Genomic DNA, 138080 nt, shown 5'->3' with positions numbered 1-138080 from the left:
GCACAGCGGGTAGGGCGTTTGCCTTGCACGCGGCCGACCCGGGTTCGATCCCCGGCATCCCATATGGTCCTCCAAGCACTGCCAGGAGTAATTCTTGAGTGCAAAGCCAGGAGTAACCCCTGAGCATCGCTGGGTGTGACCCAAAAAGCAAAAAAAAAAAAAAAAAACAGAAAGACACAGGTCCTCTGCGGAGACAGCTTAGGGGGGCTGAGGGCCCTGCAGAAGGGTGGGGTCACGTTGCTGACCTCCCCCCAACCCCCCCGTGGGGGTCAGCGTCAGCTCCAGAGACCCAGAGGCCTCTCTGTGGAGAAGCACCTAGTTCTGGGGTCCTACATGGAAGAAAGATCTGGGTCGAGGGTGGGGGGTGGGCATGAATCACGGCAGTCAGTGTGGAGTGCCCCCTGTACCCCGCCCCCCCGGGCCCCTGGCTCTCGCCTGGGGTCTGCAGGGCCTTCACAGTCTACACTGGAAGGTGCCTGGGTCTTGGGGCCGTGCCTGGCCACAGCTGCCCCGCGTGGGTTATCCCCGAATCCATGTGGCCTTCCCTCCTGCGGCACCCCCGGGCTGGCCTCCAGCAGCAGAGGGCTTAGGGAGGGTGAACAAAAGACCCCACTGCACTGTTGCCACCAATCCTCAGCCTAAAGGACCCCCTAAGTCCCCCTCAGCAAAGGAAGGACTCGGGTCACCCATGAAACGCATCTATCACTGTATCACCGCGTCACTGTCATCCCGTTGCTCATCCATTTGCTTGCGCAGGCGCCAGTAGCGTCTCCACCCGTCCCTGTCTGTCGTGTTCAGGGTCGGGGGAACGAGGCCCATTATTGTTCCTGTTTGGGGGCATCTCGAACACGCCACGGGTAGCTAGGCAGGCTCTGCCGTGCGGGATTCTGCAGAAGCTCGCAGAAACGAGTCTACGGATCCTGTACACCTCCCGGGCACCCGGCCTGCTCCACAGGCTGGTGGAACCAGTGAGAGTGCACAGCGCAGTGCCACCTGCCCGCGGGGGTGGCCCGAAGCCGGCCAAGGACGGGAGGCGCTGTCACCGGGGCGGGGGACTCAGGCCCACAGGACTGTTCGCTGTGAGACAGTTTTACTTGAGCCTCTGGCCCCCGAGGCGTGGGGACCCCCCCCCACTTCTCCCAGCCAAGGTCACACCAACTCTGGTTCAACAGGTGCAGCTGGGCCGGGTCCCTCGTTGCCATGGTTACAGCAGGGCCTCCCCGCACCTAGAAAAGCCCCCACAGGTGAGCCTGGGTCCCAGACACAGGTGCGCCCGGCAAGGCAGGTTGGGCATGTCCCGTGGAATGACAAGGACCCCAAGAATGTTCTGGCCCTTTCTCCAGGAAGCTCTGGGGCTGTTTACTAGTAGAGAGAGAAGCACCTGGCACACACAGGCCCTCCCTGACCCCAGGTGACCTCTGCCGGCCCCTGTAGCCGGGAAAACGCTGTGAGGTGACAGAGAGAGAGAAAAGGGGGTATTCAGGGGGTCCCAGTGCTCAGGGCAGCACCTGTGACCACAGCGTCCCCACCTCAGCCTCTCTCTCTCCCTCCCTCCCCGCTCTCTCCCTCCCTTCCTCCTTCTCTCTCTCTCCTCCTTCCCTCCTTCCTTCTCTCTCCTCCCTCCCTCCCTCCTTCTCTCTCTCCTCTCTCCCTCCTTCTCTCTCCCTCCCTCCTTCTCCTTCTCTCTCCTCCTTCCCTCCTTCTCTTTCTCCCTCTCTCTCTCTTCCCTCCCTCCTTCTCTCTCCCTCCCTCCCTCCCTCCTTCTCACTCTCCCTCCCTCCTTCCCTCCTTCTCTCTCCCTCCCTCTCTCCCTCCTTTCTCTCTCTCCCTCCCTCCCTCCCTCTTTCTGTCTCCCTCCCTCCCTCCTTCTCACTCCCTCCCTCCTTCTCACTCTCTCCCTCCCTCCCTCCTTCTCTCCCTCTCCCTCCCTCTCTCCCTCTCCCTTTCCCTTTCCCTCTCTCTCCCCCCATCCCCACCCCACCCCCCCCCCGCCCTGCACCCCTGGCAGGGTGGGGAAAGAGCCATGGAAGAAGGAAATGACACTCTCTGAGGCGACAGGCCTCTGAGCGGGAAGCAGCCGGGAAGAGCAACGCACCCCAACACAGATGCCAGAGGGGAAACCCACGTCCCACCAGGGCTGAGGTGGCCAGGGACAAGGTGCCATCAAGATGCCAGCAGGGGGTGTCTGGGGGGCATGGAGAGAAACTCTGACACAGAGCAGGGACACTCTGGGAGAAGGCAAGTTGGGTGTGACCCGGCGGGTCTGAGCCCTTGGGGGCAGGTCACCCCACAGAGGGCCCAGCGGGACCCAGTCCTGAGGGGCGAGGGGACGGCTGCAGAGGACAGCAGGCCTGGGTCCCCTGTGGTGCTTGAGGAGTGCCGAGCCCTCCACGGCCTCCGTGACGGGAGGGACAGACGACAGTCCGTCCCGGGGGCCTCCCCACACCCCCAGGGGGCTCACGCAGGACCTCCCCCTGCTGGCGACCAGGCCATGGAGGGGGCTTCCAGGATGGCGGTGTTGGGGATGGTGGGGGTGTTGGGGGGGGCAGCCCTGGGCGGGGGTGGCTGCCTGGTTTCACTGCCCCGCTCCGACAGCCCAACCCATCCCCACCCACCGACGTCCAGATCCTGGCTGCCCCCACTTCAGGTGCTCAAGAGCCTCTGAGCCTTGGGGCCGGAGCCATAGCACAGCGGGGAGGGCGTTTGCCTTGCACACGGCCGACCCGGGTTCGATCCCCAAGCACCGCCAGGAGTCATTCCTGAGTGCAGAGCCAGGAGTCACCCCTGTGCGTCGCCGGGTGTGACCCAAAAAGAAAGAAGGAAAAAGAGCTTCTGAACCTTGATTCCCAGATCCCCAGAGCCCAGGAGGGAGGCCGGGCGCCCCCTCAGACTCAAGGCCACCAAAAGCTCCGGCTTCCCCCCTCCACCACCCCCCATCGAGCAGAAGAGGCTCCAGGCTCAGCTCTGCCCTGCAACAAGCGTAGGAGATGTGGGTGCCCACCAGGGCCTCTGCTTGCCCTCACCCTCCAGCCCCTGCCAGCCCCCTGCAAAGGCCGTGCACCCCACTTTCCCCCGCTTCCCCTGCCATCACCAGCGAGTCAGCGGCTCCTGATCTGGCCGGGGTGGCCGACACATGCCACGTGAGCGGGTACCAGTTCCTGGGGTACAGGAATCGCGGGGAGATAAGGTCACCCAAAGTGGGGAGGGGGGGACGGGGGCAGGGGGGGCGAGGGAGGGGTAACAAGATAGCTGGAGGGAAGACAACAGACTCCAGATGCAGTAACTAAACACCAAGGATCAAAGTTCAGAGCGAGCAGGTGAGGGCTTTCCAAGCTTCTAGAATGTAGGCGGTTAGGTGCCCCGGAGGGGGTCACTAGGAAGGAGCCTGCAGAGGTCAGCCCGGCCTAGCTCTCTGCCCTTGGACGCCTGCTCTTCTCGGCTAGCCAGCCGGCATTCCACAGGACGCATGGATTCCAGAGGAAAGTTCTGGAACTGCAGACCGCCCTGAACTGAAAGGCTAGATAGAAGGGCTGCTCACCAGAGGTGCTAGGGTCTGGGGCCACGGTTTGGGAAAGAGCTCAAAGTCCAAAGGGTGGCAGACAGCCCAATGCCAGAGCCCTGGGGGAAGCGTCTCCGTTGAGGTGGGGTGCAGGGCCCCGGGGTTCCCCGGCAGCATTTCCCACAGGACCAGAAGGAGCCTTTCAGCCTCCCCCTTCCTCCTGCCCTGGGCGCTTCCCTTTGGCCTCCTGGTAGAGGGATGCGGGCTTTCAGGAATAGATCTGAGAAGCAGCCGAGTCTGGTGTTTACCCCAACTTCTGACGGAGCTCGGTCATTTCCTGTGCCCTTCACTTGCCTACTTCCAGTGGGGGGTGTTCCAGACCCTGGAAACAGCTGCTCTTCAGGTCAAATATCACCGCGCCCGGTTTCCTCTGGGGCCGGGTCTCTGCTCCCAGTCTCCCGGGCTTCCTGCTCCTCTTGAACTATTTGGGGCGCTGCTTTTGTCACCTGCCATCACGCTCTGTCTGGCCTACATTCCCCAGCCCGTGCTCCCGCCACGGCCCCAAGGTGGCGAGCGCTGGCCTCCCGGGGACCTCAGCTCTCGGGGTACAACGTGGTGGTCCGCAAACTCAAGTCTCCCCCCCTGCGGGGTGTCTACGCTTCCCCAGCTGGGGAATTGTAATGGTGACACCACAGTAACCGTCCCCAGGAGGAAATACAGTCATCTGCTGAAGCCGTATCAAGAGACTGAGGAAGAACGAGGCAGGGTGGGGTCGGGGATGAGGTGGGGGAGGGGGGGACAGGGGAGAGCGACACCCCAATTCACCTTGGCTACTGCTTGTGCTGTGTCCTGTTAGCTGGCCCCGGGCCTCAGGCCATGCCCTGCCTCCCCCCTTTACACAGTTCTCATCTGCAGGTTCCTCGGAATATCTCGGGGGGTCTGGGGAGGGGCCCTATGGGCCAGGTTGAAAAGTTCTGGCCCAGACCTGGTTCCTAGTCCCACCTTAGGAAAAGGAGGCGACCCCCCCTCCCATGCCTATTGACTGAAGCCCCAGCGCCTCCCGCTGAAGCCGGCCCTCCCCCTCCGTGACACAGCACTTTCCGAGCACAAAGCCAGGGCCGACCCCTCCCAGAGTGCTGAGTCACGGTGCAGCAGCAGCTCTCTCTCCCCCGCCCACCCAGCCCCCTCCCGCTAGGGGCTGATCCAGCATCTTCCAGAAACTACCACCGCCCCAGCAGCTCTTCCTCGCCTGGGGCCCCTCCCGTCACGTCACTCCTGACCCCCGGGGAGGCGGGAGGCGGCTGGCCCGGGAGCCCGGCCAGACTCCCGCCCCTGCGGTCACGAGGCGCCAGGGCGGGCGGGCGGGAGGGAGGCCGGGCCACCAACAAAGGTCCAAAGACCAGGCCAGGCCTCAAGAGGAGCCGGAGGCCCAGCGGTGGCAAAACAAGCCCCCCCCCACCGCCAACCGCCAGGGTTTCCAGGAGGTGGGGAACACGCCCACGCAAGCACACACAGTTACACACATCCGTACAAACACACACGCACTCCCTTAAACACACACACACACACACACACACACAAATGAAAAAATGAAAACTAGGGGCTGGAGCGAGAGCACAGCGTCCGGGAGGGCGTTTGCCTTGCACGCGGCCGACCCGGGTTCGAATCCCAGCATCCCATAGGGTCCCCTGAGCACGGCCAGGGGTAATTCCTGAGTGCAGAGCCAGGAGGAACCCCTGTGCATCGCCAGGTGTGACCCAAAAAGAAAAAAAAAATTAAAACTAAAAGTAAAAAGACACACACGTTACAAGATTCCCACTTCTTACACACACACACACACATATACACACACCACTAGCACAAGTTTCTCATTTCTTCCACACACACCCCCCACACACACACTCTCTCAAGCACCACCCACCCACACACCACACACACACACACACACGCAAGAATTCCGTTTCTTCCTTCCCAAGCAGTCTCCCCTCACCTCTGCCCCAGCCGCGCTCTCCCCGCCCCCCTGTTCCCTGTGTGTAGGCGTCCCCCGAAAGGCAGAGCCCGCGCTGATGCTGAGAGCTCCTTTCTGCCACAGACACACGCTCCTCCCACGGGGTCCAGCAGACTTGGGGCTGACTCTGTCCACCGGGAGGTCCTGGGGGCACCGAAACTCCGGCGCAAAGCCAGCGGCCCTTACTCCCTCAGCCCCCAATCTGCAGTTCCTCCCACACGCCTTCTTCTCGGCGAAAAGCAGAGCCACCCAGGCCAGAAGGCTGGCGCGCGCTCTGCGCCCCCAGGTTCCCCCCCCCCCACCTAGTCAGTTCTGGCTTCCTGCTCCCCGAGAACGAGGGCTGATGCCACCCCAAAGCTCCGCAGCTCCCTCGCCTCCCTTGCATGCATCCTCCACACATGCAAGGCCCATCTGTTCGCACGCAACACATTCTGAGCACCGGAGAACGAGAACCCGGCAAAAGGCTGGGAGCAGCAGTGACAGCAGAAACGGTGTCCGTCTGTCACGGACAGCAGCAGAGAGGCGATTCGAGGGTCTTAGGCCAGGCGGTGGGTTTTACAGACATACAATTACACAGAGGAAAACACCTAGAACGGTTAAAGACCTTCACTGTCACTGTATCACTGTCATCCCGTTGCTCATCGATTTGCTTGAGCGGGCACCAGTAACGGCTCCATTGTGAGACTTGTTGTTACTGTTTTTGGCATATTGAATACGCCCCGGGGAGCTTGCCAGGCTCTGCCGTGTGGGCGAGATACTCTCGGTAGCTTGTCAGGCTTTCCGAGAGGGACGGAGGAATCAAACCCGGGTTGGCCGCGTGCAAGGCAAATGTCCTACCTGCTGTGCTCTCGCCCCAGCCTGCTAGAGACCTTCACTTCTCGAAAATAGCAATTCAGCTTGTCACTTGCAGTTGGCCTCGATTTCCGGCAAAACTCTCCTTCCACAATTTTCACTTTTTTTTCTTTTCTTTTTGGGTCACACCCAGTGATGCACAGGGTTTGCTCCTGGCTCTACATTCAGGAATTACTCCTGGAGGTGCTTAGGGGACCCTGTGGGATACTGGGAATCGAACCTGGGGCGGCCATGGGCAAGGTTCCAGCACCCACAGTTTTCACTTGAAATAGTCCGATCTGGCAACTGTCCTTTCAAGGCGTTGGAGAACCCCAGAACACCTACTCCCACCCCACCAAAATTCTGAAAGATAATCTACTTATTACTTCCCCACACACACACACACACACACCCGCACACAGGGGTGCTCAGGGCTTATTCCTGGCCTTGCACTCAGGAATCACTCCTGGTTGGTGCTCTGGGAAACATATGAGATGCCAGGGATGGAACCCAGGTCCAGCAGCACGCAGGGCAAGTGCCCTACCCAGAGTGCTCTCCCTCCAGCCCTTCTTCAGCCTGTTCTTCTAGGAACGTCAGAGGTCTCGCTCAGCCTGGCTCTGGGCCTCCAGTTTCTCTGTTCTCCCTTCAGAATAGGCCCAACTCTGGATTGGGTGGGAAGGGGAAAAGGATGGGAAGAAATTCTCAGTCCCTTGCCACCCAGCGGCCTGGTCCAGTCCCATCTCTTCCCTGGGCATCTCCTGCTTCCCCATCTCCCTCTGTCTACCCGGCTTCCCTATCTCCCTCCTAGGCATGCTGACTCCTCTGATGGCTCGGAGCATCTTCCTCCTGATGCCCCATAAAGCAGCTGCCACCATCTCCAGCTAGCGGTGACCTTGTCTTTCTGCACCGACAACATTCACATTGTAGTCAGCCCCGGGGGGCCCCGTCTCAGCAGTTCGGACTTGCCTACGACAGTCAGGTTCCCAGGTGGTCCAGACTCGCACCAGCTCTCCTCTCTCGGCTCTCCTCCCCGTATGATGAGTCAGCGTTTCTCATCTGATTTGTGGAACCCATTCTAATCTGAACCGCCACATCAGCAGGTACCAAGTTCCACAGGTAAGCAGGTAGCACTGCTTCCTTGGCTAGCCGGCCCCTCCCCTGCCAGAACACAGTGTTTCGTAGTGATAACAAGGACAGCAAACGTCTGCTCATGCATCGTCCCTCCAAATGCCACACATTTACTCTTCCAAATGAATATCTCTTTGTCAAGCTCCTCCAAAACAGTTTTATAGACATTGCCTTATATTTGGGGGGCGGGGAGGAGGGAGAGGCATGGATATCTTTACAAATTTGAGGTCGGTTATCTAGAACCATGTTCTTCCTCTATCAACCGTTCTTCTCTGACCATCAGTAAAGACTGTTCTTTTTTTTTTTTTTTTTGCTTTTTGGGTCACACCCAGCGATGCACAGGGGTCACTCCTGGCTCTGCACTCAGGAATTACCCCTGGCGCTGCTCAGGGGACCATACGGGATGCTGGGAATCGAACCCGGGTCGGCCACGTGCAAGGCAAACGCCCTACCCGCTGTGCTATCACTCCAGCCCCAACACTGAACTTTTCATACATTTGCGATGAACTTTATTCCTAGGTATTTGAAGCTCCTGTGGTCAATGTAAATGAAAACCTTTATTTTTTTTTTCTTTTGTCATATTCTCCACCTGGGGGGTTGCCGTTTTATAGGAGAGCTTTGCACTTGGCGGCTGTGTTAAATCTTCCAGCAGCTTTTCCCAGGAAGATCTCTTAAAATAAAAACTAGTGCCTGGGGTCATCCAGGCTAAGATTTTGCTCCTCTTTACCTGACATCAGCCCGCCCTCGCCACCTTGCTCTTCCTCTGCCCATTGGGCGTTTTCTAAACCACCCATACACTCAGTACCTGGAGCAGACCAGGTCTGGGCTGTCTCCAGCCTCGACTCAGTTCCCATCCGCTGCTCGCTTTGCCTGGAATTAATTTCCTTTCCCGAGCTCCCTCCTTCTTCCAGCTCAGCGGGGCCTTCCTTGACTCCCAGGCTGGGGAAGGTACCCCTAGTCTGTCCCGACTCTCTCACCTTCCTTCACTGTCGCTCCAGCCCCCCCCCCCCGCATTTCCCCGCTGAAAGTTGGTTCCCTTAGGACAGACAGCAAGCACCCCTGAGCCAGAGATCATGTCCTAGTTCAGGGTGCAACCCATTTCAATGTCGCAGCAGGATTCCTTTCCCAGGTCTGGAAGTCCAGCTGCTATGCACTCCCCCCCCACCACCACCCGAGCTTCTAGAAGTTTCTTTCATCTGCATGCGTGGACATGATGGGCCTTTGGGCAGAGCTTCCAGCTCCGAGTGCTTCTTTCTTTTCTAACCACTTGGGGATTTCAGGGGTGGCGGGGCAGGTGACCCACGCGGACTGTGTCTAGGGAAATGCGGGCCCGCCGGGCCTTTGCTGTAGCAACTGCATCACGCGGCCCGGCCCACGCGAGACCGGGAAACGCGCGCCCTGCCCCTGCCCCCGCCCCTGCCCCCTGGGCCTCCCCGCCTCCGGGCCGGGCCCACGCCCGCAGCCTGCACCCCGGGGCGTGCAAACCGGGCCCTCTGCAGGGTGAAGCCTGGGCTAGGAGCTGGGGCGCCCCCAGGATTCTGAAGACGCAAGGGACGGCTCTCTCGCCCTTCCCCAGGCCTTCCCTCCGACCCCCAGCCCGAGCGCCCCCACGCACGCCTGCAGCGCGAGGCCACCCCCCCCCACCCCCGGCTCCGCGCAACTCCCCCGCCCCCACCGCGCCCGCGCCCCGCCCGCCGCGCACACACACACACAGGCGCGCGCTCGGTCCCGCCGGAAGGGGCGGGGCGGGGCGGCGTCCCGGCGTCCCGATTGGTCAGCAGCGGCGTGGGGGGGCCGGGGCGGGGGCCCTACGCCCGCTCCCGCTATAAAAGGCCGCAGAACCGCCGTCTGCGCCACAGCCTTCGCGGACAGTCGTCGCGGTTTCCTGCTTCAACAGTGCTTGGACGGAACCCGGCGCTCGTCCCACCCCGCTGCCCCCCGCCGGCCGCTCGCAGCCTGTCCTGCACCACCGCCACCGCCTCGTTCCCATCTCAGCCGCCGCCATGACCACCGCGTCCCCCTCGCAGGTTCGCCAGAACTACCACCAGGACTCGGAGGCCGCCATCAACCGCCAGATCAACCTGGAGCTCTACGCCTCCTACGTCTACCTGTCCATGGTGAGCGCGCCGGCCCGCCCCCCTGCTGCACCCCTGGCCGTCCTCCGGGGCCCCCGCTGCACCCTAGGCCGTGCCCCGGGGGCCCCCGCTGCACCCTAGGCCGTCCCCCGGGGCCCCTACTGCACCCCAGGCCGTCCCCCTTGGGCCTTGCTGCACCCCAGGCCGTCCCCCGGGGCCCCTGCTGCACCCCAGGCCGTCCCCCTTGGGCCTTGCTGCACCCCAGGCCGTTCCCCGGGTCCCCTGCTGCACCCTAGGCCACCTTCCAGAGCCCTTGCCTCCCCGCGGGGCCGACCCCCAGCTCCCCAGCTGCGCCCCAGGCCTGCACCTCTCCGGGACCGCCTTCTGCTACCCTGCTGTGTCCCCCAACCCCCGCCCCAGCTCCCCTACTGCCTCCTGGGGCCGCTGCTGCGCGCCCCCCCCACCTCCCCGAGCCCGCCCCAGTTTCCCTGCTGCTCCCCAGCCCGCCCCAGCTACCTGGAGGGCCCCGGGGAGGCCTGCAGCGAGAGGGATGCAGCGTTCCTGTTTTTCTCCTATTATCTTGCACGCGTCCCGTGACCCCGAGCCCCAAGTTGGGGCCTGGGGCCGCTCCCCTCCCCTTGGCGCGCACACGGGTGTCGGGTGGCCGCCGCGGGGCTTCTTATCTGCCCGGGCGCCCCCGCCGCGCGCCGCCCCTTCCCCTTATCTCCCGCGCCCGGCCCTGCCCCATGTCCTTGTGCCGCGGCGCGGCGTGCGAGGCCGCCGACCTTCCCGGGACGCACGCACGCCGGGTAGGGTTTTTTCCTTCCCGGCAGCCCCTGTTAGGGGGTTTGCTACCCGGGGGCTGCGGTGCACGCTCTTTCCCCGCACCGGGATGGTGCAGATGCCCCGAGAGTTCAGGGTGACCCCCAAAGGAACACCCCGAAGGTTGTTCCCGGAGGCTCGCCACGTTCGCTGGGCACTTTCGGGGACGGCCGGGACGCGGGCGTGTCTGCGAAGGGCCTCCTCCAGTGTGCGTTTCTCGCCGGCTGCCAGCATGCATGCGTCCACGCCGCACCGGGGTGGGGCCCAAAAAGGTCGTTGGAGAAAATTATTTTTGGTTTCCATCTTCAAAGGGCGTGAAGTACCTAAAGGGATCTGCTGGGTGCGTCTGGGCTTTTCAGAAGAATCCCTGGGCGGGCCGCTGCCTCTGGAAACGCCTCTTCTAACGTATTGTGCCCCTCCGTTTCAGTCTTATTATTTTGACCGCGACGATGTGGCTTTGAAGAACTTTGCCAAATACTTCCTCCACCAATCTCATGAGGAGCGAGAACACGCGGAGAAGCTGATGAAGCTGCAGAACCAGCGCGGCGGCCGGATTTTCCTTCAGGATATCAAGGTAACTATCAGCAGGAAGAGCTGGCGTTGGGCTCTCTCTGACTGTGCTCCTCGTGGGTCTGCCAGGAATAGGCAGAGCGTGGACTTGCTAAGGCAGCTGCGAACGCCAGGGCGGGGGTGTGTTACTGGCGGCCTCGGGTGGATGCTGATGTGTTGAGGGTAGCGGGCGGGAGCTGATCCAAACGGCCTCTCTCTCATCAGAAGCCAGATCGGGACGACTGGGAGAACGGACTGAACGCCATGGAGTGTGCGTTGCACTTGGAGAAGAGCGTGAACCAGTCCCTGCTGGAGCTGCACAAACTGGCCACTGACAAGAACGACCCCCACGTGAGTCCCGGGGAGTGGGACAAGGGCGAGAGGGGGGCAACCGTCAGCCTTAGGACCTGGGTCAGCTGCTGGATCCCCTCTCCCCGCTCTGTCTTGCAGCTGTGTGACTTCCTGGAGACTCACTACCTGGACGAGCAGGTGAAGGCCATCAAGGAGCTGGGTGACCACGTCACCAACCTGCGCAAGATGGGGGCCCCCGAGTCCGGCATGGCGGAGTATCTCTTCGACAAGCACACACTGGGTCACAGTGACAACGAGAGCTAAGCCTTAACTAAGCTGGCTTCCCCGAGCTACCGGTGACCTCCGGGCCACCCGGGCAGTACGTGCATGTTGGGGTTACCCTGATGACCTTTTCTATAAGTTCCAAAACGTCTATTTCCGTCTTATGATTTGTATCAGTCCTTCAAATAAAGTAATTTGGTACCCACGTGTGGTCTGGGACTCTGTGACATTGCAATACTTAGGTAGGAATGGAGTCGTATTAAGTATCTTGTTTTGGGAAATAGCCCAAGGTTTGGGTCTGTTGAATTCAGACAGAACTGAGGCCTCCTGATTCCAAATCAGGTGTTTGAAACTGTTTCCAATGATGACGTTTGCAGATTGCACATACAGAAGGTATTTGAAGGTTTACGTAATCCTAACATTGGTTTTAGGTCCTAAGTGTGGACCAGCTGGGTGGCTACCTATGGCCATGTCTGTTTTCTGGGTACATGCACGCGGATCAGGCTGGTGAAGCAGCTCCCTTGAGAAACAGGAGAGCAGTGTGTGCTCACTGTTTGGAATCTGAGAAATCAATGTCTGTTTGAATATGAATTCCAGAGACTGGACAGACTGCAGCCCTTTTAAATACACCATTACGAAGCTCTCTTTTTTTTTTTTTTGTCTTTTATTTGGGTCACACCCGGCGATGCACAGGGCTTCTGGCTCATGCGTTCAGGAATCACTCCTGGCAGTGCTCAGGGGACCATACGGGAATGCTGGGATTCGAACCCGGGTTGGCCGCGTGCAAGGCAAGCGCCCTACCCACTCCAGCCCCACAAAGCTCTGTTTTTGACTGCAAGAGGGGGGAACCAAGACTAGAATGGGGAAGTTGGGTCCCCCACCCCTTCCCACACTGGGATCAGGTGAGGTGGGCTTAATGGGGTGGCGAGTGCCTCCAAAATCTGGGAGGGAGCCAGTCCTCTTCTAGTTTCAGAGTAGAAGCTGACCCCAGGAAGGCATGAAGGTACCTCTAAGTTCAAAACTGGGTGCTCTCCAAAGCCAAAGCCACTAGGTACATGTATCAATAGATCAGGAAAAACAAAACCCAGGATGCCAGCAGTGTCCTGACTGCTGCCCCCCTTACTGGTCCCCCAGCCGGGAGACACTTCCTAGGATGGAGGGGGCTCGGGAACGCAGGGTGGTTCCAGAGGAGCGCCCACGAGCATCTTGGCTCAGCCTGCTGGGAGTTGAGTTGGTACCATCTCCCCCACGGGCTTGTGCCTGCCAGCTTTGCTCAAACGGGAGCGGGAGCTGGTGCTGGTTGACCGTCCTATCCTGGCCTGGGGGCGCTTGGAGCGCTGCCCCCCAGATGAAGGGAAGTCCTTGGCACCTCTCTAGACCCTCCGCCGAGGGGGGCAGATGTGTACCCCAAGCCGGTGCTGAGCAGAGGCCTGGCGTACCTGGAGCCCTGGGGAGTCACAAATGATGGACCGGAACCAGGGAAGTGGGTGAGGCCCACTCACAGACAGCGCAGGGACCCCGCTGTGGGGAGGAGACAGACAGACCCGTTTCCTGTGTTCTTCAGACTTGGCTGATGTTTCCGATGGTCCCCTGGGATGATAAGGGCCACTCAGAGTTGGGTCCAATGCAGCCATTTTCCTCTCGGGGATGCCATCCTGCGTGCTTCAGCGAGGACCCAGGACTCAGGCTGCCCCCAGGCTGCCCCCAGCCTGCAGGCGCTGGACTTGCTGCCCTGCGATCACCACCATCGGGGCCTTGAGAGCCTGGTCGCCCGCAGAGCTGGGTGGGGGGAGCGGGCATCCTGGAGAATGACTTCTTTCTTGGGCCTTTTGGTCTTGGACTTTGTGGTCGGGGAGCTGCTGGCTGCGGGCGCGCCGCCCTAGGAAGCTGTGAATAACGCCACTGTGCAAATCTCCCGCCCCGACGGTGTTTGAAACGCAGCCTGTCCTAGGTACACGGAACACAAAAGGGAAATTCTGAGTCACGGCGGGAGGAGCCGGTGGGACGCAGAAGCCAGGGCCAAACACTCTTGCTCACAGCACCCCTACTTACCTTCCCTTCGTTTTAAATATTTTTAATCTTGGGCACGGTGATTGACAGTTCTGTTCATTGACAGGACCTCAGGCACGCGAAGTTCTCACGCCAGCCCTCTGGCCACACTGCTCCCACCTCCTCCTATTCCTAGCTCTCCCTTCTCCCATCCAACCCGTTGTGGTTTTTTTTGTTTTTTGTTTTTTTTGTTTTTTTTTTGGTTCACATCCAGTGATGCTCAGGGGTTACTCTTGGCTTTGCACTCAGGAATTACTCCTGGTGGTGCTTCGGGAACCATATGGGATGCCGGGGACTGAACCTGGGTTGGCCACATGCAAGGCAAAGGCCCTCCCCGCTGTACTATTGCTCCCCCCACCCCCATCCAACCCATCTTGTGCCTCTCAATTAACCCCTCTGGGCCCGGATGCCTCTTGTTCACATTAATATCCAAATTTCCTAGCCTGACATTTAGGGTGTCCTCCTTATCACCCCACCTTCTCTTAAATACCCCCCCAACACACACACACACACACACACACACACACACCCCAGACCAACCCAGCTACAGATGGTCCAGCAGCGACTGTCCGGGCAAAGCCAGGATGTCTGGTTTCAGCTGAGGAGCAGCGTTCCCAAAGAGAAGTCAGTATTCCTGGAAGCCCCGGGCCTGTCCTCCACGAGGGGAAGCCTGTCGCCGACTGAGTGCCTGGCCTTGTCCAGATCCGGATTCTGCCCCTGCTCAGAGCCCAGAGTCCAGCCCAGCTGGACATCCCCTCCCAGGCGGCAGAGGTGAGTCTGCACTTTGTATCAAGGTCCAGTTTGCCGGATTCCAAACCTGAGCTCCTGCACTAAAGGCAAGGTCTGTCTGTCTGTCTGTCTGTCTGTCTGTCTGTCTGTCTGTCTGTCTGTCTATCTGTCTCTCTCTCTCTCTCTCTGAGCACTAAAGGGCAAGCGCTCATGCTCTCTCTCTCTCGCTCGCTCTCTCGCACTCTCTCCTTCTCTCTCTGTCTCTGTCTGTCTCTGTCTGTCTGTCTCTGTCTCTGTCTCTGTTTGTCTGTCTGTCTGTCTCTCTCTCTCCGCCCCCTCTGCTACACAGGCCCCGCCTCTGCACTCAGGAACCCCTCCTGGCGGGACTCAGGGGACCATGTGTGATGCCGGCGATTGGGCAGGCATCCTCCAACTCTACAGTCTCTGGGCTCCATCTCTTACCCACATTCCCCTGCACCAGTGAAGATTCAGCTACAGCAGCAGGGCCCCCAGCAACACCGCGGTCACCTCCTGAAACGTCTCCGACCTACACAGGCCTGCATTCCACCTTTGAGCTTTCCTGAGTCTCTTCACACCAGTTAGAAACTGTAGCACTAAAAAAATAATAATAAAAAAAATTAATTAATTAATAAAAATAAATAAATAAATAAATAAATAAACTGTAGCACTGCAGCACTGTCGTCCTGTGGTTCACCGATTTGCTCGAGTGGACACCAGTAATGTCTCCATTGTGAGACTTGTTGTTACTGTTTTTGGCATATTGAATAGGTAGCTTGCCAGGCTCTGCCATGCGGGCAGGAAACTCTCGGTAGCTTGCTGGGCTCTCCGAGAGGGACGGAGGAAATCGAACCCAGGTCTGCTGCATACAAGGCAAACGCCCTACCTGCTGTGCTATCTGTAGTTAACTCTAATTTCAGCTTGGCAAACTAATTTCTAATAATTTGGCAGGGTGACTTTGAGACCTTACCTGGCTCTGCTCAAGAGTGACCCCTGGCGGTGCTCGGGGGTTGGGGGAACCATATGTGGTAATTGGATTCCCTTGTTGTAGCTCTCTGGCCCTAGAATATATATATTTTTTTCTTTTTGGGTCACACCCGGAGATACACAGGGGTTACTCCTAGCTCTGCACTCAGGAATTACTGCTGGTGGTGCTCGGGGGACTATATGGGATGGCAAGAATCAAACCCGGGTTAGCCGCGTGCAAGGCAAACACCCTACCCGCTGTACTATCACTTCAACCCCAAATATTTATTTGTTTGTTTGTTTGTTTTGCTTTTTGGGTCACACCCGGCGATGCACAGGGGTTGCTCCTGGCTCTGCACTCAGGAATCACCCCTGGAGGTGCTCAGGGACCATATGGGATGCTGGGAATCAAACCCGGGTTGGCCACGTGCAAGGCAAACGCCCTCCCCATTGTGCTACTGCTCCAGCCCCTCAACCCCAAATATTTCTTTTTTTTTTTTTTTTGCTTTTTGGGTCACAGCGATGCTCAGGGGTTTCTCCTGGCTTTGCACTCAGGAATTACTCCTGGCGGTGCTTGAGGAACCATATGGGATGCTGGGGATCGAACCCGGGTCTTCCATGTGCAAGGCAAACGCCCTACCCGCTGTGCTATCGCTCCGGCCCCCCAAATATTTCTTGAGAAGAGAATTTTGCTCAATTCTCAATTCAAAAAAAAATGCTCAATTTTATGGAAGCAAACCTTGATGGGACGGGTCCTGATGCATACCCTCTGCACGCTCTCTGCACGCTCTCGCCCGGGAAACAGTGCGGTCTGAGATAGCCCCGTGGTTGGACCGAGTCCAGCTGCCAAGCCCAGAAGAGATGAGAATCAAGTCAGGGTGCGGGGTAGCTCACACCGTGTGCCTGGGGCCTTCCCTCTGTAGCACCGAGACTGCTCAGAAGATATCAGCAGGAATGGAGCGGTAGGACAGTGGGTAGCGCGCTTGCCTTGCACACTGCCGTCCTGGGTTTGATCCCTGGCAACCCATAGGGTTCCCTGAGCCGCACCGGAGTGATGCCTGAGCACAGAGACAGGATTAAGCCGTGAAGGACCAGAGAGACGAGTACATAACAGGTAGAGTGCATGCCTTGCTAGCAGAACTCACATTGGTTCGATCCGTGGTGTCCTATAAGGTCCCCTGCACGTTGCCAGGAGCGATTCCTGAGTGCAAAAGCTGGAGTAACCGGGGCTGGAGCGATAGCACAGCGGGGAGGGCGTTTGCCTTGCACTCGGCCGACCCCGGTTCGATTCCCAGCATACCATAGGGTCCCTTGAGCACCAGCAGGGGTGATTCCTGAGTGCAGAGCCAGGAGTAACCCCTGTGCATCGCCAGGTGTGACCCAAAAAGAAAAAAAAAAAGCTGGAGTAACCCCTGAGCACCGCTGGGTGTGACCCAAAAGCCACATGACAACACAATAAAAGTATCTGAGATGACCCTCCGCCTGCCCATGGGAGGAACTCCTCACGCCTAGTCCCCTTCTGAGTGTGCATCTGAGTGTCCGGGCTCAGCAGAATCAAAGGGCCGCGATGCCCCCTGCAGCCCCCATCACTGAGAGCCGATGAGTCCAAATCCCTCCACCCCACTCTGGAAATCCGGGTGGGGGCAAAGGGACGCTTAGCCTTCAAGCTTTGGGGTCCTCAAGCAGGATACAAGGAGAGGGATGAGGGGCCAGAATGATAGCACAGCGGGTAGGGCGTTTGCCTTGCACATGGCCAACCCGGGTTCGATTCCCAGCATCCCATTTGGTCGCCCGAGCACCACCAGGAGGAATTCCTGAGTGCAGAGCCAAGACTTAGCATTGCCAGGTGTGACCCAAAAATGAAAAAACAAAACAAAGCAAAAAAAAAAAAAAGTGAGGGATGAGGGGGTGGGGACTGGGACCACCTGGCTCCCATGTGCCAGCTAGCTTGGAACCTCAGCCAGGGCGGCCACTTCCAGAAGCTTCTTCATTCTCTGGCAAATGTACAGAACCAATGAGGGACACTGGAAGGAGTCCCCAGCACGTGTACGTGGATCTTTGGGCAGTGCCATAGGGGCCCACCACGCCTGTCTACCCTAAGGAGCAGGTCCCCAGCTGACGTGGAACCAAAATTGGACAGTAGGGGGCTGGGGTGATAGCACAGCGGGTAGGGCGTTTGCCTTGCACGAGGCCGACCCAGGTTCGATTCCCAGCATCCCATATGGTCCCCTGAGCACCGCCAGGGGTAATTCCTGAGTGCAGAGCCAGGAGTGACCCCTGTGCATTGCTGGGTGTGACCCAAAAAGCAAAAAAAAAAAAAAAAATTGGACAGTAGGGCTGGGAGGAGCAGCCTCTGCATGGGGGGGACTGTGGTCCAGCCTCGTCCCAGTGCAAGCCTCGTTCCATCAGGGGCACCGCCCTGCACATCTCGTCCACAGTCATCACGGACACCTGGTCGCCAAGGACCAGACATCTCTGGCCAAGAGAAAGGCCAGCCCCAACAGGACCCTCAACTTGCCTGCTGGCTTGAAGAAGTCACCGCCCTGCCTCTGGGCCTCAGTTTCCCAGCCTTGAATTAGACAGGCTTTTGGGGATGGATGGGATGGAACGCAGAAGCCAACCAACGTTGGCTAACAGAACATGAACACAGGGGCCTGAGCGATAGCACAGCAGGGAGGGCATTTGCCTTGCACGCGGCCAACCCAGATTTGATCCCCGGCATCACATATGGTCCCCGGAGCACTGCCAGCAGTAATTCCTGAGTGCAGAGTCAGGAGGAACCCTTGAGCATCGCTGGGTGTGACCCAAAAAGCAAAAATTAAAAAAAAAATAAGATGAATATAGAAGCTTACCTTGCTACAACAGCTTAGTAACCCTTCAGACAAAGATTTCCTGTTCCCATGGGAAGATAAAACAATTTTTACAAATTTTTTTCTACGGAAATTATATCTTGATCATCCCATTAACAGTCACAAGCAATTTGGAATGAATTATCGGGGCTCACTATGGGGACAGACTTGAGCGTTGGTGGGGAAAACAGGTGGTGGAGAGATGGCTGTAGGGAGCCATTTTACCTTACTGACCTTATCCTGTCACTATTTGTTTATCACTAGCTAACCCCATGCCACACCTAGCAAATGTTGCCACTCCTAATCTTACTGATCTTATCCTATCAGCATTTATTTATTACTAGCTAAAGCCCGTGCCACACCCTGCATTTCTATTGGGGGTTCCAGCCTGCATACTATACCACCTCCTCCCAGCAGGGAGGTATAAAATACTGTAACTGCCATAGAATAAATACCTTTTCTCCCTCCTCCGGGATCTGCGTCTGTTCATTCGGCTACGTTCCCTTCTCAGCCCCACGCAGGGTTCTCCTTGCTGAACAGAACGAGACCTCCACATCGACCTCCACAGATAGTGATGGTGGTGGTGGGATTAGATTGGAATATTGAAGGCCCGTGACAGATCAACATGAACAACTTCGTAAACCACAGTGTTTAAATAAAGTGGGAGGGGGGGAATAAAAATAATATAGAGCCGGAGGGATACTGGGAACTTTGGTGGTGGAGAATGGGCACTGGTGGAGGGATGGGTTCTTTTTTTTTAAAAAAAAATTCTTTTGGGGCTGGAGAGATAGCACAGTGGGTAGGGCGTTTGCCTTGCACGCGGCTGACCCGGGTTCAAATCCCAGCATCCCATATGGTCCCCTGAGCAAGGCCAGGGGTAATTCCTGAGTGCAGAGCCAGGAGTAACCCCTGTGCATCGCCAGGTGTGACCCAAAAAGCAAAAAAACAAAACAAACAAAAAAAAATTCTTTTATTAAGTCACCATGTGGAAAGTTACAAAGTGTTCAGGTTAAAGTCTCAGTTATACAATGCTCAAACACCCATCCCTTCACCAGTGCACATATTCCACCACCAAGAATCACGATATACCTCCTCCCTTCCCCCCACGAGGGATGGGTTCTTGACCATTGTGTGACTGAAAACCTAATCATGAACGTGTGTAAGTCTGAAACTGTATCTCATGGTGATTCATTAAAAATTTAAAAAATAATATTGACAGGGGCTGGAGCGATAACACAGGCGTTTGCCTTGCATGCGGCCAACCCAGGTTCGAATCTCAGCATCATGATCCCCTGAGCACCGCCAGGAGTAATTCCTGAGTGCAAAGCCAGGAGTAACCCCTGTGCATCACCAGGTGTGACCCAAAAAGCAAAAATAATAATATTAACAGTATAGAGAGATCGATGTCTGCTTAGGGCCTCAAGGGTTGGGGAAAATCCTAGGAAATAATCAGCTGGCATGGGGGGAGCAATTCCCTCTGCTGTCTCCCCAGTTCTGCGGGAACCCCTCCCTGGTGCCGCCTTGGGACGTCTCCTTCCCCGACCCCGTACTTGCAGGCTCCTGTCACCATGCAGCATCGTCGTCACCCCTCCCAATGGGCGAGTGGGCCACTCTGCCACCGCGGGACAGGGGACGCCTTGGAAATGCTCCAGGACTCTCTCAACTCACCTTCAAGCCACTGCTCGAGGACTCCAGGCACCCCCACACAGGCCCCACCCCAAAGCCCAGCCGGAGCCCCTCGGGCCCTCCTTCCTATCCAGAGCTGTCCCCAAGGGTGTCACTCAACTGAGTCACTTCCCTGGGGTGCCGCATGATCAAACACTCATTTCTTTGTGTGTGCTTTCAGGCCTTTAGATACTCGGGATGTTTCGCTTCTGTCTTGGGGTCATACTGCAATACTAAAGGGTGACTCCTGGCTCGGCACTCAGGAATTACTCCTGGCGGTGCTCCCGACACGGTGGGGGATGCCAGAGCTCTGCTCAGGGCGGGGAGGGAAACGCAACCTGTCCCCTCTGAGGGCCCCAGTGAAGACAGCCAGGCAAGGGGTCAAGAGACTCTGCGTCTCTCTCTTCCGGAAGTTTGGTTTTATAGTCTCTGGATGTTGGCCGTTGATGGGATTACACGGCACGAGGGGTGGGGGGCAGTTTCTGGGTGTGACCACCTAGCTACTGGAAAATGGGGGATCTGGGTGGAAGAGGCCCAGTCCCGATCTAAGCAGCCTTGGATCTGGGTCTGACCCTCAGCACGGAGCCCGCCCATCCCTGTTCTGTCTGTCTCTGCCCAGGGCACCCTTGGAACTCCCACCTCAAGGCCTTTGCACAGATACGCAGGTGCCCCCCCCACCCCGCCACACACACACACACACACACACACACACACAGAGCACACACTGGTAAGCAGGGGCAGCCCAGCCCAGTCCAGTGTGGCCACGCCTACTCACAGCTGGGCTCCCACAAGACTGGCCACTACTCAATACCTCTATTGCAAACCAAACACCCAAAAGGAGAGAGAGCAAAAGGGAATGCCCTGCCAGAGGCCAGGTGGGGGTGGGGGGAGGGATGCTGGGATCACTGGTGGTTAAGAGTGGGCACTGGTGGAGGGATGGGTACTCAGTGTATGACTGAAACCTAAGTACGAAAGTTTGTAAGTCTGTAACTGTACCTCAGGGTGATTCATGTAAAAATTTAAAAAATAATTTTTTAATAATAAAAAAAGACTGGCCACTGAGACTGGGACTACTCTCGGGGTTCTGGGCCCAAGTGCCGGGTATGAACTCAGGGACCACTTGATCCCGAGGCCAAGGACCCCACCTCCTAAGCTGACATAAAGAGCAGCCTAGCCTGGGCCCCTCCGACTCCTTCAACAGGGGTGGCTGGGGTGGGTTTAGGCCTAAGACCAGGACTGCAATTTGGGGCAACTCCACCATCCCCCACTGCACACCCACACCCACACACACACCCCTTCTCTGGGCCTGGATGTCCGGGCATTCTGAATCCTGGGGTCTTTGCAGGAAGAGCCTTGGAGAGAAGCAGCTGGGACCTGGGCTCCTTACCAGTGATGGAAGCCCTCCAGATAGGGGTCTCTGGCCCCCCACCCTTCAGCAACACTGTGCACAGTCCATTATTTGGGGGAAGAGACCACATCCGGCGGTGTTCAGGGCTAACTCCTGGCTCTGTGCTCAGGGATCCCTCCTTGCCGGCCTACAGGTCCTCTGTGGGGTGCCAGGGAGCAAAACAGGGCAGACGCCTTCCCGGCCGTACTATCGCTCCGGCCCCAGCAGACTTCTGAGCCCTGGCACAGGGCCTGGCTTCTAGCCCTAGCTCCGCACGTGTGTCTCGTGATGAGTCTCTGCTCCTCGCTAGACCTCAGTGACCCTGTCTGAAGGAACCGGGATGTTTTAGCACACTGCTCCCGCAGGGACAGGGACAGAATTTCGTCCCTGCCGGTGGCTAGGAGCTTTGATTGGCTTCTGGTGATATCATAGCTCATTCGGGCTGTGATTGGCTGGGTCTGAGTGCGGGGCGGGGCTTCGGCGTGGGGGTGGAGCCTGGATGGGATGACTCACAGGAGGGGCGGGGCTGCGGCGCGGGGGGCGGGGGCAGGATTTGTGAGGCATGACTCAGCAGTCCTGGGGCGCGCTGAGGCGTGGGGCGGAGCTTGGGAGGAATGACTCAGCAGTCCTGGGGTGCGCTGAGGCGTGGGGGCGGAGCCTAGGCCTCACGGCGAGGGGCGGGGCTGCGGCGTGGGGGCGGGGCCTGGGAGGATGACTCAGCAGTCCTGGGGCTGGCTGCAGGGTGAAATGGGAGCGTGTCATCCGATCTGCGGGGCCCGCGGGTTCTTTGGGGGCTGGAAGGGTCACGCTCGCTGGCATGACGTCCGCTGCAGTGGCTTTTGTCTGCCGGGAGGGTAGTAAAACATGCAGTTCCTTAGTCTCTGCCGGGATTCCCAGGGGATAACTGCATTTCTTTTTCCTTTGTATTTTGGGGGGCAGCTGCATTTCTTTCTTTTCCTTGGGGGCTGTAGACGGGGTGGGGAGTAGGTTTGGGCTAAACCCATCCGTGCTCAGGACCGACTCCTGGCTCTGTGCCCCAGAGCACTCTTGGTGGTGCTGGGTTGGTGGGACTGGGCAATCGTCCTGGTCTCTACTCTCCCACCTGTTAACTGCATTTCTGTTTTTGTTATGTTGGTTTTGGGGCCACAATAGATACTGATCAGGGGTTACTCCTGCACTCAGGAATTACTCCTAGCGGTGCTTGGGGGACCATCTCAGATGCGGGTATGGAATCTGGGTCGGCTGGAGCGAGGCAAACTCCCTCTCTCTCACCTGTTAACTGAATTTCTGATGAACCTTGGGAGGTTAACAGGGTAAGTGCTCCCTCTTAAAGTGTTAACAGTGTGGAGATGGGGTGATTCTTTTTGGTTTTGACTTTTGGGTCACACCCAGCTATGCTCAAGGGTTACTCCTGGCTCTGCACTCAGGAATTACTCCTGGTGGTGCTCAGAAACCATATGGGATGCCGGTGATTGAACCCGGGTCGGCTGCATGCAAGGCAAATGCCCTGCCTGCTGTACTATCGCTCCAGCCCCAAGACAGGGTGATTCTTTTATTTATTTATTTATTTATTTATTTATTTTTGCTTTTTGGATCACACCCAGCAATGCACAGGGGTCACTTCTGGTTCATATACTCAGGAATTACTCCTGGCGGTGCTCAGGGGACCATATGGGATGCTGGGAATCGAACCCGGGTTGGCCACATGCAAGGCAAACGCCCTCCCCGCTGTGCTATCGCTCTAGCCCCAAGACGGGGTGATTTTTTTTTCTTTTTGGGTCACACCTGGCGATGCTCAGGGGTTACTCTTGGCTCTGCACTCAGGAATTACTCCTGGAAGTGCTCAGGGGACCCTATGGGATGCTGGTGATCGAACCCGGGTTGGCCGTGTGCAAGGCAAACACCCTACCCGCTGTGCTATCACTCCAGCCCCAACGGGGTGATTCTTAACGGTGATTTCACAAAGATCTTGGCCTCTGTTCTCAGCAAACAACAGCTCTTGCAATTTTGCGTCTTCCCGAGATCAAGGAGTGTTTCCACCTCCCTGTCACAGGTGCTGTGGGAGACATCAGTATAGGGAAAGGGACAGGGTTCCTTTGTGCCTCAGTCTCCTCGTCTGGAAAATGGGGCAGTAGTTCGGACCTCTGAAGCAGGAGGACTCAATGGATGGAAACATTTCAGTCAACCAGAAGCCAGTGCCAGCCCATTAACTTTTCCTGGGGAAACCCTGCACCCCTCCCCCCCAGAAGGGCCAGCGTCTCCTGCTCTGGGGCACTACATGTGGGAGCAGTACTAACCTGGGTGCAAGTAGGGGGCACTTTGTGGTAGATTTCCAGGGAAACGCTGGGTACTTTTTATGGATACTTTTCATGACCTTAAACGGGAACCGGTGCTGGAGCGATAGCACAGCGGATAGGGCATTTGCCTTGCACACGGCCGACCTGGGTTCGATTCCCAGCATCCCACATGGTCCCCGAAGCACCGCCAGGAGTAATTCCTGAGTGCAAAGTCAGGAGTGACCCCTGTACATCGCCGGGTGTGACCCCCAAAAAAAAAGCAAAAAAAAAAAAAAATTATGGGAGCTGGAGCAATAGCACAGCAGGTAGGGCATTTGCCTTGCACCCGGCCGACCAGGGTTCGATTCCCAGCATCCCATATGGTCCCCTGAGCACCGCCGGGGTAATTCCTGAGTGCAGAGCCAGGAGTAACCCCTGTGCAGTGCTGAGTGTAACCCAAAAATAAAAAATAAAAAAAAAATTATGATTACTTTGGCAAAGTCAACAACAACAACAAAAAAGGGAACCATATCAGGACTGAAGTGATGGTATAGCGGCGAGGGGGTTTGCCCACCAGGGCTCAATCCCCAGCATCCCATGTGCTCACCAGGAGTGATTCCTGCGTGCAGAGCCAGGAGCAACCTCGGACCATCACCAGGTGTGACTCTCCTGTAAAGAAGGGGAAGGGCAGCAAGTAAGTTTGGGAACTTACGAGACGGGGCCCTGCCAGTCTCCAGCCCTCGGGGATGGTATCTCTACTTGGTATCCCCTCTGCCACCTCCAACGTCTAGTGCTCAAGAGCGTTCGAGTTATTTACTCACCTTGAATACTCCAGTTACTTACCAGATAATTAGAAAGCGTGTTTTTTAAAATATTGAGGGTTAAGGGGCTGGAGCGATAGCACAGCGGGTAGGGCGTTTGCCTTGCACGCGGCCGATCCGGGTTCTGATCCCAGCATCCCATATGGTCCCTTGAGCACCGCCAGGAGTAATTCCTGAGTGAAGAGCCAGGAGTAACCCCTGTGCATCGCCGGGTGTGACCCAAAAACAAACAACAAACAAAAAATATATATATTGAGGGTTAAGCTGGTGTCTCTACTGTGGGGAACCTCGGTACGGAAAATGAAGCCAAGGCCTGTCCGGGGTCAGTTTCCAGTCTGGCCACTTGTCGGACACCAGAGGGCGCCCTTGCTTAGCTGGTTCTGCTCAGAGGCCCGTGGGCCTAGGCAGTCTGCATGGACCCGACACTCCTTCCTCTCCTTGACCCTGACCCCTCGGAGGGAACAGCAGAGGCCCTGCAGTCCTCCCCCGCTTTCCCTGCAAACGTTGGTGCCTTGGTGTCACCCCCAAAGTCCCAGCAGGACTCTCTGAGCATGCTCCCCTCCTCGGCCTTCCCTCCCCGGGGGGTCCCAGAGACACCCCAAGGAAAAACTGCCCCTGGTTCCATCCCGAGCCTCAGACAGACACCCCCACCAGCCACAGGCCACCGGCTCCCACTCCGGTTCCTGGTCCTCACCGGGTGGCCAGCACCCCAGGAGGGCCACAGGGCACTCAGCAGTCCCAGTCCGGGCCAGCTGGGGCAAAGGACCCGGGGCCAGTTCAGTCAGAGCCGACCTCGTCCACTTGCCATGCCACAAAATAGTCACTCAGCAAACGATCTCCAAGCACCCAAACCCAGGCTAGTCCGGTTCCTGCCTCTGAGAACCGGGAGCCGGCTCGAACCCTGGGGGGAAAACGCCAGCATCCCCGACGACACAGAACAGCGAGACCCACTGTCTGTGCCGGCCAGGGCGCGCGCAGTGCCGGGGGATGGGGGGGCGCTTGGGGCTGCGTGTCGTGTCGGAGCACAGCAGGAAGCTCGTCTGAGCTGACCGCCACTGTCGGGAGGACAGGAAGAGTCACACGAAGAGGCTCCCAGGGGCACAGTTTGGTGACCCGCGATCCTCCGCCAAGAGCTGGGTTGGCGCTGGGCCTTCTGATTTTGAGCCCCGTGCCCTTCAGTTTCCACCGTTACCTCTCCGGAGGAGGCGGTCTTAACTGTGGGGGCAAGGCCTGGGGGCCTTACCTGGGGTCTTACCTGCTGGGGGTGGGGTCCAGGGCCTTACCTGGGATCTTACCTGCTGGTGGGGCAGGGCCTGGGGCCTTACCTGGGGTCTTACCTGTGGGGGCAAGGCCTGGGGGCCTTACCTGGGGTCTTACCTGTGGGGGCAAGGCCTGGGGGCCTTACCTAGGGTCTTACCTGCTGGGGGCGGGGTCCGGGGCCTTACCTGGGGCCTTACCTGCTGGTGGGGCAGGGCCTGGGGCCTTACCTGGGGTCTTACCTGCTGGGGGAGTGGGGTCCAAGGGCTTTACCTGGGGTCTTACCTGCTGGGGGGCAGGGTTTGGGGCCTTACCTGGGGTCTTACCTGCTGGGGGCGGGGTTTGGGGCCTTACCTGAGGTCTTACCTGCTGGGGGGGGCGGGTCCGGGGCCTTACCTGGGGTCTTACCAGCTGGGCGGCGGGGTCCAGGGGCCTTACCTGGGGCCTTACCTGGGGTCTTACCTGCTGGGGAAGTAGGGTCCGAGGACCTTACCTGGGATCTTACCTGCTGGGGGGCGGGTCCGGGGCCTTACCTGCTGGGGGAGTGGGGTCCAAGGGCCTTACCTGGGGTCTTATCTGCTGGGTGGCGGGGTCCAGGGGCCTTACCTGGGGCCTTACCTGCTGGGGGGGCGGGGTCTGGGGTCTTACCTACTGGGGGCGGGGTTTGGGGCCTTACCTGGGGACTTACCTACTGGGGGCGGGGTTTGGGGCCTTACCTGGGGTCTTACCTGCTGGGGGCGGGGTCCGGGGCCTTACCTGGGGTCTTACCTGCTGGGGGGCGGGGTTTGGGGCCTTACCTGGGGTCTTCCCTGCTGAGGGGGGTGCGAGAGGAGACGAGGGCTGCAGAGCAGATGTGCCTGAGCCCCGGGTGGACCCACACAGAGAGCACTGGCGTTCCGGGGCGGAATGCTCCGGCCTCACCCTCCGGGGTCCCCATGGCGACAGCAGGTCACAGAGGGCCTGCCTCGGGCCCAGCAGAAAGAAGGGCACCCCAGCGTGGCTGGGGGCAGTGGGCGGGGCCCCGGGGGTGGCCCGGCCAGGCCTGGATGCTGCCTCCAGCCTAGGGCAGCGGCCAGCCCACGCCCGTCTCCCGGGGCCAGTCACAGAAGGAACAGGGCAGAAACCAAGGAGCAGACGCAGAAGAGAGCTTGGGGGGACGGGGTCGGGGGGGCGGGGGTCTGCCGCCTGAGGCTCGGGAGCAACGGAGACAGCTCTGGCCCCCGCAGACAGACGCGCGGGGCGCGGGAGCAGCAGGAGGAGGCCACACGCACCGGGCCCGGCTTCCCGGGGTCACCTCAGCCCATGACAACGGAGTAGCAAGGGACAGGCCGGAGCTGGCCCAGCTGCAGGCGCGAGCGGGGACGGCTGGGGTCTCGGAGCCACCCTCTCCCCATGGACCCTGCCCCTCGGAGGCCGGCCAGGTGAGCTGGGGTGGCGGGGCGCCCCCTCCCCACCCTGCCAGCTCAGAAACGGGGGCTCGTGGACAGGAAGGGGACGAGGAGTCGGGATCATTGCGGGTCGGGTTGCTCCTGGCCACCGGAGTGAGTGGGCACGGGCCTGGCACTGTCCCAGAATCCCCCGGGGGGTTATGGGCCAAGGCAGTGGCCGGCGTTCTGGTGGCAGACAGAGAAACTGAGGCTCAGAGCGAGACGTGTGCCCCGCGGGTTGAGGGGCAGAGCTGCCGCCGTCTGTCGGTGGTCCAGAAGCTCCCGCGGGCAGCCCCTGTGCCCAGGGCCACTGGGGGCGGGGACCGGGGGCTCTGTGAGAGAGAAAGAAGAAGGGGGGCGCTGGAGCGATAGCACAGCGGGGAGGGCATTTGCCTTGCAAGCGGCCGACCGGGGTTCAATTCCCAGCATCACATAGGGTCCCCTGAGCACCGCCAGGGGTAACTCCTGAGTGCAGAGCCAGGAATAACCCCTGTGCATCGCCAGGTGTGACCCAAAAACAAAAAAAAAAAGAGAAAGAAGAAGGGGGAAAAATGGTTGCCCCCACGTCTTGAGCACTCAGGGGTACCGGGTGTCCCTAGGTGTCCCTAGAGACAAGACCCCCTCCCAGGGCCCGGAAGTGTGGACCCCTGTCACGCTTGCTGGAGTGAAGGAAGCAGCCCCCCAGCCAAGGCCCCATGTGAGCAAGTGGCCCTGGACCAGTCCTGGGCAGGCAGATGCCCTCTGGGGCCTGGTCGCTGACCGCAGAGACGCCGGGGCAAGGCCACCTGGCCTCGGGGACACCAGGAGGGGATGGCTGTATTGGGGGCTGGCGGGAGAACCAGGTTATCTGCCCCGGGGTGTCCACCGGAGACACCCCGGCATTGGGAGAGAGCCAGTGGGGTGGGTGTGTGGGGGAGGGCAGGGAAAGGGAGGGGTGGGGAGGAGAGGGCAGGGAGGTGAGTGGAGGGGAGAAGAGGAAAGGGGTGACGAAGGGAGGGCAGGGGAGAGGAGGGCGGGGAAAGGGTAGGGAGGGCAGAGGAGGGGAGAGGAGAGAAGGGCAGGGAGGGGAGAGGAAGTGAAGCTGGCGGTGGAGTGGGAGGGGTGTGGGGTGGGGAGTGGAGGGGAAGGCCGCTGAGGGCCGCCCAGGCTCGGGCAGGTCCAGGAGGAGTGACGTGTGTCTGACGTGCAGCGGGGAGGGCGCCTGCCTTCCACACAGCCAGCCCTGCTCTGATCCCCGGCATCCCATATGGTCCCCAGAGCACCTCCGGGAGTGAGCCCTGAGCATGACCCAGAAACAAAATCAGATACACTTATTGAGGCCTTTAATTTCTTTAACAGTGTCTTGTACGTATGAATTTGTATTCTCTGTTTTTTTTTTCCCCCCAGTTTATTCTTTTTGGTATCACTTCACATGTATCACGTATCATTTTTGGTATCACTTCACTTGTATCGTTGATCTTCGATTTGCTTTTTTCTTTTTGGTAGGTGATCATTTTCTTCATTTTATTTCCTCATCCACAGCTAGTATGTAGAAATACAGCTGATGCTTGTACGTGGATGTGAGTCAGACACTTTGCTGAGTTCACTGATTGTCTGTAAATCATTTCTCTGGGGATTTAAAATTTTGTTTCCTTTTTTGGGGGGGCGGAGCGATAACAGCAGGTAGGTATTTGCCTTGCACACGGCTGACCTGGGTTTGATCCCCGGCATCCCATATGGTCCCCCAAGCACCACCAGGAGTTATTCCTGAGCACAGAGCCAGGGGTAATCCCTGAGCATCACGGGGTATAAGCCAAAAATTAATTAATTAATTTTAAAAAATTTTTTGTTTCTTTTTTATAAAATGTTTATATAAAGTGTAAGTAAAATGTACATTTAACATATTGGTTTCAAGAGCATGGCATATGATTAGGTATTCATATATTGCAAAATGATTGCCAACATTAATTTAGTTCACATTCATCGTCTTACACAGATTTTTTTATGGGATGGGATGGGAATTAATTTCTACTTTTTTTTTTTTGCTTTTTTAGTCACACCTGGCGATGCACAGAGGCTACTCCTGGCTCTGCACTCAGGAATTACTCCTGGCGGTGCTCAGGGATGCTGGGAATCGAACCTGGGTCGGCCGCATGCAACCTGGGGCTATCGCTCCAGCCCCAATTTCTACTTCTTTATCAACTTTCAAATATATAATAGTTAGCTATAGTCACTTATACCTTATATTACGTTTCCAGGTCTGAATTATTCTATAAATGAAAATTGGGGGGCTGGAGCAATAGTACAGCAGGTAGGGTGCTTGCATTGCAAGTGGCTGACCGGGTTTGGTTCCCAGAACCCCAGAGGGTCCCCCAAGTCCCACCAGGAGTGAGCCCTGAGCACAGAGCCAGGAGTAATCCCTGAGCACTGCTGAGTGTGGCCCAAAAAACAAAACAAACTGGAAGCTTATACCTTTTGACCTTCTTTATCTACTTTTCTTTCTTTTTTTTCTTCTTTTTTTTTTTTTTTTGCCTTTTGGGTCACACCCAGCGATGCTCAGGGGTTACTGCTGGCTCTGCTCCCAGGAATCACTCCTGGCGGTGCTCAGGGGACCCTATGGGATGCCAGGGATTGAACCCGGGTCAGCCATTGCAAGGCAAACGCCCTCCCCGCTGTACTATCGCTCTGGTCCTTTATCTATTTTTCTAATCCAGTCCCTAGTCCTCCGGAGACCACTCTATCTATGATCCTGGTTAGTAGTTATGGTTTAATTTTTTTCTGATAGATTCCACATGTCAGGATAAAACAATAATATTTGTCTTTCTCGGACTTACTTCATTTATCATAATAACTTCAAGGTCCACCTGTATTGTCCAGTAGGCAAGACTTCATATTCATGACTGAATAACATTTCACTGGGAGTGTGCATCCACACCTGCCTCCCCCCTGGTCTCTATAGAGGCCTGGGAGTGGGTCCCTGTCGTCACACTGGGGCCCAGGCTGCAGTGGACACATGGCGTTCCTTTTTCTTTTTTTGCTTTTTTTTGGGTCACACCCGGCGATGCACAGGGGTTACTCCTGGCTCTGCACTCAGGAATTACTCCTGGCGGTGCTCAGGGGACCCTATGGGATGCTGGGAATCGAACCCGGGTTGGCCGCATGCAAGGCAGACGCCCTCCCCGCTGTGCTATCGCTCCAGCCCCCACATGGCCTTTAAAGCTCCAGGTCCGGTTGCTTCTTGTGGGGTTTGGGGGTGTTGGGGGGCCAACCCAGCAGTGCTCAGAGGCCACTCCAGGTGTGACTCCCGCAGCAGTGCTCAGAGGCCACTCCCGGCTCTGTGCTGGGGTATGAGCCCTGGCAGGGCTCTGTTCCCCCCATGTCCTTTCCCTCCAGTGCTTTTGTTGTCTGAATACCCAGAAGCAGAGTTGTTGGATCAGATGATAATTCCTTATTTTTTGGCTTGCTTATTTTTGTTGGGGGCGGGGGGCACACTCCGTGGAGCTCAGGACTCACTCCTGACGGGCTTTGGTGACCCGATGGGGTACTGAGGATTGAACCCGGTTCAGTGCCAGGCAAGTGCTCTACCCGCTGTCCTATCACTCTGGCCCACACTAATTCCTCTCCGGGGGCAGCACGCCTGGTGATGCTCAGGGCCTACTCCAGCCGTGCGAGGGGACCACTTGGTGCCAGGAACCAATGCCAGTCACGTGCAGAGCACGTGCTCCGTCCTATTGCACTGTCTTTTTGGCTAGTAGTTTCTTTTGGGTTTTTTGGTTTTTTGGGTTTTTGTAGGGTTTTTTTTTGTTTTTTTTTTTTTGGTCTTTCTGGGTCAGTAATTTCTATGGATGGTGTTTGGGGGACCATATGGGATGCCGGGGATCGAACCCGGGTCGTCCGTGTGCAAGGCAAATGCCCTACCCGCTGTGCTACCACTCCGGCCCCAATAGTTCCATTTTCAGAAAAGATTTTTGAGGGGATTGTTTTGGGGTCATATCCGGCAGTGCTCAGGGCTCACTCCTGGTGGCGCTTGGGGGGCGCAGGGGGGGCTGGGGATTGAATCCTGCTCACCGCCTGTGAGGCAAGCGCCCGTCCTGCTGTGCTGTCTCTCTGGCCCCTGTTTAAAATCCCTGGACCAAGTTCCGTTCTGTTTTCCGTAGTGCTGAGCTAGTTCGCATGCCTGCCAACACCCCCCGCGTCCCCGCTGTGGCCTCTCGCCTGGTCCTGTTACCGTCTGTTTGGTAACTGCCAGTTGTAAAAGATCATGTGAATAAAGACTTTCCAATTTCTGTTTTTCTCCCTCCATCCCTCTCTTCCTCCCTTTCTCCATCCTTCCCTTTCTTCTTTTCTCCCTCCCTTCCTCCCTCCCTCCCTTCTTTCCTTCCTCCCTTCCTCCCTCCCTCCCTTCTTCCCTTCCTCCCTCCCTCCCTTCCTCCTTTCTTCCCTTCTTCCTTCCCTCCCTTCTTCCCTCCCTCCCTTCCTCCCTCCTTCCCTTCCTCCCTCCCTTCCTCCCTTCCTCCCTCTTTCCGTTCCTCCCTCCCTTCCTCCCTTTCTCCCTTCTTCCCTTCCTCCCTCCCTTCCTCCCTTCCTCCCTTCTTCCCTTCCTCCCTCCCTTCCTCCCTCCCTTCTTCCCTCCCTTTCTTCCTTCCTCTCTTCCTTCCTTCTTTCCTTCCTTCCTTAATTCCTTCCTTCCTTCCTTCCTTCCTCCCTCCTTCCCTTTCTCCCTTCCTCCCTTCCTCCCTCCCTCCCATCCTTCCTCCCTCCTTCCCTCCCTCCCTTCTTCCCTTTCTCCTTTCCTCCCTTCCTTCCTCCTTTCCTCCCTCCTTCCCTCCCTTTTCCCCTCCCTCCCTCCCTCCCTCCCTCCCTCCCTCCCTCCCTCTCTTTCTCCCTCCTTCCTTCCCTTTCTGTTTTTTTCCTTTTGGCAGGAGGGGTTGCCACACCTAGCAGTGCTCAGGGCTCACTCCTGGTTCTGTGTGCATGGACCCCTCCTGGCAGCTCGGGCCCCGTGTGGTAGTTCCTCCTTGCGCGGCCACTTCAGTTGTCTGCTCCTTCTGCGTGTTTCGGGGCCCGCTTGGCTGGGCTCACTCCGGCCCTGCGCCAGCGATCGCCCCGGCAAGCTCGGGCCCGGGACCAACCCTGAGTCAGCCACAGGCGAGGCGAGGCCTCACCCCTGTGCGACGGCGCTGACCCTCCTCTCTCCTTGAGTCAGTTCCCATAGCTCATGTCTTTCTAAATATGTCTTTCATCTGACACATTGACTGTGTTGATAAACGTTGAAAGTATTTTTCCATAGTCCATTTGTATCGTCAGGTTTATAGTAGGGACTGTCCTTTCATTCCTGAATTTAGTCACTTGAGTCTTGTTTTTGTGTTTTTGGTGAGTCTAGAGATTCATAACTTGTTGATTTTTTAATTTTATTTATTTATTTATTTTTGCCTTTTGGGTTACTCCTGGTTCTGCACTCAGGAATTACCCCTGGCAGTGCTCAGGGGACCATATGGGATGCTGGGAATCGAACCCGGGTCAGTCGCGTGCAAGGCAAACGCCCTCCCCACTGTGCTATCACTCCAGCCCCACTTGTTGACTTTTTTAGAGAAGTAACTTTCATTTTCATTAATTCTCCCTATTGCCTGGCTAACTCCCTCCCTCCCTCCCTCCCTCCCTTCCTCCCTTCCTCTCTTCCTTCCTTCCTTCCTTCCTTCCTTCCTCCCTCCTTCCCTCCCTCCCTCCCTCCCTCCCTTCCTCCCCTCCCTTCCTCCCTCCCTCTCTTCCTTCCTTCCTCCCTCCCTTCCCCCCTCCCTTCCTCCCTCCCTCTCTTCCTTCCTTCCTCCCTCCCTTCCCCCCTCCCTTCCTCCCTCCCTCCCTTCCTTCCTTCCTTCCTTCCTTCCTTCCTTCCTTCCTTCCTTCCTTCCTTCCTTCCTTCCTTCCTTCCTTCCTTCCTTCCTCCCTCCCCCCCTCCCTCCCTTCCTTTCTGAAGGGGGCTTAGGTCACACCCAGTGATGCTCAGGGGTTCCTCCTGGCTCTGCACTCAGACTCACTCCTGGCGGTGCCTGGCGGGTCATATGGGATGCAGGGATCAAACTGGGTCGGTGGAGTGCAGGCCAATGCCCTCCCCGCTGTACCTTCTCCAGCCCCTCTCCTTGCTGTTACTTTAACGTGTGTTTTGCTCAGATCTTTCTTTCCTTCCTCTGCGTGCCTTGGGCTTGTTCCTCCAGCCCTGCAGTGAGGTGCCTGGGCCGGGCCGGACACGCCTTGCTCCCCACAGACAGGTTATATTCATTCCGGGAACACCGGCAAGGCAGGAAGTGGATGGAGGGCGGCCGCGTGCGGGGCTAAGATCCTGAGTCACTCGCGTCTAGAGTGAATCCTGCTTCCAGACACACAGCAACACATTTTATTTGAGCTTATTAACTGAGAAAGTAGGGGGCTGAGGAAGCTTGCCTGTGGCCCACGGAACAAACAGATCTTTTAAAAAATAGAGAAAGTGTGAGGGGGCTGGAGCGATAGCACAGCGGGGAGGGCGTTTGCCTTGCACGCGGCCGACCCGGGTTCAATTCCCAGCATCCCATATGGTCCCCCGAGTACCGCCAGGGGTAATTCCTGAGTGCAGAGCCAGGAGTAACCCCTGTGCATCGCCGGGTGTGACCCAAAAAGCAAAAAAAATAAAAAATAAAAAATAAAGTGTGTTGTTTGGAACCAGAGAGGTAGCACAGGGGCGAAGGCAGTCGGCCAAGCTAGGTTCAATCCCCTAGACTGCATACGGTCCCCTGAGGATTGCCAGAAGGTAACTCCTGAGCAGAGACGCAGGGGCAAGCCCTGAGCATAGCAGCCGGCTGTGCCCACATTCTCCCCCCACCAAGGAAAGAAAAATCCCACGGGGGAAAAACTTGGACCCGGGGGCTGGAGCGATAGCACAGCAGGTAGAGCGTTTGCCTTGCACACGGCCGACCCGGGTTCGATTCCCAGCATCCCATATGCAGCAGCACCTCCCCCAACCACCAGGAGTAACCCCTGTGCATGTCGGGTGTGACCCAAAAAGTAAAAAAAAAAAAAAGAAAGAAAGAAAGAAAGAAAAACTTGGACCCGAGATGGTAGTATGGCAGCGAAGGTTCTGGCCTTGCACACACCTGATTCAGTTTGATGCCCGGTTTGGTTCTCAAGCATTGCCAAGGGTCATCCCTGAGCACAGATTCAGGAGTAAGCCCTGCAGCAAAAACCACAGGACAAATCTGTGGGTGTTTGCGGGTCAGAGATGAGAAGTTTCTTTTCCCGAACGTGTGCGGAGAATGCTTTTCTGCCGGCGCGAGTTTGAGCCCCAAATATGATCCGGGGGGGCTCTGCTCCCGGTGAGCCTGGTGAGCACTGCAGCGAGGAGTGTGCGAGCACCTCGGAGGAGCACTGCGGGCAGGAGGGAGAGAGCACCTCAGCCGCGGTGTTGAGGGAGCACTTCGACCAAGTGGGTGCTGGGGCCAGGAGTGCAGGGGCGCATCTGCACGTGCGTGTCCAAGCACCGCCGCCAGGGGGCGCGCGAGCCCGCGGGTTGGGTAGGGAGGGTCGTGACGTGTTACTTCTTCCATTTCTAACGCCACTCCGCTGCCCAGGGACCACGTTTCGGTGATGTGTGTGTTTGACAGCGGCTGAGCCTTTTTGTCTCGCTGGGCTTGGGTGTGTTTTACGTCTTCTCGTTCCTTGCCACCTTGTGTGCAGTGGTTCTGCTCACGGCTGAAAGGGGAGTGTTGATGCTTCTATTCCTGTCCAAGATAAATCTTCTTCCATCACTTTTTGCTTCAAATATTTAGAGGTTGAGGCGGGAGAGATAGCACAGGGATGAAGCCTCACCTAGAGTGACCCCTGAGTGTAAAGCCAGGAGCAAGTCCTGAGCACTGCCGGCTAGGACCTCACCCCAAAGGAAAAACAAAACAAAACCGAAAAAACAACCAATACTTTGGAGCTTTGTTGCTAGGTGCGTATGTTAATAATGATTCTATCTTCCTGACAGTTTGAAAGCTTTCTCCGGGCTGGAGTGATAGCACAGCGGGTAGGACATTTGCCTTGCATGCTGCCAACCCGGGTTCGATTCCCAGCATCCCGTATGGTCCCCTGAGTGCAGAGCCAGGATTGACCCCTGAGCATCGCTGTGTGTGACCAAAAAATTTAAAAAAAAAAAAAAAAAAAGAAAGCTTTCTCAATGTGTCTTTCTTTGTCTTTTTTTTTTTCTTTAAGCTTTTTGGGTCACACCCGGCAATGCTCAGGGGTTACTCCTGGCTCTGCACTCAGGAATTACTCCTGGCTGTGCTCGGGGGACCCCATGGGAAGCTGGGAATCAAATCCGGGTTAGCTGCGTGCAAGGCAAACGCCCTCCCCGCTGTGCTATCACTCCAGCCCCGAGTCTTTCTTTGTCTTATGACGATCTTTGCCTTAAAGTTTATGCCTTTGTATTAATAGTCACTTGTCTTTTGGTTTTGTTTTTTGGTTGTTTTTTTTGTTTTTTTTTTGCTTTTTGGGTCACACCTGACAATGCACAGGGGTTACTCCTGGCTCTGCACTCAGGAATTACTCCTGGCGGTGCTCAGGGGACCATATGGGATGCTGGGAATCAAACCCGGGTCGGCCGCGTGCAAGGCAAACGCCCTACCCACTGTGCTATTGCTCCAGCCCCAGTTGTCTTTTTTTTTTATTGGCATGAACTGTCCTTCCCACCCTTTGCCTTTCAACCTAAAATTCAGACAACACATCATTTGATCATGTATGTCTTTTGTGGGGGAGGGCAGTTTGGGGGTCACACCCAACAGTGCTCAGGGCTTACTCCTGGCTCTGTGCTCAGGGACCCCTCCTGGCAGGGCTGGGCCATGTGATGCCAAGGACCGAATCAGGATTAAGGCAAGCACCTCACCTGCTGTACTATCTCTCAGGTCCAAACCTACAGTGTTTCTTCCTTTAAAAAAAAAATGTAGGGGGGCTGAAGCAATAGCACAGCAGGTAGGGCATTTGCCTTGCATGCGGCTGACCCGGGTTTGATTCCCAGCATCCCATATGGTCCCCTGAGCACCGCCAGGAGTGATTCCTGAGTGCAGAGCCAGGAGTAACCCCTGAGCATCACCGGGTGTGGCCCAAACAGCAAAAAATAAAAAAAATAAAAAAATTTATTATTTATTTTTTAATTAAAATTTTTAAAAATTTTAAAGAATTTTGTTTTTAGGGGACATGGTTTGGGGCCACACCCAGCTGAGCTCGGGGCTTGCTCCTAGCTTTGTCCTCAGGGATCCTTCCTGGATCAGGCGACCTGATGTGCTCCTAGGTTCAGCTGGTGCGAGGCAAGTGCCCCCACCTTTGTGCTATGAACATCCTCATGTGTCTTCTATTTATTTATTTAACTTGAGGGAAATACTTCGAGCAGTACTCAGGGTCCCTTGTGGCCCTGAGAATCAAACTTGGGGCTTTTGCATGCAAAGCACACACCCCTGCCCTTTGAACTGCCTCCCCATGTGTGGATGTGTGTCCATGTGATGTGTGTGTCTGTGGTGGATGTCTGTGTGGATGTATGCGTCTGTGTGTGGATGTGTGGATGTGTGTGTCTGTGTGTGGAGGTCTGTGTGGATGTGTGTCTCTGTGTGTGCATGTCTGTGTGGATGTATGTGTCTGTGTGTGGATGTGTGAATGTGTGTGTCTGTGTGTTGATGTCTGTGGATGTGTGTCTCTGTGTGTGCATATCTGTATGAATGTGTGTGTCTGTGTGTGGATGTCTGTGTGGATGTGCGTGTCAGTGTGTGGATGCGAGTATGTACACGTACATATGTGTGTATGTATACGTAGGTCTGTGTGCATCTATGTGTGTATGTTTTCAGTGCCAGGAACTGGACCTGGGTCTCATGCCTAGCAAGAGGTTTACTTGGAACCACATCCCCAGCCCCTTGGGTGTATTTTAAAAGATTCATCACTGGGGGCTGGAGCGATAGCACAGCGGGGAGGGCATTTGCCTTGTAGCTGACCCGAGTTCGATCCCCGGTATCCCATAGTGTCCCCTGAGCACTGCCAGGAGTGATTTCTGAGTGTAAAGCCAGGAGCAACTCCTGTGCATCGCCAGATGTGACCCAAAAAGGAAAAAAGAAAAAAGCTGAAAGATTCATCACTGGTCTCTGTATTTTATTTAGAGAATGTGCACTTACACTTAATGTAATTCCTGATAGAGACCCCTGGCAGGTCGGACTGTGGGGATTGGACCGTGGGCTCCCAGATGCCAAGTGTGTGCCCACGCCTATGAGCTGGCGCCCGAGCCCAGGGCCTCAGCCTCCCTGTCCTTGCTGCTTCCTTCACCGTCTCTTCTGCTTGGTGCTCCCTTGGTACTGTTTCCACCCCCTTCTGAACGCCTTTCCTAGTGGTGTGTTTTCTTTCTCAGTCACTGTCCTGGGCGTGACACTTAACCGCTTCCTTCCTAGTAGTCTAGTTGCAGTGAACACCCCGTCAGTCTCTACCACCTGCGAGCCCCCGTGACCGACAGCTCCACAGCCGCCTCTCCTGCCCTTACTGCCACAGGCCGCCACCCGTCACTGGCAGCCTTGGCAGACGTGGTCAGGGACCCTGAGATGCGGCAGTCCCTCTGCGTGAGCCAAGAGAGACTGAGAACGATTGCATGCCGTCCTTGGCTGTTCCGCTGAGCAGAAAGGGGACGAGGAGCTTGTCAACGGAGGGAGAAACTGAGGCAGCCTGGCAGTCGGCAGCAGCTGGTAGAAGCAAACAATGGCTTCTTGCGAGAACCCCAGAGTCAGAATGAAAAGAAATGAATTTTTGCCATTTCACCTAGTGACCTAGTCTGTAAACAGTTCCCTTGGTTTTAAAAAAAAATTTTTTAAAAAAAAACAACAAAAAACGGAGCCGGACTGAAGCGATAGTACAGCTGGGAGGGCGTTTGCCTTGCATGAAACCGACCCGGGTTCGATTCCCAGTATCCCATAGGGTCCCCTGAGCACCGCCAGGGGTAATTCCTGAGTGCAGAGCCAGGAGTGACCCCTGTGCATCGCCGGGTGTGACCCAAAAAGCAGAAAAATTTAAATTAAAAAATTTTAAAAGAAGCTAGGCTCTCAGAGCTGAGAGTGAGGGACCGCTTCAATGAACACCTCAACTGGGGTGATGCTTTGGAAGTAGGCAGTAGCTAAAAGCTTGTCAGGATTTTGAGCATTTATGGCCATGCCACCCTGAACGCGCCTGATCTCGTCAGAATTTTGAGAATTGAAGCTGCAGGAATAGCAGAGAAAAGGCCTTCCAATGTGACTCATCCAGGTCCGAACCCCGTCACTGCTTGTAGTCCCCAGAGCACCACCAGGGGGCACTCCTGAGTGTGGGGCTAAGGAATAAACAGTCTCAGCACCGCCGGATGTGGTCAAAAAAAAACGGAAGATGAATTTTGAGAATCACACACGTAAAAGTTTCGACTGGGGCCAGAGCGGTAGTACAGCAGGGAGTGTTTGCCTTGCACGTAGCCAACCCAGGTTCAATTCTCGGCATCTCATAGAGTACCCCCGGCATTGAGCACAGAGCCAGGAGTAACTCCTGAGCATCGCCGGGTGTGGCTGGGAAGATGTTTCTTTATTGCAATGGCAGAAAACGCCTGACCATGTGGGAAAGCAGAAGGTGTATGTGATTTTCTTGAGGCAATTTCTAACTTTGACTTTACTGAGGCAATTTCTTTTCTTTTCTTTTTCCTTTTGGGTCACACCCAGCAATGCTCAGGGTTACTCCAGGCTCTGCACTCAGGAATTACTCCTGGCGGTGCTCGGGGGACCCTATGGGATCGAACCCAGATCAGCCGCGTGCAAGGCAAACGCCCTCCCCACTGTGCTATCGCTCCAGCCCCTTCTGAGGTCATTTCTAAACCAAATGTTCACCCAGTCTTGCTCAGTGTAGAGACGTGGGAGCAGAAAAAGGCAGACAGAACCAAAAGGAACCATCTCATGAGGACTGTGGACACGTTGAAAGTCAGTTTTGACTGCAAACCAAAGCTAAGATCAGGCCCAGAGCCATAGCACCGTGGGTCAGGAGCTCCCCTTGCACATGGCCAACACGGGTTCGATTCCCGGCATCCCCATATGGTCCCCCAAAACCAAAAAGGGAAGATGACTTTTGAGAATCACGCATGAAAAAGTCCCAACTGGGGCTAGGAAGATAGTACCCGTGGATAGTATCAATCTCCAGGAGTGATTGCGGAGTGCAGAGCCAGGAGTAACCCCTGAGCACCACCAGGTGTGACTCCCCCCTCAAACAAACCAGCAAAGCTTCCAGACATCACACCCAAGCTCCCAGCTCTGTATGTTTTAAAATATTGCTGCTTTGGGGCTGGAGCGATAGCACAGTGGGTAGAGCGTTTGCCTTGCACGCGGCCGACCTGGGTTCGATTCCCAGCATCCCATATGGTCCCCTGAGCACCACCAGGAGTGATTCCTGAGTGCATGAGCCAGGAGTAACCCCTGTGCATCGCCAGGTGTGACCCAAAAGCATATATATATATATATGCCAAAAGCATATATATAAAGCTATATATATATATATACACATATATATATGCTGCTTTGACTCGAGCATTGCCAAGGGTCATCCCTGAGCACAGGTTCTTGGAATCAAAGACCCATGGGACTGAGGCTGGTCACCTGCAAGGCCAGTGCTTTTCCCCCTGGACTATCTCCAGGGCCCTGAGGAAGGACCTAGTCCTTGCTTTCTGCAGCAAACGCGCTTGTTTCCAGGACCGGAGTGACAGCACCGTGACTCGGGTGTTTTCCTTGCACGCGCTGACCTGGGTTCAGTTCCCGGCATCCCATAGGGTCCCCCGAGCACCACCAGGAGTAATTCCTGAGTGAGTGCAGAGCCAGGAGTCACCCCTGAGCATCACTGGGTGTGATCCAAAAATAAAAAAATAAAAGTACCCTTTTCCCTGGGAATGGAGTGGGCTGGTCTTCGTGGATATAAATGTCCAATTCGCTAAGGTGATGCCGAACCTTGTACCAACGTGGCTGGACGCGTTTACCCTCTGAGTAAACGTCCCCCGACTCTTGTTGGCCGGTGCTCTGACGTCTCCTGCGATTATCAGAGGTCTTCATTTCTGCTTCCTGGTGAGCAGAAGATAGTGCCTGATTGTGGTTTTCTTAGACTTGCTCTGATCAGAAATGTGGTTTGGCTGAACTCTCTTCACAAACGCTTCTTGGCCCTGTGATGCAATGCGCACCCCTGGCTCTGACCACTTCCTCCTGAAGATGTTGTGCAGGTGGGAGTTTGAGTCACACCTCGAGGTGCTCGGGGTCACTCCTGGTGGTGGTGTAGGAGACCATTGGGTACAGGGGACGGACCTGGGCTTGGCCACTTGCTGCCCTGTACATCTCTCCAGCCCGTGCTTTGCTTTTTTTTCTTTTTTTTTTTTTAATGAATCACTCTTTTGTTTGCTTTTGGTTTTGGCCTTGGGCCACACCAGGCAGTGCTCAGGGCTTACTCCTGTCTCTGTGCTCTGGGACCGCTCCTGGTGGCCTCAGGGGACCCTACGGTGTGCCAGGGATCAAACCCGGGTCATGAAGGGATGGGTTATCAAACTTTGTAAGGGAGAAACATGAGCACAAAAATGTATAAATCTGTAACTGTAAAATAAATAAATAAATAAATAAATAAAATAAAAAAGAAATAAAATGAAATGGAGCTCTAAAAAAAAAAAAAAAAAAAACCCGGGTCAGCTGCATACAAGGCCAGCACCCTACCTGCTGTACTATCTCACTGGCCTGGCCACCTGCTGGACACTGGAGTCCATATTGTTCCCTGGAGGCTACACTTCATTTTAGTTAGTTAAATTTTTATATATATATTTTTTTGCTGTTTTGGGTCATACTTAGTGATGCTCAGAAATTACTCCTGGTGGTGCTCGGAGCAATAGCACAGCAGTAGGGCATTCGCTTTTCATGTGGCCGACCCGTGTTCGATTTCTTTGTCCCTCTCGGAGAGCCCGGCAAGCTACCGAGAGTATCGCGCCCGCACAGCAGAGCCTGGCAAGCTCCCCGCGGCGTATTCGATATGCCAAAAACAGTAACAAGTCTCACAATGAGAGACGTTACTGGTGCCTGCTCGAGCAAATCGATGAGCAACGGGATGACAGTCACAGTGACAGATGGTGCTCAGGGGATCATATGGGATGGCAGGATGGCAGGAATCGAACCTGGGTCAGCCGTGTTCAAGGCAAACACTCTACCTGCTGTGCTATTGCTTCAGCCAAAACATTTATATATATATATATATGTGTGTGTGTGTGTGTGTGTGTGTGTGTGTGTATCACTATTACTGTCATCCCGTTGTTCATCAATTTGCTTGAGCGGGTGCCAGTAACATCTCCATTCGTCCCAGCCCTGAGATTTTAGCAGCCTCTCCTTACTCATCTTTCCCAACGATTGGAGGCTTCTTTCAGGGTCAGGGGAATGAGACCTATCATTGTTACTGTTTTTGGCATATCGAACATGCCACAGGGAGCGATAGCACAGCGGGTAGGGCGTTTGCCTTGCACACAGCCGACTCTTGTCCGATTCCTCCGTCCCTCTCAGAGAGCCCGGCAAGCTACCGATAGTATCTCACCCACACGGCAGAGCCTGGCAAGCTCCCCGTGGCATATTCGACATGCCAAACACAGTAACAAGTCTCACAATGGAGACGTTACTGGTATCCGCTCGAGCAAATTGATGAGCAAGAGGATGACAGTGATATACTGATATATATATACTGATATATATATATATATATGTATGTATGTATTGAGAGAGAGAGAGAGAGAGAGAGAGAGAGAAACCTTTTGGGTAAACCCAGCAGTGCTCAGGAGTTACTCCTGGCTCTGCACTCAGGAATTACTCCTGGCAGTGCTTGAGGGACCATGTGAGATGTCAGGAATTGGACCTGAGTCAGCCGTCAGACGTGTACAAGGCAAACGCCCCCACCCCCCACCTGCCACCTGCCACCCCCCACCCCCGCTGTACTATGGCTCCAACAAGGATGCATCTCACCAGTCTCACCCCCAGGAATAGCTGGGCTGGAGCACACCCGAGTCACGGCAGGCCCCAGGGACAGTGCCCAGGCCTTGCGGACCGCCTGGCAGGCAGCCCGTGAGGGCTGGCAGCTGGGCCTGGGGGGTGGGCTGTGGCCACACTGCCGGCAGCGCCGGGTGAGGGCAGTGCCATCTTCACAGGGGGACTTTTCCAACCGGGTTCGGTTTGGTTAGACCATCCCCAGGGGTGCTCGGGGATCACTCCTGGCAGTGTCCGAGGGACCCTCTGGGGTACCGGGGATTGAACCCAGGGCAGACACGTGCAAGGCGAGCTTCCACCCGCTCTGCTATGGCTCCAGCCCTGACTCTCCCTCCCTCGAACCAAGACACACCCTGGCTCCAGCATCCTGTCACCAAGGAGAGCTGTCATCGGGGCTAGAGGGTCATCTGGGGGCTGGTGGCTCACACCTAGCAGTGCTCCGGGCTTCCTCCTGGCTCTGAGCTCAGAAATTACTCCTGGCATTACCTCAGGGGACTATACGGGATGCCGGGGGTTGGGCCCAGGTCAGCCGCGAGCAAGGCAGGCGCCTACCTGCTGCACTGTCGCTCTGTCCCTTAGAGAGTCAGGTTGTAGTCAATTTTCTTTTCTTTTAGGATATGTATGTGTTTATTTCTGTACTTTTTATTCTTATTTCACTTATCTGGGTGACTGTACTGTTAATTATAGCTTTGCAACGTAGTTGACATCATGGGATTTGATACTTTTTTTTTCTGGCAAGGAAAATTTCATTTATTTATTTATTTGGGCTGGAGCGATAGCACAGCGGCAGGGCATTTGCCTTGCACTTGGCCAACCCGGGTTCAATTCTTTCGCCCCTCTCGGAGAGCCCGGCAAGCCACTGACAGTATCTCGCCCACACGGCAGAGTCTGGCAAGCTACCCGTGGTGTATTCAATATGCCAAAAACAGTAACAAGTCTCACAATGGAGTTGTTACTGGTGCCCGTTTGAGTAAATTGATGAGCAATGAACGACGGAGATACAGTGATTTATTTATTTATTTGCCTTTTGGGTCACACCCAGCGATGCTCAGGGGTTACTCCTGGCTCTGCACTCAGGAATTACCCCTGGTGGTGCTTAGGGGACCGTATGGGATGCTGGGGATTGAATCCGGGTTGGCTGCCTGCAAGGCAAACGCCCTCCCTGCTGTGCTATCGCTCCAGCCCCTCTGGCCCCTATTTTTTAATATTTGTTGATTAATCACCAGGAGATAGTTTGTAGTCATTTTTTTCCCTTTTTCTTTTCTTTTTTTTTTCTTTTTTTGGGGGGTTTTGGGTCACCCCCAGCAATGATCAGGGGTTATTCCTGGCTCTGCACTCAGGAATTACTCCCGGTGGTACTCGTGGGGACCACATGGGATGCCAGGGATTGAACCCGGGTCAGCTGTGTGAAAGGCAAATGCCCTACCCGCTGTGCTTTAGCTCCGGCCCCTCTAGTCCATTTTCTTGCGGTGGGCGCTGGCCCCGGAAGAGGAGCCTGGGACATCAGCACGGACCGCGTGCGTCTCGAAGCGCGTGTGCGCGCGCGGACGGGGCGTGCCCAGGGGTCCGCTGACTCCCCCGGCCCCACGTCACCAGCATCAGGAAGTGCACTCGGGACCGCCCGTGGCCCCACCGTGCGCCTGGGTCCCTGTGAGCTGAGGAAGGAGCTGTGAGTGGAGACGCCACTCACGACGGCCCTCCAGGCTTCCTGGGGGCGTCCCTCACGTCCCGACATCCTTCTGCTGTCCCACCGCATTGGAGTCGGGTGTCCCACGCTGGTAAACTTACTCCTGTCTCCGATGACCCCAGGGCTGTGTGTCTCATCCTTTCCCCTCAGTCACCAGCCTAGGGTTATTGAGAGGTGCGGGGGCGGGGGGCGGCGGGGGCGGGGCGGGGGGAAATTCACCTGGCAGTAAATCCGTGGCAAGGGCACCAGAGCGATAGCACAGTAGGTAGGGCGTTTGCCTTGCATGCAGCCGACCCAGGTTTGATTCCAGGCATCCCATATAGTCCCCCAAGCACCGCCAGGAGTAATTCCTGAGCGCAGATCCAGGAGTAACCCCTGTGCATTGCTCCCCCAAAAGAAAAAGAAAATCCGTGGCAAGAACAGTAAAAGCAAAATTCTTCTGTGTTGTATGAGGTGCCAGCTGTCCCCACATTGTACTGAGTGGACCCGGGGCCCTTTCTCTCCCCGAAGACCAGCAAGGCTGCTGTGGCCGGGCTGGAGCGATAGCACAAGGGTAAAGCGCTTGCCTTGCACGCGGCCGACCAGGGTTCGATTCCCCGGCAACCCACAGGGCCCCCCCAAGCACTGCCAGGGGTGATTCCTGAGTGCAGAGCCAGGAGTAAGTTCTGTGCATCACCGGGTGTGACCCAAAAACAAAACCAAAAAAGGCTGCTCGGCTAACAGCCCCATGTCTCTCTCTTGCCTTCTCTCCGCTCCTCGCCTGACTCTGAACAAGCCCCCTCTCCCCCGCCCCGTGTTAACCCTGGACTGTTCTCAGCCCTTGCAGCAGGGCTCGCTTCTTCCCCTGGCATGCCCCTTTCCTTTCCCAGGTCCTGGGAGCCCGCTCAGGATGTTCTCGGGATGGGCAGGAGGGCATAGTGGGGAGGGCGCTTGCCTGGCATTGCAGCCGCCCCGGGGTCAATCCCCGGCATCCCTTAGGGTCCTCCAAGCCTGCCAGGAGTGCTATTCCTGAGTGCTGAGCCAGGAGTCAGCCCTGAGCACCACTGAGTGTGGCCCAAAAACTGTCACTGTCACCATCCTCCCGTTTTTCATAGATTTGCTCGAGCGGGCAGCAGTAACGTCTCCATTGTGAGACTTGTTGTGACTGTTTTTGGCATATCGAATACGGCACGGGGAGCTTGCCAGGCTCTGCCGTGTGGGCGGGATACTCTCCGTAGCTTGCCGGGCTCTCTGAGAGGGGCGGAGGAATTGAACCCGGGTCGCCGCGTGCAAGGCAAATGCCCTACCGCTGTGCTATCACTCCAGCCACAAAAACAAAATAATTAAAACAAATTAAGCTGTGCCCAGGGCCGGTGGCGCTGAGCCTGGGCTGCAGACTGGCCTTCACCCCTGCTCTCTCTCCCTGCCCTACCACAGCCCTGGGACTTCCCCCCCTTGACCTCGGAATGACCTTTCCCATCCCATCCGGGCTGGAATCCTGGTTTTCCTGGGCTGGAATCCTGGTTTTCCTGTATCTCCTCTTTCTCCGGGGGAGGAGTTTGGGGCCACACCCAGCAGTGCTCAGGGCTCACTCCTGGCTCTGTGCTTAAGAGTCGATCTTGGGGGTACTCAGGGAACCAGACACGGTGTCAGGGACCAAAGGGGGTCGGGCACGTGCAGGGCCAGGGCGGTCCCTCCTGCCCTATCTCCCCTGCCCCTGACTGTCTTATGATTTTCCCTTGAGTCTTGGTGCCCATCACGCGAGAGAGGTCACGGGTTCGGGTGGTGTCAAAGTGTCGTGGGGACAGAAAGCACAGCACCTCTCCAGGCTCTCTCCGGGCAGGACTGGTCTGACCCCCCCAGTTCCCTGAAGTGGCCCTTCCCCAGATTCCAGTCTCCTGGCTCTTGGGCTTGTGTGCCTGCCTGCCTGTCCTTCCATCCCTCCATCCCATTCCTTCCCCACCTCTCTCTCCCTCCCTCTTCCTCTCTCTCCCTCCCTCTCTCCTCCCTCCCTCTCTCTCTCCCTCCCTTCCTCTCTCTCTGCTCCCTAACTCTCTCCCTCTCTCTCCCTCCCTCTCTCTCCCTCCCTCTCTCTCTCCCTCCCTCTCTCTCTCCCTCCCTAACTCTCTCCCTCTCTCTCCCTCCCTCTCCCTCTTTCTCCCTCCCTCTCTCCCTTCCTCTCTCCCTCCCTAACTCTCTCTCCCTTCCTAGCCCTCCCTCTCTTTCCTTTCCTCTCTCTCCCTCCCTCCCTCTCCCTCTCTCTCCCTCTCTAACTCTCTCCCTCTCTCTCCCTCCCTCTCCCTCTTTCTCCCTCCCTCTCTCCCTCCCTAGCTCTCTCTCTCCCTCTCTCTCTCCCTCCCTCTCTCTCTCCCTCCCTAGTCCTCCCTCTCTCTCCTTTCTTCTCTCTCTCTATCCCTCCCTCCCTCCCTCTCTCTTTCTTTCTTGGGAAGGCCATGCCCGACGATGCTCAGGGGTTACTCCTGGCTCATGCACTCAGGAACTACTCCTGGAAATGCTCAGGGGTCCATATAGGATGCTGGGGATCGCACCTGGGTCAGCTGCGTGCAAGGCAAGCGCCCTACCCGCTGTGCTATCGCCCCGGCTCCTCCCCTGTCCTTGGTTTTCTAATGCTAAACTGTAAACACCATGTATGTCTACATTCTAGATCTCCTTTAATCTTCTAACATTTTCCCTGTCCCTTTTGTGCCTTTGCTGGTTCCTGGTTGGGTCTTTTTCCTTTGGAGAGGGAGACTGGAGAGGTGCCAGCTCAGCACTCCCAGGAGTGATGGAGTGGTGCTAGAGCTTAGAGCTAGGAGTCAGCCCTGGACACCGAGGGGGTGACCCCCCCCCCCCCGTAAACAAGAAATCCCCTCCAAATGTAAATTCCAACATGACCTTTCATTGTCTGGTGTGCATGGGAATCTGAAAGATGAAATACCGGAACGTGAACTCTTTCCTCCAAAGGGGATTCGCATCTCTGTTCGCCAAGAGTCAGCCTGGTCACCGCACGGAACATTCCAGAGCTTTGGAGGGCAAGGCTCAGACAGCCGCCTCCCCCTGCTCTGGGGCAGCTCAATGTCACTCGCGCGCTCCTTTGTGGGTTAGGAAGCAGGTTCGACATTGCTGCTTTTAGGGCCTTCCCTGCCGACCGTGACGGGGAGGGGTTCCCGGCCAGGAGCTCAGGGCTCACAAGAGGTGCCAGGGGTTCGAACCTGGGTCAGCCACCGGTGAGGCAAATGCCTTAACCTCTGCGCTATCTCTTCAGCCCAAAAAGCAGTTTGCAGAGATCTTGGTAGGTAGCAGGGCCATAAAGAATCGTGGCTCGCGGGGCTGAGTTTGAATCCCGGCATCCCATATGGTCCCCCAAGCACCGCCAGGAGTAATTCCTGAGTGCATGAACCAGGAGTAACCCCTGTGCATCGCCGGGTGTGACCCCCCCCCAAAAAAAAAAAAGAATCGTGGCTTCTCTTTCCCAAATGTTCTCCTCTGGCTGCAGGAAAGTGCCTGACCATCCCGTGCTAACCACATCCCTAGCCACAGTCTCCAGTTCAATGCCTCACACATAGAAAGGGCCTGTCTTTCTGGGATGTCAGTCTCGCCACCTTGGGCCAAAGAGCTACACAGCGGCTAGGGCGCTCATCTGACACACACCAACCTAAGTCCGTTCTCCAGAGCCTCGTAGGGTCCCCCGGGAGTGATCCCTGAGCACACAGCCAAGAGTAAGCTCTGAGCACCACTGAGAGAAGCCGAAAGCCAAGAAATGAAAATCTGATCGGGGGGGCTGGAGCAATAGCACAGCGGGTAGGGCGTTTGCCTTGCACGCGGCCGACCCGGGTTCGATTCCCAGCATCCCATATGGTCCCCTGAGCACTGCCAGGAGTAATTCCTGAGTGCAAAGCCAGGAGTAACCCCTGTGCAATGCCGGGTGGGACCCAAAAAGCAAAAAAAAAAGAAAAAAGAAAAAAACGAAAATCTGATCTGGGCTGGAGCAATAGTACAGCAGGTAGGGCATTTGTCTTGCATGTGACCAACCTGGATTTGATCCCCAGCATCCCAAATGGTCCCCCGAGCACTGCCAGGAGTAATTCCTGAGTGCAGAGCCAGGAGTAACCCATGAACATCACTGATTGTGGCCCAACATCCCGCACCAAAAAAAAAAAGCATATATATGTATATATATATATATATGTGTGTGTGTGTGTGTGTGTATACATATATATATGTGATCACATCATACTCCTACCTCAACTTTTCAAAGATACCCCTTCCTTTGCCTATAAATAGGAGGTTTTAATTTTTTTATTTTGGGGGCCTCCCAAGCAGTGTTCTGAGAATCTAGAGACCACCTCTGGCAATATGCAGCCAACCAGGCCACTGCTTGGCCGGTCCAGCCCTGCTGGGGACCACGAGGGTCACATGCGGTCAGGTTCCAGGGCCATGCAGCGTCGGGGACCGATCGTGAAGGCACGTACCCCTGAGCCCTCACCCCACCTCCTAAATACAGAGTTCGAAGGTCTTCCTTCCGCACGAGACCCCTCCATCTGACCTCTCACCCTTGCCAAAGTCAGCTCTGCCCGTAGCCTCCCCCTCCTTCCGACTCCCAAACACTTTCCCCGGGAACATTTCCCAGCCCCCGAGTCTTGGCGAGGGGGTCCTCAATATACATTCCCCCGCCTGCCTTCTGCATCTCTGAGCTGTCATTCGATGTTCCATGTTCAAGGTGGAGTCCCTCTCCCCAACTCTATTTTACACACAGACGCTTTGAGTCACCCCTTTCTCATTAGCACTTTGAGCACTTTCCCGGGGAAGCAAACAAGCATTTGCTGAATGAATGACTTGACCTCCCTGGGGCTGTCTGGGGAATTCTCTCTGGAGTAAGGGCATCGAACACTTTCCCTCAAGCTCAGACTACTTCCCCCGGGGGTATATCGCCTTTGCATGGTGGTGCTTGGGGGGTGGAGAGCGATGCTGTGAGAAGCCTACCTTTGAAGGCCACCAGAGCCCATTGATTTTTGCTCTTCTGAGGTCTCTGCAAAGGAGGCTAAGTTTAGGCCCCTTCGCTTTCCGGATCTTGGCTGGGTTTTCACTTCTGCTTCCTGTGCTGTGTGCTGTGGGAGCTGCTTCTGATGATGTCGCGCTTCTGTAAAAAGATCAGCCGCCTCCCGGGAGCTTTAGGATCGAGTCCAACCGTTTCACGTTGCCTCTGTGTCCTTCGGTGATTCAACCTGAGCCCGGCCGCCCGGCCTCGTCCTTCCCTTCCCTTTCCTGTGCTGACCTGGCCATCGGGTCACACGCTGAGCTCACGGCGGGCGATGGGGAGTGGAGGGCTGCACACTTTCGATTGCCCTGGATCATGTTTTTTTGGGGGGGGTTTGTCTTTTGTTTTTGTGGGGAGACACACTTGGCGATGCTCGGGGGGTTCCTCTTGGCTCTGTGCTCAGGGATCACTCCTGGAGGTACTCGGGGGAACAGAGGGGAGGCTGGAGATCACAGCTGGGTTGGCCACATGCAAGGCAAGCGCCCTACCCACTGTGCTATCTCTCCGGCCCCTTGAGCACATTCTTTTTTTTTTTTTTTTTTGCTTTTTTGGGTCACACCCGGCGATGCACGAGGTCACTCCTGGCTTTGCACCCAGGAATCACCCCTGGCGTTGCTCAGGGGACCATATGGGATGCTGGGAATCGAACCCGGGTCAGCCACGTCCAAGGTAAACGCCCTACCCGCTGTGCTATCACTCCGGCCCCCTTGAGCACATTCTTTCTGGAGTGCTCCCAGCAGTCTTACTTCTTGCACATCGTTGGCTGTCACACATGGGGGCCCCCGTGCTGTCTTTGCTGTATTTCTGCCCAGTCACAGCCCTCGCCTTTGTGCCGGGGATCACACATACTGGCGCAATGCAGACACACGTAGGCGGCACTGGGGGTTGAACTCACAGCCCCACGTTTGCCTCTGAGCCAGCTATCGTTCCCCCCCACCCCCGCCCTGGCCTTGTCTCTGCTGACCACCCCCCTCCCCTCCTCCGCACCCTTCGTCTGCATTTCCGTCCAAGCAAAGGAGTTTTCTCTCTGGTATGCCCTGCCCGGACTGGAGCGATAGCACAGAGGGTAGGGTGTATGCCTTGCACGCGGCCGACCCAGGTTCGATTCCTCCGTCCCTCTCGGAGAGCCCGGCAAGCTACCGAGAGTATCCCGCCCGCACGGCAGAGCCTGGCAAGCTCCCCGTGGCATATTTTAGATGCCAAACACAGTAACAAGTCTCACAATGGAGATGTTACTGGTGCCCGTTCGAGCTAATCATCGAACAACTGGATGACAGTGCCATAATGCTATGTCCTGCAGATTTGTCCTTGAGAACCTTTTGCCTAGAATGCCCCACCTCTGTCTCTCTTTAAATAAGCAAAACTCCCTTGGAGGCAATAAAGAGGGAAAAAAAATAGGGGTCAGAGCGATAGTGCAGCAGGGAGGGTGTTTGTCCTACAAACTCATGCAAATTCGGCCAACCCAGATTCATCTCGGCATTCCATAGGGTCCCCTGAGCACCGCCTGGAGTAATTCCTGAGTCAGAGCCAGGAGTAACCCCTGAGCATCACTGGGTGTGACCCTCTCTCCCCCCCCAAAAAAAAAGAAAAACAATAGCCTTGCTTTCCCTTCCCTCTCACCCTGGCAAACTGGCACCTTTGGGGTGACACACGATTGGGAATCCCAGTTTCTTCCCGGGCCCCGCTGCCAAATTCTGAACCTTTGCAAATCTCCCTCCCCTCATCTTGGAGCTGGAAATGGAAAAAGTCACGCTGGGGAAGGGGGGGATTGGGAGGAAGGAAGGAGCTTGGCGTGGAAAGCCAGGACCCGCCCGCACTCCCTCTCCTCCCCAGAGAGCCTCCACCCAGGTGTCGGGGGTGGGGGTGGGGGCCCATGGCCGCTGTGCCCTCGGCCGACCTGCCTGCCCCCTGGGCGTGGCCGGCTCTCGGTTCTGCAGGTGCCTGTCCTTTACCGCGGGTGCGGGTGCGGGGAGGAGCCGCCAGCCAGGCTCCGCCTCCAGGGGGCGCCCTGGGTCTCCCACGCCAACCCCCCCCTCCCAAACCCCGCAGTCTCCATGTGAGCTTCAACCCAGAGTGGGCGTCTATAAGCAGCGACCCCCGCCCATTCGTTCCCGGCCGGGCGCTGCTGAAATCTCTCAGCTGCAGGACGCGGCTCATTTCCGGTGGGTGAATTCAGGAGCCTGTCACCACTGCAAGATTTTTGTTTTGCCTGGGTTTGGGGGCCACACCCCGTGGTGCTCAGGGCCACTCTTGGCTCTGTGCTCACAGAGGATCAGATGGGCTGCGGGGGATTGAACCTGGGGGCCATGTGTAAGGCCAGGCCCTACTTGCTGTGTTATGTCTTTGGCCCCTGCTGCAAGATTTTGCTTGTTTGGGGGGTCACACCCGGCGATGCACAGGGGTTACTCCTGGCTCTGCACTCAGGAATTACTCTTGGCAGTGCTCAGGGGACCATATGGGATGCCGGGAATCGAACCCCGAGTCAGCCGCGTGCAAGGCAAATGCCCTACCTGCTGTGCTATCCCTCTGGGCCTGTTGTGAGATATTTTGAGACGTCCCCGACCCTCATGTGCAGTCCTGTCAGAGGCTGCACACTACCCTTGGTTGAAAAGCCAGAAGTAGAGAAGGTGACACTCCAGCGTTCAGGGGATCCACTGAAGCTCACGCCAGCCTCCACGAGTTGGGTCTAAAGCGTGTTTATGGCTTCAACATGGACCCGGGGACACTGCGCAGCCCAAATAGTTGATGTGCATGTGTGTGGGTGTGCATGTGTATTCATGAATGTGCATGGATGTGCATGTGTATTCATGGATGTTTGCATGGAAGTGTATGTGTGTGCATGTGTATTCATGTGTGCATGCATGTGCATGCATGTGTGTGCATGTGTACAGATGTGCACGTGTGCGGATGTGCATGCGTGCACAGATGTGCATTGTGTGGATGTGCACGTGTGTTTTCGTGTGTGCATGCATGTGTATGTATGTGTGTGCATGTGTGTACAGATATGCAGGTGTGTGGATGTGCACATGTGTATTCATGTGTGCATGTGCGTATGTGCATGTGTACAGATGTACATGTGTGTATGGATGTGCATGTGTGTACATGTGCATTCATGGATGTGCCTGCATGTGTGTGCGTGCATGTGCATGTGTGTATCTTGGCCCCGTGTGAAAGATGTGGCAGAAACCCCAGCTCCCGGCCCCTCTCTCCTCTCCAGCGCCCGTGTCTTCTCGCCTGAGCCCGGGGCTCTGCTCCAGCAGATGAGTTGACCAGTGGTTTGGGACAGAGCCAGGATGACAGTATTTCAGGGGCTGGGCAGCCTCCTCTGGGGCGTGGGGAGAGGGTGGCCACGGCCTGGACAGTGAGGAGAGAGCTCAAGCTTCGGCGCAGGCCCTGAGTTCTCACCCAGCAGCCTTGCTTCCTCCACCGTCCAGTCTGTGGAATGGGTGCAGGGTCGTGATTCCGGTTTCCAAAGCACTAAGGGGGCGGGGCGGCCCCACTACCCCGCCCAGCCTTGCCCGGGGGCCCCATTCCTCTGTCTCCACCCTGTCTTGTCCTGCCGGGGGACACCCTGCTGTTGGCTGCCTTGGTCTGAGGGACAGGGATGGAGGGATGGGGGGTTCCAGGCCACGGTTGACCCCTCGGGCTCCTGGCTAGGCCCCGGGGCCGCGTCCCTTCCCTCCCTCCCTCCTGATATCCCAGCGCAGCCGCCAGGGGAGCCCGTCCTGCAAAACATTCCATCCAGTTGTGCAAACACTGCGCGCAGCTGGCCCGGAGGGGCAGCCAGAGGCCAGAACACTGGAGCCCTGGGGCTGCTGCTTGTAGGGAAGGGGGGTGGAGGGCAGGCCCTTTTCCGCTGGGGAGGGGCCTGAGGGATGGGGATGGGGGGAGGACAGGGCAGGGCGTGAGCCGGCAGAGCCAGGGGGGCACGGCCCTCCCAACCCCCTCCCGCGCCCCCCCCAGTCTCTGCTGGGCCAAATGCCTAGAAAGACGCAAGTTTGTGTTTTGGTTTTCTTATTGCACGCAAGAGGTCTGGGGTTTTTTGTTTGTTTGCTTGTTTTAATATATATAGAATCACTGTGAGATACATAGTTACAAAGTTGCTCATGACTGGGTTTCAGTCATACAGTGTCCCAACACCCGTCCCTCCACCGTGCACATTTCCCACCACTAAAGTCCCCAGTTTCCCCAACCCTGCCCCCCTCCCCACTGCCCGCACTTCTCTCTCTCTCTCTTTCTCTCTCTCTCTCTGCCTTCTCTCTGTCTCCCCTCTCTTCCTGTCTCCTGTCTTCCTTTTTTGTCTCTCTCTCTCTCTTTCTCTCTCTGTCTCTCTGTCTCTCTCTGTCTCTCTCTCTCTCTCTCTCTCTCTCTCTCTCTCTCTCTCTGTCTCTCCTCCCTCTGTCTCCTCTCCCCCTTTCTCCCACCCCCCCTTCCTTTTGGGCATGCCGGTTAGTCACACATTTTTTTAGCCACTCTCTGGAGCTCCATTTCCTCCCTGCCGCCTGCCCCTGCACTGACCATCCCCCCCCAGGGGTCCAGCCTGAGCCCCTTTCCCTCTGGCTCCCTGGGGGGATCGGAAGGACCCTCCCTTTCTACACTTCCTGTTTTCCATTCATTGTTTCCCGTGCCCCCCACTCCCAGTTGCCGTGAAGAGGAAGGTGGGGGCACCCCGGGGGCGGGGAGCTGGGGGTGGAAATCAGTGAGAGCAAAACAGGAAGGGGTGGGGAGCGGGTCAGGAAAATCCACTCGGTGCCAGGAAGGGGAGCGACTGTGGCGTCTGGTTCGCATTAGGCGGAGCGCGAGGGAGCCCGGGAATGAGCCGGGGGACAGGGCTGTCACGGGTGGGGCGGGTGTGATGCCCAGCCCCCCACCCCCTCCAGCTGGCAGCAGCTCCCGGGAGGTCAACAGGGGGGCTCAGGGGCTGGCAGGAAGAGGAAGGACCGCAGGGAGCAGACTTGGAAGCTCATTCCGGACACCACTGGGCTGACTGACCCTTCCTGAACCTTCTTCCTTCACATACCCGCGGTCGCTGGGGACTATGTTCCTATTTCACAGATGTGACAACTGAGTCCCGGAGAAGGGAAGGGGCCTGGCCAAGGCGGCTCAGTTAGAGAGTGACAGAGGGTGAGGAGAGGGCCGTGGGACCGGGGAGGGGATGCCACCCCATCCCCCGGGTGGGACTGACGCGGACCATGATCCTGAGCCAGGCGTCAAGCTGAGCTCTGCCCGAGGGACCACTCGTGGGGTGCCTGTGGGGCGTTTGTTAGGACACAGGTAGGTGGGCCCCGCATCCAGGGCAGCAGAGAAAGAAAGCAACACAGGAAAGGCTTCCTGGAGGAGGTGGTCCGAGCCGGAGAGAATTCTAGTTGTTTTTTGGTTTTTGCTTTTTGGGTCACACCCAGCGATGCTCAGGGGTTCCTCCTGGCTCTGCACTCAGGAATTACTCCTGGCGGTGCTCGGGGGACCCTATGGGATGCCAGGGATCGAACCCGCACTGGCTGCGTGCAAGGCAAACACCGTCCCCACTGTGCTGTCACTCCGGCCCCCTGAGAGAACTGTGTGTCCCGGGGTGTAGGGTGGGATGGAGGGTGCAGCCGGAGGGGGCCGTGTGGAGAGAGGGTTCGAGGCACACCTGGGAGCCGGCAAGTCGCTTCTCTGTGGTGGGAGCTGAGGGGGGCCAAGGGGTGCAGGGCCCGGGACGGGGGGCTGGGGTGTGCAGGGGGCAGGGCCTTAGCCCAGGCCAGAGCTGGACCCGCCCCGGGACTAGCCGAGGCCTCGGGCTCGGGGGGGCCGGGCGGACAGCCGGGCGGGGAGTCAGGTTCCAGGTTCCCGCCGGCGTGTGCCCGGGCCCGGGCAGAGCTGGGCAGGAGGCCCCGAGCACAGTTAATAATTACGGGTCAGGAGGAGACAGAAGCTGTGGGCGAGGCCCCTCGGCCCCTCCTCGCTGCGCCTCTGAGATAGCAAAGGGCAGAGGGAGGGGCCGCAGACGCCAGGCCGCTGCCCGCCCGCCCGGGCCCGGAGCATGGACACCCCCGAGGGGCAGCCCCAGTGCCCTGCCCGGGGAACCTGCCCCGTGTTCCTGGCACTGAGCTCCGGGACCGTCCGCTATGCCCCCTCAGGTCTGGACCCTTCCCCGGAGGGGACCCTGGGGGAGGCTCCCTGGGGAGCAGACAGGTGAGGCGGGGCGGGGGGGGGGGGGTTGGGGGTGGGAGGGGACGGGCCGAGGGGCCGGACGGGGACGCTGCTTGAGGAATCGCCCGGCCCCCTCTTGAGTCCCGAGGGTGTCAGGTAATGTGCTGGTTGTGTGGACAGCGTGGCTGAGGCCCAGAGAGGGCGAGACACTGGCCCTGGGTCACACAGAGAGCCAAGGCCAGAGCCGCACCCAGTCCGGCCACCGGCTGCCTGCCGCTCTCCCTGTCTCCCGGCCAGCCTCAGGGGCACTGGTTCCCCCTGCCCACTGCCCACTTGCAGGCACCTCTTGGGCGTCTGTGAGCCCGAGGGTCTCTGGGCTGGGGGAACCCCCCGACTCCGGCTGTGTGACCTCGGCAGGCTCCGTCCACACTCAGAGCCACTGGGCTGCCAGAGCCTGTGAGGCCTCGAAGTGGACGTTTGGGGGATGGGTGAGTGGACGTGAGTGGACTGTGTGCTTCAGAGTGGACACCCCACGCTTGCCCGGGACTCCACTCCATAGCCCTCTCCGTTCCCGGGGCCTGAGAACGGACTCTGTGTCTCTCTGTGTGTGTGTCTCTCTCTCTCTGCTGGAGGCCCAGCCTGACCCTCCACACCACCCCTTATCTCCCTCCAGACTGGGTTTCCAGGCCAGGCCAGGGCTTATCTGCTGGCCGGGCCTGTCAGGACGTGGAGGACTGGGGCCCCGTCATGGGCTCCCCGTCCCCTAGTGAGCAAGGGCCAAGAAAACAGCAGTTGCTCAAGACTGACTTGGTGCAGGACTCAAGTCAACAAACATGACATCTGTCTTCAGTCAGACCCGGCAGGTCCCTGCCTCCAGGGCACCACCTTTGTGGGAATAAGTGGCCCGGCAGGGTGAAGGGGGAAAGTCAGAGGGGTGTCAGGGAAGGTTGCTCAGGTTGTTCACTGCTCAAGGGAGTGAGCGAGTCATAAAATGCAACCTGGCCTCCACTCCATCTGGCTCTGCCCTGTGGCAGGGGCGCTGTCCCCTGAGGACCCCCTAGCACCTTTCAAAGGTGGTCACACAGCCCTGGAAGTAAAAGTATAAAGTGTCTGAGCACCCATCTCCCTCCTTGCTGGGTCAGGAGGATAGGACCTTTTATCCTTTGTGTGTTTGTTTGATTGTTTGTTTTTTGTTTTTGTTTTGGGTCACACCGGCCGATGCACAGGGGTTACTCCTGGTGGTGCTCAGGGAACCATATGGGATGCTGGGAATCTATCCCGGGTCAGCCGGGTGCAAGCCCCCACTTTTTTCCTTTGCAGGCTCCGTGTCTTGTGCTCAGAGGGTGCTTGAGTGGACGAAGGAATGAGTGACTGAATTAATGAATGAAATCTGTCTTTCCAAATGAAGACCTTTATGACAAACTTTAGCCCAGGGTCCCCGTGTCCACACGGGCCTGGAGGAGGAGGGCTGGGGGTTCTGCCAGCCCCCAACCCCAGGCCTTTTAGAGGGAAGAGATAGGGAGATGCACTCACCAATGCAGCCGGGGCTGGAGCTGAGGGGACCCCAGGTGTCCTCAGGAGAGGTGACAGAAAGCAGGGGACAGGGCGAGCCTGGCTCAGGACTCAGGAAGCTTCTGCAAGAGGCCAGGGGAGGGAGCACTGTTCCTGGGAGTAGCTGTTGGGCAAGGCAGAAGGGGACACTCCAGGGTGGGGGAGGAGACGCGAGTACAGGGGGCTTCAGAGGTGGGAGGCGGGCCCTGTCCCCTTCCCGCGGGCAGGGTTGCTGGGGGGAGGGGGAACAGAAGACAGCCGAGAAGAAGTGAAGTCGGGGAAGTCGGGGCGCGGCGTGAGGGAGCGAGGAGGGGGCGCGGGAAGCCCGCGAGAGCCGCGGGGGCTGCGGGAGGCCCGGGATGCCCGGCTGGGCCCCGCCCCGACGCGGGTGGCCGCACCGTCCCGGGGCGGGTGGCGGGTCGCGAGCGCGCGCACCCCGCGGCGCCCGAGGGCGGGGCCGGGCACGTGTCCTGGGCCCCCCCCCCCGCCACGTGACTCGCCGAGGGCCGGCCGGGGCCGGGCTGGGGGCCGCTCGGGCGCCCTGGCCGCCGGGCACGGCTGACCCGCGGCGGGGCGGCGCGCGGGGACACGGCGCGGCCCAGGCAGGCGGCGGCGCGATGTGGAGCGGGTAGGTCGGGGCGCGCGCACGCGTGGGGGTGGGGGGTCTCCGGCGGGCCTGCAGCCCGCTACCAGGAGGTGCCCCGCGCCCCCAGCCCAGCCCGCGGCGGACGCGGAAAGGGGGAGCGCAGCGCCGGGCCACCCCCCGCCGCGCCGGGCGCACGAAGGATGGGGGTGCAGGAGTGCCAGCCCGAGCAAGTCCTGGACAGCCGCCCCCGCCCCCCGCGGGCTGCCGGACGCGCCGGCCACGGAGCCGCCGGCTCCGCAAGTTGCGCAGATGTGGGGCAGGGACTTGCGTCCAGCCCGGGTCGGGCCGGTGGACCCCGGGTGTACTCCGGCGGCCTGGGGAGGAGAGCGGGGGAGGGGCCGGGGTCCCTCTCCCTGGCCTGGATGGAGCGACGGGAGGGGAACCGGACAAACATTTCCTCCGGGGGTCTGGAAAGGTCAGCTCCTGGAGGAGCGGGCAGGGGGCAGGCGGGAGGGGTGCAGATCTGTAAGATCAGGCCCGATGGGGACGGGGGGGGGGCGGTCCCTGGCAGGCTGGGATGCCGCGAGCAAAGTCTGAGAGTGGGACGGGGCGGTGGGGGGTTGCGCGGGGAGTCATTGGATTGTCTCTCCGGGCTCCGGGTGCTGAGAGAAGGGCCTCGGGAGGGGGTGTGGAGGGGGGAGGAGGGAGAGGAGGAGGAAGAGGAGGAGGAGTTGTCCTCTTTGCAGCTGCTGGCTGTCTGCCCTGCAGGGAAAGTGCTCCCGGCCTGGTGGAAGCCGTGCCCCCTAGGGTCGGGGGCGCAAGCGGGTCACAGCCCTGGTTTCACCTCTTGTGGGAGGGGAGTGACCCAGACAGAGGAAGGTGGGGGGCGGAGGCCGGACCCCGGGTCCGGATCCCCAGCGCCAAGGGTGCTCCCTTCAAGGACAGAGCCGGAGAGCCCTGGACAGGGAGTCCAGCCAGCCTGCTGCCCAGTTCCAGGCCCTCCAGGATGCAGTGGGCTGCCCTCGGGGGCCGTAGGAGCTGGGCTGTGCTCGGTCCAGGCGTGCGCGTCTCTGCACGGGTTCCCCAGGACCTGGCCCAGCGCACAGTAGGTTCATCCTCGGGGCTGGCGGAAAGCCTGAGGGGGAGGGGAAATACGTATATCGAGAGGCTGAGTCAGGCTTCTTCTGAACACAGCTTTTGTGTTTGTTTTGGCCACACCGGATGGAGCTCAGGGGTGACTCCTGGAACAGTGCTCGATGACCCTGGGGTGCCAGGGATCGAAGCTGGGACTCCCGCGAGCCTCTCCCCGGCTTGGATGCCGCCTGAGCAAGTCTGTCTCTTGCCTCACACAGGGACTCCATGAGCAAACGCCCCGACACAGGCAGCTCCCCTAAAGCGGGGCTGCCCCCCTCCACCCGAACACCTTCAGCCTGTCCCGAGCTGGTGGGGTGAGGTTGGCATTGGGGTACTTGTGTGGCCAAGGCGGTGCCAGGTCCCTGGGACTGAGGGTGGCTCAGGGCTCCCCTGTGGATCCGGGTTGCTGTGGGAGACGGCAGCAGCTTCTCGGCAGGAGTCTGCGCCCCGAATCGCAGGGACTGCGGGCTGAGTGAGCGTCGTGTACACGACGCGGTGGGTGCGCGGGATCTGGTCAGGGTCAAGGTCAGGTGGGGCCGGGGATGTCACTCCAGGGGAGAATATTTGCCCTCCAAGTGTGAGCCCTGGCTTGATCCCTGGCACTGAGAAATGATATAATAAGAAGAACAACAGTAAAGTTACAAGATCCAGTAGGTAGCTGCTGGGAAGGGATGAAGCCGCAGTCACTGTCACCACCTCCTAGAAGCCCTCCCCTCCTGCTCTATATGGATGGCACGGATCTCTCCTGCTGTCCTTGAATTTCTCCCACCTGTTCGAGGCCAGGCTCAGGCCTTCATTGCCCTACCCAGCCTAGACTGCTCCGACTCTGCCCAGGATCCGCGCCCAACAGGCATGCGGAAGGAAGGGCCAGATGACCAAGAGATGGGATGCTGGAGATGGGGGTGGGGTGGGGGCGGAGCCATGGCGAGCTGCTGGTGGTGGGGGCGGAGCCTTGATGCCCTGTTGGGGCGGGGCCAGAGGGCGGGGCGGGGCGAGCCACTGGGGATGAAGGCCTAGTCTTGACGAGGTGCTGGGGGGTGGAGCCAGAGGATGGGGCGGAGCCGTGGTGAGCCGCTGGGGGCGGAGCCAGAGGATGGGGCGGGCCAGGGCATGGGGCGGGGCCGTGGTGAACCTCTATAGAGTGGTGGGGGCCGTGGCGGGCCGCTGGGTACGGCATGGGAGTGTAAGACTGTCCTGTGCTCTGAGACCTTCCCTGCTTGCTGCCTCCTGCTGTCCCATCCCCCTCCGCAGCCCCCAGTCCAGCCTGAGACTGTGGCCACTCCCTCGGGCCTGGCGTGCCCCCTTGGCCACCACCTCCCCTTCCTCACCCGTTTTTTTCTCCTTCCCTGGGTGGCGCCTTGCCTGGCTTCACTTTTCCCTGGGTTTTTAGTTACGTGAGCTCATCAGGGCCCTTTCCTCCCTGCCCCCTTAGTGCTCAAGGGAGTGAGCGGTCTCCAGTGCTCCCACAGCCCCCTTAGTGCTCCCACAATCCTTTCTGATGACCTATGTCCCCCCTGCCCCCACCCAGTCTTCAGTGCTCCCACCTTACCCCCAGTGCTCCCACCATCCCCCCCCACATGACCTTTGATGCCTGCATCTCCTTTCCCGACCCAGCTGGGTGTGGCTGCTTCACAGCTGGGGGTACAACTCCCCCCATCCCCCCCCCGCCCCAAGAAAGATCCTCCAACTTCGCTTATTTTGTTTGTTTGGGGGGTCACAGCTGGCTGTGCTCAGGGATCACTCCTTGTGGTGCTCGGGAACCGTACGGGTGCCCGGGATGGAACCTGGGTCAGCCCCTCCCAGGTTGGCCACCGCCCGGCCCCAGGCCCTGCTGTTCTGAAGCGTTTGTCCGCCCCCTTTCTGCCTTCAGGGCTTCTGCGGGCACGGGTCTTGGGGACATGCCTGGATTAGGGTTCTGTCCCCAGCCTGTCGTGTCCTTGCCTGGGTGCCCGTCACCATCCCTTGTCGCCGAGCTCGGGGCAGCTGTGGTGAGGTCGGCACACGGGGACTCGAGGTACTGGGGCTCATGTGCGTGCAGGGAACCGGCTGGACCCCTGCAGAGCCCCCCCAGAGGCTACTTCCCGGGACCCCCTCTAGCCACGGGCTCCTTCCCCGCGGCCTTGGCTGCCCGCACTGCTGTCCTCGCTGGCCGCTGTCCTATGCTGGCTGAGCCCTGGCCGCCCCTAGCACCAGCGTCTAATGGGGCGCAGGAGGGCTGAGAAAGGGGGGACCCCCATGGGTGCACGCAGGACCCTGGGGGGCCGCCTACCTCTCTGATGCCAGATGCCTGCAGTGCGGCCCTCCTGGGTAGGCCTAGTGGAGAGAGGGGTGGTCCTGGGCCCCCACTCGGGGTTTCCTGGGGAAGGGAGTGAGCGGGCCCTTTCCTGAGGAGCCACCCCAACCTCCACTCCTGCTGCCTTCATCCTGCGCCCCCAACAGACCCCCCCTTCCCTGGGGCCCCTGCAGAGCCTCCTGGGCACTGTTTGGTGGGGGGGGCAGCCCCAAAGGGGAGGGGCTTGCTCGCCCTGCAGCCTCAGACTGAGTTCCCACCCCCAGGTCTGGGAGGCTGCAGGGTTGGAGGAGCAGGGACCCCCCAGGGACCCTTGCTGGGTGGGAGTTTGTGTGTGTGGGGGGGGGGTCTGCTCGTGGGGGCTCCTGCTTGCACAGCGCCCCCGCTGGCCAGACCTCATGGCCTGCGGCACCTGGACCGGGGAGGAGGCGGGTCTGACCGTCTTCACCTGGGGGTGGGGGACACATCCTAGGCTCTGGCTGCTACGTCCCCTCCCTGGCTGAGGGTTCACCAGGGTGGACATGGTGGGGGCCGGCTGGGCTGGGGACCGTAGGAGACTCTCCCCGGAGTCTGCCCACCTCGAAGGCCAAGCCCGCTGTGGGAGAGGCTGGCCGGGCTGGGGTGAGGTGGGGGGGGCCCTGAGACCCCAGCCTGTCTTGGACCTTGTGTTCATTCTGCCGAGGCAGCCACACCCCCCACCCCAGTCTGCTGTCCCCACGCGGGCTCCAGGGCACTGGGTAGGGGCGCAGGTGGGTGTGTACGGGGGCGGGGCTGCAAGGGGGCCCTTAGACTCCTCCACTAACCCCTCCCCTGGAGGCAGCCAGACTTGGGGTCAGCCCCCAGGGCACAGTGGGCCCAGGGCTGAGCCAGGCATGGACTCCACCTGTGTGCTGGACCCCAGCCCTGGCACCCCTCCTGGGAGCTGGTTCCTTGGGGGGGTCCGTCTCCCTGGGACAACCCAAGGGGCCTCCCCAGCCCCTGGGGCCCTACAGCCTAGCCCTGAGGCGGGACCCACAACACGTGTGCACACACACATGCACACGCATGCACATACATTTGCATGGAGACAGGCACACAGCTTGCCTGCATGCACACGTGCACATACATGCAGACATCCATGTACATGCATGCAGGGTCAGGCATCCACATGTGCAGACTCACACATGCACAGATGAATGCACACGCACGCACTTGCGCCCCCGGTCCCATCTGTGGGGAGCTTTGGGCCTGCCCCAAGACCAGCTGTCACTCGGCCCGTGGCCCTGCAGGACCCCAGCCCCCCCAGCCTCCCTCAGCCCCCTCAGCCCCCCTCAGCGCCCCTCAGCGCCCCTCAGCAGGCCTTGCGGGCGGCAGAAGTTGCTGTCTCAGGCGGCCGCTGTGCTGAGTGAGCGAGTCCAGAGATGCTGCCTCGGCACAAACCAGAGCGCCAAGCCCGCCCCTCTGCCTGGCCGCCCAGAGGGGGGGTGGCAAGGGGAGCGGGAGGCTGGGGTAGAGGCTGGCCTCCCACCCTTCCCCCAGGGGCTCCACCTCTGCAGCGAGGGGCAGAGCCTGAGCCGAGAAGGGACACTCGGCCCAGTCTCAGGAGGGCTGGGGACGCCCCGCACAAGCTGGGCTACAGGGAGTGGGGAGTGGGTCCCTCCGCCCCGGGCAGCCCTGCGTGGGCGGAGCCTGCGGTAACCACAGAACAAGCCAGCACCCACTCATGCCCACTGTGTGCCAAGTGTCCACTGTGCCAGGTGTCCGCTGTGGGCCTTGTCTGCCCTATGCTGAGTGTCCTCTGTGTGCTGAGGGGCCACTGCATGCTGTGTCCACTGTCTGCTGTGTGTCTGAGTGTGTTGAGTATCCACTGTGTGCTGTGTCCATGGTATGTTGTCCCCACTGTGTGCCGAGTGTCCCCGTGTCTGTCTCTTGTGTGCTGAGTGTCAAGTGGCTGCTGTGTGCCATGTCCACTGTGTGTTGAGTGTCCACTGTGTGCTGTATGTCCACTGTGTGCTATATATCCACTATGTGCTGTATGTCCACTGTGTCGTGTCCACTGTATGCTGGGTGTCCACTGTATTCTGTGTCCATTGTGTGCCGTGTCCACTGTGTGCTGTGTGTCCACTGTTTGCAGTGTCCGCTGACAGCTGACCACAGTGTGGCCCAGGCATCGATTAACAAGGACCCCAGAATCTGTCCTTGCCCGGTGGAAGCCCTGGTCCTCGCCCCTTTCAGGTGACCCTGCTGACAGGTAGGTAGACGGAGTCCCTGGGGCCGGCTGGGGACCCACGTTGGGTCTGTCCTTTGCCCCACAGCCAGCCGCCGTCGGACGCGGGCCAGCGGGGCGTCGCTGCGGCCTGGAAGAGCGGGGGCGTCTGCCCGAGCCTCGGGGCGTCTCCAGGAGGCCGGGAAGAGGCCCCTGGGGAGGATGGCCAGGCGGGTGCCCCCCTGGACGTGTCCCGCCTGCGCAGCTCCTCCATGGAGATCCGCGAGAAGGGCTCCGAGTTCCTGAAGGAGGAGCTGCACCGAGCCCAGAAGGTGGGGGGGGGGGGCTGCGGCTTGCACGAGGTGCTGGAGTGCGCTTTGGAGAGCGTGGGGGGACACTGGGGGCCCTGAGGGGGTGCTCTGGGGCGCTGGGGGCGCGGGGTTCTGGGGCCTCTGTAAGGGTGCTGGGGGTTTTGGGGGGCGCTGCGAAACCCCCTGCGGGGCGCGGGATGCCGGGGGCATTGTGGGGGTGCTGGGCACTGCTGCGGAGCGCGGGGTCTTGGGCTGGGGGTGCTTGGGGGTGCGGGGCGCTGCGGGGCGCGGGGCCTTGGGCTGGGGGTGCCGGGGGCAGCTGGGGGAGCTGGGGCGCCCCGACGGCCTGCCCGGGCGCGAGCTGAGCCGGCCGCCCCGCAGGAGCTGAAGCTCAAGGACGCCGAGTGCGAGCGGCTGTCGCGGGTGCGGGAGCAGCTGGAGCGCGAGCTGGAGGAGCTCACGGCCAGCCTGTTCGAGGTGAGTGCGGGCGCGCGGGGGGCGGGGGCGCGGGGCTCCCGGACGCCCACTCACGCCCGCACCCCTCCCCCCCAGGAAGCCCACAAGATGGTCCGCGAGGCCAACGTGAAGCAAGCTGCGTCCGAGAAGCAGCTGAAGGAGGCGCGGGGCAAGGTGGGACCCCCGAATCCCCCCCGACGCCCCCCCCCCCGCCAGTCGCACAGTCCCAGGGGGGCGGTTCCGGGGTGACCCCAGGGTCTGGGCGTCCAGCCGCCTCCCGGGGCGCTCACAGTATCACCTGGGGCTCCGGGAAGGCGGGGCGCCGTGCGGGGCCTCAGTTTCCCTACCCGTGCCCGGGGTCCCCGCCAGGGTGGGGGCTGACGGGCGCCCCTGGCCGCGGCCAGATCGACATGCTGCAGGCGGAGGTGACGGCCTTAAAGACCCTGGTCATCACGTCCACGCCGGCCTCTCCCAACCGCGAGCTGCACCCCCAGCTGCTGAGCCCCACCAAGGCCGGGCCCCGCAAGGGCCACTCCCGCCATAAGAGCGCGCTCTGCCCCGCCGGGTCGTGCCCCGCCGTGGGACACGGCCTCGCCGCCGCCGCCAACGACAAGGAGGGCAGAGAGGTGAGGGGCCGCGCAGGGGGTGGGCGGGGGTGGGGGTGGGGGATGGGGGGTGCAGGAGCCGGGAGCAGCCCGGGGCGCTCCCGGGCGCCCCCTGGCGGGGGTGCGGCCTTCCCGCCCCTGCGGGGCCGAGGGGTACTCGATGGGTCCAGGTGAGCCCAGCTCAGGGCTGCTCCCCGGCCGGTGTGTCCGCCCCCCCCCCTCCCCGTGGCGGCCGCAGCGTCCTGGGGTCTCTGCCCGACTCCAGCCATCCCGCGTCTCTGAACTCAGGAGGAGGCGCCAGCCAGCCCCCCGCGGCCCCTGAGCGCCGGGCGGATACTAACATCTCGGTCCCGTCTGTCTCTGCACCTGTCTGTCTGCCCTCCCCCGCCCCCCCAGTCTGGGCTGCCCCCGCTCCTCTCCCTGCTGCTCTGTGTGCTCCCCAGCAGGGCAGTGCTCCTCACCTACGAGCCGGCCTGGCAGCGCCCGCCCGGGGAGCCGCCTGCTGCCTCTCTCTCCTTTTCCCGTCAGGTAATGGCGCTGCAGGCCCGGCCCGGAACCTCTCGTGCATGGGAGTCTGTCCCTCCGTGTGCCTGGGCCCATGTGTGTCTCCATGTGCCGGGCCCGTGTGTCCCTTTGTGTCCTTGGGCCCGTGTGTCCCTCGTGTCCTTGGGCCCTTGTGTACCTGGCCTGTGTGTCCCTCCCGTGTGCCTGGGCCCGTGTGTCCCTCTGTGTGCCTGGGCCCATGTGTGTCTCCGTGTGCCGGGCCTTTGTGTCCTTGGGCCCGTGTGTCCCTCCGTGTCCTTGGGCCCGTGTGTACCTGGCCTGTGTGTCCCTCCCGTGTGCCTTGGCCCGTGTGTCCCTCCCGTGTGCATGTGCCCACGTGTTCCTCTGTATGCCTGGGCCCTTGTGTTCCTCTGTGTCTGTCCTCTGTGTGTTGCATGTTTCTGGGCAAATGTGTCCCTCCGTGTGCGTGGTTCTGTGTGCCCCTCCCTGTCCCGTGTGTACTGTGTCTCTGGGGTCCCCGAGTGACCCTCACTTCCTGTGTTCTCTGGGTTGCTTGGTCTCGGGACACCTCTGTGCCTGGGTTTCCTGTGTCCACCCATGGTCCCTGGGGGTGCTGTGTCCATCTGGAGTATCCGTGTATACTAACATGCCAGTGTGCATCTATAGCGTGCTTGTGTACTTGCTCCTGTGTGTGCCAGAGTCGCTGTGTCTCTGGCCCGTGTGTCGCCCACGGCTCTCCGTCTCCTGAGCCGCTACTCGGGCATCTGCATCTTAAGTGCCGACACCTGCCTGGGGCGCTCACTGCCATCCAGGTACCCACATGCACCTGTGACCTACGTGTCCCTCCTTGGGTACGCACATGTGCGTGTGGTGCCAGGGCCTGCATGGCCCCGTGGTACCTGCGCGGCCCTGTGGTACCTGCGCGGCCCGGTGGGCCCCTCGGGGTCACTGGGGATGAGGGTCCCCAGGACTAAGCCTTGGGTCCAGGTGTGAATTCTGGGTACAGGGCGGGTGGGAGTCGGGGTTGGGGGTCCCCTGCCGTGGCCCACGTGGCTCCGCCGTGCCAGCTGCCCCTGAGCCCGCTGCTCCCTGCACACAGGTGGACACCACCCTGTTTGCCGAGTTCCAGGCCTGGAGGGAGACGCCCACCCTGGACAGGACGTCCCCCTTCCTGGACAGGGTGTACCGGGAGGACGTGGGCCCCTGCCTGGACTTCACCATGCAGGAGGTGAGGGGAGGGTGGGCAGCAGGCAGGGGCGTGGGCCTCCCCCCACACACCCAACCTCGCCTCGGCCCCCTCACCCGGCCCCCGTGTGCTGTAGCTCTCGGCGCTGGTGCGGGCCGCCGTGGAGGACAACACGCTGACCATCGAGCCCGTGGGCCCGCAGGCACTGCCCACGGTGAAGGTGGCCACCGTGGAGCGAGGCAGCACCAAGTACGCCGAGCACCCCCGCCGCCCAGGATGGAGGAGTGCGGGGTCACGGGGCTCGTCCCCTCTTCCTGGCGGGCCCGAGGCACCCCTCCTCCCCCACAGCGGGCTCCGGGGGGGGGGTCGCCAGGCAGAGTAGGGGACCCTTGCTCCTGGCCCCCTGGACAGGACCATCGGAACCCAGGTCCCCCTGGCTACAGAGCACTGTGCCATGGAGCACTGTGCAGGCGGGCAGGCCTGGGGCAGAAGAATTGAGGCGTGTTGGGGACCCCACCAGCAGGGGACGGGGGAGCTGAGGGCCTGGGCCCCACAAGGCCAGTTCCTGCAGTCACGTGAAGAGGGGACACTTTGGTCCCCTCCGTCCTGGAGGCCAGCACCCCTGCCCGCTGCCCACCCTCCCCTCCCCTCCTGCATGGTGACGTCCAGGGCAAACCCTGGTGGGGTCATTGGGAGGACGAGGAGGGCAGGGGCGGGGTGTGGAGGGGCCACTGCCTGTCATTGGGGGAGGGGAGGGCCAGCTAGCAAGGTCAGGAGGAGCTGAGGGCCCTGCAGGGCACTTGTGACCAGATAGACGGGAGACAGACAGACTGACATCTGCCCAGTGGGAAAGGGGGACACTGCGCCGGGGCCCCCACGAGAGCAAGGGTCATCAGCAGAAGATGGACCGAACTGCCTGCCCCATGGTCCAGTGTGGGTTGAAGGTCCACCCAGAGGACTGCGCGGAGACTTTGGGGGTGGGGTCGCCGGCCCCCTCAATGGTCCCCCTGGACGCTCCTGAGCTGGCTGGGGGAGCCCAGCTGTGCCAGCGGCCCCTCCTCTTCCCCCAGCACCTGTGCCCTGAGCGGGCTGGCCCGCACCTGCCGCCACCGCATCCGGCTGGGCGACTCTGAGAGCCACTACTACATCTCGCCATCCTCGCGCGCCCGGGTGAGTGGCCCATGGCGAGGGGCAGCCGCGCCGGCCCTGAGCAGCGCCCCCTGCAGGATGGACGCGCAACTTGCTGGGCAGCGCCTAGGCCCGGCCCGGCCAGGGCGGGATGGGGGGCAGAGAAGGTGCAGCCAGGCTGCTGGAGACAGGAGCCCTAGTGGGCACTGCCCCGAGGTCGGTCGGTCAGCAGTGCCCCGTGGGTTCCTGGCATCCGCCCGCCTTGCCTGGTAGAGCCCAGACTGCCCGGGGTCTCCAGCCTCGAGAGCCCGCAGGCCCCTAGGGTGGGCGGCCCCCTTAGGTGACCTCCACAGTCCTCGGGGGGACTGTCCGCGGAGCAGGGACACGGGCCTGGCGTCCTGCTGGCACCGTGCGTGCCCGCCAGATGCCCAGGCGCGGTGAGGAGTCCTGTTGCGCTCGGGAGCCTAATGTGGCTATCGGGATGGATGGTGGACTCGTCCACTCTGCCCTGAGTCGGGGGTGGGGGGGACCCCCAGAGAGAGGGCCGGCGGATCACAGCGTTTCCCGCGCCCGCTTTGCGTCCACAGATCACCGCCGTGTGCAACTTCTTCACCTACATCCGCTACATCCAGCAAGGCCTGGTGCGGCAGGACGGTGAGCGCCCCCTGGTGGCCCGCGGAGCGGCGCGCCTTGGAGGGGCGGTCGGGGGCGTGGCGGGATGGCGGGGGAGGGGCTAGAGGCGGGCCAGGCTGGGCCGTAGCGGGCCAACAGGGGCGAGGCTAGAGGCGGGGCGGCCGGGGGCGGAGCTGGGGCAGGGGGCGGGGCCTAGGAGTTAACAGGTGGGCGGGGCTTGTGGACATGGGCCGGCGGGGGCGGGGCCAAGGCCGGCCCGGCAGGAGGCGTGGTCTCCCGGCGCCCGGCGGTCCCCAGTCCCCTTCCCCGCACCACCCCCCCCCCCCCCCCCCCCCGCCCCCGACTCCAACCCGGGCCCTCTGCCCAGGCGGGCCTCCGCCCCGGCGGCTGCGTTGCCGGCTGTCCGCGGGCGGCCCAGGGCTCCTGCTCTCGGATGGGAGCTGTACTGAGAATCGGCTCTGCCCCGCCTCTCCAGGAAAAGCCAGCCGGAGGCCTCCCTGGCCTGGCCCGCGCTTGATTTCTCCTTCCCAGAAGCCTCTCCCAGCCCGCAGGGCCTGGGACCAGCTCCTTGCCGCAGGCCTGGCGGCCGGGTGTCCCCTGTGACCCTGCGCCCCCCACCCCTGCCCCTGTGGCTGCCTCCTGGTCCCCTGGGCACAGGCACCCCTGCCATCCCTGGGGAGGGTCTGCTGGGCCCCCAGCGCCCCCTCCTCCCTGGTCCCGGGGCTGATGGTTCTGTCGCAGAGCAGCAGCGCCGGGAGGTGTGGGGGGGCTCCGACCTTGCCCCCCGGACCGCCTTTGGGCTGCGGCCTGCCCCTGGGCACAGGCGGGAGTGGGCACCCACTGTCCCCCTCTTTTGTGTTTCTGTTAGCGGAGCCGATGTTCTGGGAGGTCACGCGGCTGCGGAAGGAGATGGCGCTGGCCAAGCTGGGCTATTTCCCCCAGGAGGCCTAGGCCTGGCCCCGGCCCCCGCAGGGCGCTCTGGGCCGTAGCCAGCATCTGCCCAGGATGGAAGGACAGACCGACGTGGGGAGTCGGGGCTCAGGAACCAGCCCTGAGCCGGCAGCAGAGGACACGGCCACCCCCGGTCCACCCCAGGGCACCAGCACACGGCGGTGGCCAGTCTCTGACGCAGTGGTACGACGGCCACCAGGACGCCTTCCCCAGACCAAAGAGCTCAGTGTTTAGGAGGGGGCCCAGCCCACCCCCGCACCTCCAACTTCAGCCAGCACCCCTCGCCGGACTGGAGCTGCTCCCTGCCCTCAGAGGATTGCCCACCTCAGTTCCCTGGATGACCAGCACCCCCTTGTGACCGTCCCTCGCCCTGTTCCCGGGGATCTCCCCGAGGGGCAGCCCCAAGAGCCCCTGCAGTGGGCAGGGCCGCCCTGGGCAGTGGCGCTGGGAGGACCCAGCAGGGCTGCTGGATCCAGCCAACCTGCCTCCTCCTCCTCCTCCTCCCCCCCGCCAGAGCCCCAGAGGCGCCAGGGCAACTCCTCTGGAAAGCTCTGGGCACTTTTCCTCCAACGCGAAGCACAGATAGGGCCGGGCGCCCACTCGCCAGGGTGACCATTCAGACGGCAGGGGCGGAGGCCGGCCAAGCCCTGCGTGTTGGACTGAGGTGGGCGGGGAGGGGGCGGGGTGGGAGTGGGGGGGGCCCTTCACCCCTCCTTGGGCACAGCCCCCTCAGGACCTGGACCCAGGTCGACCCGGCCCTCCTCGGCCCTCCTTGTGTCCCACTTCCTCTTCTGAATGGAATGTAACTCGATCTCTATTTAATAAAGGAAGGCTTTGTCGGCAGGGGCTGGGCGGCCACGCGCCTTCTTCGCTCCTGTGTCCTGGGTCCCCGGCCAGCGCTTGGGCATCTGAAGGAATGAAACCAAATCCTTTCCCTGCCTGCCCTCGTGCTTGGGATTAACCCCAATCCTGAAGGGATTGTTGCAGGAAGCAGCCCCAGAGCCCTCCGGGGTTGCTGTGTGGGGTTTTGGCGGGGGGTGTGCAGGGTGTGTGTGTGGCAGGGAGGATGAGCCCCGGTTCCTGTGTCCCACACCCCGGGGTGGGAGGACTGAGGCTGGACCTGCCTGGGGCTAGAGGAAGCCGGAGTCCAGAGCCAGGAAGCTGCTCGCCCTGGCCTGGTAGTGGCACGATTGATTGGTGATGTCTGCCAGCAACAGACAGGGGCTTGAGAGGGGGGAGGGCCAGTAGTCACAGGTGGAAGATGGGGGTAGTAGGGCTTCTGAGGGCCCCAGTTGGGCCCAGGAGGAATTTTATTATTTAAAAAAAATTACTAGGGGGCTGGAATGATAGCACAGCGGGGAGGGTGTTTGCCTTGCACGCGGCAGACCCGGGTTCGATCCCTGGCATCCCATATGGTCCCCTGAGCACTGCCAGGAGTAATTCCTGAGTGCATGAGCCAGGAGTAACCCCTGAGCATCGCCGGGTGTGACCCCCAAAAAGCAAAAAATAAAATAAAATAAAAATAATTACTATTCTTTGTTGAGATTGGCAGACTTCTCAGGGGCCCAGGAGACCATGTGGTGCTGGAACGGAATCTAGGCCTCCTGCGTGCGGGGTTTGGCCCTTGAGCCATCTCTCGAGCCCTGGGGGAGGGGACCCAGGGCACCTGATTCCCAGGCTCACCTGAAGAGGCGCAGGCCCTGGCCAGCCGGTGCCCTTCCCGTGGGCAGGGGTGAGGGAGAACACGAAGTCACGTGATGCCTCAAGGGCCACTTCCCTGTTGGCTGGAAGCTCAGTCCTGGCCAGACCTCTGGGTCATCATGCACTGCCACCCCGTCACCCGATCCAGCCAGTGGCCTTTCCCTCCCAGACCCTCCCTCCGGGACAGGAACCCCGTCCTGTCCTGTCTGCCCAGCCCGCCTCCTGTTTGCGGGGACATGTCCCATCAGGGCAGCCACTCCGCAAGCGGGGGCAGGGCTTGCCTGCTTGGCCCGCCTGGGGCGCTGGCAGTGAAGGCGAGCATGGATAACCCGCCTGGGGTCAGTGAGGGAGGGAGGGAGGGAGGGAGGGAGGGGGGGTAGGGAGGGACGGGTCCTCGGGGTCTCGCCTTCTGCACAACACTCTCGGTCAGTCTCCGCGGGGGAACATGAGGACAAATGTGGGGTCCCGGAAGCAGCTCAGCCCTGTCCCCAGCTTCCATGTCCCTGGCCCGGCCACATCCTGGGTCACCGGGCACCGGGCAGCATTTCTGAGGCTTGGTCAGAGGCTCCCACACCACAACTAGTCTTGCCCCATCTGCCCCGTGGGAACGTTTCCTGTCAGCACACCCAGATCAGGCTGTTGGGGGAAACAACAGCTTAGCCGCTGCCTCTGATTGCACCTGTGGCAGGGACACACGCACACATACATGCACACACGCACACATGCATACCTACGCACACAAACATGCCTGTACACATACACGCACACACATACACATGCTCATACGCACATGCACACATACACATGAACACGCACACATGACCACACACATGCACACACGTGTACACACATGCACACATATACACATGCACACGCACAAGCACACGCATGTGCACACCATATCGCATGCACGTGCAAGTGCTGGTTCTAAGAAGTTTGAAGAAACAAATTCACTTAATCCTCCCAGCCACCCTCTAAGGAACTCGTGCCACTTGCAGACGAGGTGACGGGGGCATGAAAGATCCCCCCCCACCCGCCCCAGGAAAGCAGTGGCCCCAGGCTGGTCTCAAATGAGCCTCAGGCATAACCCACGGTCCTAGGCAGCCTCCACGCCCCTTGACTGGCCTGCCGCGTGCCTGGCACTCAAGAGCCCTTCCCGGTACTTTAGAGAAGTAGAAACTGAGGCTCGGGCAGTGGCAAAGCGAGCTGGAATGTTGTTTGTTTTCTTCCTGTTTCTTGGCCACGGCTGGACATTCTCAGAGTCCAGTCCTGGCGTGGGACTGGACACTGCTCCTAAGCATGCTTGGGGGAACCGTTTGGTGACGGGACTTGAATCCGGGACCACTCAAAGCCCATGCTCAGTGCTCTGAGCCCTCCCCCCTGCCCCAGAATCCAGCTTCGTGTCCCCCAGACTTCACCCTGCTGGTCGCCCCTACCCCTGCTCTCTATCCTACCCCGGGGAGTCTCTGGGGATGCTCACAGCTCTCGGAACAGGAAAGGAGGAGGAGTAGATAGCAGAAGGGAATGTTCTAGAAAACCCACTCAGGTCTCTCTTAGTACCTCCTGGCACTCACAGAGATCTCTTAAACTGGAGCCAGAGCCCAGCTCATGTTGACCTTCCACGTCATTACACCTGGCTGCCCGCTGTGACCTCCCTGGGCCTCAGTCTTCTCACCTGTGAGTTGGGAAGATTGCCTTTGTAGTGTCCCCCTTTCTATGGCTACACACACACACACACACACACACACACACACATACACACCATCATCAGGAACCACTCAAGTGTCACTTTTCTTTTTTTCCCTCTTTTTTCTTTCTTTTTCAGCTCTGGGTCCCCTGGTGGTGCTCAAGGCTTCCTCCTGGCTCTGCGCTCAGGGAGCACTCCTGTCAGGGCCGGCGGGTGGGCGGGGGGAGGAGGGGATTCTCTGGGATGCCCAGGATTGAACCCAGTTCAGCCGCATGCGAGCCCGGTGCCCTGCCTGCCGTCCTGCCACTCCTGCCGCAGTTCCAGTCCTTCCTGGTCTCTCAGCGCTGAGAGTCCGTGTTCGCGAGACAGCAGCCCTCCCCGGCCACCACGGCCCCCCTGTTTGTTTCACGAAGTGACCGCTTCGGATACTGCACATGCCAGGGCCGTCCGGAGTATTTGTCTTTAGGTGATCGGTCTGTTCCACGGAGCCGGAGCACGGCCTCAAGTTCCCCCTCGTGCTCGCACAGATAACCGCCTGACCCGCTAAGGAGGAGGGACAGCCGGCAGACGGGAGTGCTCGTTTACAAGTGGGCTCCTGTGGGGGATAGGGCATAGGGGCTGGGGTGTGGTTTTGCGACTCCGGTTGGTTCCCCAGCATTGCATGTGGACCTTTGCGTGCCACCCGGAGGGACCCCCCCACCCCCAGCAGAGAGCCAGGTGTAGCTTGAAAACCCCAAACCCTAAACAAACCCGGAGAACGTCAGAGATCAAGGGAAAGTGCTCGTGGTATTGAATTTCTGCTTCGCTTTCCTCCTCTATTTTTGGTGGTGGTTCCTTTTTTTTTTTAGTTTTTGTTTTCATTACTGGCCGACACCTGGTGACACCGCGGGCTGACTCCTGACTCTGTGCTCAGGAATCTCTCCTGAAAGGGCTCGGGTGTCATAGGGGATGCCTGGGACCAAGCCCTTCAAGGCAAGTATCTTACCCACTGCACTATCTCTCTGGCCCTAAACGTGTGTGTGTTTTTTTTTTTTTAAGTTTGGGGGCCAGGGGCTGGAGCAATAGCACAGCGGGGAGGGCATTTGCCTTGCACGAGGCCGACCCGGGTTCGATTCCCAGCATCTCATATGGTCCCCTGAGCACCGCCAGGGGTAATTCCTGAGTGCAGAGCCAGGAGTAACCCCTGTGCATCGCCGGGTGTGACCCAAAAAAGAAAAAAAAAAGTTTGGGGGCCACAACACACCCAAAAACACATTCAGGGCTTAAGGGTTATTCCTGGTTCTGTGCTCAGAAGTGACCCCTGGCCATCCTCTGGGGACCACATGCAATATTGGGGCTTCGAAGTGGGGTTACAAGGGAATTTCCTTCTGCACTCTGAGATCTGAGATCGTACTTTCAATTCCCTTAAGCACTTGGGCAGGGGGGTGGGGGGTGGCTCGATCACCTGACCATTCTCTTTGTTTGTTTTGGGGGTCACACCCAGAACTTAACTCCTGGCTTTATGCTCAGGGGTCACTCATGCTGGGGCTTTGGGGGAACTGCATAGGATGCCAGGGGTTGAACGTGGGCCGGCAGCATGCAAGGCAAGTGCCCTACCCACCATACTATCTCTCTGGCCCCCTCACCCGATAATTCTGTCCCCATACTGGGAGGCACCTTGCAAACAGTTGCGGTGTTCTCCACCCCACAACCCGAGCCACGCCTCTGAGATCTCCACATCCTTGCCAATCTGTTCTGAAAGGGCCAGGCACAGGGCACCCGCACCCCGCCCGCCACCCCACCACAGGCCAATGGATGTGGGCATGTGAATAAGTGGAAAAGGCAGCCCGCGAGGCCAGCGTTCTCCCCGCCCTTCCTTCTGAAGCAGGCAGGCAGGAAACGGGCAGTGAATTCTAGAAAGTCAAGACCCAAGATAGGAGCACTTGCAAAGGAGGCCCAGCCATGGGCCAGCCCCCTATTCTAAGGAGGGTGCCGGCTCCAGCCCTTAGGCTGGGACCCATCAAGGACCCAGGCAGTGACCTGCCTTGCAGAGGACCCTGGGCTGGGGCGGCCTGGAAAAGCCTAGAAAAGCAGCTTTGGCCCACGCAAGCACCTGGCGGCGGGGGTGGGGGCGGGAGGGGGGTCGCCCTCACCCTGCCTCTCTGATCTCTGACTTCTCCCTTTGATGGGGAGCACTTTGTGAGGTGGGGAGTTGCCCCATCCCAACCTGGGGTACGCAGGCGTGAGTCCTTTCGGGGGGGGGGTGTGCACTCCCCTTCTCTCTGCTGGCTTCTCTCTCCTTCCCTTTCACTTTCTTTTTTGTTGAAAGGGGCACGCACGCTCGGTTGCACACAGGGCTTTCTCTTGGCTCTGTGCGGGACCACTCCTGGCAGGGCTTGGGGGACCAAGTGGGGTGCTGGGGATCGAACCCCTACCAGCAAGGCATGCCCTCTTCCCGCGGCTTGATCACTCGGACTCCCAGAACTTCTCTTCTGGGATAACAGACCGTGAACATGGGCAACCTGCCCCCTGCTGCCGTGTGTGTGCGTGTGTGTGTGTGTGTGTTGGGGGGCTCAGAGGACTGTGGCCAGCACCCGCTCGGTGGGTGGGTCCCTGGACACAGGAAGGAGAAAGAGGGGCCTGGCCCCAAAGGAGAGCTCAGGGGAGACCCCAGTACAGGGTGACCCTTCCAAGGGGCCTGCCCTGAGAGGCGCCTGCCCCCCCCACCCGTGGGAGGCCTTGGCCCATGTCCTCTCCGTCTCTCAGGAGGGTGTGGAGGCCCCCCTGCCCACCGTGCACTGGGGTCTCACGTCCCAGTGCAAGACCGTTTGATTGTCAGCGCAGCCACGGGACCTGAAAGGGCAGAAGTTGGGGGGGGGACTCCCCGGAAGAGACTCCTCCCTGCGGTCTGCGCGTGCCTCAGAGGGGGCTCCCCCCGCCCCCCGGGGACTCAGCGGATGCCCTCAGGGGGGGAGTCTCGTGCAGCCTAACGCTCTGGAACCTTCTGTGGCCTCTTCTAGCTCCCCAGCAGGGGAGGGCCAGGCCTCGCCACCCCACTCATGGGGTGCTGAACCGAGAACCACAAGTCCCATGGCACAACCCTGGCCAGCACCCGGCCATCCTCTGCGGAGCAAAGGCTTGGCCTTGGTGTTGTCCTGTTCCCCGCCCCACCCCACCCCCTGCCCCAGCCGGGACTGTGCTGGCCAGCAGGTGTGAGCGCGGGGCTGCCCAGGCAGCCCTTGGCCCCAGACAGTGGCCAGCAGCCCCGGAGCCGGTGGAGAGAAATCCGTCAGTGACCGCGAGAGGCCTGGGAGAAGGACCAGGACAGGGGTGGTGTTGGGGTGGCTGGAGCGCATTCCCCCCCACAGCCCCAAGGGAGAAGGGCTCAGCTGGCCGGCCCCTCCCCCCTCTCTGGGCTCCGGTCCCTCCCTCCCCCTGCCTAAACCCAACACCCTGGCAATGGCCCTGTGGCAGCTCAGGAATGTCAAGTGGTGCCTCTCCCTTTCCAAGCGGTTTGAGTGGCTGTGGCCGCGGCCCCGCTGGCTGCCCTGACACCAGCTGGGGACAACCGAGTCCCAAGCCCCATCCCCCACCCCACCTTGGGGGCGGCGCCGGGTCCAGGGGGGTTGAAACCTGGCTGCCGGCACAGCGACCTCTGGACGCCAAGACGCAGGGCAGACGCGGGGCACTGTGGGCCGGTGCTCACTGGGCCGTGGGGAGGCTGCGAAGGGCCCGTCTCACCTGAACAACATCCCCTTCCTGCCGCGTGTTGTGGCTACAACGTTTGGGGACCCTGGGTCTGGGCCTCACCGGGGGGCGAGGTCGGGGATGGCTACCCATTGGGGTACACCGGACCCCCATGAGCCCCACAGCCGCCGCCCACACTTGGGCAGAAACCAGGCCAGGGGGCGCTGAGGGCCATGCCCCCTGCTGCGGGTGGGGGCGGGGGGGGGCAGAGGTTTGGGGGCAGGAGGTGCGTTTCCTCCAGGTGCCTTCTTTCCTGTGTGAACACTGGCGGGGGGAGGGAGTTGTCCCCACATCAGCCACCAAGTCTGCTCCTATACCCCACTTTCCTCCCAACATGGGGTAGGGGGTTCTAAGGCACCCCAGTGGACAGGATTCTGGGGCCCACCCACCCCGTGCCAGGGAAGACCCAGAGGGGAGCAAGCACTTTTCTGCAAAGCCCAGAGTGAGATGGACTGTGGGCAGGCGGGGACTGGGGGGGGGGGAGGACGTGGGGGGGGTAGGAACGTCCTGATGATGTACCCCCGAAAGAGTACAGCCAGGTCCCACTTCCAGTTTGAACCTGCTGGCAATCAATCCACTGGTGGCCCCAAGACTGACATGTGGAGCCCTGTGGTGCTGGGGCTGGGTGGGGGTCCTGAGAAGACCTGGAGTGATTCCGGAGACAGTCCAGTGAGACCCCCACTGTTAGGCAAAGCCCCTTTAGCCTGCCCTTGCTGGCTGTGAGTGTGTGTGTGTGTGTGTGTGTGTGTGTGTGTGTGTGTGTGTGTGTGTACACTATAGTCTCCAAAGGACTTGCACTTAAGTGAATAAAGGCAGGGAGGGATGCAGCTTCTTTGGCACTCGGGCGGACCCCCGCTTCAATCCCCAGCACCCCAGCTCTTGCAAGGCCAGCCCCGCCCGCGCCAGGACTGATCCCTGAGCACAGCGCAGGGAGTAGAAAGCCTTGAGCATGGCCGGGTGTGGTCCCAAATCCTAACCAAAAAAAAAAAAAAAGAAAAAAGAAAGAGACAGAAAGAGGTGGGGGAGGCAGGGTGTAGGGCACGAGCCACCCAGTCCAGCCTCGGGGGGTGGGAGGTGGGGAGGGGGAAGCACCCCGAGCACCCCCTCCACGACCCCGCCCCACGCCCCGCTGCCGCTCAGGGAGGGCCCCCACGCCCCTCCCCCAGCAGACGTTGGGCCATTGTCCGGGAACTGTTGACAGCCGCCTCGGGGGAGAGCCCGGGCCCGGCGCGCTCCTCGGGCACTCGAGGTTCCAGGACGCGCGGGCCGCGGCGCGGCGGGGGCCGGGCGGGGGCCGGGCGGGGCGCGCGCGGGGCGCTCCGGGGCCGGGGTCCCGGGGGGCGCGGCCGGCGGGGCGGGGCGTGTCCGGCGCGGCCAATGGGGGCGCGGGCGCGCTGTCGGGCCGGGTATAAGGCCGCTCCGGCGGCGCCGGGCAGCGCGCGCTCCTCGCACGGCCGCGGCGCAGGGCGGGGCGCGGGCGGCGGCGGCGGCGGCGGCGGAGCAGCCCCGGAACGCGCTGGGCGCCATGGGCGGCGGCGGCCCGCAGCCGTTGCCCACCTTCCGCTGGGAGCAGATCCGTCAGCACAACCTGCCGGGCGACAAGTGGCTGGTCATCGAGCGCCGCGTCTACGACATCAGCCGCTGGGCGCAGCGGCACCCGGGGGGCAGCCGCCTCATCGGCCACCACGGCGCCGAGGACGCCACGGTACGGAGGGGGGGCCCCCGAGCATCCTCCCCCGCGCCCGGCCCGGGGGGACCCCCGGCGCGGCCCCCCGCGCGGGGGCAGCGGGACCCGGCGGCCGAGGCCCGGCCCGCTGGGCGCGGGGGGGGAGGGGCAGTGGGGGAGGGGGCGCCCGGGCCCGCGGGGCGCCCCCGGCGGGGTAACGGCCGCTCCCCTCCCCGGGGGCGCGGGCAGCGGCGCTCGGCGGGGCTGGCCTGGCCGGGGCGGGTCCCCAGGGGCGGCCGGGGATGTGTCATGGGACGCGGCGGGGAGGGCGGCGGGCGCAAAGTTTGGGCCCGGCGGGCGCGGAGGGCTGTGGCTTTCCCACGGGGTGGCCGAAACGCGGGGCCCTGACTCACCCCTCCGCGCCCGGCCGCGCCTGGGAGAACTTGGCCTCGGGGCTGGGGTGCGGGGCGGGGAGGGAGGGGGAAACGCCGGCTGACCCCCCGCGGGACCTGACTTCCCCTTCCCAGCCCCTGTCTAGACGCGTCTTGGCGCCCCCCCACCCCGGGCGGGATGTGGCCTGGTCCAGTGGGACATCTGGCTGGAGGAGACGCCCCCCCAACCCCCTCCCAATCTGGACAGGAAGTAGGGCGTGGGGCCCCGAAGCTCGCTCATTGGCCACGCACGCTTCTAGGTTGGGCACTCTGGGGACCGGGAAGGCCCTGGGATTCCAGGGAACAGATCCCCACGCGGGACTGGCTCCTGCCGGGGGGTGCTGTGCCTTTCCTTCCCCGGCCGGTGGGCTTCTCTCGGGCTGCTGTGTGTGGGGTGGGGGGGCGGGGGGTGTCGCTCTCTGACCCGCTTCGAGGCCAGGTGGCCGGAGCAGGAGAAGGGGTTAGGAGTCTCCTGAGATTCTGGAAAGTGGCAACCCTGTGCCCGCTGCTGAGGGGACAAGTAGTGACCACGCAGCTGAATCCCCTGCGGGCTTCTGAGTGTGGACCTGCCGGGGTGGAAACCCCTCGTCTGAATGTGCAAGGCGGTGTCTGGGTGTGCAAACCTGTGATTGTGGGTGTGCAAACCTACGGCTGAAATGTGCAAACCTGTGGCTGTAGATGTACAAACCTGTGGCTGTGCAAACCTGTGATTGTGGCTGTGCAAACCTGTGGTTGTGGGTGTGCAAACCTGCGGCTGTAGAAGTGCAAACCTGCGGCTGTGGGTGTGCAAATCTGCGACTGTGGGTGTGCAAATCTGCGGCTGTGGGTGTGCAAACCTGTGGCTGTAGATGTGCAAACCTGCGGCTGTGGGTGTGCAAACCTGCGGCTGTGAGTGTGCAAACCTGCAGCTGTGGGTGTGCAAACCTGTGGCTGTAGAAGTGCAAACCTGCGGCTGTGGGTGTGCAAACCTGTGGCATGGGTGTGCAAACCCCGGCCCGTAGGTCTTTCTGCACGCACGTCTGCCCCTTGCCGCCCAGGCCTGGCTGAGCCCTGGGACAGGCCCCCGGGTGTGTGGAGGGGCTGCAGGGTGTTGCCTGCACATCCAGGCCGTGCAGGGTCTCCAGGGGCGGGCAACCTGCCTTGGCCGCGGGCCCTGACGCCCCGTTTGATGGCTCGTTTAGCCCGAGTCCCCGGTGCGGTCTGTCCGGAGCCTCTGACCTCCCTGGGCTTGGGTCCCGGCTCTGCTGTCAGAGCCCATGGGAGACCTTCGTCTGTGAAGTGGGGGAGCTGCACCCAGGGCCAGGACTGTGCCATCTCCCCGGGGGGTGGGGCGTGGGGGCCATGACGCAGACGTTCACCGCCCGACCTCGGCCGGTCCGCCCCGTCCATCTGTAACAGGAAGGCGCCGCGAGTCGGTCATCTGCCCATCTCTCCCGGGCCCCGGCACCCGGCCGAAGTTGCCAGAAAGATGGGTGTGTCCAGGTCAGGGGGGCCAGCGGGGGGTGACCCTTCGCCGGGAACCCCGGATTTGGTCCACGATGGCTCCACAGGGCCGACTGAGGCTTGAGACGGCCCCGAGCCTGTCGGGCCAAGCCTGGGCCGGAGCGCCCCTCCCAGGCCCCGGGGTGCAGGCGGGGGGTGGGGTGGGGGTGGGGCAGGGCCGTGCCACCTCTCGCCCGTCCTGCCGCCCATCAGCTGTTCTCATGTCCAGGCAGCAGAGAACCCTTCCTGCCAGGAAATTCCCAGAGTTCCTGTACCATGAAGTCAGCCAGTGGCCATCCTGGGATACAAAGCCGGGTGCCCTGGGGAGAGTGCTCTGGGCCCCGGGCCAGGTTTGTGTGAGAGTCACAGCGCCAGGCCGGCCTGAAGCCGCCCCCCCACACCCCTCCCCTGCAGCCATTGGAGGGGCACCTGGGCCGCGCCCACCACAGGCCAGGCACCCCCTGGGCGCTGACCCTTGTCCGGCTTCTCCCCGGAGTCCCTGCTGTGCCCGCAGCCTGCAGGGCTGCTGAGACCTGCCCGAGAGGCCCAGGGGGCGGTCACGGGGGCAGCGGGTCACCCTCGGGAGCTGGAGCCGGGCTTTGGGATGGGCCGGGCTGCCCGCCTCGTCCTCCCTGCGGCCGTCCACTCTCGCAGCCCCTCGGGAGCATCCTCGGGCCCCTCTGTTGGGCCTGGCGGGGGGCGGGGGGGCAGAGCCTTGGCCCCACGGGACTCTGGGGGTCGGGCACGACAGGCACTGCGGCGGGGGACGGTGGCCACTCCCATATGTGTTCTGTCCCCACACGCCGCCCAGACGAGAGGGCACAGGCTGGATTTGGGGGTGTCAGGGGGCCTCTGCCCCTGCGCCCAGGGGAGGGGGCTCCGGTCAGGCCGGCAGTTGGCAGGGCTGGGCAGGCCGGCAGGCTGAGGCTCTGGGGTGCGGGGTGGCCCCAGGCCTCAGGACCCCCTGACAGCGGCCCCTCGGGGTGGGCCTGGTGGTGAGTACAGCCACATCCCCTTCCCAGGACAGTGGGCGAGGCCGTCGGGGATCCAGCTGCATTGGGGACACTCCGGGCTCAGTGCCCCCCCAGGAGGCTCTGGGGGGTGGGTAGCAGGGGCCGTGCTCTATTTGGGGCTCAGGTGCTGTTTGGTCTGTGCCTCCGTTTTCCGCTCTGTGAAATGGGCATAAGGGTGGTGGTTCCATTCTTGGGCTCCGGAGAGGATTGGGCCTGAGCTTGATCGTCCCGCCTGGGAGGGTCGGCGGGTGGGGCAGGGCTGATTCCCGGGTTCTCCCTGAGGCCTCGCTTCCCACCTCCCGAGCCCCCCACCTCCACACCCACAGCCGTCTCTTGGGAAGGGCTGGAAGGGCCCCAAGGACAGCACCCGGAGCCCCTCTGGCCTCTCCTCCTGCTCTGGGGTGGGGGTGTGCCGGGTCGCTGCCGTGTCAGGGGCTGCGGACCAGGAGCTGCCCCCCCCAGCCCCTGCCCGCCTGCCCCCTGGTGTGTGTGCAGGTCCTGACCCAGAGACGGGGGAGGCGGGGGGCACCGGGCTCAGCCACCCCAGCCCTCAGCGGGGGCGCCTCTCATTCCAGCAGGCTGGCGCCTGGGTGCCCTGTTGTCTGGGGGTGGACGGATGGGGGTCCGTGCCCCCGGCCCCTCCTGCTGAGCTCTCCTGGCCCGGCGGGTCACGCCCGCGTGTGGGCTCCGCCTGTGATGGAACCCGGGCTCTCGTCGACCCAGTTCTGCTCCCGGACCTGTCACCACGGGCATGGCCGGGCCCCGAGGGAATCCAGGGCCCTCTCGCCGGGCCACCCTCACTCCCCGCCTCAGGACGGTGACTGTTCCCATGGGGAGCACCCCATGCCCCGCCCAGGGGCCCCCTGGCCTCTGACAGGACCGGCCCTAGTGTAACTGGACAGTCACGTGACTTCTCCCCTCCGAGTCTGGTCTGAAGCCTGGGCTGGTCCGTGGGAAGGGGAAGAACAAATCTGGCTGGGCCGGTGCCCCCCAGTCCAGGGGTAGGGACCCCCAAACCCTCCAGCTGCCATCGGGAGGGCCCGCCCCCCTTCCAGTCTGAGCTGGGGGGGGGGTCACTCCCCAGCAGGGGGTCCCGTCCTGGTTAGCCCAGAGCCAGCCTGGCCCCTGGGCCTGGAAGCAAAGGCAGCAGGAGGGGAGGGGACCCCCGGGCTGGAGGGTTTGGGGGTCCCTCCCCTCGGAGCGTGGGGCGGGGCTGGCGCTGAGCTCGGGGCTGGGTCCCGCTCGCCGGAAGCTGCTGGACTCATTAGCAGGAGGACAATTGGAGGACCCAGGTGTCCTCTGCAGGTGCTTCCTGCTGGGGCCCCAGGGACCCCCACGCCCCCTGTCACCGCCCAGCAGTGGAGGCTGTTGGGGACCAGGCCAGAGAACCCCAGCACTGCGGGGCCCGAGTAGCTGTCACCCGTGTCATCCCCAGTGTCTGGCCGGTGGCACCCCCAGGCTTCCTGCATATACTTGGGAGCCCCCCACCCCCGTTCCCCACCCCACCGTTACGAGACGGAAAGAAAAACCGGGCTGCAGATCCGAGCTGTTGTTTCCTGCTGTTTCCTGCTCCTGCTACTTATTTATTTATTGGTTCTTGGGCCACACGCGGCGGTGTGCAGGGCTGACTCCTGGTTCGGTGCTCAGGGCTGACTGCTAGCGGGCTCGGGGGATCCCAAGGGGTCTTGGGGAGCAAACCTGGCTGGCGGGCCACGTGCAAGGCCAGCTCTGGCCTGCTCTGCCGCTCTCCGCGCCTCTGGCCCTGTTTGGAAAAAAAAGAATCAACGTGATGCCAGTTTGCAAGACTGTGTAAGGGCCACAGTTTCCCCCCCCCACCCTCTGTCCACCTCGGCCCGGACTGTGGTTCCGGTGAGTGCAAGGCCCAGGGCTTGGCCCCTGATGCCACGTGAACCCCTGACACTACTACTGATGTGACTCACCGCCACCAAGTTCCACCAGATTCCATCTCTATAATCCGTTTGATTTTTGGACTCTACCTGGCAGTGCTCAGGGCTCACTCCTGGCTCTGTGCTCAGGGCTCACTCCTGGTTCTGTGCTCAGGGCTCACTCCTGGCTCTGTGCTCAGGGCCTGCTCCTGGCTCTGTGCTCAGGGATCACTCCTGGTGGGGCTTGGGAGACTCTATGAGGTGCCAGGGATCCAACCTGGATTGACCGCCTGCAAACACCCTCCCTGCTGGACTATCGCTCCGGCCTCTCTAAAGCCCAGCTTAGAAAAACAGCTGATTGCTAAATGGATCGCTCCTTCCTTCCTTCCTTCCTTCCTTCCTTCCTTCCTTCCTTCCTTCCTTCCTTCCTTCCTTCCTTCCTTCCTTCCTTCCTTCCTTCCTTCTTTCCTTCCTTCCTTCTGTACTGGGGGGCAAACCCAGGGAACCTCGTGCGAGGCAAGCGCTGTCCCTCCCCGACTGGGCCTGCTTCTCAGATACTCAGATCAGATGCGTTTCATTCGGCCGGAGGTAGTGCAGGGTGCGGTTAGGACGCCAGCCCCGGCACTGCTAGCTACGGTAGCCCCCCCCCCCCCGAGGGCTGCCCCCAAACACATTTGAGCCACCGTCCAGGGATCTTCCTCGAGAACCCCAAGAACTCCGTGCAGGTGGCCCTGGCTGACCTGTTTTTCCCGGTCCCCGTGCCCCCAGTCCGAGGCTCCCAGCCACACCTGACCCACTGCCGGGTAAGCCGATCACCCCCGGTTCCCTCCCGGGCCCGGCGCTCCATCTGATAGCGGAACAGCAGGCTGCTCTCAGGGACCTTCCGCGGCCAGGGCAGCCCCGCTCGTGAAAGGGGTCAGTTTCAGGGGCCCAGATTTGCCGCAGCACCCAGGTGTGGAGAAGGGTCCCCTCCACCCACCCCACCCCCCAGCTCGGGGCAGGACAGCGGGCTGGGGCCCAGAACCCGCATCCCGGAACCGCCGCCTCGGACTCCAGCGGGCTGGGGCCCAGAACCCGCATCCCGGAACCGCCGCCTCGGACTCCAGCTGCCTGCTGCCGTCTGCCCCGTCCCCTCGCCCATGCGCTGACCTCTGCCTCCTCCCCCAGGACGCCTTCCGTGCCTTCCACCAGGACCTCACCTTCGTCCGCAAGTTCCTACAGCCGCTGCTGATCGGAGAGTTGGCCCCTGATGAGCCCAGCCAGGATGGACCCCAGAACGTGAGCTGGGGGGCTGGTGTCGGGGGAGGGGGGCCGGGAAGAAGGGGACGCCTGTCTGCAGCAGCTCTGGCCCCCACTTTGCCCCGAGGGGACGGCGTGCGTGTCCCCCCCACTCCCTCCCGCCACCACAGGCTCACGGCCCTGGAGGGACTCCCACCAGGCCCACGCATGCCCTAGGCCCGGCCAGCCCCTCCCCTGCTCTGGGCCCGGCACCCCCAGCTCACGGGCTGGAACCCGGCTTCCCCCGCCCCAGCCGCCTCTGCTTCTTGCCTGTCGGGAAGTCGGAGGCCCCCAGCCCCCATCTTGGGCACATCGTTGGCACCGTTGGCGAGGGCGGGGGGCGGGGGGGACCCTGGGTCTGGCTTCCTCGGCTCACCGGCCGTGCCCCTCGCCCCGAGCAGGACCAGCTGGTGGAGGACTTCCGGGCCCTGCGCCGGGCGGCCGAGGACATGAAGCTGTTCGACGCCAACGCCTCCTTCTTCGCCTTCCTGCTGGGCCACATCCTGGCCATGGAGGTGCTCGCCTGGCTGCTCATCTACCTCCTGGGCCCCGGCTGGCTGCCCAGCACCCTGGCCGCGCTCATCCTGGCCACCTCCCAGGTGAGCTGGCACTGCCCTGCCAGAGGCCACTGGCCAGAGCGGCTGGACGTCCTGGTGGATGGATGGATGGATGGATGGGTGATTTTTTTTTGGCTTTTTGGATTATTTATTTATTTATTTTTAATTTTGACTCTTGGGATCACACCTGGTGATGTTCAGGGTTTATTCCTGGCTCTGCACTCAGGAATTACTCCTGGCGGTGCTTTGTGGCGGGGGTTGGGGGGTGGGCACAGGGAATGCCGGGGATGGAACCTGGTTCAGATGCGTACAAGGCAAACACCCTCCCCGATGTTGTAGCGCTCCAGCTTCTCGGATGATTTTTTTTTTTTTTTTTGGTTTTTGGGTCACACCTGGCGATGCACAGGGGTTACTCCTGGCTCTGCACTCAGGAATTACTCCTGGCGGTGCTCAGGGGATCATATGGGATGTTGGGATTTGAACCCGGGTCGGCCGCGTGCAAGGCAAACGCCCTACCCGCTATGCTATCGCTCCAGCCCCCTCGGATGATTTTTTTTTTGGGGGGGTCACACCCAGTGATGCTCGGGGGTCACTCCTGGCTCTGCATTAAGGAATTAACCCTGGCCGTGCTCAGGGGACCCTATGGGATGCTGGGAATCGAACCCGGGTTGGCCGCGTGCAAGGCAAACGCCCTACCCGCTGTGCTATCGCTCCAGCCCCTCAGATGATTTTTTTACGTTTCTTTTTCGGTTCTGTTTTGGGGCCACACTTGGCAGGGCTCAGGGCTTGCCCCTGGCCCTGAGCTCAGGGCTCACTCCTGGTGGGGCTCGGGGGACCCTGTGGGGTGCCGGGGATTGAACCCGGGCTGGCCGCGTGCAGGGCTGCTCGCTGAGTGGGCGGGAGCACAGCCTCACCTGCAGCCCCCCAGAGGCAGGCTTGTCGTGGAAGGTCACGCTGCGCTCTTGGTCTTGGGGGTTCGCTTTCGGTTTGATTTTTGTCTGGACCCAGAGGCATGGGGGCCCACGTGTCGCCGGGATCGGGCCCGGGGCTCCCACTGGCAGAGCACCAGGCCTCCAGCCCTTTGCGCGTCTCTCCAGCTGCCTTTCAGGGGTTCGGGGCCACCCCGGGGCAGTGCCCAGGGCCGTCCGAGGTGCTGGGCGCCGGGCCGGGTGTGCCGGGTGCAAGGCAAGCACGTTCACGCCCACCTTGGCTCCCCGCTCCCCACGCCGCGTTTCCATGTATGTGTTTGCGTGGGGGCCACACTCCGGGCTTCCTCCTGGCTCTGTGCGCGGGGGACCCTGTGGCATGCCGGGATTTGAACCCAAGCCAGCTGTCCCGTGGCTCGGGCTTCTTAAACCGGCAGAGGAATTTCCTTATTCTCTTAGTTCTGAGCAAGCACCGAGCAGGGCCAGAAGGAGCTGCCCCCTCCCCCACCGCCCCCTCCCCCTCCCCCTCCGGTCCCTCAAAGACAGATAAGGTCAAGGCTCTCCTCAGAGGGCTGAGCCCGAGCTGGCGTCCAGGGGCTCAGGTTGGGCCCCAGCATGTGAACCCCAGGACCACTGGGTGTGGGGCCCCCCTCCAAAAAGCAAACGAAAGGGACAGGCTGAGCCTCCCCAGGGTCAGGAAGGAGCAGAGCAGCAGGGAGGGCGTTTGTGAAGGACGCCGGGGCTTTGAGCTGGGCCCTGGGGGCTGAGCCGGAGTCCAGGGATGGGGCTAGACGCTGGGGACTGCATCAGACTCTGCAGCTTGACCTCCTGGTGCCGAGCCGGGCCCTGGGGGCTGAGCCAGGGGGGGGAGGGGTGCTGAGTGCTGGACCCTGGGGGCTGAGCCGGGCCCGGGGGGCTGAGCCGGGCTGCCCTGCGTCCCCCTCCCAGGCCCAGTGCTGGTGTCTGCAGCACGACCTGGGCCACACGTCTGTCTTCAGGAAGTCCCGGTGGAACCACCTGGCCCAGCAGTTCGTGATGGGGCAGCTGAAGGTGAGGGGTGGGGGCGGGCCGAGGCGGGGCGCGGGGGCGGGGGGGGCGCTGGGCCTGCCCTGCGTGCGGCCCGGCCCCACCCTGAGCCCCGCGCCCGCCTCGCAGGGCTTCTCTGCCCACTGGTGGAACTTCCGGCACTTCCAGCACCACGCCAAGCCCAACATCTTCCACAAGGACCCCGACGTGACCGTGGCGCCCGTCTTCCTCCTGGGGGAGTCGTCGGTGGAGGTGCGTGGGGGTCGCGCCGGGCCCCTCCCGACGCCCTGACCCAGGCCGAGACCCCTGCTAGCTCCCGGGGGAGGGAGGGGGGGATGGGGGGCGGGCAGTGGGGGCGGCTCTCCCCAGACGCCACCTGTCTCCGCAGTACGGCAAGAAGAAGCGCCGGTACCTCCCCTACAACCACCAGCACCTCTACTTCTTCCTGAGTGAGTGCCCGGGGTGCGAGGCGGGCAGGGGCGGGCAGCCTGCAGCCCTTCCTGGGAGAGACGCCAGCTGGCCGGGCCCGCCGCCCACCTCCCCGCCGCCCCCCCCCCCGCAGCCTGCCCTCCGCGGCGCCCAGACCTTTGCCCCCGCCTTTCCCTCTGCCCGCTGCCTGCGCCCTCCAGCTGGCGCCTCGCTGCCGCTCCAGCCCTCCCGGACCCCCCGGCGGCCGCCCCCAGAGCACGGGGACCGCTGTTGGGGCGCACGGGGGGTGAGGAAGGCTGTCCCCCGACCTCCAGCGAAGGGACACCGAGGGGGGTGTATCCCGTCCCCTCCTGAGCCCTTCCCCGCCCCTCCCGCAGTTGGGCCTCCGCTGCTCACGCTGGTGAACTTTGAAGTGGAGAATCTGGCGTACATGCTGGTGTGCATGCGGTGGGCGGTGAGTGGGCCGCAGGGAGCCGGGTCCCCGGGGCAGTCCCCCGTCCACGGGGAGGGGGGGCGCGAGTGACATGTAGCTGCAGCGGGGTGGCACGTGACTGCAGGAGTGGGACATGTGACCGCAGGCGCGGGGCCTGTAATTGCAGGTGCCTGACACGTGACTGCAGGGGGTGGGACACGTGACTGCAGGCGCGGGGCCTGTAATTGCAGGTGCCTGACACGTGACTGCAGGGGTGGGACACGTGACCGCAGGCATGTGGCACGTAACGGCATGTGTCGGACACGCGGCTGCAGGCATGTGGCACCCGACTGCACGTGTCTGGCACGTGACTGCAGGGGTGTGCCCCCCCCCCCCCACTGCGGGTGGTGACCTGTGACTGCAGGGGCCGTGGGTGTGCATGCGGCACGTGCAGGAGAGTAGCCCTGGGGACACCCCCTGGGCATGTCCACCATCCTCACCCCTGCGTCCCGACCCTCACCTCATGGTCAGCCCCATGGAGCTGCCAGCGTCTCCCTCCTGCTGTCCTGCCCGAGAAAGCGTCCGGGGATGGACTCCGAGGCTGGCCCAGGGGAGGGGACAGGGGCCCTGACCCTCCTCTCCTGCCCCGAGTGCCACCCCCACCCTCCGCCCTGCCTTGACTGCCCTCCCCCCCATCCCGCCTTCCCCCGGCCCCTGCAGGACTTCCTGTGGGCCGCCAGCTTCTACGTCCGCTTCTTCCTGACCTATGCGCCCTTCTACGGAGTCCGGGGGGTGCTGCTGCTGTTCGTGGCCGTCAGGTAGGAGCTGTGGGGGACGGGGGACGGGGGCGGGGCGTGGGGACCCCGGGGGCGGCCCTGCCCGCCTCTTCTCCCATCCAGAGACGGAGCAACACCTGCGAGTGGGGGAGGGGGGCTTGCCACAGGCCCACGGTGCCGAGAAGGACACTGAGGCCCGAGCCCGGCCCACGTGGGGAGCTGGACGTGGGCAGTGCCTGACCCTCACACAGGGTCCTGGAGAGCCACTGGTTCGTGTGGATCACGCAGATGAACCACATCCCCAAGGAGATTGGCCACGAGAAGCACCGGGACTGGGCCAGCTCGCAGGTGAGCAGCGGGGCGGGGTGTGTGTGTGTGTGTGTGTGTGTGTGTGTGTGTGTGTGTGTGTGTGTGTGTGTGTGCCCTGGGGGGGTCTGCGCCCGCCTCCCTCACCGGTGCCAGCCCCCACCCCCCTGCAGCTGGCAGCCACCTGCAACGTGGAGCAGTCCTTCTTCAACGACTGGTTCAGCGGGCACCTCAACTTCCAGATCGAGCACCAGTGAGTGGCCGGGCAGGTGGCCGGGAGGGGAGGCCAAGGGGGGAGGCTCGGACAGCACCCTCGGGGCCCGGGAGGTGCTGGGGGGTGGGGGGCTAGGGCCGCCCGCGCAGGTGCAGACCCGCAGACCCTCCCTCGCAGCCTCTTCCCCACCATGCCGCGTCACAACTACCGCCGCGTGGCCCCGCTGGTGAAGGCGCTGTGTGCCAAGCACGGCATCAGCTACGAGGTGAAGCCCTTCCTCACTGCCCTGGTGGACATCGTGGGGTAAGCCCCCTCCCCCGACAAGGCCCCCAGCCCCGAGATCTTTCCATCAGCTCCTTAAGAAAAGAAAAACAAAAAAGAAGGGGCTGGAGCGATAGCACAGTGCACAGCGGGTAGGGCGTTTGCCTTGCATGTGGCTGACCCGGGTTCGATTCCCAGCATCCCATAGGACCTCCCCCCCCCAGCACTGCCAGGAGTGATTCCTGAGTGCAGAGCCAGGAGTAAATCCCCTGGGCACCGCCGGGTGTGACCCAAGAAGCGGAAAAAATAAAACAGAAAAAAAAAAACCCTGTTTGGTTTGGGACCACACCCGAAGCTCAGGGCTCCCTCCTGGCAGGGCCCGGGGGACCAAATCTGGGCCAGCCCTTCTGTCCTCATCCTGGACCTTCCGGCCCCCTGTGGTCCTGAAGGCATGAGACACGCCCGAGTCCCGTGGGACTGGGGGGACGGTCCGTGGAGAAAGGGAGAGAATGATGGGGTGCAGGCGAGAACGCTGGGGGCGGGGGCGGGGCGCAGTGTTTGGGGGTGTTGGCGGTGGGTCTGCTCCCCCAGCCGACTGTCCACGTGCAGGGCAACTGTTGCCACGTCCCTGGTCCCCATCTGTTGTGGGTCGGCGTGGTATGAGATGGTGATGAAGCCACAGGCGGGAGGGCTGGCCTCGGGGGACGATGTTTCCTGGTGTTCGGGCAGGGCCGGCGGTGCCCAGCCCCGGGGGACGACGCAGCCCTTGCCCACCACGCTCTGGCACCTGGCACATGCTGTTCCCTGTGCCCGGAAGCCCTTCCCTCCCTCCTGCAGTCTCAACCGCTGCTCCTGCGGGGTCACCCTGCCCTGGGGGTCCCACACCGTTACTACCCCTCTCGGGGGTCAGGAGGTCCACCCGAGTCCCTGCTGCCTGCCCAGGGCCGTGCCCTGCCACTGTCCCTGACACCCCCCCCTCCTGCCCCCAGGTCCCTGAAGAAGTCTGGTGACATCTGGCTAGAAGCCTACCTCCACCAGTAGGGGTGGCGTCCAGGGCCCCCTGTCTTCCCGGTTCTGCTGCCGTCCCCTCAGCCCCCACCGTCTGCTCGAAGCCCCCTGGGGCCAGGGCTCGGGGACAGGCCCAAGGCCACGTGGTGAGCATGACATGTCTCCCTAGAGCCAGCACGGGGGGGAAGCTGTTATTTTTATATTAAAGAAAAATCAGCTGTTCTGTAGAGTGTGGACTTTGTGTGGACTTCAGGGCCGGAATCCCGGGGTTCGTGAGCCCCTGAGCCCCCCCCACCCCCCCCCTCCCGGGAGTGTTGAGGGCTGCAGGCTCACAGCAGCCCGGAACTCACGTGCCCTGGCTCGGTCCTCCTGGGCCAGCCTGCCTCCCTCGGCAGTGGGCGGAGGGGAGGGTCCCCATGGCTGGCCCGACCCCCCTCTCCCTGCAGCCCCCGTGTGGTGAGTGCCGCGGTGGGGGATGGTCAGGGAGCCCCAGCGGAGGGCCCACAGCACCAGGCGTGGGGGCGGGGTAGCAGCAGGGCCACCGGAAGTGGGCGTCTCCATCCGCCGCCCTGCCCCCCACTGAGCCTTGGGACCCTGGTCTGGAAAGTGGGTGTTTTCTGATGGTTCTGGGGGGAGCTTTCTCTTGGGGCTTGGCCAGGTGGGAAACGGGAGGTGGGCAGTGGTGCCTGCCACCCCAGCCCCCGCCACACACACACACACACAAACCACATACACACCCCAAACACCTGCTGGGTGTTGCCACCTGCTGGGACCCGAGACCTGACCTTTGCCCTGGGCCTGCAGGGAGCCCACCGTCCCCGGGGAAACCCAGGTGACCAGTGCAGCTGAGGCAGCAGCGGGGACCCTCAGTCCTGCCTAGGCAGACTAGCAGAGCGGGCCTAGGCACCGCCATCGCTGGCACCCCCCGCCTGCGGGAACCCCTGGCCTCTAGCGCCACCCAGAGGCTCCCGGGGGTCTCTGCACGGATGTGGGAGCCGCGCCGCTTGCGCCCCTAGTGGCGGCCTAGGGGAGCGCATGCAAACCCCCAGACCCATCTCTGCCTGGGCCTGGGTCCTGAACCCTGGGTCTCTGCCTCGCCCCACAGCGCCTGCCACGCATCTTAGGGCCGGACATGAGAGGAAGGAGGGCAGGGCCGGGGGGAAGCCCGAGAGGCCGATCCACAAGAACCAGCAAGTGTGGAGTGTCACGAGTGGTTGGTGGGTCTGTGACAGCTTTTACACACGCACTCACAGCCACACACACACACACACATTCACACACACATACACACACTCATGCACATATTCACACACAGTCATTCATACATACACAACTACATAATCACTTGCACACACATGCAAACACAAATACACATTCACTCACACATTCACACACAAATACACAATAACACACATGCACACACAAATATACATTCACTCACAAATCTACTCACATGCACACACACACCACACACACACAAATACATTCACACATATTCACCCACACACACTCTTATGTACACGCACTCAGACACCCTAGGCCCTCGCCGCCTCCCTGTCTCATGGATTCTCCCAGAGCAACACCCGGAGGGCAGCCTGGAGGGGTTGGACAGGTGCAGGCGGGGAGCCGGGCACAGCAGCCCTTGGGGCTCACGCCTGCGGGCGCTCGAACCACAGCGCCCCGCCCACCAGTGTGCCAGGCTGTGGGAAGCTGCGTGGCCCAGAGGGGGCCCCTCCCGGGGGGCACTGGCCTGGGGGCAGCTGTCCCGCCACCTCCACGGACACCATGCCCGGAGAGAGGCCTCTCAAGGGACCAGCAGGGCTCCGGGGTCCGCTGGGCGCCCCAGGAGATACTGCCGGGCCCTGTCTCTGGGGCTGCAGGTCACCCACAGCTCTGCGGGGCATATGTGTGTGGTGTGTGTGTGTGTGTGTGTGTGTGTGTGTGCGCGCGCGGGCGCGGGCGGGGTGGGGTGGGAAGAGGACAGGCAGCAAGGCCGAAAGCAGGGTCAGGTTCAAGCACCTGGTGCTCCTGCGCCAGTGACAAGACTGCCCCAGCCCTTCTCTGCAGTGACCCCTGCTCTCTCCCTCTCTGGCCCAGCGCTGGACATGGGTGTGGGTGAGCGGGAGGGGGGGAGGGGCCGGGGCCTACTCTGCAACTCCCCTGGAAGCTTCCCCGAGGGGGGAGGCAGGCCTGGTCCCCAACTGCCCACCTGGGAGAGCGGGTGGCAGGCGTGAAACCGTGTCCTGGGGCCCCAGAGCCCTCACGGTACAAGTGGGGAGCCCCAAGAATTAGGAGGGCCACGGGACCCAGGAAAGGGGGAGGCAGGGTCCACCCCCGAGCTCCCGACACACCGGACGGCCCAGAGACCCAGAATTTGGGGCCCACGGGGCCAGGTACCCCCGTTGCATGAACGTGTTCGTTCAGTTGGGGGCGCTGAGACAAGGAACGTGAAAGAAATTTGTGTCATGGAGGGTCCAGGTTCTCTCAGGCCTGTGACAAAGGTAAAGTCTCCTTTTATTATCACCCTACAGTTCATACCTAAAGGGCGCGATACAGTGAGGTCATCAAGAGAAGTTGCAGAAAGAACACTGAGGCAGGCAAGGCATGTACTGTCTCCTCGTATCCACAGGCCAGTGCATTTTGGCCTAAGGAAGGAGAGACACAACCAAAACGGAAACCTTTCTTGGGTTTCTGTCCCAAAGACCAACTGGGCTGGCACCTGAAATTGACATTACAAACTTTTTTTTCTTTTTCTTTTTGGGTCACACCTGGCGATGCTCAGGGGTTATTCCTGGCTCTGCACTCAGGAATTACTCCTGGCGATGCTCAGAGGACCCTATGGGATGCTGGGAATAGAACCCGGGTTGTCCGTGTGCAAGGCAAACGCCCTACCCGCTGTGCTATTGCTCCAGCCCCTACATTACAAACTTATTGTAAACCTAAGGTGGTAAAACGTTGACCATTTTTGACACTGACTTCAAAAGTTCTTTTTTTTTTTTTTTTCTTTTTGGGTCACACCCAGCAATGCTCAGGGGTTACTCCTGGCTTTGCACTCAGGAATTACTCCTGGCAGTGCTTGGGGGACCATATGGGATGCCGGGGATCGAACCCAGGTCGGCCGCATGCAAGGCAAACGCCCTACCCGCTGTGCTATCGCTCCGGCCCCCAAAAGTTCTTAATTATCCCTAATTATAAAAAAATGTATACCAAGTTCTTTCAGCATGTCCTGACCCCCACAAGGTGACTGCCCCTGGGGTAATGTACGGCCCAATCACAGCCGTGTTCCCACTGGGGTCAGTGCAAGGCAGAGGCCGCACACTCCACTGTTGAACATCAGTGACGACACCCAGGCCAGAAAAAGGAACGCCTACACGGCTCTTTGGCCAAGCAACAGGTCAACGATGAGAGGCAAGAGTAGTAACATCGGCACCTGCGTCCAGAATGCCCTCTAGTTCCTGTCCCATCCTCAAAGGTCATCATGAAGGTAGGCTTCTCATCTTTTTTTTTTTTTTTTACTTTTTTTTGAGTCACACCCGGCGATGCACAGGGGTCACTCCTGGCTCTACACTCAGGAATTACCCCCGGTGGTGCTCAGGGGACCCTATGGGATGCTGGGAATCGAACCCAGGTCGGCCGTGCAAGGCAAACGGACTACCCGTTGTGCTATTATTGCTCCAGCCGATCAAGTCCCCTTTCTGATGCACATGATGCAATTCTTTTCCACAGTTCTAAATCAAACTGATCTCTTATTTCTGGGCTCAGACCAATCGCAGTACTTGTGTACCCTCTCAAGGAGGCGTTGCACTACTCATTCTGTCAGAGTTCAAAGTATCAGTAGAAACCTCCCTCTGCGAGGTGACAGAACTGCCCCTGGCCACCCCCTGCTCCTCCCCCAAGTTGAGGCATTGAGGATTGAGGGGCTGAAGGGATAGTGCAGCTAGTTGGGGGGTGGTGTGGGGCGGAGGGACGGGCATTTGCCCTGCATAGCGGCCGACCTGGGTTCAACCCCCATATGGTCCTCCGAGCCCCCCCAGGAGTGATTCCCGAGTGCGGAGCCAGGAGTAAGCCCCGAGCATCGCCCAAACACCAACAAAACAAGTTTGAGCGTCACACAGCCCAGCCGCTGTGCCACTACTTAGAAGCCTGAGATATGGGGCCATGACGGGGCACGCCCCCACCCCCAAATCGCCAAGCATGAAGGGGTGGTCTTTGGGGCACAGCCCCCTGGAGGCCAGGGCACCTCCTGCCCTTGAAAGCCAGTCCTGGGACACACCGGGGCTCGGCCAGCCCTGCCCCCCCAGGCCCCCCAGACAATGCTGAGAATGGCCCAGGAGTGCTGGGTAGCGCCTGGGGGGAGTGGCGGGGGGGGGTAGGGGGATGCAGGGGGCTGCACCCCCAGCACCAAGACACAAGCTCAGCAAAGACATGAGAATAAAATTACTTCTTTATTTCCCAAAAAAAACAGCGGGGTGGGGAGCAGAGGGATAAAGAATTAAAGTCAGGTCCTGGCCAGCTCCAGGGTGGTGGTGGGGGGGGTCGGTCGTCTCACTGTGACCCCCCCAAGTCACCGTCACCCGAAGAACTCCTGCCCAAGCCTGCCTCCCGGGCCCCCGCCCAAGCTACAAATGGATTAGTGGGGTTAGATCCCAAGGCGCCCCTGGCCCCCGGCCCCCGGGTCTTTTCACGTCCCTCCCCCCACTTCCTTCCCCAGCATCCCTGGGTCACTTCCTCGCCCCCACCCCCACACCCCCGCCCCGGGCGAGCCTGCTGGTGGCAGAAGGTAAGATTGTCAGAGGCCCAGCACCCAGCACCCGCCCAGCTGACGCCAGGAGGGATGCTGCAGCGAAAAGGTCACCAAACCAGAAAAAGGTGTGAGTGCAGAAGGCAGTGAGAAGGAAGGGGTGCGCCCGGCCGTCGGGGGTGGGAAGTGGGGGGGATGCCACTGAGCCCCAGGCTCTGGAGGGGTCCCGGGGGGCACCTGCTCGGGCCCACTCAGAGTGTCTGAGGGAGAAGTGGGGGGGGAGGGGCGCCCTGGGGAGGCTGTAAGGGGCCGTCACAGGCGCGGCGGCTGTCGGCCCTGGGAGGGACGAGGCGCAGGAGGGGAGAAGGGACGGGAAGAGAGAGAAAAAAAGGGGGGATGGGACCAAGCCTGGTGTGGTCAGCTGTTGCCCTGCCCCCCGTCCCGGCTGTGGCTTCACTTGTGGAGGTACGCGTCCAGCCACAGCTGTCCCGACTTCTTCAGGGACCTGCGCAGAGGGGCCGAGTCAGCGCGACCCGCAGGAATGTGGGCCAGAGCCCCGCCCCCTCCAACCCCGCCCGGGGAGGGCCCCGACCCCCCCCCCTTTTCCCCCACTGTGCCTCCAGGCCACCCACCTGACAATGTCCTGCAGGGCCCTGAGCAGCGGCTTCTCCTGGTAGTCGATGCCGTGCTTGGCACACAGGGACTTCACCAGCGGGGCCACCTTGTGGAAGTTGTGGCGGGGCATGGTGGGGAACAGGCTGCGGACAGAGCGGGGAGGGGGACGGTCAGTTCCGGGTGGGAGCAAGTCCCTGGAGAGGGGGAAGGGCAAGGGAGGGCGTGAGAAGGGCTGACCGGGCACCACCCCCTTCCCCCCGCCCCTGTAACCAGCCCCGGGCACTCACTGGTGCTCGATCTGGAAGTTGAGGTGTCCGCTAAACCAGTCGTTGAAGAAGGACTGCTCCACGTTGCATGTGGCTGCCAGCTAGGGGAGGCGGTGGGACGGTGAGTGGCCCTCGTGCCATGACCACATGGCCCCTGGCCGGTCCTTGCCCACCCGGCCACCAGGCCTCACCTGGCTGCTGAACCAGTCCCGGTAGAGCTCCCGGTTGACATCCATGACGATGTGGTTCATCTGCGTGACCCACACGAACCAGTGGCTCTCCAGGACCCTGCGGGCACGGCCGGCTCAGTTCCCTGCCGGGGCTCCCCGCCCGCCCCGGCCCGCCCTCCCGGGGCCAAGCTGGCACCTGATGAAGAGGAGGAACAGGAAGATCCCCAGGTAGCCGTAGAAGGGGCTGTAGGTGAGGATGAAGCGGCTGTAGTAGCTCAAGGACCAGGCCAGGTCCTGCGGGGGGGGGGGGGGGGGAGACGGGATGAGGCCGGCTGCCGGGCACCTGCGGGCAGCCGTGGGCACACGGGCACTCTGCAGGCTACAGTGCTCTTGGAAAGGCAGGGGCTGGCTCTGGGGGTCTCTGAAGGTACCGGCGACCACCGACACGTGGCCCTGACACGTGCCAGGTCCCCAAACTGCCCTTTGGCCCTGCCCGGGGGGTTCCTCCTGCCCTGCAGTGGGACGGCGTGGCCAGTGAGTGCCACTAAGCCCACACTGCCGGCCCCCCGCCCGCCCGCCTGCTCCCCATGACGCCCCTCGGGGTGGGCTCGGCTCCTGGCGGGCATCCTGGAGCCAGATCCATCCCCAGAGCTCCAAGACGGCCCCGATCCCCAGCCACTGTGACCCAGCTGGGCGAGTGTGTCTGTGTGGTGGGAGGGGGTGTGATATTTGTGTGTGTGTGTGTGTGCGCGCGCGTGCATGGTGGAAAGGCTGTGTGCATTGTGGGTGGGGTGTGTGTGTGTGTGTGTGCTTGTCTGTGTCCACAGTGGAAAGGCAGTGTGTACAGTGGGTTGTGTGTATGTGTGTGTGTGTGTGATGCCTACGTGAGTCTGAGGAGGGCTGTGCCCAACATTCCCACAGGCTCAGCCCACGAGGGCCCCCACTGGCCCGCAGGCCCTGCCCCCGCCCCCCGGCCCCTGTGCGGTGGCAGGAAGAGCTCGGACAGATGCACCCATCTGGTCCTGCTAGTTTCCTGCCAACTGTTGATGCAGACACCAGGCTATTTCAGCGTCTCAGGCAGGAGATGACCAGGGCATGGGAGGGTCCCCTGAACCAGGCAGCCCCCCCAGCCCCCCAGCTGGTGAGGAGATAGACTCCAGGCTGATTCAGGGGCAGAGGCTGCAGCGTGGTACCCGCGCCCCCCCCCGCCCCCCCCACACACACTTCAGGCACCAGCGGCTCTGCTGAGTGTACGGGCAGAGCAGCGGGCAGGGCTGGGGGCCGTGTCCAAGGCGGGCCTTACCACCTCCCCCGGGTGTGAGGCGAACAGCTGTGTGAGGCGAACAGCAGAGCTGGGCTGTTTAGGGGCGACCTTGCAGAGGGCAGCCCCCCCAGGATGGGCCGGGGTCCGGGGTCTGCAGGGCTCAGCCTGAGATGCTTTGGGGGTTGCTCGGCCCTCACACAGCCGGGGTGGATAATCCTGATCCCCGGGGGGGGGGGGGCAGGGTAGCCTGACCTGGGCTTGCTGTGCCACCCGCCTGGCCAGAGGCCCGCTAGACAGAAGCCCCCCCCCCCCCCACACACACACCCTGCAGACCTGCCCAGGGCTGGAGGCAGAACCAGAGCATTAGCTGATCCCTGGTTTGACCCTCGGCGCCACAGAGGGTCTGTCCCCGGAGCTCCCCCGGACGCAGAGCCAGGAGTAAGCCCCGAGCATCGCCAGGTGTGGCCCAAACCTCCCTCCCTCCACGTAAAGCACTGTCTCTAGACACTGCCACATGGCCACCACGACTCTCTTCCTGCGACTGCCCACCCAGGTGCCCACCGCGCGGGCGGCTGACTCAGAGGACAGAGTGTGCCTTTGCCTGTGTGGGCACAGGCAGGGGTGCGGGGAGCCCCAAGTCTCCGCACCACGCATGGGGTGGGGGGCGGGGGGGTGGCAGGAGCGGCCTCGCTGGAAACAGAGGCCCAGCAGGGCCAGGGCAGGGCCCGGGGCGCCCCAGAGGGCTGAGGGGCCGATCATATTCCCTCCTGGCCCTGCCATCCGAGCCTTTGGAGATCTGGATTTCCTTCCCCGCTGCCCCCGTTGGAGGCTTTGTTCCTCGGGGAAGGAGCAGAGAGAGAGAAAAAATAAATGAAATATTCATGCCCAGAGTCATTTGTCATGAAAGCCGATTAAAATATCCCCAGCTCCCGCCCGCCCGCCCGCACCCACAGCGGGCCTGGGTGGCCACCGCAGCTGCCGGCCCCGGGCTCAAATTCCCTCCACGGAGCTCACCCCGACCACGCAGCCTCTGGCCCCGGCCCCACACACACCCCCGGGGCTCGACAGCCGAGCCAGGCTGGCAGCGCCCGGCTGTTCCTGGCACACGCATGTCCCGCGGGAAACAGCGCGTCCTAGAAGTGAGGCTACACGGGTTCACCTGGCCCGGACCCGGCAGGGCGTCCAGGGAGCTGAGGGGTCACCACAGAGCGTCCACTCAGCAGGGGTGGCCTGAACGTCATGTTTTTGCCGGAGGGGGGGCACTCTGGGGGGCCCCCCTCAACTACGAGGGGGGTGCCAGGGCCGGAGCCCCAGTCCGCCCTGTGTGGCCACATCACTCTGGCCCCAAAGGCCTTATTTTTAGGGCAAGTCCATAAAAGTACTCGGAAGCCCTTCAAATGTCAAGGCCGGCGGGAGGCGCTGAGAGGGGGCTGGCCAGAAATGTCCACGCGGTAGGAGGAGAGGGCAGAGGGCAGAGGGGGAGGGAGAGGGACAGGCAGGGGTGGGAGGGGAAGCCCAGCAGGCTGCAGCTCGGCGTGGGGAAGGCTCGGGCCTCTCCCCTATGCCAAACACAGGGGCGTGCCCAGCACGGGGCCAAGAGTGGCCTCCCAGGAGGCCCCAGTCCAAACCCGCACCCGCACCCACACCCAGCAGCCGAACTGACGGAGTCTCTGAGGCACCCACTTCCGGCCCGGGAAACTCGCCCAGGACAAAGTCAGGGACAGGCTCCACCCTCTCGGCCCCCCCACTCACACCCCACGTGTCCGAGGAGCCCCTCGGAGGCCTGCAAGCCCACCACTCTTCAGGGAGCCCCCACCCAAAGCAGAAGACTCGCCCAGGTGCTGCCAAACCGGCCACCCTGGGCTGGAGCGTATCCCCCCCGGCCCCGCCCCGAGCCCCCCCCCCCCCCCCCCCCGCCCCGCCCTGACCCTGCGTCCTTAGGCAAGGGGCATTTGTCTTTTTTTCTTTTTGGGTCACACCCGGCGATGCACAGGGGTTACTCCTGGCTCTGCACTCAGGAATCACCCCTGGTGGTGCTCAGGGGACCCTATGGGATGCTGGGAACCGAACCCGGGTCGGCCGCGTGCAAGGCAAATGCCCTCCCCGCTGTGCTATCGCTCCAGCCCCGGCAAGGGGCATTTGGACGTGAAACCAGACATGCAGGGGCGGCTGGTGGCCCTGCACCGTCGGGACCCCCATCCCGACGTCCCCCAGGACCGGAGTGTCCCTGCGTAAGGTTGGGAGGAGCCGGAGCCGCCCGCGGCCCACCCACCCCGACCTAGCCGAGCGCAGCCGAGCGCAGCCCCCCGCGCCCCCGGCCCGAGACTCACCCCCCAGTCCCTGCGCGTGATCATGGTTGTGAAGATCTGGTACTGGAAGTACAGGGGGATGAGCAGCGGGGGCCCGACTGCAGCGGAGAGAGACGGGCGGGCGCTGGGGCGCGTCCACGTGTCCGGAAACCCGCGCGGGGGCGGAGAGGGGGCGCGCGGGGGCGGGTGGCCCGGAGGGAGCCGGTGCTCACGGGGATGAGGGGGACGGGCCCCGTGAGGATGGGACACCCCCCACACCCAGTCGGGGTTCGGGGGTGACTCTGGAGTATCCCATCCCCCTCCGTCCCACCGTTGGGGGGTGGGGTCTGTGCAGGGCGCGGCGGTGGCCCCACCCGACCGACGGGGGCGTGAGGGGTGCCGACGTTGGCAGACCCCCAGCACTCACTGAGGAAGAAGTACTCATGTTGGCGGTTGTAGGGCAGATACTTCAGCTTCTTCTTGCCGTACTGAGGAGAGATGGAGACTGTGAGCCAGGCGCCTCCGGACCCCACCCCCACACGCCCACTCGAACCCGGTCCTCTCCTCCTGCCCCAGCCCTGAGGCTCTGTGGGAGGCCAGCCTGGCCGGGCTGGGCCCCTCCCTGCCTCCCTTTCACCCAGGACCGAGGCCACCTGTGCCCCCCCACCCCCCACCCCCCGGGGCTGGGAGCAGGAGATGCTGTTCCTGCCAGAATGCCAGGGGGGGAGGGGGGAGCAGGCCTGTACCCCACCTCTCACTGAGCCCCAAGGTCTGCCCGATCACAGACTGGTAAGAGGAGCCCCTGAACCCACAGGTGCTGACCCCAGCTGAGCACACAGTCCTAGATGAAAGTTCTGGAGGGAGGGGCCGTGGGGACTTGGGGAGGGGGGCCACGGCGGGCTGTGGGTGGAGGGGCTGCTCTATGGTGGGACAGGAGAGATGGCCCCACCCGGGGAGGGGGGCTACAACACATATCCCGCCCACAGCTCAGCCTGGTGCGACCCCCGGCATCCTCTCTGGTTCCCGGAGCATGGCCAGGGGTCACTCTGGTGAGTGGCCAGAAGTAAACCCTGAGTCACTCTGGGTGTGGCCCCCCCACCCCTAAAGGAGCCGTGGGAGCACACACTGGGCTGGCTCTGAGCAGGGCCGCCCGTCCACAAGCCCAAGGCTGGCAGCAGGAGGGAGGGGGGCCCCCGCCACCCCTGACCTTTGCCTGGCACGGACTCGGGCTCTTGATAAACCTCGGGGGCCTGGATCAAGGCCGAGGGCACAGAGTAGTCAGCTTCGGAACAAAATGTCTGAGGAAGACAAGAGTGTTCCTTGTCCTTCTTGTCCTTGCTGGCCGGGGAGCCACAAACACAAGGGGGGCAACAAGGGCCCCCCACACACACCGGGCAGAAGGCTCTGTGCAGCAGGGCGGGGGCCGAGCGAGGCCCCGTTGCCAGGGACACGGGGACATCTGTTAGGACAGCGGAGGCCCTGCCACACGGCCGCCGGGAAAGCGGAGCTTTTGTCTCTGCTTATCAGAAGGCTGAGGGGATCACTTTGATCAGCTGGGACGCCACAAGAGTGACCGCTGACCAGCTGTTCCCCGGCAGCCAGCGGGCCCGGGGGCTTCCGAAGGCCCCAAGCTCAGCTCTTGAGCTCTGATGTGACAAACCTCAGTGGAAAAGCCCAGATTTCTGGGCCAGCTTTCCCTGGGGGTAGGCTCCAAATACTAGGGGCCTCACCGCACACCTCTCACCCCCACCCCCCGGTGACTCATCACGCTTCCCAAAAAACTAAAATATGGGGATAATTATTTTTATGGGGTGGGGGGGAGGAGGGAGGGGTCACAGCCAGTGATGCTCAGGGCTTACTGCTGGCTCTGCACTCGGGGATCACTCCTGGTGGTGCGGGGGATTGAACCCAGGTTGCAAGACAAACACCCTACCCACTGTATCATCTCTCTGGCCCCAGGGGGAGAATTTTTTTTTTTTTCATCAGGCTGAGATGTGGGTCAGAGGGCTGGAGCGCGGGCTTCCCATGCAGTATGATCCCTGGTACCAGGCGGTTGCATAAAAACCGCAAGGAGGGGCTGGAGCGATAGCACAGCGGGTAGGGCGTTTGCCTTGCACGTGGCCGACCTGAGTACAATTCCCAGCATCCCATAGGATCCCCTGAGCACCGCCAGGGGTAATTCCTGAATGCAGAGCCAGGAGTAACCCCTGTGCATCAGCCAGGTGCGACGCAAAAAGAAAAAAAACAACAAAAAAACCAAAAAAAAAAAAAAAAAAAAAACCCGCAAGGAGTCAGTGCATCAACGGCCTTGATCCAGAGACGCCCATATGAATCTCAAAATGGATTAGCTCTCCCCACACCCAGAACTGTCTCTGGACCCCAACCATTTACAATTTTCAAATTCTAGAAGCTCTCCTGATATTCATAATGAGCAATTGAAAAGAACGGATCTAGCACCTGCCCCTGGCAGGCAGGCTGGAACGGCGGTGGGAAAATTTGAAATAACGGTGGTGGGAAGGTGTCATGGTGGTGGGATTGGTGTTGAAATATTGAGTGTAATCAATTAATGTGAACAACCTTATGAAAATAAAATTTTTAAAAAACTAGAACTGCGAGGAGAGACCCTCTTGCCCCCCAAGCACTGCCTGGCGCCATCCACCCTTCCCATCCCCCATAGGAACCCCGGCATAGAAGCCGTCCAATCAAGGCTCTCCCTTTCCTCTTTCCAAAGAGCGGGGGAGGGGGCGGCACCGCCCACCCAAGGTCCCTGGTGAGGGGCAAAGGGCAGAACGGAAACATCTGATTTACTTTATTTTGCTTCTCAACAAGAAATAGGGGCAGGTTTCTGAAAATGTCACCGAAACGATCTGGAGGGTCTTACAGCGCGGTGTCCCCAGGGGCCTGTAGGGGACAGAGAGTGGGTGCTGGGGGCACAACTTCTGATGGTCAGAGATGGTCAGTTTGAGAGAGAGGAGAAAAGTGGGGGGGAGGGAGTGACACTGGGGACGTTGGTGGTGGGAAACTGCAGCGGTGAAGGGAGGGTGTTGGAACACTGTATCACTGAAATCCAATCAGGAGCAACTTTGTAACTATGTATCTGAGTGATAGGACAGCAGGCAGGATGCTCAGATAGAATAGTGGGCAGGATGTTTGGACAGGACAGCGGGCATGGCTTGCTTTGCACACGGATGTCTGGGTTCCATTCCTGGCATCCCATATGGTCTCCTGAGCCCGCCGGGAGTGATCCCTGAGAGCAGAGCGAGGAGTAACTCCTGAGCACTGCAAAACTACTGGGGCCTGGAGAAGAAGTACAGCAGCAACCGTCAGCATCCCACACGGTTCCTTAAGCCCTACCAGGAGTGATTCCTGAGTGCAGACTAAGGGTAACCCCTGCGCATCACTGGCCATGAGTGGGACCCCAAAACCAGAATACATTCTTTTAAAAAAAAAATTGTCGGGGCTGGAGCAATAGCACAGCGGGTAGGGCATTTGCCTTGCATGCAGCCGACCTGGGTTCGATTCCCAGCATCCCATAGGGTCCCCTGAGCACCGCCAGGAGTAACTCCTGAGTGCAGAGCCAGGAATGACCCCTGTGCATCGCCAGGTGTGACCCAAAAGGCAAAAAAAAAAAAAAAAAAAAGTCAATGTTGTCGATTTCCGAACAAATACCTGTCACACATGAATTTCCGAACTATTGACACGTGTGCTCCTGCACCACTACGTGCCACAAATGCGTTTCCCTAGTGAAAGTGAACTGCAGGAGAGACGTTCTCCAACCAACCGTAGCTGAGCCTGAGCAAGGAGCTGCCCCCGGCAGCTGGCCCGTGACCCCCATCTCTCCACCCCCTCCCCTCCCCCACCGGGGAGGACGGGCGCGTGGAGGCAGGGAGCGGGGAGGCCACCGCAGAGACTCGGCCTGAATAGTTCAGGGCGCCCTGGACAGGTTTCCCGCGTCCACATCAGACCCAGCTGCGCCTGCCAACTCGCCCCAAGGCCCCTACCTCGACGGGCTGCCACTCGCCCAGCAGGAACACGTGCAGCATGTTCACGTCGGGGTCCTTCTGGAAGATGTTGGGCTTGGCGTGGTGCTGGAAGTGCCGGTGGTTCCACCAGTGCGCTGAGGCGCCCTGCGGGGGGGGGGTTAGGGCAGGGGGGGAGAGGTGAGCGGGCAGCAGGGGCCTCGAGGTGGCCCTGGCACCTGCCATACCCAGCACCCACTTCCTCACCAAACACACATACACACACACACGGTCTCGGGTTCGAGAGTCCAGAAACGACCCTACCAGGGCCCAGGGTGCCAAAAGGTGCCCCAGCCCCCAGCCTAATCCCCAGGAGGGAGGAGGAGGGGAGCCTGTGGAGGGGGCCCTGCGCTCCGCTGACCCCCGCCAGGCCAGGGGACCCCCCCTGTGACTGTGGGCGGGGCGGGGCTGTGGGAGAGGGAAGTGTCACGGTTTAAACTGAAAACTACAGGCCCAGCGTCACTGGCAAAGGCGTAAAATACATTAAGTCTAAACTCCAGGCTGGGGAGAAATGAGAAATGAGAGCTGGAGCAGACCCAAACGCGAGCATTCCCGGGAGTCCCCACGAGCGAGAGTCAAAAAAACCCCGAAACAGGGAGACGGGCCCGCCCGGCCAGAAGCCGACCCACCTGCCCAGGAATGGGTCCACCCGGCCAGGTATGGAGAGTCCAGTAGCCAGGGGTTGGGTCCGAGTGCCCAGGAATGGACCCACCCACCCAGGGATGGGCCCACCCACCCAGGGATGGACCCACTCACCAGAATGGACCCACCCACCCAGGGATGGACCCACTCACCAGAATGGACCCACCCACCCAGGGATGGGCCCACCCACCCAGGGATGGACCCACCCACCCAGGGATGGGCCCACCCACCCAGGGATGGGCCCACCCACCCAGGGATGGGCCCACCCACCCAGGAACAAGAGGGCCGCTTTTGGAAACAGGCTGTAGGGGCCAGACAGAGAGGACAGGGCACATGGCTGAGCCCAGTTCGGTCCCTGACACCAAATGTGCTCCCCGGAGCACCGCAAGGATGATCCCTGAGCACCGCTGGGGGTGGCCCCCAAACCTACATGAGTGGAACAGATGTGTTATTACCAGGAGGCTGCGGGCGGGAGGAGCTCCAGCAGCAGCAGCAGCTCTGGGGGGATCCCAGGCCCCCTAAGCAGGAGGGGACCGTCAATAGCCATCAGGGCCAACGGTCAGCAGAGCCGCAGAGCCTGGTGTGGAATCAGATGCCAAACTCCGGAGGGATGGGGGTGTGGGTGTGGGTTGGGCGGGGACCATCCTCCTTTCCCGGGAGCTCTGCTAAGGTGGGGGGGGGGGGGGTGTCCCAGCACTGCGGGGAGCCTCTGGCTGGGAGCCTTCTGCCCTCCCAGAATCCTGATTCGTCAGCCCCGAGCCCGGCGTGCCAGTCTCCTAGAATGGCAAGTGGGACGCCGTGCAATGCGGGGGTTTGGGAACAGAATGCTCTAGTGTGACTGACGGACAAATCCACACGGCATTCTGGAAAGAAACCGGATTCTGTGGCCTCGGCAGGCCCCGGTGAGGTCGACCACCTGCGGCGAACTGGCCTCAAGTTCAAGAGCGGGTCAACACGAGGAGGGACTAGTTCAGTCCTGATGCCACGCTTTCCCCAGGCCAGGGAGGGACATCTGGAGGCCCAGGGCCTCTCTGGGACAGCTGGGCCCCGCACACAAAGCTTCCTGGAGGAGGCTCGGGTCCCAGGACTGACTTACCAACGCAACGAGAACACCGACCTCTCTGCTGGGCATGAGGGCCCTGGCCAGTCCACCCCCGTCCCTCATCCACAGGGAGGATGCTCTGTGTGTGTGTGTGTGTGTGTGTATGTGTGTGTGTGTGTGTGAGAGAGAGAGAGAGAGAGAGAGGGAGATTTTTTTTTTTCTTTTTGGGTCACACCTGGCGATGCACAGAGGTTACTCCTGGTTCTACACTCAGGAATTACTCCTGGTGGTGCTCAGGGGACCATATGGGATGCTGGGATTTGAACCCGGGTCGGCCGCGTGCAAGGCAAACGCCCTACCCGCTGTGCTATCGCTCCAGCCCGGGAGAGAGATTTAAATGTGGGTTTTGTTGTTGTTGTTGTTTGTTTGCTTGTGTTTTGCTTTTTGGGGTCACACTTGGCGATGCTCAGGGGTTACTCCTGGCTTTGCACTCAGGAATTACTCCTGGTGGTGCTCGAGGGACCATATGGGATGTCCGGGATCGAACCCGGGCGGGTAAGCAGCATGCAAAGCAAACGCCCACCCCGCTGTCCTATCGCTCCGGCCCTTAAATGTGTTTTGTTCTCTGAGTCACACCCCGCAGTGCTGGGAGCGTACTCTCAGCTCAGTGGCTTGGGGTGGACCATGGAGCCTAGATCAGCCCCAAGACTCCAACCCATGTCTCACCAGCCCCCTTCTGAGCTCTCAACCCCTCTCGTTCCGTCTCCTCCTCCTGCTGCTTGCGGCCCCTTCTTGAAAGACCGTGAGAACAACCCCTACTTTGTTCTGCCTCCCCCACCCCATATACTTCCCAAGGGGGCCTGCGGGGGTCTGTAGAGAAAGGATTTCTAAGAACCAGCACCGTCCCCAGGCTGGGGCTGGGGAGACACACAGCCGGGAGGGCACCTGCTTTGCACACTGTCCCCCGCCCTCCCCTGAGCCCTCCAGAAATGATCCCTGAGCACAGAGCCAGGAGTCAGCCCTGAGCATCGCTCGGTGTGGCCCCCAAAACAAAACAATAACAACAAGAAGAATGGTTCTCAGGAAGATACGGATGGAGGAAAGACCTGGAACGTGGTGGGGGGGGGGGGCGGGGAGCGTCTGCAGAAGCAGCAGGAAGGCGGCAGATCTCGCCCCGGTCAACCTCATTTGTGTTTTCCACCCTCTGCCCAGGAAAAGAGCCAGGGAGACCCAGGATGGCTCAGAGACCCCGGGGGAGGCGCCCCGTTAACAGAGCTCTTCTTCCGGACCCCAAAGGAAAAGAAAGGAACCAGGTAAACCCTCACCCCCGAGCTACCAGGGGGCAGGAAGCCCATGAACACTGGAGGGGGGTCCCCGAGACACGGAGATGGGGTGCAGAAGCTGTGACAGTGTGGCAGGAGTGACAGTGCAAGGGCCGGAGCGATAGTCCAGCGGGTAGGGCATTCGCCTTGTACGCGGCAGACCTGGGTTCGATTCCCAGCATCCCATATGGTCCCCCAACCCCCCAAGCAACGCCAGGAGTTAATTCCTGAGTGCAGAGCCACAAGTGACCCCTGAGCATCGCTGGGTGTGACCCAAAAAGAAAAAAAATAAAAGGACAGTGCAGCAGGTCAGACACTTGCTGTCTACACAGCGGACCCAGGTTCAATCCCCCGACCCACCTCACCCCACCCCGTACAGTTCCCTGAACCCGCTAGGAGTGATCCCGGAGCACAGACCCAGGAGTAGAAGCTCTGAGCAGGGCTCACCAATGAAAAGATTAAAAAGGAGGATTGGGGCTGGAGCGATAGCACAGTGGGTAGGGCGTTTGCCTTGCACGCGGCCGACCTGGGTTTGATTCCCAGCATCCCATATGGTCCCCTGAGCACGGCCAGGGGTGATTCCTGAGTGCAGAGCCAGGAGTGACCCCCGAGCATCGCTGGGTGTGACCCAAAAAGCAAAAAATAAATAAATAAATAAATAAATGAATGAATAAATAAATAAATAAAAAGGAGGATTGTTCAGGGCCCCGCCCCACCCCGCACGGAGGGAGGGAGGGTGACACGGCACAGTGTCCCGAGCGGGACGGCTGCCCCGCGATGTACCTTCAGGTGGCCGATGATGAACTGGTGCAGGAAGTGATTCCACCTGGTCTTGGAGTAGACAGACAAGTGGCCGTAGTCGTGCTGCAGCCATCCAGCCTGGGCCTGGGGGTCGAGCACCACAGCCTCAGCCCCGGGCGCCTGCCTGGGCACCAGGGCGGGGGTCGGGAGGTGGGGGGAGTGGGGGGGCTGGCGGCGAGCACCCCACCTAACCTGAGAGGTAGCGAGGATGACGGCCGAGAGGAGGGTCGGGATCCAGCCGTTGCCGAAGTAGAGGAGGGTGAGCCAGGCGAGGCCCTCCAGGACCAAGACCTGCCCGAGGTGCAGCAGGAAGAAGAGGTGGTTGCTCTTGAACAGGTTCATGTCCTTGGCCGTCTGCAGCAGGGCCCGGAAGTCCTCGGTGATCTGAGACTGCAACACGGGACAAGGGTGAGCCTGGGCCCTTTGGGGGAACAGGGGTGCCTGGGGGGAGGGGGCCCGAGCGGTGCCCTCAACACCCACGGTATGGCTTCCCCCCCCCCAAAAAAAAAAAAGCTCTGGCAAGGGGCTGGAGCGATAGCACAGCAGGCAGGGCATTTAAATGCCTTGCATGCGGCCGACCCGGGTTCGACTCCCAGCATCCCATAGGGTCTCCTGAGCACCGCCAGGAGTAATATTCCTGAGTGCAGAGCCAAGAGTAACTCCTGAGCATCGTTGGGTGTGACCCAAACAGAAAAAAAATTAAAATAAAAGCTCTAGCAAGAGCGGGCCACGCCAGCGGGTGCCCACACTGCCCTCTCGGGCATCGGGCACCATCTCGGAAATGGCAGGTCGGTTCACAGCCAGCTCAGGGCGGAGAGGAGGCAGTTGTTGCTGGCAAAACCTCCTCCCAGGCAGCCACGTTCCCTTCCGCGTCCTCGATGGGCAACAGGGGCAGAAGCGAGGCCCCAAAGGAAGGGGCCAGGCCCCGAGGTCTGTCCAGGGATGGGCGGGGTGGCCGGACGCAGATCTTGCATGGTTTTTGCTTTTTTATTTTATTTTATTTTATTTATTTATTTATTTATTTATTGCTTTTTGGGTCACACATGGCAATGCACAGGGGTTACTCCTGGCTTTGCACTCAAGAATGACTCCTGGCAGTGCTTGGGGGACCATATGGGATGCCGGGGATCAAACCCGGGTCGGCCGCGTGCAAGGCAAACGCCCTACCCGCTGTGCTATCGCTCTGGCCCCTATTTTATTTTTTTTAATTATTGGGCCAGGGCTTACTCCTGGCTCTGCACTCAGGGATCACTCCTGGTGGGGCTCAGCAATCCTGTGGGGTGCCGGGAACTGAACCTGGGTCAGTCGCGTGCAAAAAGGCCAACGCACTCCCTCCTGTGCTAAGGCTCTGGCCTGGGTCTAGCCTGCTTGAGGCCCTGGGTTTGGACTCCAGCATCTCGTAACGTGCCCGAGTACTGTGGGTGTGGCCCCACTGGTCCCCCAGAAGCTCCCCACACCCCCATCAGCAAAAAAAAAAAAAAAAAAAAAAAAGAAAGGAAGTAGTGACCCAGGTCACACATGGATGGAGTGCAGACACGGGTCGCCAAGTGGGCTGGAGTCAGGGCTGAGCTCGGACACGGCCTGGTTTCACTCAAGGAGGTGCCGAGATGGTGCAGAGCTGTGTTCACAGATGTGTGTTTGTGTGTGTGTGTGTGTGTGTGTGTGTGTGTGTGTGTCTGGGGTGAGGGGTGGGGCAGAGTTCTATTTTATTTTATTTTATTTTATTTATTTATTTGCTTTTTGGGTCACACCCAGCACTACTCAGGAATTACTCCTGGCGGTACTGGGGGACTCTATGGGATGCCCGGGATCGAACCCGGGTGGGTCGGCTGCATGCAAGGCAAACAAACGCCCTACCGGCTGTGCTATCGCTCCAGCCCAGGGTAGACTTTTAGTTTGGGGCGATGCCACACGTGGGTGATCACTGTGCTCAGAAACATGAAAATAGGGGTGCATATGGCAACTGAGGCCGAGAGGGAATCCCCCCTGCCATGGTACCTCTTGTCCTCAGAGTGAGGGGGCGGGGGATGGTGGGCAACACACAAAGCCCTGGGCTCCCGGAGGTGGGAGCAGCTGTGATGGGGTGGGGGCTGGGGGGCGCCAGGATGGGCAGCGGGGCTGCCGGCTGTATGCGGTGGCAGAAGCCCAGTCCGTTTCACGGGTGGGTGGGTGCTGCGGGAGGGCGGTAAGGCTGGCCAGGGAGGGGGCGGGAGGGGGGGAGGCTGCAGGAGGAGGAAGGGGTAAGAGGTGGGTGGGGCCTGGGGGCAAACGCCGTCTCCTGGGGGTCCGGAGGTGAGTCTAAGACAGAGAGACAGAGAGACAGAGACAGACAGACAGACAGACAGACAGACACACACACACACACACACACACACACACACACCAGGGGCTGGAGCGATAGCACAGCGGGGAGGGCATTTGCCTTGCACACAGTCGACCCGGGTTCGATTCCCAGCATCCCATAGGGTCCCCTGAGCACCGCCAGGGGTAATTCCTGAGTGCAGAGCCAGGAGTAACCCCTGTGCATCGCCGGGTGTGACCCAAAAAGGAAAAAGAAAAAAAAAAGACACACACACACACACACACATATCAGACCACTGCGGCTTCCATGGGGGAGAGGCTGTACCAGCCTGGGGGGAGTGAATGAGGCATCCTGGGGCCGTGGCCCGCAGACGTCAGGGCTGGGCCCCCCCACCCCGCCCCTCCCCGCCCCCCGCAGGGCCCGGGGTCCTCACGTTCTTGCCGCGGTCCTGGCTGGGCTCGTCGGCCGCCAGCTCCCCGATGAGCAGAGGCTTCAAGAACTTCCTCACCAAGTCCATGTCCGGGTGAAAGGCGTGGAAGGCGTCCTGGGGGCGCGGGCAGGGGGAAAGCGGCGAATGGGGGACTCCGAGCCCAAGTCCTGACCTCAGCACCGCCCCCCACTCCCCCGCGCAGGGCGGGGGCGGCAGCCAAAACTGTGCCCTCCCCCCACACCCCCAACCCCCGGGTGGCAACCAGCCCCTTGATGCTGAGCCCAGGTCTGCGCACACCACTCACCACGGGGGTGCAGGCCCCTGGAGGGAAGCGCCGCCCCAGGGGGACACTCCCACCACCCACCCACGCGGCACACAGGCACGTGGCCACCTGGCGCGTCCGCCGTGGCTGCACAACCACAAAGCATGGCCCGTGTGTTGGGAAACCATCTCGCGCTCTCTGTCTCTCTGTCTGTCTCTTTTTCAGGGGGGCACAGCCGTCAGTGCCTAGGGCGCCCTTTGGGGTGCTGGTCTGCCGCGTGCTAACGTGCCAGCTGCCCCAAAGTCATTTTTTTTTTTTTTTTTTGCTTTTTGGGTCACACCTGGCGATGCACAGGGGTTACTCCTGGCTCTGCACTCAGGAACCACCCCTGGCAGTGCTCAGGGGACCATATGGGATGCTGGGAATCGAACCCGGGTCGGCGGCGTGCAAGGCAAACGCCCTACCCGCTGTGCTATCTCTCCAGCCCAATTTTTTTTTTTTCCAAAATCCACCTCCTCCAGCCAGGTACTTGAGTTAGTTGGTCACATTTTTGTTCAGTGGGCTCTACTCTCAACTGTAGTTATTCACTTGGGGGGAAAACAAAAGTAAAAATGTCCATCAAGTGTCACTGTCACTGTCATCCCGTTGCTCATCGATTTGCTCGAGCGGGCACCAGTAACATCTCCATCTTGAGGCTTGTTGTTAATGTTTTTTTTTTTTTTTTGCATATCGAATATGCAAAAGGATATTTGCACGGGGAGCTGCTCTTCTAAGTGCCAGGACGTTTGTCCCCTGGGCCACCACCATGACTTACACGGTCCCCAGAAACAGCCTCTGTAGCTTCCAACTTGACCTCCTTCCCGGGGTAAGGATGATAAGACCTAGGTTTTAGGTGACCTCACCTCCCAGGAACCAAGCCATTACTGATTTTTTTTTCCCCCACCCCGCTGGGGGTGGGTTGGGGGGAGTTGGGCTACATTTGTCAGGATCACTCCTGGCAGCGTTCAGGGGGCTATGCCCTGCCTAGAATGAAATGAGGGTCAGCTGTGCAAGGCTGTACCGTATGCCTTAGCCCCTGTACTCTTCCTCAGGACCAAATATCCCTTTTTCTCTCGGGGAGGGAGTCTGGGCCACGTCCGGCGGTGTTCAAGAACGGACTCCTGGCTCTGTGCTCAGGAATGGAGCCAAGGCCCGCCTCACGCAAGGCAAGCGCCTTACCCACTGTACTCTCTCTCCAGCCCCCAAGACCTCTCTTAGGGGCATCAGAGGTACTGAGTGTATGTCAGAAGTTCCTGTTCACAAGAGGGGAAATATGATGATGAGGCAACCTTAAGATATGAGTTTTTGGGGCTGGAGTGATAGCACAGCAGGTAGGGCATTTGCCTTGCATGTGGCTGACCCAGGTTCGATTCCCAGCATTCCATATGGTCCCCCGAGCACCACCAGGAGTAATTCCTGAGTGCAGAGCCAGGAGCAAAAAGCCAAAAAAAAAAAAAAAAGACTTTTTTGTGGGGGGCAGTGCTCAGGGCTTCCTGCTGGCTCTGCACTCAGGGATCACTCCTGGCGGTGCTTGGGATAATGGTGGTGGAAGGGCTCAAACCTGGCACGGCCACACGCTAGGCAAACCCTCTACCCACAGTGCCACCTCTCGGGCTCAGAATTTTTATGAGCACTTTTTTTTTTTGCTTTTTGGGTCATACCCGGCGATGCACAGGGGTCACTCCTGGCTCTGCACTCAGGAATTACTCCTGGCGGTGTTCAGGGGACCATATGGGATGCTGGGAATCGAACCCCGGTCAGCCACGTGCAAGGCAAACGCCCTCCCCACTGTGCTATCACTCCAGCTCCCAAGAGCATTTTTTTAAAATCAGAGTATTTTTATCTCATTCCTTGAAAGAAAATCACAAGAGGAAGATGGAAATATGCTGAAATGCCCCAGCCCCGCGGGTCTTGGCTCAGGCCGCACATTGCTGACAATGGCCGGAGAAGCTGGAGGAGTTTTTGGTTTTGTTTTGGCTTTGGGGGTCCCAGCTGGTGATGCCCAGGGATCACTCCCTCCTGGCGGTGCGCCGGGAATCCTATGGGGTGCTAGGGATTGAACCTAGGTCAGCTGCGTGCCAGGCAAGCATCTTCCCCACTGTACTATCTCTCCAGCCCCTGAGTTTTGTACGAAGGGGAAAGTAGATGAAATCTGGATAATTAACTATCACCACCCCTCCAGGTTCATTGCCAAGTGTCCCCATTTCCTGGACCCAGTCACCAACAAAACACAGCCTGAGCAAAGCACCACGGTGCAGAGGAAAGTGACCACCCACCACTCCAATTATAGCCAACTGAACTAAGAGACCGTGGGGATTTTTTTCTTTTTTTTTTTTGGTTTTGGATAAATTGAGAAAGAGCTTTTATGGGTGTCATGTAGCCAGGGGGGATTTCTCTCTCTCTCTTTTTTTCAGTTGAGTGGAGAGTTTTATGGGCAGGGTGATTTTTGTTTTTTAGTTTTTGATGAGAAAGTTTTATGGGTACCATGTGGACAGGTCTTGTTTTTTTTTTCTTTTTTTTGAGGGGGAGTAAGTCAAGAAAGAGCTTTATAGGGCCAGAGCAATAGTCCAGTAGGGAGGGCGTTTGCCTTGCACACGGCCGACCCGGGTTCGATCCCCAGCATACCACAGGGTCCCCCGAGCACCGCCAGGAGTGATTCCTGAGTGCAGAGCCAGGAGTAACCCCTGTGCATCGCCGGGTGTGACCCAAAAGGCAAAATAAATAAATAAATAAATAAATAAATAAATAAATAAATAAATAAATAAAGAGCTTTATAAAGTTTTTTTTTTTTTTTAAATTAGGGGGCTGGAGTGATAGCACAGCGGGTAGGGCGTTTGCCTTGCAAGCGGCCGACAGGGGTTCGATTCCCAGTATCCCATATGGTCCCCTGAGCACGGCCAGGGGTAATTCCTGAGTGCAGAGCCAGGAGTGACCCCTGAGCGCGTTGCTGGGTGTGACCCCAAAAAAAAATTAAAAATAGTAAAGAAAGAGCTTTATAGGAACCAGGTGGGCAGGCTAGAGGATGGTGGACTCAGCCCTCCCCATGGCGAGAAAGGAAAGAGCAGAGAAGACAGGGTGGATTGGAGGTTCACAGCTGGCTCACAGCTGGTCCCGGAGGCAGCCTTATCTTATCTAGGAAGCTAAACACAGAAAGAACAAACCGACTAAACCACTAAACCGCCCTTATCTTTTGGGTCTGAGGGGGGGGGGGCGGAGGGGAAGGTGGGGGGGAGTAGGACAAAGATCATTGTTCTAGACTTCTCTGGGGCCATTTCAAACCTTCCATTAGATTTTTATCCATTTCTTTCTTTTTTAAAAAAATTTTTAAATGAATCACCGTGAGGTAGCGACAGACTTACAAACTTTCGCACTTATGTCACACAATGATTGAGCACCCATCCCTCCACCAGTGCCCATTCCCCACCCCCAGTGTTCCCAGCATCCCTCCCACCTCCCCCCAGATTTTCTTCCATTTCCGGGTCCAAATTGGCTGTTTCCTGGGCTGGAGCCGATGGTGCAGCGGGGAGGGCGCCTGCCCAATCCACAGCCAGCCTGGGTTTGATCCCCGAGCACAGAGCCAGGAGTGTAAGCTCCGAGCAAACTGCCGGTTGTGACCCAAACTCCCCCCCCTCCCCAAAGAGGGAGGCTGCTCCCTGCCAAAAGAAATCTTATTTTGGAGCCGGAATGATAGCACAGCGGGGAGGGTGTTTGCCTTGCATGCGGCCGACCTGGGTTCAATCCCGGGCATCCTATATGGTTCCCCAAGCACCGCCAGGAGTGATTCCTGAGTGCATGAGCCAGGAGTAACCCCTGTGCATCGCTGGGTGTGACCCAAAAAAAAAAAATTATTTTTTCCTTTTTTTTTTTTTGTAGGGGAAAAACTGGAGTCCATGAGAGATTTCCTTTTTCTGCACATTCTTTTAGTCCCTAATGTTCATGGGATACTGAGTGGGAAGGCATGAGTGGGCAGGTGCCTGCCCTGAAAACTGCTGACCCCAGTCCCACACCCCCGTCCTGCACATACTTCCCCAGCACCATCAGGAATAGCCCTGTGTCCCCCCCAACACCCCTTTCAGAAAAAATGAAGGTGTTGTCTCCTTCAGAGCTGGCCATTTCCTCAGTATGGGGTCGCCGTGGGGGGGTGCAGATTCGAACAAACCGCTGCCTTCACGGCTCCCGGGACTCGGGCTGGAGCGACAGCACAGCGGGGAGGGTGTTTGCCTTGCACACAGCCAGCCTGGGCTCGATTCCCAGCATCCCATAGGGTCCCCCCAGCACCCCCAGGGGTCATTCCTGAGTGCAGAGCCAGGAGTCACCCCTGGGCATCTTCCCGTGTGACTCAAGAAAAGAAAAAGAAAAAGAAAGAAAGAAAGAAAAAGAAAAAAAAAATTCCTGGGACTCCATTTTTACTTTGGGGTGACAGAGCTTTGTGATCCCTCCTTTGAAACTGCTAGTCACTCCCTAGGAACAGGACACAGCGGGGACACAGCGGGGCCTGTCAGGGGCAGTGTCTAAGTCACATGAGGGGCCCTGGAGGGCAAGGAGGGTCCAGTCCAGTGCTAAGCCTGCCCATGCAGGCGGCCCCAGGTCAGTCTCCTCTGCAAAGTGCAGCTCCCAGCCCCTGTGCTCAGAGGCCTGGGGGGTCCACTAAGCGGCTTAAGGGCCTTTTCACTGGTTCTTAAACCCCCAGGCCCTGGAGAACCTTGATAAAGCAGCTTCCTGGGCAGAACCGCCTGATAAGCTAATCAGAGGCAAACTACCGGGGTCTCTGTGTGTGCATGTGTGTGCATGTGTGTACGTGTTTTGCACCAGGAGATCCCTGGAGGTTGAGCCTCTTGTTTTGTTTTAGGGCCACAGCCGGTGGTGCTCAGGGCTTACTCCTGGCTCTGTGCTCAGGAATCATTCCCACCCAGTAGGGCACAAGGGACCATAGGAGATGCCGAACCCAGGTCAACCATGTGCAAAGCAAGTACCTGCCTGCTGTACTACCTCTCCAGCCCCTTGGGCACGTCAAGAAGGTTCTGGGCTTCACTTCCCTGCAGCCAGGAAGGGTCCTGGTGTTTTCTTTTTTTTGGGGGGGGGTCACACCCGGTGATGCATAGGGGTCACTCCTGGCTCTGCACTCAGGAATGACCCCTGGCAGTGCTCAGGGGACCCTATGGGATGCTGGGAATCGAACCTGGGTCGGCCTCATGCAAGGCAAACGCCCTCCCTGCTGTGCTATCGCTCCAGCCCGGGGCCCTGGTGGTTTAGAAAACCCCAGAGCCCCGCTCTAGCTTACAGGGAGCTAACAAACCTGGGAAGGTGCCGGCACCTCACCAGGCCACCCTTGGGGGGACCCCCCCTCAACCCGGCACACTCCTGCAGACTCAGAGAAGCTGAGCAATGGAGATAAGGAGAGGGGTACACAGCTTCCTGTCCAGCTACTCTGGCCACAGCTCTCCACTTCCTGCACCCCGGCCCCCCACCCTTTGGAAATAGGATCCCGAGGTCCTGCCCCTTCTCTGGACGGCAGCCCTCTTTCCAAGTTTCCTTCAGTTGGGCGGCCATGCCCGGCGATGCTTGGGGTTATTCCTGGCGGTTGCTCACTCAGGGCACCCCATGGGGTGCCTGGGAATCAAACCCGCTCCTCCCGACACGGCCCGGCTTTCTCCACCCGTGTCTGGCCCACCACCAGCCATGATCTCCCCCAGCACGAGGAAAGGCCACGTCCCTCCCCCGCCCCCCGCCACACACACACACTCCGTGGGCACCTCTGTCACTTCCTCCTAATCAGGAGACACTCCTGGCACCCCAGATCCACCTCTGCTTGGGTAGAAGCTGGCGAGACAGCAAGGGGGGGTGGGGGGACACTGCCGCCCTTTCCCATCACACTCCAGGACTAAGAGGGGGCGGGGTCTCCGCGGCACTTCCTGTGTGCCAAGGCCCCTGCCAGGATGAGTCTCGGCTGACCCCTCTTCGTCTCCCTGCCTGTGGGGTCCCAGAGGCCTCGGGTGTGCAACGCAACCCTGGAAACTGCGAAAGAAGGGCCTGGAGGGTAGAACAAAGGAGGCAGGACCCCAGGGCCCTGCCCGTAAAGGGGGCAACAGGGCCCGGCGGGTCACCAACGGTGACGGTGGTGCCCCTGCGGCAAGCCAAGGCTTATCCTGCCCAGGATGTGGTACCACACCCGACTCCTGCGAAGGAAAATAAGAAACACGCTCTGGGTCTCAGAGCCAGGAAGGTGCCCTGGGGGCTGTACCCAGCGGGCCGCAGGGGTTGACAACTTCCTTTGTCAACAGGGCACGGGAGGCCGGAGCAACGATACAGCAGGTAGGGCGCTCGCCTTGCACATGGCCGACCTGGGTTCGAGCCGCCCCAGGCGTGCGTGATCCCTGGGCATAGACCCAGGAGTAAGCCCTGAGCATCGTGTACACACACACACACACACACACACACACACACACACACACACACACACAGAGGGAGTGTAGCTGAGTGGTGGAGCATCTGTCTGGGGAGCATGAAGCCCTTGGTTTCAGTTTGTAGCAACCCACACATGCACAAGGGGGGGGGGGGAATCAAACCTTAGACTGGACAAAGAACATGCCCCGAGCACTGCCAGGAGTAATTCCTGAGTGCAGAGCCAGGAGGAACCCCTGTGCATCGCCGGGTGTGACCCAAAAAGAAAAAAAAAAAATCTGGGAAGATACGCCTGACCCAGGTTTGACCCCAGGCACTGCATCTGGTCCCTAAGCCCTGCCAAGGAGCCAGCCCTGAGCGCCGCGGGGCACGGCCTGTTGAGTTCCTCTGTCAGCTCCACCCTTGCCTGTCTCCAAGTTCCCGCGGGCCCGAGCAGAAAGCCTGAGCCGGAGGCTAAGACTCGGAGGTGCCGGGCTCAGAGTCGGAGGAACGGAGGGACGGAGGGACACACACACACACACACACACACACACACACACACACACACACACAGAGAGGCTAAGACTAGGAGGTGCAGGGCTCAGAGTCGGACTGACGGAAGGACACACACACACACACACACACACACACAGGCTAAGACTAGGAGGTGCAGGGCTCAGAGTCGGACGGACGGACGGACGGTCTCTCTCTCTCTCACACACACACACACACACACACACACACACACACACACTTAGGGGAGGGTGGGCCTGGAGGGGAAGGCTCTAAGACGTCAGCAGGAGGGCTGCTCGGTCCCAGGGCTGGGCCCCGTGTGAAGGAGCCAGCCATGGACCACAGCAAGCTTGTGCCCGGAGTCTATAAAGCAGGGAGGAGGCTATAAAGCTGGAACAAACCGACCCTCCCTGGCTTCAAGGAGGAAAAGGTGCAGAAATTTCTGAGGCCCGGGGAGTGGGGCCAGGGGTAGTAAGGGAATGGGAGGGAGGGAGAGGGAGAGGGAGAGGGGGGCAAGATGCTGCCTGCAATTTATTTTATTCTGCTTTGGGGGCCACAGCCGGCGATGCTCAGTGGTCACTCCTGGCTCTGCACTCCGGAATTACTCCTGGCGGAGCTCCAGGGACCCTATGGGATGCTGGGGATCGAACCCGGGTCGACTGCGTGCATAGCAAATATCCTCCTTGCTGGACTGTCGCTCCAGCCACCGCTGCCCCCCCCCCCCATTTTCCGCCCAGGGCCTCGCTCAGAGCCACCCCTGGTCCAGCTTGCAGAGGATTGTGGCTGCCAAGCAAGTATGAGCGTGCAGGCACGGGACGGCCGTGCATGGGACAGCACCGACCAAGCACGCAAAGACCGGAGACACCCCAGGGGCACGGAGGGACAAGATCCTGGGGGGGGGGGCGTGTGGAGGACGGGACGTGGTGGGGACGGACTCCGGGGAGGGAGAGCAGGAGCAGGTCTAAGCCTGACGCCCTTAGGTGCTGAGCCATACACAGACAGGGACACTGGGTGGCCCCAGCAGGGCCGGGAAGAGGCTGGCTGGGCTCTGAGCAATTTCCTCCAGAAACAGGAACTCACAGGAGCCCTACATCCCCCTTAGCTGCTGCAGGAAGGCGCTCGGGAGTGGGGGGCGCCCCCTGTGGCTCCTCCCCCCAAAAAACACGGTCCTTAGATCCCTTTCCACACTCTCTCCCCATCTCCCGTGGTCTCATTCCGGGTTGGCGTGCACGGGACAGCGGACCCATGGACAGTTGCTTGGACAGGACCCTCGGCTGCACCCCACCCGGTGTTGCCCCAAGAGGCACGCGTGGGGGAGCCGGGGGGTTCTCTTCACATTCTGCTATCCTAAGGCTGGCGCAGACCGAACCCGTTCCTTTTCACTGCCTTATTTCCGCAGGCGAGGACGGGGCGCTCGCCTCCCCAGTCCGACTCACCCCTTGCTTGGCCTCCAGGATTGGACCCCCTCCCCCCCCCACTCCCCACCCCTTGTCTGGCTTGGTCCCACCTGTCTGAGAGCAGCAACCGAGGCGGGGACCCAGGGCTGGCTGGCAGCTCTACCACACGGGAAGAGACGTTTCTCCAGCATAAGGGGGGAGGGAAACGATGCGTTTATTGAACCAGATCAGAATGATCCGACCCATCCTGCACAGGGAACTTTTTTCCTGCCAGGAAAACTTGTGCCGTGCGGGTCCATGCTGGAGTGGGGGGAATCTTTCTAGAATTTACCTCCGGGATCAGGAAGAGACTGCTGGCCACATGGAAGAGTGGAAGGTCCGCCACCAGGGGTCCCAAAGCCACCCCCAGTCTCCCTTGTGCAACAGTGCAAAGGTCCGAGGGAAATTCTGCCCCGCCCCCTGCCCCGCAGAGTTGGAACAGGGGAACGCCTGCACCCCACTCCGGGGTTACCATCCCAGCGCAGGGAGGCGCTGAGAACCCCGCTCGCCATGCGGGCCTGGAAGTTGGCTCCCCTGGCTGGCTAGGGCTGGTGGGAGCATCCGGCTCCTGGGAGGGCGGGAGCCCCTCTCCCCTCTCCCCTGCCCCAGCCCGGTTCCCAGCTCACCCTCACACCCTCCCTCCCCGCTGGAGTTGGGGCATCCGTGGCACTTTTTCAATGCAAGGTTGGAAGACGTGGAGTCGGGTGCCATGGTAGCACAGCGCTACAGGTCTGGGGCCAGTCTGGGGGGTGGGGTGGGGGCTGGCTGCGAGGGCCGCGGCGCCCCCACCGTGCCGTGCCAAGGCGGCAAGGGCATTCCTGGCAGCGCTTAGGAACAGAAGCCCATTGAGTGGGACGTCCCAGAGTAACCTCGGGTCCAAGCGGGACCTGCGGCCACGCCAGCAGAGGGAGGCGAAATGCACCCGGTTCACTTGGGGCCTCGCCAGTCCCCAAGGCGGAGGGGGGGTGTAGGGTGGGGTGAGGGGTAGCGGGGTATCCTGGCGACCCCCGGCTCTCCGTCCCCGCCCGCCCGCCCGCCGCTGCCCGGGGCGGCCATCTTCCACGCTGGGGGCACCGAAGCCCCGGGTCCCGAGCGCCCCCTGGGGGAGTCCCTGGCCCCCGGCCGCCGAGCGCGGAGGGCGCGGGCGCGGGCGGGCCGGTGCGCGCGCTCACCCCGGAGTCCCGGCGCCGGGACCCCCCGCGCGCCAACACACACCGTCGAGTTGGCGCTGCAGTCCCAGAGGGCGGAGACTGGGGGTCGTGGGTAGGGGGGTGGGGGTCCACGAGAGCCTGGGAAACACCTTTCCTGCAGTCCCCAGCTCCAAGCAGCGCTGGCGGGGGGTCGGTCGGGGTGGAAGGATCGGGGGGTCGGATCCGTGCGGTGCCTGGGGACCTCTCGGACTCGGAACTGCCCCGCCGCAAACCGAGGCTGGTGGTGGCGGGGGTGCACCCCCCCACGTACACCCGAGACCCTTACCGTGGCATCTTCCCCTGCGTAGTGCCCGAGGACCCGCTGGCCCCCCGGGTGCCGGAGGGACCACTTGGTGACGTTGTAGACCTTGCGGTCGATGACCAGCCACCTGTCGGCGCGCAGGTTGTGCTTCTGAATCTCTTCCCAGCGGAAGGTGGGCATGGGCGCCTCGCGCTCGGCCGCCCCCTCGCCCTGGTTGCCCCCTTTGCCCATGCTGCCGGCCCCGAAGCCCGCTGCGCTGCGGCCTGCCCGAGTCGCCGCAGTCGTGTGCGGCCCTAGCCCTCCTCGCTTGGAGCTTTTGTCTTCTCTCCCTCCTCCTCCTCCTCCTCCCCCTCCTCCTCCCACCGCGCCCCCTCCCCCCGCCCGCTCCCCCACGCCCCGGAGGATCCCGGCCCTCGCCGCGCCGACCGCCCCGCTTCCCCGCGCCCCCAAGCCCGGCCCTGCCCCCGCCCCTCCCTCCGCCCCCCGAGCCCGCCCTGGACTTTCGCCTCCAGTGAGCGGCCGCGGGCAGCCTCCCCCGCCCGCCCCCGCGGCTCCCCCCGCCGCCGGCTCCGCATCCTCCCGCGCTCCGCGCCGGCCGGGCTTCCCCCGCGATCAGCAGAGCGTCCGCACCAATCCGCGCGCCGCGCCCCGCCTGCCATTGGCCCGGGACGATCTTTCGAAGGCCGGCGGGCCGCCGCGGCGGTCCCGGCCCCCACACCCCCGCCCCCCTCCCGTCCCCGCCCGGGCCGGGCCCCAGCGCCAGGCCGCCGACGTGTCCCACCTCCTCCCGCCTCGCTCCCCGCCCCCCAGCCGGCCCAGGGCGCGGGGCGGAGCCGGCGACCCCCCACGCCTCGCGCGCACTCCCGGGGCTCTGCACCTGATGCTGGCACAAAAGGGGGCTCGGGCTCCCCCCCCCACACACACTCCATCCCTTCCCAAGCCCCCCACCCTCCGCTCGGCTTGGCCAAGGGTCGGCCCTTCTGCTTCGCTCTGGCTGCACGTTGCCCGCGCTCTCGGCGGGCGCGCGCGCCTGCAGCCTCCCTGGCCTCCCGTCCCGGGCTGGGAGCGCTGTAATCGGAAGATCTTAAGTACAGAAGGATGCACGTCAGCTGTTGTGCTGCCTGTTTCAGCCGCCATGGTTGTGGGGAGGGGAGGGGGCTGCGGACCGGACAGGGCCCTTGCCTGGACCCCGGAGCACCCCGGCGCCAGAGGGAGACTGATCGGGAGGCACTTAACGGAGGTTTGGGCCGAGGTGCCTGCTGACTCCGGGAGTTGAAGATGGGCGTATCAAAGGGATACGGGAAGGGGTGTGTTTTGTTTGTGTGTTTTTTGTTTGTTTGTTTGTTCGGGTGCTCAGGATCGCTCCTGGCAGGCGTGAGGAACCTTAGGGAGTGCCCGGGATGGAACCCAGGCCAGCCGCGAGCAGGGAAAGAGTCCCCTCCCCGCCGTCCTAGCGCTGCAACCCCCGCGTGGGTGGTTTTTCAAGATTTGGGGACCCCAGCTGGACGAGGCTGTACCTGGTTCGGAACTTCGAAAGGACTGAGCCCCAGGTCCGAGCGGGGGCGCGTCGGGCGTGGAGTTTTGGGCATCTGAGTCTAACAAAGAGCGCGCCCTGTTTCAGGAGACAGCGGTTCAACACACCAGCTTCTCAGCCCACCTCGGAGGCAAACCAGCGCAGCCTTTGGCCAAATAGCCAATGGAGACATGGAGAGGCTGACATTTAAGAAGGATGGACCAGGGGGCTGGAGAGAGAGTATCACCGGTAGGGTGCTTGCCAGTGGATCTCTGAAAGGAGCAGTGCCAGGAGTAGCTCCTAAGGGTAGAGCGAGCAGTCACCCGAGCAGTCACCCGCTGAGCATCTCCGGGTGTGGCACCCAAACAAACTAACAAAAAAACAATGGGCCCGTGAGATTTCCCTGATGAGCCCAGGTCACATCTAGTATATCCCCGGGCCTCTAAGGAGCCCTGTGGGAAGGGACGTAGGTTTGCTGAGACACTCTGGGTATCTACCCAACCTGGTATCCAGAGAATCCAAACACACCGTCCGAGGGCTGAAACAATAGTGCAGCAAGTAGGCCTTGCGAGTCGCTGGCCTGGTTTCGATCCCTAGCACCCCTAATGGTCCCTGGAGCTCCATCAGAGCCAGAAGTGAGCCCAGAGCACCACTGGGTATGGCCCCCCAAAACAAATGAAGAAACAAGAATACAAACACCTCAGCACAAAAGGCGTAGTCTAAGGCAGTGTGAGGTGCCATAGCGAAGATACGGAACAACTCTGGTGGCCATCTATGATTGTGTAAAAAAAAGATGTGATTTTGGGGCTGGAGCAATAGCACAGCGGGGAGGGCGTTTGCCTTGCACGCGGCCGACCTGGGTTCGATTCCCAACATCCCATATGGTCTCCTGAGCACCGCCAGGGGTAATTCCTGACTGCAGAGCCAGGAATAACCCCTGTGTGTTGCCAGGTGTGACCCAAAAAGCAAAAAAAAAAAGATGTGATTTTATATGATGGAATCCTATTCAGGGAGAGAGTTCCAGGTGTCTAACTGATGAAACAATCCAGCTTTTATGTTAATCTGCTTTTCAAAAAAAAAAAATGGCATGTTGCCACTGGCAACAAAATGGAACTTGGGAATTATGCAAAGTGAAATCTGTCTCCCCTCGGGTTGCCCCAGAGAGGGGTGAGTGAAAGCCCCCATCCCCACCTTAAGGGACCAGTCCTTGCAGCCGACTTCCACTACCCAACCACTGCCACGCTCCAGGCCACTTTACACATGCTCGGGCTGAGCCTCACGCATGACTGAACATATTCCTGGACTGCGCGGCCGCTTTGTGGCCACACAACACATCATAAGACACTCCCTACGCATTTTTCCATAAAATCATAGAGAAAAAAAAAATATATATATATATATGCCTCTCGGAGAGCCTGGCAAGCTACAGAGAATATCCTGGCCGCACCACAGAGCCTGGAAAGCTCCCTGTGGCGTATTGGATATGCCAAAAACAATAACAGGTCTCATTCCCCTGACCCTGAAAGAGCCTCCAATCATTGGGAAAGATGAGTAAGGAGAGTCTGCTAAAATCTCAGGGCTGGGACGAAGGGAGACGCTACTGGTGCCCACTCGAGTAAATTGATGAACAATGGGATGACGGTGATACAGTGATACAGTGAAATCTGTCAAAAGGGGAAAGGTGGGGCTGGAGTGATAGCACAGCAGGTAGGGTATTTGCCTTGCACGTGGCTGACCCAGGTTCAATTCCCAGCATCCCATATGGTCCCCCAGCACAGTCAGGAGTAATTCCTGAGTACATGAGCCAGGAGTAACCCCTGTGCGTCGCCGGTTGTGACCCAAAAAGCAAAATAAAAAAAAGAGGGGGGGAAGGTGAGTGGATTAAACAAAACAGGCTTTGTGTTAATCTGCTTTTCTTTCTTTCTTTCTTTTTTTTTTTTTTGCTTTGTGGGTCACACCCAGAGATGCACAGGGGTCACTCCTGGCTTTGCACTCAGGAATTACCCCTGGCAGTGCTCAGGGGACCATATGGGATGCTGGGAATCGAACCCAGGTCGGCTGCGTGCAAGGCAAATGCCCTCCCCGCTGTGCTATCACTCCAGCCCCTAATCTGCTTTTCAAAAAAAAAAAAAAGACATTTTACCACTGGCAACAAAACGGAACTTGGGAATTATGCAAAGTGAAATCTGTCAAAAGGGGACAGGCCAGTGTTGGGTGAGTTCACCTGTGCATGAAATGTAAGATTAGGAACTGGGGCTGAAGGGATAATACAGGGGTGGGGGGGGGGGGGCGCTGGCCTTGCACGTGATCCACCTGGGCTCGAACCCCAGCATCCCATATGGTCCTCCGACCACTGCCAGTTATGATTCCTGCTTGCAGAGCCCGGAGTATCGCCGGCTGTGACCCCAAAACAACAAAGGGGGGGGGGGCTGGAGCAATAGCACAGTGGGTAGGGCATTTGCCTTGCATGCAGCCGACCCGGGTTCGATTCCCAACATCCCATAGGGTCCCCCAAGTACCTCCAGGAGTAATTTCTGAGTGCATGAGCCAGCAGTAACCCCTGTGCATTGCCGGGTGTGACCCAAAAAGCAAATAAATCAATCAAAACCAAAACCAAAAACACAAAGGGGCCAATCTAAGAGAGCAACAAGGTTCCCTTGACTTCCCCCTGTTAGGGTCCAGTGTCGATAATTTCCCCCTTCAAATCCGCACAAAGAGCGCAGCCAGTAATGTAATAAACAAGCAGAGTTTATTAGCCAGCTCGCTGGGGTCAAGCCTCTAGGCACGCAGGCCCAGGCAAGACCCCGAGCAAGGGAAAAGCTGCAAGTTTTATAGTTGATGTTTACATCGGCTTACATCCTAACCCGCACGTACGAATGTTGACAAAAACATCAGTGAAAATGCAAGTTTCATGGTTCATTCATGATTCAGAAAAAAACATACTTTTTTTTTTTTGAAGTAAATAGATTTTATTTAGAGGTTTCTGAGGGAAGGAGGAAGGGATAAGTGGAAAAGAAAAAACAGTAGGAGTAACGCACTCAAGAGGGAACTCGGGCTTCTCCAAGGGTGGAGGAGGCTCTACACACATCCTAGCACTGGACACGAAAGCATGAAAGTACACATCTCAAGGGGGGAGATGCGGGCCACACATGTGCTCGGGCACCGCACGTGCTCGGCCACGTGGGCACAAGCAGCACATGGACTCAGGCAGCATATGCGCTGCCAGAAAACATACTTTCCAATAGTACAAACAAGCAGTTACAGAGAGGCAGCGACCCACCCGGCTTGTGTCTGGGTGGCTGCTATAGACAGTGAATAGCGGTGAGGAACCTATTTGTCAAGGCCGAGTTTTCAGCCCTAATGACCTTCCCTCACAGATGGGGGAGGGAGAATGGGGGGGGGGTGAAGAAAAACAAAAAGGTTTAAAAAAAACAGGACATGGAGCAGGACCCGGGTATGATGGAGTCGCTCCTGCCCCGCTCTGTGTCCAACACCCCCACCCGTCCCCAGAATCCCTTCATAGGCCTCAGGACCGTCAGAGTCCCGCCGGGTTCCTGGGGACCATAGCCCTTTATCAGGGACAAAAGGACCAGCCTTGGGAATGGCTCAGAGCCCAGGAAGGCCTTGCCAGCCAAGTGGGTGAAAGGCTGGGCAGAGAGGGAAGGTGCGGGGAGAAGGCCCGGAGAGAGGGGGGCGCAGGCCGAGTGTCCCTCCCGCCCCCGCCAGAGGGGTGCAGAGGCTCTGTATCTTGTCCTCAGGAGCCTGAGACCTGCACCTGTAAGGTGCAAACTTACACCTTGGTAAGTTTGGTCGTTGAAGTGTGGGTCTCTTGTTTTTAGCGATGTAGACGCTGGCTGGGATAGTTAGCTCGAGCGCTCCTCGACGCAGCCAGGGGACTGGGACCCCCTCGGCCCCTCTCCCCGTTGCGTCCTATCTCCCCCCCTCCTCAATTTCTTTCCTTCTCTCTCTTCTCCTCCCTACACTCTGGGGCCAAGGGTGATGCAGGGATCTCCACTTTCAGACATCACATTCCTTATCTTGTCTTTCTTTCTTTCTTTCTTTCTTTCTTTCTTTCTTTCTTTCTTTCTTTCTTTCTTTCTTTCTTTCTTTCTTTCTTTCTTTCTTTCTTTCTTTCTTTCTTTCTTTCTTGTCTCACCCGGCGATGCACAGGGGTCACTCCTGGCTCTGCACTCAGGAATTACCCCTGGCAGTGCTCAGGGGACCATATGGGATGCTGGGAACCGAACCCGGGTCAGCCATGTGCAAGGCCAACGCCCTACCCACTGTGCTGTCGCTCCAGCCCCTGTTACTTTCTTTTTTTTTTTCCTTTTGACTTTTTGGGTCACACCTGGTGATGCTCAGGGGCCACTCCTGGCTCTGCACTCAGGAATTACTCCTGGCGGTACTTGGCGGACCATGTGGGATGCCGGGGATCAAACCCGGGTCAGCCACGTACAAGGCAAATGCACTACCCACTGTGCTATCTCTCTAGCCCCCCTGTCCAGTCTTTCTGTATACCACATATGTAAGTGAGGTCATCCTATGTTTGTCCTTCTTCAGGCTAACTTCTTTTAACCCGATATCTTCTAGTGCCGTCTGTGGTGCAGCGGATTGCGTGATTTCACCATTCCTTCCAGCTGTGTAGCGTCCCGCTGTGTAGAGGCACTGCTCCTCGTGAGCCATGCCCACCGGCGGCCAGCACTTCCTCCCGGGGAAGAAAGAGGAATTTCTCAGAAAGAGACAGTAGGGTTAAAGGCAAAGCAAGGCCTGATCAATCCTTCCGGCCCAATCTGCATCCTTGTAGATCTGAAAAACGGGAACAGAACTTTTGTTATTATATTATCATTATTGGACTGGTAGGACATTTGCCTTGCACGTAGCTGTCCCAGGCACGCACCCGTCCCTCTCTGAGAGCCCGGCAAGCTACCGAGAGTATCCCACCCGCACAGCAGAGCCTGGCAAGCTACCCTTGGCGTATTCAATATGCCAAAAACAGTAACAAGTCTCACAATGGAGACATGATTGGTGCCTGCTTGAGTAAATCGATGAACAACGGGATGACAGTGCTACCATGCTATGGCAGCTCAATATTTATTTATTATTTATTTATTTACTTATTTATTTTATTGAATCGCCATGTAGAAAGTTACAAAGCTTTCAGGCTTAAGTCTCAGTTATACAATGCTCGAACTCCCATCCCTTCACCAGTGCACATATTCCACCACCAAGAACCACAGTAAACCTCCCCCCCACCCCCCAATATTTATTTATTTATTTAAATTTATTTATTTTTTAATTAGTGAATCACCGTGAGGGTACAGTTACAGATTTACACATTTTCGTGCTTGTGTTTCCCTCATACAATGTTCGAGAGCCCATCCCTCCACCAGTGCCCATTCTCCACCGCCAATGAACCCAGTATCCCTCCCACCCCCCAGTCCCATCTCCCCCCACCCCACCCCGCCTCTGTGGCAGGGCATTCCCTTTTGTTTTCTCTCTCCTTTTGGCTGTTGTGGTTTGCAATAGGAGTATGAGTGGCCGTCGTGTTCAGTCTCTAGTCTACTTTCAGCACGCATCTCCCTTCCCCCGCGTGGTCTCAAACCACATTTTGGCAGCTCAATTTTAATGTGTTTTCTTTCTTTCTTTCTTTCTTTCTTTCTTTCTTTCTTTCTTTCTTTCTTTCTTTCTTTCTTTCTTTCTTTCTTTCTTTCTTTCTTTCTTTCTTTCTTTCTTTCTTTCTTTCTTTCTTTCTTTCTTTCTTTCTCTCTCTTTTTCTTTTTGGGTCACACCCAGTGATGTTCAGGGGTTACTCCTGGCTTTGCACTCAGGAATTACTCCTGGCGGTGTTTGGGGGACCTTATGGGATGTTAGAGATTGAACCCGGGTCGGCCTCGGTGCAAGGCAAATGCCCTCCCCGCTGTGCTATCACTCTAGCCCCAATAAAGTGATCTTAACTTGACGCACAGTTTGAAGGTGCCATGTTGGGGCTGGAGCGACGGGCAGGGGGATGGGTGAGTGCCCAGTGGGTGGGTCTGTGCTTGTGGTGCTCAGAGTTACTCCAGCTCTGCCCTTCCAGTGCCCGGGCCCTCACACCCAGGACTCCTCCTGCCAGTCTGTGTGCCCGTCCATGGAGCCCCCGAGCTCTCTCCCTCAACCCCCTCCCTCTCCCTCCCCACCCCCCCCCCGTCTCCCTTTCTCCCTCTCTCTCCCCCTCTCTCCTCCCCTCTCTCTCTCCTTCTCTGTCTCTGTCTTTGTCTTTCCCTCCCCCGTTTCTCCCTCTCTCTCCCTCTCTCCCCCCCTCTCTCTCTCTTTGTCTCTGTCTCTCTCTGTCTCTCTCTTCCCCCTCTCCCTCTCTCTTTGTGTCTCTCTATCCCTCTCTCGCTGTCTCTCCCTCTCTCTCTGTGTCTCTGTCTCTCTCCCTCTCCTTCCCTCTCTATCTTTCCCTCTCTCTTCCTTTCTCTCTCCCTCTCTCTTCCTTTCTCTCTCTCCCTCTCTCTCTCTGTCTCTCTGTCTCCTCCTCTCTCTCTCTCTCTCTCTGTCTGTGTCTCTGTCTCTCTCTGGTCCTTAGCATCTATTCTAACACTTGGCTCTCACCTGGGGACAGGGACGCAGAGCACTACTAGCTTAAGGTTTTTGGGGGTTACTCCAGGCTCCTCACTTAGGGGGCTTTGCCGAGCAGCGGGGCAGAAACAAGAGTGCAGAGCTATGGCATCTCCCCGCCCGGACACGGAAACTGGGGACCAGCCGCCTCAGACGCGGGGTCTGTGCTTGGCCAGCTCTCAGAGGCCCAGGAGTGTGAGCAGGTGACTTGCGGGGGGGACACAGCCCACACTTGGGACAGGGCGAGGACAGGAATGCTGTCACGGAAGGTAGAGGGGACCAGAGGGTCCTTTTCTCTCCCACTGGGAAACGGGGCGGGAGCACTGTGGAGCAGCCGGTAGGGCACTTGCCTTGCAGGCGGCTGACCTGGGCTACACCCCCCGCCCAGACGGTGACAGCAGATCCCTGGGCTGGGCACAGGGCCAGTAGTAAGCCCTAAACCTATCAAGTGTGCTGCCAACCCCCCACCCCCCACCCCTGCCACTGGGGGGAAAAAAGAGGAAAGAAGGAGAAGAAGAATGGGAAAGTGGTTCAGAGACTGGAGTGGCAAATCACCCCATGGTTAGGAGATCGGACAGCTCCCGACCCTGGCCATTAGGTGGACCTGGACCTGATGACCAGGGTCAGAAACTGACCCTGTCGCTGAAACGCCGCTATTACCTCAGCCGAGCGAAGCGCTGCCAGCCTGCGGCCCCGGCGCCCGCCCTGGCACCACGGTCACGGGTGTCCCCCTACCCACAGTGACACACGGCAGATGACCGGAGAGCTGGGCGAGACGCAGGGGACCCCTTCCTCACAGGGCAGGTGGCCCTGCGGGAGTGTGTCTGGATCCCTGCCCGCCTGTGCCCCTCCTTCCTGCACACCTCCCCCCGGCCCCCCGCAGAGGTCCCCAAGGTCACAGAGGTCACAAGGCAGCAGGAGTAAGTGCTGGCCCTGCTAAGCGGGAGGACCTGTCCACCAGGTTTGGGATCGGCTCAGCAGGGAGCTCCGGGCCCCCTAGGACACACTTGGCAGCGCCAAGAGGAAGAGGCTGCCTCCAGCGCTCCGCAGAGCTTGCTCGGGCCCACACCGCCTCCAGCGTAAAGACACGGAGGCCAGGGCTCCCTGTCCCCCATCCTTCTGGGGCAGGGCACACCTGGCAGTGCTCAGGAATCACTCCTGGCTCTGCACTCAGGAATCACTCCTGGCGGTGTTCAGGGGACCATAAGGGATGCCGGGGATCGAACTCGGGTCGGCCATGCGCAAGGCAAATGCCCTCCCCACTGCACTATCGCTCCAGTCCCTCTTTCTTTCTGTTTTCAGTCACTGTCACTGTCACTGTCATCCCGTTGCTCATCGATTTGTTCGAGCGGGCACCAGTAACGTCTGTCTTTGAGTGACTTATTGTTACTGTTTTTGGCATATCCAATACGCACAGGTAGCTTGCCAGGCTCTGCCGCGCGGGCTTGATACTCTCCGTAGCTTGCCGGGCTCTCCGAGAGGGGCGGAGGAATCGAACTCCGGTCGGCCGCATGAAAGGCGAACGCCCAACCGCTGTGCTATCACTCAGTAGATTTTTTTTTTCCTTTTTGGGTCACACCTGGCGATGCACAGGGGTTACTCCTGGCTCTGCACTTAGGAATCACCCCTGGAGGTGCTCAGGGGACCATATCAGATGCTGGGAATTGTCCGTGTGCAAGGCAAATGCCCTACCTGCTGTGCTATCACTCCAGCCCATTAGTGGATTTTCTGAGGAGGAACTCAGAAAATCCTCTGGAGCAGAAACCACTCTTGTCGATAGTTGGCAAAATGATCAATCATGGTTGAAAGATAGGGGCCCAGGCTATGGCCCAGTTTGGGTTCTGCCTGCAGTACCAGGAACTGCTGGGGTCACCCCAACATTCTGTGGGACTCGTGCCGTGCTTGGGATCAAACCCAGGTCAGGTACATGCGCCCTAACACCAGTGCTAGCTTCCAGTCCCCCTCAAAGTCACTGTCACTGTCATCCCATTACTCATCGATTTGTTCGAGCGGGCACCAGTAACGTCTCTCATTGAGAGACTTATTGTTACTGTTTTTGGCATATCCAATACGCACGGGTAGCTTGCCAGGCTCTGCCACGCAGGCTCGATATTCTCCGTAGCTTGCTGGGCTCTTCAAGTACACTTGTATATTTATTTGGGTTCTGGGGCCACATGTGGTGGTGGTGCTCAGGGCTGACTCTTGGTTCTGTGTTCAGGGACCACTCCTGGCAGGGCTCGGGGACCGTACGTGGGGTTGGGTTAGAATCCAGGTTGGCGACATGCAAGGCAGATGCCTTCACCCCTTCTGATGATCTCTCTGGCCTCCTTCTTTAGTTTTAGTTACTTTCATGCAAGCCCTAATCAGTTCGATTAAAGACAAATGTTGTGGAAACTCCATATGATCCAGTGATACCACTCCTTGACATTAGCTGAGAGATCAGATGGGCCAGATAGTATAGTGGATAGGGCATTTGCCTTGCATGCTGTCACCCCGGGTTCAACCCCCGGCATCCCATATGACCCCCTGGTCATGCTCAGGTGTAATTCCTGAGTGTAGACCTAGGAATAACCCCTGAGTATCTCTGGGTGTGACTCCCTCCCCATCAAAAAGAATACCATCCTCATGTGAAAGGTTGTCTTTATCACCACCCCACAGGGACCCTGGGGCATTGAGGGTCGATAACCGTCCCTCCAGCCAATGGATGAAGGAGCTACAAGTTGTTAACTCATGGCACTATGCTCACATCCATCAGGATTAATAACCTGGGCAAATTTTCTTTTCTTTTTTTTAATATAAATTTATTTATTGAATCATCATGAGAACAATTACAAAGCTTTCGGGTTTAAGTCTCAGTCATACAATGTTCAAACACCCATCCCTTCACCAGTGCACATTTTCCACCACCAAAAACCCCAGTATACCCCCCACCTCACCCCTACGCCTACCTGTGTGGCAGATAATTTCCATATTACTCTCTCTCTCTCTCTACTTTGATTGCGTTCAATATCTCGATTCCAGTCCCACCATTATTATTTGGGATTTTTCCCCCAACACTCAGACCTGCTGAAAAAGGCAACATTAGACCATTTGTTTTCTATTGCTGATTATGAAGAGCATATGATGTCGCTGCCGCGAAAGCTTGGAATTCTGAAATTTTAATAATTAAGTCTGGGGGCTGAAGTGATAGCACAGCAGGTGGGGAGTTTGCCTTGGACTCGGCTGATCCGGGTTCGATTCCCAGCATCCCATATGGTCCCCTGAGCATCGCCAGGAGTGATTCCTGAGTGTAGAGCCAGGAGTAACCCCTGTGCATCACCGGATGTGACCCAAAAAGAAAAAAAAAATACGTCTGGAGGGATTTCTGCCAAAAGCCGCTGAGTTCTGAGATTCCTTTGTGTGTCTCTGGGATCATGATCGTTAAGGAGCTTAATAAGTAGCCAGAAGGGCCGTTCATCGGCGGCATCTCGGGGTCTCATTGGGGTGAGGGAGAAGGACCGTGAGGTCCCATGTGTCTTGTACCTGCTGGCCCGTACCTGGATTGTCCAATGCGCTCTGGAAGATGGCAGTCACCGAGCTCCCAGGGGGAATAGTCGTGGGCAAATTTTCATACTGAACTCCTGGGAGTTTTTCATTAATACTCAAACCATCTCATCCTGAAGGGCAAAAATGTCTAGAGACATATTTCCCTTTACATCCTGCAAATGGTACCAAATTCGGTCCCAAAGATGCGGGGGGGGGAGGGGGCCGTCATACCTATGGGAGGGTTAGACACGAAAAGAGGATCTATCCCAGTCACAACACAGTCTCATTTGTTGCTCCAAGACTGCGAGCGCCCCTTGACCCGGAGGAGTGCTTGTTGTAAAGTGTTTAGTTGTTGCTCAACATCGTGATCGATCGTGGCCTGCACTGTCCTGCACTGTGGCCTGCACTGTGGTGAGAGTCACTTTGCCATGTTTTGATGAAATCCTGCGTCTGAATCCAGGTTGGAGGCGCTGTGCCTGCAACAGCAGCTATGGAGATGACTAGCAGGGAGTCCGGGGAGCAACTCTTGGGAGTTTGATGGATTGCAGGGAGCACCGGAGCCGGTGTCACGACCTCTGTCAGGATCCTTCAGCAGGGGGACGCTGCCGTTCTCTAGGCAGGCTCACGGGTAGCCGTACCTGTGACCTAGCTTTTTCTTTTTCTCTTTTTGGGTCACACCCGGCAATGCTCAGGGGTTCCTCCTGGCTCTGCACTCAGGAATTACTCCTAGCGGTGCTCGGGGGACCCTATGGGATGCTGGGAATCGAACCCGGGTCGGCCGCGTGCAAGGCAAATGCCCTACCCGCTGTGCTATCGCTCCAGCCCTAGCTTTGTGTGTGAGAAAAGACACTTTTTGTAAGTGGTCAGAGGAGGTGCGCGTCTGGGGCTGGGTACGAGGTCACACCTCGGGATGGGGCTCGGTACAAGGTCACACCTCGGGACGAGGAGAAAGACGGGGAGAAACTCCAATACAAATGCCATGCAGAGAGTATCCGAGAGAGAAATTAAAGTTAAAGAAATTCAAATTTGAGAGGCCAGAGCAATAGTACAGCGGGGAGGGCGTTTGCCTCATTAGTGGCTGACCTGGGTTCGATTCCCAGCATCCCATCTGGTCCCCCAAACACCGCCAGGAGTAATTCCTGTGTGCTGAGCCAGGAGTCACCCCTGAGCATTACTGGGTGTGAAGCTCACAAAAAAAAAAAAAAAAAGAAATTAAAATTCAGAAACTGAGGAAGTTTAGGAGGAAGTTTCCTGTGACACTATTTGTCAATTTTAACCCAGATAGGAGAATCAATTTTTTTCCTGAGTGAGGGCACATACCCACTTTTCTGGTTTTTTTTGTTGTTGTTGTTTGTTTTTTATTATAACTGTAGTGAAAGCCATAATTTTTCTTCAGGAGCAAACCTACAAAGATGGAATTTCTGGAACCAGTCTAGAAAAAAAAAATTCCAAGTCCTCTGAGCCCCAGGTGTCAACTGCCTTATATCACTGAGGGCAGAGGCCCCCTCAAGGGAAATAGCACAGCCGGGGGCAGCATTTGCCTTGCATACTGCCAACCCGGGTTCGATCCCCGGCATCCCATCTGGTTGCTCAAACGCCATCAGTAGTAATTCCTGAGTGCAGAGCCAGGAGTAACCCCTGAACATTGCTGGGTGTGACCCAGAAAGCCAAAAAAAAAACAAAAAGGGTGAGACACAGGTTCAGATCTGAGTTGGAATGCTGAGAGGATGAGCTCAATTAACTAACGTCTCCCAGCTGTTTTTGAAAATCATTAAGTTTTGAGATTTTCGTACAATCCCTGAAGCTCTCTATCATTAAAATGCCCAAGCAAGATATTATTCATGAAGCCAAGACTGAAGGTGGGGCTTTTTACAATTCCCTGAGGCAGGGTGCTCCATTGATATCTGGCTGTAGGCCTGAAATGATTTAGCTAATGATAAAAGAGAGCATTATTATATTGGCCTCTAGAAGTCAAACACATAGAATATACAACAATATTATGCTGACTTGGTTCTTTTAGTTCTATGTGAAAAACCTTGATTAACTAAGTTCAAAGTTTTCTAGGAGTACTATAATTTTGTACTTATTTTTAATAATGAATTTATAATGTGGAATATCTGTCTAAAACCCTTTTTTTTTTTTTGCGCTTTTTGGGTCACACCCGGTGATGCACAGGGGTTACTCCTGGCTCTGCATTCAGGAATTACCCCTAGTGGTGCTCAGGGGACCATATGGGATGCTGGGAATCGAATCCGGGCCAGCCGCGTGCAAGGCAAACACCCTACCCACTATGCTATCACTCCAGCCCCCTCTAAGACCCTTTTTTTTCTTTTACCTACTTTCTCAAAATATAAATATGAGAACAATTCTGCAGATACAATTTAAAATTCTTATATAAATTTTCATATATTAAGTTTTGTCATAGGGTAACTTAAAATTTCCTTGCTTGGGACCATATATTTTTCCTCATATGTAACTCTTTTTTTTGGGGGGGTCACACCCGGCAAAGCACAGGAAGGGTCGGCTGAGTACAAGGCAAATGCCCTACCCATTGTGCTGTCACCCACTGTGCTATCACTCCAACCCCAGAAATCTACTTCTTAATAACATTTCTAGGGGCTGGAGGAATAGCACGGTGGGTAGGGCGTTTGCCTTGCACGCAGCCAACCCGGGTTCGAATCCCAGCATCCCATAGGGTCCCCTGAGCACCGCTAGGGGAGATTCCTGAGTGCAGAGCCAGGAGTAACCCCTGTGCATCGCCGGGTGTGATCCAAAAATAAAAAATAAATAAAAAAACCCCCACAAAATAACGTTTCTAGTCATTTTGTACGAACACTGTAGGAGAAATAGGCTCTTATCGAGACCCTAGATTAAGCTTACACGGTCTCTCTGGACTCATAGTAAAGGGTGGAGTCTCACTATAGTTCCCAGACTACAGTCCTCAGGCCAGGTTAGACTTTCCTGACCCCAATAGGGTCATGTCAGAGTTCGTTCCATGACCATAATTTATCATACATCTTATGATGTTTAGATTGACCCATACGGAAACCAGGGTAGCTTACAGCTTACCCCAGGTCTACGCAAGTGCCCAGAGGGACCCACCTTTTGGGGTGTAAGGAATTAAGGTCAATCTAAGGGCAACGGCAACTGAGGCTTAAGTCAACTAATTAAGACACATGCCCAGGGGTCAATATTATTCGAAGTCAATTAGTTCCATGTTACAAAAGCGTAGCACTGCCTTCCTGTGCCTGTACATGAAGGATATTGCGCTAGAATAAAAATACACAAAGGACAGAAAGGAAAGAGAGAGGCAATATCTCACTTACATATTCAAAATCCAGAGCCATCAGAAAGTTTGACTTTACAGGTTAGAGTGTCTGATTTGGAGCTATTTGTGACTGACACGTAGGGGAAGAGAAGTACCAAGGAGAGCTTTAACATAAGCACGGGGGCTGGAGCAATAGCACAGCGGGTAGAGCATTTGCTTTGCACACGGCCAACCCAGGTTTGATTCCCAGCATCCCATATGGTCCCCTGAGCACCACCAGAAGTAATTCCTGAGTGCATGAGCCAGGAGTAACCCCTGAGCATTGCCAGGTGTGACCCAAAAAGAAAAAAAAAACACGGAGAATTGGGAGTGCCCTGATGGAATTGGGAGTGTCTCAGGAGCACTGTAGTGGGTAGAATTCAATTAACCAAAGCCCTCTGCAGGAGGAGAAAGGACAAACCAATGTTAAACCTAAAATGCTTGGAACTATAACCCACTAAAAGGTGATCTGCGCCCTGTGTTCATAGCAGCGTCATTCACAACAGCTAAACTTGAAACCCACCTGCACGCCTTCCACAGATACCTGGGGGGGCGGCTTGCAGGAGCGGCATGTAGAAGCCCCTGGAATACAACTCTCTCGTGACAAAGGATAAGACTGGGGCTGGAGCACCGGCTTTGCCTGCAGGAGGCTCGAGTTCTCCAAGCCCAGGAGTGCGCCCCGGGCGCGGGTGGGAGTGTGCACCCCCCATGCAACGAAACCTGAAATCGTGTCTGCCAGGTAGAACCTGAGACGGAGACACGAAGGGCCGTCAGTGACGTTCCCCTTGTAGGCGGAAGGTGGGTAACTCACACTGGCAAAGCACAGCAAAACTCCCCCGCAACTCAGTGAGCACTGAGGGGGGACTGGGAGGCAGGAGGTGGAGGAGTGGGTAGCAGAATTGATTTGGGGGGAAAGAGGAGACCCCTAGAACTTGGGGGGAGGGTTGGAGATACTGCGCATGACACACATACAGGGGTCTGAAGCTAAACCCCGAAATGCCCAAATATTGCAAAATAAATAAATTTATTTATTTATTTTGGCTCAGCTGCATAGCCAGGTACCTTACCACCTTCCTACCGGAACTAGCTCTCTGGCCCTTCAGTTTTTTTTTTTCTTTCTTTTTGGGTCACACCCGGCGATGCACAGGGGTCACTCCTGGCTCATGCACTCAGGAATCACCCCTGGCGGTGCTCAGGGGACCATATGGGATGCTGGGACTCGAACCGGGGTTGGCCACATGCAAGGCAAACGCCCTACCCGCTGTGCTATCGCTCCAGCCCGTGGCCCTTCAGTTTTATATTTCTTCACCCGCTAAAGGACCTCATTCTGCTAAACAGTTTCTCCCTTCGCCCTCTGTCACTTGCCTTTGAAGTGCATTCTCGCTCATAATCTATGAGCTTGTGATTTTACATATATGTATGTGTATCTGTGTATGTATTTTGGCACCCGGGGGTGCTCAGGGCTTACTCCTGGCTCTGAACTCGGGGATCACTCCTGGTGGTGGGGCTCGCGGAGCCTAACGTGGTGCTGCAGGTGGAACCCAGGTTGGTGCCAGCAAGGCAAGTGCCCTACCTACTCTACTTTCTCTCCAGCGCCAAGAAATCATATTTTAATTAATATATTATGAGACAGGATACTAGAAAGATCAGCAGACATGGAATCCTGGAACTTGGACTTGAAAATGAGTTTTGAGACTGGGGAGAGGGTGGGGGGGAGCTGGAGTGCCTCCTTCGTGTGCTGAGGCCTGGGGCCTGGCAGTGCGTGATCTCCCAAGCACGGGAGCAGCCTCTCACAGCCAAGGGGAAAGTCAAGACCAAGAAAAACAGAAAATAAGGTCGCTCGTAGAAAGTTTGCATTCCTGACCAGTTCACATGGAGCTAGCAGAAATTTGCTGATATGGGCTGGAGCGATAGTGCAGCGGGTAGGGCGTTTGCTTTGCACACGGCCGACCCGGGTTCAATTCCTCTGCCCCTCTCGGAGAGCCCGGCAAGCTACCGAGAGTATCCCGCCTGCAAGGGAGAGTCTGGCAAGCTACCTGTGGCATATTCGATATGCCAAAAACAGTAACAACGAGTCTCACAATGGAGACATTACTGGTGCCCGCTCGAGCAAATCGACGAGCAACGGGATGACAGTGAAACAGTGACAGTTTATTTATTTATCTATTTTTTGCGCTTTGGGTCACACCTGGAGATGCACAAGGGTTACTCCTGGCTTTACACTCAGGAATTACTCCTAGCGGTGTGCTCGGGGGGACCATATGGAATGCTGGGAATGGAACCCGGGTCAGCCGCATGCAAGGCAAACGCCCTACCCGCCGTGCTATCGCTCCAGCCCCTTGTTTTGGTTTTTATTTGTTGCCACACCTGACTCTGCTCAGAGCTTACTCCTGGCTCCACCCTCGGGAGTCACTCGGGGCAGGCTTAGGGTGCCAGGAGTGACTCGAGTGCCAGGGACCAAACCCAAGTCGACCCGGGTACGGGTACGTACAAAGCCAGTGCCCTCCCCGCTGGGCTATGCTCCAGCCCGAAGTCAACTTTTATTCACTGACTTTTTTTTTTTTTTTTTTTTTTTTTTGCTTTTTGGGTCACACCCGGCGATGCACAGGGGTTACTCCTGGTTCTACACTCAGGAACCACTCCTGGCGGTGCTCAGGGGACCATATGGGATGCTGGGATTCGAACCTGGGTCGGCCGCGTGCAAGGCGAACGCCCCACCCGCTGTGCTATCGCTCCAGCCCCTCACTGACTTATTTTACTTTTGGGTCACACCTGGCGATGCTCAGGGGGTTACTCCTGGCTCTGCATTCAGGACTTACTCCTGGCGGTGCTGGGGGCACCGTGTAGGATGGGGGAGGGGGGGTTATATGCATACAAGGCAAAGGCGTGCAAGGTCAGAGGCACGCAAGGCAAACGCCCTACCCTCCCTGCCCTACCCTCCCTAGCCTCGGTCACTATGCTCTAGCCTCAAGACAACTTTTATTTATTTATTTGGGTTTTTCCGGCCACACCTGGCTCTGTGCTTGGGGGTTGGTCCTGGCAGCGCTTGCGGGGATTGTGTGATTGTGTGGTGCGGGAGATTAATTGAGAGGCTGTAGCACCGTCACACTGTCATCGATGTGCAAGGCCAACCCCCTACCCGCTGTGCTATGGCTCCAGAGAGCCTGCGGGAGAAACACCTCCAAGGCCAAGTGTCTGTCGGCTGTCGTGATTTTGGCCAAGTGGGTTTTAGAAAAATGTGCCCCCGGGGCTGAGTCCCACCCCGGCTCTTCTCCTCGAAGGAGGGGGCCACAAGTGCTGCTCCTCAGGTTGGGCCCACGGTGGGGACCCCACCCACGAAGTGGGGCTTCCCGTGAGGGCTTTGGTGTAAACTTGGCCGCGTCGGATGGTTTCCGAGGCGCCTGTGTCCCTGCTGTCTTCCCACGCCCCTTATGAGAGTGGAGTCTCGGGAGGCTGGACACACTGGGCCCCCCCCACCCCCGAGGCCGACTCCGGCACATCCTCTGTGCTATGGGCCACCACCCAGGGTCACAGCAGAGAAAAGGCATGTCCCCTCCTGAGCCTCGGTGGCAGAGCTGAAGGGGGCTGCGCTCGGTGAGGGGTGGTGGGGCAGGCGAGAAAGGGGGTCTCGCTATCATCTTGGCCGTCGGGCCCCCAGCTGACCCCCCTGCCGCCAGCCAGTGACTGGTGACCGGTGACAGGTGGTTTGGCCTTTCTCTCTGTGTCCCCTCTTCCCTCCTTGAGCTGGGCTCCGTTCCTGGGTGTGTTCTGCCTCCCCCTCCACCCCCCACCCCGCACCCCTACCCCGGCCCCATTCTCCCACATTCCCTGCAGGAGGGTCACTGGTGACCTTTGTCATCAGTCCCAGCTGCTCTCTCGTCACGTGACTTGTTGAACAAACCCGGCCAGAGGGTCAGGGTCCCGGACTGTTTCCCCGTCGATGGGAGTCCACTGGCACGACCTGGAGCCCAGAGAACGCTGGGCTCGTCCCTTCACACCCTCCCCGCCCCGCAGCACGTCCAGACAACACCCGCTGTCTTCCCGCCCGCCTGCCCCGTGCCCTCCA

The 138080-nt window shown here is 59.7% G+C and overlaps 4 protein-coding genes across 5 annotated transcripts; 3 read left to right on the top strand and 1 right to left on the bottom strand.

Annotated features, from left to right (window-relative positions):
- The first annotated feature begins 9306 nt into the window (after positions 1-9306).
- On the top strand, positions 9307-12129 carry FTH1 (ferritin heavy chain 1). The gene is made up of 4 exons (XM_055142091.1): positions 9307-9583; positions 10791-10937; positions 11138-11263; positions 11363-12129. The coding sequence occupies exons 1-4, from the start codon at positions 9470-9472 to the stop codon at positions 11525-11527; spliced, it is 552 nt and encodes a 183-aa protein (XP_054998066.1). The 5' UTR covers positions 9307-9469; the 3' UTR covers positions 11528-12129.
- Positions 12130-56809: 44680 nt separating this feature from the next.
- RAB3IL1 (RAB3A interacting protein like 1) lies at positions 56810-69145 on the top strand. Of its 2 annotated transcripts, XM_055143453.1 has the most exons (11): positions 56810-56958; positions 62635-62857; positions 63218-63313; positions 63389-63466; positions 63697-63918; positions 64294-64425; positions 65501-65629; positions 65724-65836; positions 66658-66757; positions 67303-67369; positions 68217-69145. In XM_055143453.1, the coding sequence occupies exons 1-11, from the start codon at positions 56948-56950 to the stop codon at positions 68297-68299; spliced, it is 1254 nt and encodes a 417-aa protein (XP_054999428.1). In that variant the 5' UTR covers positions 56810-56947; the 3' UTR covers positions 68300-69145. The 2 variants fall into 2 exon arrangements, with proteins under 2 accessions (XP_054999428.1, XP_054999429.1); XM_055143454.1 differs by lacking the exon at positions 64294-64425.
- Positions 69146-76866: 7721 nt separating this feature from the next.
- FADS3 (fatty acid desaturase 3) lies at positions 76867-89311 on the top strand. The gene is made up of 12 exons (XM_055141971.1): positions 76867-77118; positions 83059-83169; positions 83571-83768; positions 85601-85702; positions 85808-85930; positions 86067-86127; positions 86485-86561; positions 87240-87337; positions 87547-87643; positions 87775-87854; positions 87993-88118; positions 89066-89311. The coding sequence occupies exons 1-12, from the start codon at positions 76939-76941 to the stop codon at positions 89115-89117; spliced, it is 1305 nt and encodes a 434-aa protein (XP_054997946.1). The 5' UTR covers positions 76867-76938; the 3' UTR covers positions 89118-89311.
- Positions 89312-93510: 4199 nt separating this feature from the next.
- Positions 93511-119403, bottom strand: FADS2 (fatty acid desaturase 2). Its single transcript, XM_055141040.1, has 12 exons — positions 119094-119403; positions 108990-109100; positions 106447-106644; positions 106237-106338; positions 102430-102555; positions 98856-98916; positions 98471-98547; positions 95073-95170; positions 94898-94994; positions 94728-94807; positions 94458-94583; positions 93511-94330 (listed from the first exon to the last, which is right to left on the bottom strand). The coding sequence occupies exons 1-12, from the start codon at positions 119298-119300 to the stop codon at positions 94279-94281; spliced, it is 1335 nt and encodes a 444-aa protein (XP_054997015.1). The 5' UTR covers positions 119301-119403; the 3' UTR covers positions 93511-94278.
- Positions 119404-138080: the final 18677 nt, after the last annotated feature.

Source organism: Sorex araneus, chromosome 6, assembly GCF_027595985.1.
Source record: "Sorex araneus isolate mSorAra2 chromosome 6, mSorAra2.pri, whole genome shotgun sequence".
Taxonomy (NCBI): Eukaryota; Metazoa; Chordata; class Mammalia; order Eulipotyphla; family Soricidae; genus Sorex; species Sorex araneus.
The sequence above is the reverse complement of the archived record's forward strand: the minus strand, read 5'-3'. Positions and strand labels throughout refer to the sequence as shown.

Bases quoted from the DNA above. Each gene is read 5' to 3' on its own strand.
- FTH1 (XM_055142091.1), top strand. From the start codon at position 9,470: ATGACCACCGCGTCCCCCTCGCAGGTTCGCCAGAACTACCACCAGGAC. The intron at 10,938-11,137 runs GTAACTATCAGC...CTCTCTCATCAG, and splicing joins TTTTCCTTCAGGATATCAAG to AAGCCAGATCGGGACGACTG. The intron at 11,264-11,362 runs GTGAGTCCCGGG...TCTGTCTTGCAG, and splicing joins CTGACAAGAACGACCCCCAC to CTGTGTGACTTCCTGGAGAC.
- RAB3IL1 (XM_055143453.1), top strand. The intron at 63,919-64,293 runs GTGAGGGGCCGC...CCGCCCCCCCAG, and splicing joins ACGACAAGGAGGGCAGAGAG to TCTGGGCTGCCCCCGCTCCT. The intron at 67,370-68,216 runs GTGAGCGCCCCC...TGTTTCTGTTAG, and splicing joins AGGCCTGGTGCGGCAGGACG to CGGAGCCGATGTTCTGGGAG.
- FADS2 (XM_055141040.1), bottom strand. From the start codon at position 119,300: ATGGGCAAAGGGGGCAACCAGGGCGAGGGGGCGGCCGAGCGCGAGGCG. The intron at 106,645-108,989 runs GTGAGGACCCCG...CCCGTGTTGCAG, and splicing joins GCCAGGACCGCGGCAAGAAC to TCTCAGATCACCGAGGACTT. The intron at 94,584-94,727 runs GTGAGTGCCCGG...CTCTGTCCGCAG, and splicing joins AACTTCCAGATCGAGCACCA to CCTGTTCCCCACCATGCCCC.
- FADS3 (XM_055141971.1), top strand. From the start codon at position 76,939: ATGGGCGGCGGCGGCCCGCAGCCGTTGCCCACCTTCCGCTGGGAGCAG. The intron at 77,119-83,058 runs GTACGGAGGGGG...CTCCTCCCCCAG, and splicing joins ACGGCGCCGAGGACGCCACG to GACGCCTTCCGTGCCTTCCA. The intron at 86,562-87,239 runs GTGAGTGGGCCG...CGGCCCCTGCAG, and splicing joins TGGTGTGCATGCGGTGGGCG to GACTTCCTGTGGGCCGCCAG.